General features: G+C 33.8%; 8 protein-coding genes across 10 annotated transcripts; 5 read left to right on the top strand and 3 right to left on the bottom strand.

Moving 5' to 3' along the window:
* Positions 1-33,244: 33,244 nt before the first annotated feature.
* On the bottom strand, positions 33,245-39,599 carry LOC104892152 (uncharacterized). Its single transcript, XM_010677991.4, has 5 exons — positions 39,240-39,599; positions 36,566-36,724; positions 35,094-35,354; positions 33,669-34,343; positions 33,245-33,555 (listed from the first exon to the last, which is right to left on the bottom strand). The coding sequence occupies exons 1-5, from the start codon at positions 39,321-39,323 to the stop codon at positions 33,466-33,468; spliced, it is 1,269 nt and encodes a 422-aa protein (XP_010676293.2). The 5' UTR covers positions 39,324-39,599; the 3' UTR covers positions 33,245-33,465.
* Positions 39,600-42,205: 2,606 nt separating this feature from the next.
* Positions 42,206-52,035, top strand: LOC104892153 (RING-H2 finger protein ATL22). The gene is made up of 2 exons (XM_010677992.4): positions 42,206-42,969; positions 51,322-52,035. Exons 1-2 carry the CDS (start codon positions 42,249-42,251, stop codon positions 51,750-51,752), a joined length of 1,152 nt encoding a protein of 383 aa, XP_010676294.2. The 5' UTR covers positions 42,206-42,248; the 3' UTR covers positions 51,753-52,035.
* Positions 52,036-52,314: 279 nt separating this feature from the next.
* Positions 52,315-53,832, top strand: LOC104892154 (probable non-specific lipid-transfer protein 2). The gene is made up of 2 exons (XM_010677993.3): positions 52,315-53,134; positions 53,544-53,832. The coding sequence occupies exons 1-2, from the start codon at positions 52,764-52,766 to the stop codon at positions 53,551-53,553; spliced, it is 381 nt and encodes a 126-aa protein (XP_010676295.2). The 5' UTR covers positions 52,315-52,763; the 3' UTR covers positions 53,554-53,832.
* A 1,841-nt stretch (positions 53,833-55,673) lies between these two features.
* Positions 55,674-65,742, top strand: LOC104892155 (mitochondrial inner membrane protein OXA1). Its single transcript, XM_010677994.4, has 10 exons — positions 55,674-55,871; positions 56,038-56,590; positions 56,694-56,784; positions 56,900-56,947; positions 57,781-57,839; positions 59,696-59,771; positions 59,844-59,975; positions 60,128-60,235; positions 64,098-64,152; positions 65,168-65,742. Exons 2-10 carry the CDS (start codon positions 56,115-56,117, stop codon positions 65,449-65,451), a joined length of 1,329 nt encoding a protein of 442 aa, XP_010676296.2. The 5' UTR covers positions 55,674-55,871; positions 56,038-56,114; the 3' UTR covers positions 65,452-65,742.
* An 11,573-nt stretch (positions 65,743-77,315) lies between these two features.
* On the top strand, positions 77,316-86,532 carry LOC104892156 (long chain acyl-CoA synthetase 4). Its single transcript, XM_010677995.4, has 19 exons — positions 77,316-77,663; positions 78,658-78,721; positions 78,821-78,910; positions 79,481-79,537; positions 79,814-79,862; positions 80,022-80,098; positions 80,289-80,328; positions 80,407-80,501; positions 80,825-80,992; positions 81,102-81,212; positions 81,307-81,394; positions 81,526-81,592; positions 81,775-81,850; positions 81,954-82,071; positions 83,232-83,477; positions 83,561-83,700; positions 83,875-84,057; positions 84,160-84,279; positions 86,339-86,532. The coding sequence occupies exons 1-19, from the start codon at positions 77,509-77,511 to the stop codon at positions 86,372-86,374; spliced, it is 1,980 nt and encodes a 659-aa protein (XP_010676297.2). The 5' UTR covers positions 77,316-77,508; the 3' UTR covers positions 86,375-86,532.
* On the bottom strand, positions 86,339-92,020 carry LOC104892158 (uncharacterized). Of its 3 annotated transcripts, none has more exons than XR_007274663.2 (8): positions 91,783-92,020; positions 90,718-90,872; positions 89,688-89,905; positions 88,727-89,336; positions 88,128-88,649; positions 87,911-88,048; positions 87,415-87,467; positions 86,339-86,478 (listed from the first exon to the last, which is right to left on the bottom strand). XR_007274663.2 is itself a non-coding variant. In XM_010677996.4 (6 exons), exons 1-6 carry the CDS (start codon positions 91,965-91,967, stop codon positions 87,942-87,944), a joined length of 1,797 nt encoding a protein of 598 aa, XP_010676298.2. In that variant the 5' UTR covers positions 91,968-92,020; the 3' UTR covers positions 87,567-87,941. The 3 variants fall into 3 exon arrangements, 1 of the variants encoding a protein (XP_010676298.2); XR_007274661.2 differs by having other exon boundaries at positions 87,415-87,502; positions 87,873-88,048; XM_010677996.4 differs by lacking the exons at positions 86,339-86,478; positions 87,415-87,467 and having other exon boundaries at positions 87,567-88,048.
* Positions 92,021-104,535: 12,515 nt separating this feature from the next.
* LOC104892159 (protein phosphatase 2C 51) lies at positions 104,536-112,654 on the top strand. Its single transcript, XM_010677998.4, has 4 exons — positions 104,536-104,893; positions 108,576-109,141; positions 111,346-111,388; positions 111,746-112,654. Exons 1-4 carry the CDS (start codon positions 104,629-104,631, stop codon positions 112,048-112,050), a joined length of 1,179 nt encoding a protein of 392 aa, XP_010676300.3. The 5' UTR covers positions 104,536-104,628; the 3' UTR covers positions 112,051-112,654.
* A 2,351-nt stretch (positions 112,655-115,005) lies between these two features.
* LOC104892160 (endoglucanase 6) lies at positions 115,006-122,540 on the bottom strand. The gene is made up of 9 exons (XM_010678000.4): positions 122,111-122,540; positions 121,757-121,969; positions 120,532-120,732; positions 117,915-118,004; positions 117,180-117,344; positions 116,673-116,957; positions 116,179-116,524; positions 115,882-116,013; positions 115,006-115,793 (listed from the first exon to the last, which is right to left on the bottom strand). Exons 1-9 carry the CDS (start codon positions 122,321-122,323, stop codon positions 115,495-115,497), a joined length of 1,944 nt encoding a protein of 647 aa, XP_010676302.2. The 5' UTR covers positions 122,324-122,540; the 3' UTR covers positions 115,006-115,494.
* Positions 122,541-144,179: the final 21,639 nt, after the last annotated feature.

Raw genomic sequence — 144,179 nt, forward strand, 5'->3', positions numbered from 1 at the left:
TTGACTGTCACAATGAGTAAATTTAAGGTACGTTTGTCATTTTCAATTTCGGATGGAGTAAGTATCAGTTATAACATTTATATACAGTGTATTGTGGAGTTAGGAAAGCGTATTAAAATTTACTCTCTTTAGTCTTTATTAGTTTACCCTTTTTTTGCACAAAGTTTTAGGAAAAATAATGTTATGGGATATAGAAGGAAAGAGAAACTATAATTTTATGTTAAAGTTGAATATATATGTAATGGAAGGTTAGTGGTCCCATTTCAAAAATAAAAATCAGGATTTTTTCTACAAGTGGAGGGCCAACATAGAAAATCGGGCGATGCCCCCACATTTCTACATAATTAACATAAGCTAGCATTTCACAACCTAAAACGTCTTATTAGGTAGTTTTTTACAACTTTTTTTATTAGGTATTTTCTCACAAAAAGTTACTTTTATAAGGTACTCCCTCCATTTTTTTTAATCTACATACACATTTTGTACTTTACCATATTCACATAATGTAATTTGACCATGGTTTATCAATCATATATAAGGAAAAATATAATTACGTGAAATCCTGTTCGATTCATCTCAACATATATTCTCAAAATATCAACTTTTTATAAATTTTACTTATTATAATTAAAGATGTTAAACCAAAATCATTCAATGATAATGCTAAAAATCTAACTAATTTTTTTTTTGAGGGGAAAAGTCTAACTATTTTGATTAAAAGGAAATAGGGATGGTAGTTCTAACAACATTCCCTTTTTCTATTTATCTCTTTGTTTTTTTTGTTTTTTTTGGGTTGTGTTGGCCTGTTGAGTAGGTTCTATAGGTTGATATCAAAAACAAGTGGAAGAAAATAATGGGTCAGTTTGATATTCAGATTGGTACATAAAGATAAGCTAAGTGAAATATTGGGCCGGTTGATGTGAAATTTCAAGTTTGTCAAACTCATGAGATCCTGATAAGCCCAACCCATATCTCATGAGATCAAAAAAAAATAAAATTGGAAGATTTTAGGAGAATAATTTCAAGTTTGACAAATTTTTAGAAGAATTTGAAGTTTGACAAACTCTTAGATTAATCCCAAATTTGTTATATTGTCATATGAATTGCTATGGATCACATGGACTAGTGATGAAACAAAGTAAAGAACATATAAGCCATCAAGACTAGTTGACATTCTTGGCAACTATTAATTATCTTAGTTTGTAAAATTTCAAGGGATAGTGCACAAAGAATTGGGCTTGAATTTCATCTACTACATTATTATTCCTTTACAGCTTTTTATACAACTATAAAAATAATAGCAAATTCCGGAAAAAACTTTATCTACCCAGTGGGTCAACAACCCACTACTAATAGATATAAATAAATAGTGGGATCCAACTCATCAATTCTAATAGTTTTTTAATGCTCTATGTCTAGTGGGTTAACTACCCACCGGGTAGATGTAACATTGCCCGCAATTTCCTATTTGTATCGGTAACAACACAACATGAAAGATATGTGATGGTTTATTGGACCTCTGGGTGAGTGGTCCTGTGCGAGGGCAGATTAGAGGAAATTCATCTTACCACGGATTTTCGAAAGGAGGCCCAAAAATTAATAATTTGTGGGTATATATGCGGATTTTGATCTATTTCTCTTCACTCTCATATGAGAATATTTTCCAACTCTCATTATCTCCTTTTGTGTCACACATTCCCTTGCATTGCAATTAGAAAGATAGAGGACCAAGCGAAGCTTGGCCTAGTTAATATTTTCCAACTCTTACTATCTCTTTTTTTGTCACATACCCCTTTGCATTGCAATTAGAAAGATAGAGGACCAAACTAAGCTTGGTTTAGTAATAGGGAAATAACCTTCTAACCTCAAGGTTGGATATTCAATAATCACCATCATGAATACTTTGAGGGATGGGATCCTCTACCATTCCCTCACACTCTTTTAAAGTATTTGTCTGCTAACTCAAGACAAATAAACCTGTGAGAAATTTCGATTTGGTATGACCCTTCATCTTACCAATATAAACTGATAAAGTACTACTATATACAAAGATAGAGAAAATACTTTATCAGTTTATATTGGCACGAGTACAAAATTAACTAAGCACATAAGCTCGTTCATGAAGGCCCTATATATTCTTGTATAGTAAGTAGAGGTGGGCATGGACCGGGCTTGTTCACGAGCTTGGCCCGCGGGCTTGAGTAAATGTCGGGCCGGGGACAGGCCCATGAGTGGCGGGCCGTGTTTGAAATTTTAAAAATTTGTCCAGGGCACGGTCCAGGCCCGCAGGTCGACCCATGTTTTATGTTGAATTTTTGACAGTTTTAGGGTAAAAAACAAAGGAAAGGAGCGTTCGGCCCGCGGGCCGGCCCACACGGGCTCGTGCCGGTGCGAGCCGGAAATACTTGACCGTGACAAGCCCACAACCCACGTAGCGGACAACGGGCTTGGGCCGGGCCGCGTGTCGGCCCGGCCCATGCCCAAGTAACTAAGTTATATCATTGAGGAAGAACCCGTGACCCAAAAACTCCACTCTATCAACTAGCTGCCAATTGCACAACTTGCAATCTACCTGTTAAATCAACTGCTTTAATGCCAATGTGATATACCTATATATTTTCGTCGCTCGTCAACCTCCTTATCTACATCCTTCATTAATTAGCTCCTTATCTACATGACTACATCTTTAGCTACCTATTTTAAATAGATGAAAAGGATCCAAATACATCTTAATGCTGCAAATTAGACTTGCTTAAACGAACTTAGAATATTATACCATTCATTGTATAAATTTTGGGCCACCATATTTCACGATCTCATCACCCTATTTATTACGACGTGCGAGGGATGTTAAGTTACAAATTACGTGGTTGTCATTTTTACTTGAACTTTGAACAAGCGAATTGTTGATGTCTCTAAAAAATTTCATCTTCATGTGGTAGGACAATGTATGGAATGTAGCCATAGCACCCAAAGTGGTGCCTCCACACGATTAAACAACACATTTGTGACTTGTGGGTAGAGTACGTGTGATGTATCATGTACCATGCATCTCATATACCTTATACCTACTTGTATTTGGGAGTAGGGATTTTCTTATGTCCCCTACTCTCAAGTATGACCTCTGTAGCTAGACTGACTGACTTGAACGAGGTGTTGGTCCAATAATGTCCTTCTTACCAAGGGGTCCCCAATGGAGGCCCAAAAAAAAATACACCATAATGTACACCAACATGTGATGTGGCAAGTTTAATAGGATATAAACTTAAAATTAATCATACTCGAAAATTTAGTATACTCGAAAATTTAGTTTAAGTATGAATATAAAAGTATTGATAGTGAAGGCACCAAAATTTAATATAAGTATGAATATAAAAGTTTAATAGGATTATCCGATCTATTTTTAGGATACTCGAAAATTACGGATCGACTAAATCTTGATCCGCATTCGATTCGAACAAATCCGGATATGAGATTTTTGGGTATCAGAATTTTTGGTTCGATCGGATATTCTGTGAGCAAAAAATATTGTTTTTTCAAAGAAAAGTTCAAGAAATAAGTTTTGGGTCTAATTGGATCACCGAATATTTTCAAAAATCGGGTCAAGGAACTAGATATTTGATTGGATGTACGAAAAAATCCCATGCCTCAGATATTTTAGGATATCTGAAAATGGAGAATTTTGATCCATCTCTGATCTGAAATTTTTTGGATATCCAATCCAAAATTTGTACACCAAAATACCGGAACGAATACCTGATTTACCAAAACAAATTACCGATTTACCTAATCAGATTGGTTTACCAGATTAAGGATCATATCAATCAAATAAAATATTTAAGCACGCCCTAATACATACTCCACCAAGTACTAAACATGCGATCAAGGTTACTAAAAATGAACTTTGAATCAAAAGCTACATGTTTCTAGCCCAAAACTTTAACAAATTACTAATATCCTTTGATGTGTTGAAACTTGAAACCCATTAAATGCACACTTGTGAGTGTCCCACATTGGAAAAAGAGGAGAGAATAAACCACTTTATAAGATAAGGAGTTACTCCTCCTATCACCAATTGGTTTTAGGATGGAACTTCCTAGCTTGTAAGTGGGCTAAACTCTCTTCCTCCTTATTGGGTTATCCCGACCCATTTTCATATAATCTGAAATTTAACATGATGTATAGAGAGTTACATAGGATAGTAACATGTTGTTCTTCTTAAATTAGTTTGATTGAATTGAACTTAACCCAATCAAATGGCGCACAAACAAATTGGAATAAATTGAAACTATCTTTTTTGCATGAAGCTTGCTCCAAAACAATAACTATCTAAGACTCAGTCTTCGATTGGAATGGACAAGAATAATCACAAGATCTGACAATTGACAATTACCTTCAAATCCATAACTCATAAGCGTACCTAGCAGGGCAACCCGCAAAAGTACCCTGCTATGAAGTACCTCATCCGTTTCAAAATAGTTGCACAGTTTGTCAAGATGCTTTTTTGAAAGTAAATATATCTAATTGCGCAAAAGTAAAAAATTATAAAAAGTTGATATTTAAAGTCCTCGTATTAAGTCGAATTTAAAAAGATCCCACCTAACTATGTTTTTTCTTATATAATGGTGAGAAAAAACTGATCAAAATAGGTTGATTAATAATAACCAAATCCCAAATGATGCAATTATTTTGAAACAGAGGAAGTATATAAAGTAATGATACGACATTTGTAGGTCTTTTTACATCTTTCTTTTTAATATGAAATTCCAATTTCTTTTGGCGTGGTTGATAAATCAATGAATAGAAATATTGAAAACTTCAAAGTAGCATCCGTGTTGAATTGGTCCGGGTATTACTTAAGCCTTTACTTAGTATTAATCCACTTGTTTAACCATTTAATTAAGCAAAGAAAGCGAAACTTTTTCAACATTCTACCTTATAATTTCTTTTCTTTGATGATTAGGAAGTAAAAGAATACTAAGTACTACCCATTAATCTCCTTAGTCAACATAATATACTAGTATCATATTTTATGTGACTTGCATAGACTTTCCACTCACTATTGTAAATTGTTTAACCCATATTATGGGGTGACCTAATCACCCTTTCACAGTCAAAATAAAAGCAATTTTCAACTTTAGAATCGAGTTAAACTGCCTCATGAAAGAAAACACACAACAATTTCAATAAGGAGAATTCTAAAAGTATACCTAAAAGTTTTTTTTGACAATGGGGAAAATAACATAAACTAAGGGATACAAGACGTGAATTGCAAAGAAGTTCTAACACACATCTAATCTGTGTCGTGAGCTTGTTAAACTTGTTGGCGATTCACTTTTAGTTCTCAAACCAAACATAGGAAAATTGAATATTTAGTGAAACTGATAATGTTATCATAAACTACAAACTTAGTACAATATTTTAAGTATTTATTTCTTTTCTTTTTTGGGGGGTGGTTGGGGGTTCTTGAATTATTGAGTATGCCTAGTATGCATTAATGATAGTAGGATTAAGGATGGTCTCAAGCAAAAGGTTTTAAGTTGATGGTTGAAGATCAGACCCACTTTAATATTTTGTCTTTGATAATCTAATTGGTAGTCCTATTATTTATCTCATCTTCGTACAATATTTAGGAATTATGAATATTGTATATATGAAGTTTTGAACCTACACCCTCAAGTTCTAAACTATATAGTATGGGTACTTCTTCTAGGTTACATATTCGTATACGTATCCGTACTCGATATGATACATATCTTGTATAGCTATGCGTACTCATTCCTAAAATTTCAAAATCTTGTCGTTTTCTGTCCTCGTACTCGAATCACACCCGTCCCCGTATCCGTCTATGTACAACATAGGTTCGAAATGTAGAAATTTATTATTAACCACTTCATTACCTTATCGCTATTTATGAAAAAAAGTGATATCATGGTTTCTAAATGAAAATCAAGAGTACAAGTTGAGCTACAATGTTTTATATGCATATACTTCCTTTGTCCTCCAAAAGATTTCTCAATTCTAACCTTGGCAGTATTCATGAATAAAGAAACTCTTTAAGCTCTTTTCAATATGTAAGAAAAAACATATTCATATTGGCAACGGCGGATCTTAGGTAGGGCGGAGGTGGGCCTGGCCCCCCATACAGAAAGATATAAAAGTTGTAGATAAGTAAATATACAGAGGTGTGGCAATATGGCATAGTGGTAAGCAAAGCATTCAAGTGTGTACAAAAGGTCCGGAGTTCGACTCCAACTATAGTGAAGCTTTTTTTTTTTTAGTGTTTTCCTTCTTCCTTCTTTATTTTCCAATATATCTTGTTCTATGTTATTTTGAGAATTCTTTTTATTATTAATTGTTTATATTTTCTTTGCTTTATTTTTCTTATATGTATCCAATTCCAATTAGAACTTTCTTTTTTTGTCAAAATATATTCCTAACTATAAATTAAAATTTTATTTTAAAAAATATTGGTGTAATATGAATATTACTTTATATTTCTTTTGTTGGTTATGAGCTAAGAAAGCATAGAACAAAATCTCATATAATTAATATCATATTAGTTATTCAATCATTTATAGGAAGACACAAGGATTTTTTTGCCTTAAATGGGTCACCTATAATAGAACTGTCACTTTTACGTTAAAAAGGCCCTTTGTCTAAAGGTGACTTAATTAACTTGATTGGTACTGATTCATTTAACTTAGATGGTGACTCCTTTAGAGCAAAAGAAGATATAGTCTTTCAACAACTTAATTATAAAATACTTAGAAAAGACTTACAAGAAAGCAATTTTATACTTAATTTTCTTAATATATGAGTTATTCATGAATTACTCCTTCATTTTCTTAAAAAGCTAACTATTCATTATTGAACTACTCTTTCAATCTCTTGAACTATTTTTAGTACTTGTCAAAATAATAAATGGACAACAAAACTTAATTGTTGAGGTTTAGCGATTTAAAACAATTACATTAGCTAAAAATTTCTTTGTGCCCATAAAATTTTACGTTAAGTATCTTATTTCAACTTTTTAAAAAAATTTAACTGCTCAATTTTTAATTTATTTACTCGGCCCCCTCTACAATATAGGTCAAGATCCGCCACTGCATATTGGTATTTGTTTGGTTGTTCAATGAGTACATGAAAAACAATTTTTTTACAATTTTTATCAATATGTAATCACAGACATATATTAATGATACAAAACGTGCATTAGAAAAGTGAAAAGGAGAAACGAGAAATCCCTTAAGAGACGGAGGGAATATAATATGAATAAAACACTTATTCCATATGTATTTACACAATCAGGTCGTGAGGCTCAAAACTAATAAGCTAAGAGATCAGATGTCGAGAGATCATCTTAAATTTGTATTCATGATGTATATTGCATCTATTTAAGAACAATACAACGTAGACTTATACACTATTTATATACTCCCTCCGTCCCAAAATATATTTCCCATTTCATTTTGCACAGTCTCCAAGACATACTTTTAACCTATGATATCTTCTATTTTTTATTAGTAAAAAATATAAAAAGTTGATATTACGAATTTATACATCGAGACGAATCTAACAAGACCCCTCATGAATATGTTTTTTTGTATACATTAGTAAGAATATTTGGTCAATGTTTTTAAAATTTGACTCCCAAAATAGAAATAGGAAACTATATTTTGGGACGGAGGGAGTACTATATATGTCTGATAAATACAAGTGTGTAGGATTATCAAAGATAAAATAAAAAATGCCTACCTTTTAACTTCTAGTTTAGCCTCTCTATCACTTGACTAGATTTATTTGTCATACTAACATACTTTTACCCCATTTAAGGGGTCATTGCCATGGAAATAAATGGGACCCTTGATAAGAAAATGACCCAAACATGAATAATGGACTTCATTAGACTGCTGAAACTTCAAAGGAGCCACCTTTACTCTAGGAATTTTGTGCAAGACTTCCTAGCATTAACTTCAATTGGTCACTCACCTCTTATTATATATATACCACTTTCCATAATTTCATCCACAAACAAACTTATACCCCTTTCTCTTTAAAAAGAAAAAAAAAAAGCAATTTTTTCCTTAAAGATAATTATCTCTTCTTAATCATGCTTACCATGTTTACATTAGAAAAAATACTAGAAACCATTACAAACAAACCTAAAACTCCACCAAAAAAACTCCAAAGAAGTCCAAAAATTATGGGTTATGAACGTGAAGATAATTTAGAGATGTCCTCAGAATTAAACGAGCCACTTTTATCTTCTTCTCAAGAAAAGATTGATTGTGATCAAGGTAAGATTATTATCAAAGGAGTAAATAACAAAAGTAGTAATAATATTAGAGTAAAAGTTTTGCTGACAAAAGAAGAAGCAGCAAAGTTGTTAGCTAAGTGTAAAGAGGAAGGAGTTTTGGATTTTAAAGATGTGGTTAAGGAACTTATGAAACTTCCTGCTCAAAGGATTAATGTTGCTCCTGTTATTACTACTAATCTCTCCAAAGATTTGGAGCTTGGAACCATCTTAGAGGAGGAAGAAGAGGTGTGTGATGAATATGATAATAAGAAGAACAGATAAGTTTCTTTCAACTGTTGCCCTCCTTTTTTTTTATTGGTTTATAAGGAGTTATAAAGGCGGAGATGTAGAAGGGATTCAATTCTGATTCTCGAGACTTTACCAATTATGTTAGTTGATATCCACTTTTGTTCCTTTATTTTCGAAGAAGAGGGTGTTTTTTAGTTTGTATGATATTGGCTTAAGTAGTAGCATTAGTACTAATAGTATAAGTTGCTCGGATTTTTCATTTCACCTCAAGTATCCATGTTGAATCTTCGATAATCGGGCATGCATGGGTAGGTTACTTCGTTCTGGACCAAATATTGAAGAAATTCCACAAAAAGAAGTCGAGTTGGACACTTTGACATGTACATGTATCGTATGTGGGTATTCGAGTACGAGCAACATATCTAATAGCTAGTTCCAAGCTTAGTAGAAGGTGAGCTTAGGGGAATCTCATCACCTAGTTTAGGAAATTTGTAAAATAAATTAATGATGTGTGTAGATTTTGTTTTTCATATTTGAAATTCGTTTGAAAGCTTTTAACATTGCTACTACTAGCTAGTTATCTAGAAATTACTAGATCATTAATTAGATAAATGTTACATCTGCCATTTATTACATAATGGTAAGTTTGATTGTAAGGAGTACGAAGTTTACTAGTTTGGTCCCCTATCCGAGCAAAACATAATTTTATTCCAAACTTAAGTTGATGCTAAAAATGAAGTGATATTTTATTAGAAATCAGGCGAGAACATGTCTTTAATGAGAACAGTAATAGTGGAATATTACAGGTTGATTAGAATCGAATTTTTTTCCCCTCAAAATGTAATTAACCTGTAATATTTTTAAATATATCATAAAATGTATATAACCTGTAAAAAAAAAAAATTCGATTCTAATTAACCTGTAATATTTTTAAATATATCATAAAGTAATTTTTTTTTTCCTCAAAATGTAATTATTTCATAAGATTGCCCCGGCCCCAAGGAAAAATTGTTACATTTTAGCCAAAATAGATTAATTGTTCGTTAAAAAGGATAATTACTTGATAATTTCATGTTCTCGTATATATAAGAATTATTCTCACCAATTTATATATATATTGAATAAATGGTATTAAGGTCAAATCAAATCTTCGATTTAATCATCGTTAGTTTCTAAATTTTAGTTTAAAATTTTTCTTAAGTCATGTAGTCCAAATTATATGATAAACTTACAATAATTTACACTCATATTAGTCAAATTAATTTCAAAAATTTTTTGTTGAGAATTGACAAATGAAAAAGCAAAACACTCTTTATTATTATTGTTTATGTACATACTCCGTCCATTTTTGAAGATCTGTTGTTTTCCTTTTTCGTTCGTTTTTCGGAGATCTACTTACCATGCTTTATTCCTCATTTCGCAAAAGATATATAATAATTTAATCATCCTAGTTTGAGCTTGGTCCGCACATACGCTCTCTCTTCCATGCATTCTATCTAGCATAAAATATAATAAACCAAAATCTCTCTCCTCAATAAAAAAAGTAAAGAAATTAAGTAAACCTACTTTTTAATAGGGCTGGTAATCAGGTCGGATTGGGTCAATTTCAAGTTGATTTGATTTATATTTCAGGTCACTTATCCCTAACCCAAACCTGACCTAATTCTAATTTCAGGTCGAAAATCATAACTCAAACCCGACCTTACCGATTTCGGGTTGACCTGAAACCAACCCAAAATGACCTGAAATGAAATTCAACTATACACGCTAAGTTATGAAAGTATGGGTTAGTGACCTGAAATAAAATTTAGGTGATCCAAAAAATGGGCTTCGCCTAATACAAATAAGAACAACAAAAGATAGGTTGTATAAGTTATGAAAGTCTGGGTTAATTTCAAGTTGACCCAACCTGAAAATAATCCGACTTCTAAATCAGGTTATTCGAGTTATTTTCAGGTTTAAAAAGTCATCCCGGACCTAACCCATTATATTTTCAGGTCTGGTTGGATCGACCCATTTTTTATTTCAGGTCGAAAATCTCAACCCAAATCCAAAATTTTCAAATCAGTTTCAAGTCGAGTTATCGAATTGGGTCAATTTTTGTCTGACCTTACTTTTTACCCTCTCTTAAAAAAGACAATAAAAGAGACCTGATATTGTTTTAGTTTTTGTATGTTTCCATCTGATAGAAACACAAAATTAAGCTACCATATCGGTCCACCATTCACGGGGTAATAGGACGACTATATGGGCCTGGAGAGGACCGTGTACTTGTCAAATGACCTGTCAAATGAGATGTTACTGATGCCTAATTGCCTATATTCATGGTTACTTGTTTTCGCCCCCCACTATTTTCATATGTACTCGTGTTTTTACTATACTTAGACATATTTTTTCGAACACGTCTATCAAAATACTCCCTCCGTCTTCTATTAGTTTACCCCTTTTTTTGGGGCACATTTGCCGAGACACTAATTTGAACCTTAATATCTCTAATTTTCGATAAGCAAAAATTACAAAAAGTTGATATTTGGAAAATACACATTGAGATGGATCCAACAAGATCTTACATGACTATATTTTTCCTTAAATACAAATTACAAGAGATAGTCAAAGTCATGTATGTGAATAGTTTCAAAAGTCAAAATGGGTAAACTAATAAAGGACGGAGGAAGTATACTTTAATCATAATTTTTTTGATTCCTTTTAAGTTACAATTATGAAAAAGAAGTTGATATTCAGAAAATAACAAAATTCTGTGATTGTAATTTTCCTTATGTAGAAATCACAAAAAACCGTCAAAGGAAAGTGTTGATACAAAATCCACAATGTACCAAGTGTCTATATATAAGAAGAAATCATCTGTGTTGCCCTCGCACAGAGCCCCAATCCAGAGGCTCATTACAAGCCAAACACTCCCCAACTCCCCCACCTACTTTAAATCTCAAGCAAAATGCTTAGGGTGAGATTTGAAACTTAAACTTTGCTTGGGAAGATGAGAAAACTCACCACTTAAGCAAAATGCTTAGGGTAACCTTAAACTTTGCTTGGGAAAATGAGAAAACTCACCACTTGAGCCAATCCCAATTCATGTATGGAAAAGCTATATATTAACCTTTCTTTAGAAGTCTACATCCTCTAAAGTTTTAATACAACTCTATAAGATAGACTTGTATATGAACCCTACATTTTAAAATCAATGACTCATATTGGAAAGAGGAAAATTAGGGGGGTCAATTTTGATGGAAAAAATAGGGGAGATTTTGAAATTATAGTATATGAGCCATTGATTTTTATTTAATGGTTAATGTTGATCAAACTATACTTTGTAAAGTTAATTTGAAACTCTAGAGGATTCACTTTTTTTCTTTGGACACATTACATACATATACTCCAGAATGACAGCGGTCGGGAACTTGTTAATGAACTTAGTGCTCGTTTGGTTGAATGTAGGAAGTGCAAATTTCTTGAAATATTATCTTCCCGCATGTAATTGTGTTTCTTAGGAATTGCTAGATGTTGTTTGGTGATTCAAGGGAAATGAAAATTCCCATGGGAATTTCCACTTACCTAGGTCCCCCTAGGTAAGTAACTTTCTCCATTTTGTGGAAAGTGGAACTTCCTAGGAATTCCTACTTCCCATGAATTTGTCAACCAAACAACACCAAACAATTCCAATTCCTAGGATTTCTAACTTCCTATGTTAAATAATGTTAACCAAACAACTCTTATTTATTGGATGAGTTGCGCAGATAACTTTTTCGATTTGGATCAAAATGGATTGATTGATAATTAAAAAAACCGAATTGACAATGAGTGCATAGATAAAAGGAGAAAGGACATAGAGGATAGGGGAAGAGAACAATGAGCAATATATCAAAATACTAAAAATGTGTATGTAAGACTAATATTGACTATATGAATGATGAACGAAAAAATAACACTAATTTATGTTTAATTTCTAAATAAGTGTAACAGTTTCACTTTCATATATGCCGACACACAGCCTTGGCCATTAATAATTCCATTTCTATTTCAAGGATTATATTACTATTGGTTGAATAAATATGAGTACCTTATACTTTCTGTATTCTTTATTAATAATTCCATTTTTATTTTGTGAGAATTAACTATTACTATTTTAATCATTACATATCTATTTTTTCAACAACTTGTTCTATCTGAAAATAATATACTTCTTCTGTTTCGTTTTAAATACAATAAAGAAATATTTTATATCTCACAAAAAATACCCCTTTATTGCATTTAAAATGAAACGAAAGAAGTATATTTTTTCAAATATTTTGTGGTCCCTTCTCTTACACATGTACGTACATATATTTATATGCTATTGACTATTGAGTATATTTGAGATGACCTAGAACAAACTCCTATTCTTTCCGATTTCTGTGTACGTATTTAAGGAAAAATTCAAACAGTAGCAAGGTATAGAGTGTAAATTTTGGACTTCCAGTCCTAAAGCATTTTCACTGTTTCAGTCTTCCAAGTAGTAAAGAGGTGGAGGGAAGAACGGATCCCATTACAGCGGAGATGAGAACGGATCCCAAGATCACCTGAAATTGAGAGGAAAGCTCTAACCAATTGAGCTATCTTTTACTTTCCGTAGACTTCGATTGTCCAAGTTCAGAAGAAGTGACTGATTCTACAATGTTTGGGTGCCTAAATGGTTTTAGATTTGGGCTCAACTTAGATATCAGCCCAGTGTTAAGAAAAGTTTGTTGAAACTTGAAAGAATTAACTCAGAGGAAGGAAATAGATTTGGGCCGTCTAAGCTGATTGCTACATATGTGGTCCCCGATAGCTACTTCCTCCCATCTTTAGTTTGCCCAAATGATTTTACATATCAAATACAGAAATACTCCCTCATTCTCATAATATAATGTCTACTTCATTTTTGGCGAGTTAAATTTTAAAATTTTTGACCGAATATTCTCGTTTGTATATATAAAAAAACATATTAATGTGAGATATTGTTAGATTCGTCTCAATGTGTAGTTTCATAATATCAACTTTTATATTTTTTATTAATACGAAATTGAAGATATTAAAAGTCAAAGTTACGTCTTGGACACCGTAAAAAAAAAAAGAAACAAGCACTATATTATGAGACGGAGGGGGTATTTTTTTAATTATTTGTTTATTAGGGATAGTCTGTCGAGTGAGCAATCTTCCTGAAATAGGTAGCTCCACTCGGAAAAAAAACTCTATCTACCCAGTGGGTCAACGACCCACTACTAATAGAAATAATAAATAGTGGAATCAAACTCATCAATTCTAAATTTCTAATAGTTTTTTAATGCTTTATTTCTAGTGGGTTAACTACCCACCGGGTAGATGTAGCATTGCCCGCTCCACTCACTCGAAGGCCAAAAACCCATTTGTTTGCACTAGAATGCGGGAAACATTGGCCTATGTCGGTTCCGTAAGAAAAGGTGGGTGCATGAGCCACCCGAATGTGAGGAGCCTCGTAATTTTGATGGTTTGTCAGTAAGAGTCTAATGATTCCTAGTTTTAATTCATTTAGGAGCGTTTGGTATAATTAATAAAACGGAATAAAAATGATCTGGATAAGGAGAGGAAATGTAAATAATAATTGTTACATTTGATAGTTGTTTGGTATTTTAGTGGGTGAAATGAAAACAATTGAGAGGTTTATGATTGAGTAAGAAAACGTGATTTGTTTTCACTAGTTTGATAAAGGTAACAAATGGGCGGATTATGAATTCCTCCGAAAATGGTATATATTACTTTAACACTCATACCAAATAATTAAAAATGAAAATACTTATTTGAATTCGTTTCCTACGATAAATTTTTCTATGCCAAACACCCTAAATTCATTAAATTAGTTATGGAGTTGTGCTATATCCTGTATTCTATGATTTTACTTTTGTTCGTTTTGAAGTTCTTGCTTACAATTTCTTTTTTCACAAATCTTACATCATTAGGTAACGTTTCACTCTCTTTTTTATTATTTTTGCATGCTACTAAATAAGCAGGTCTTCTTTGCATCATGAAAGATAGTGATATAAATGAATTATTTACTTTCTTTTAATATGGTTTTTTTTTTGAAAGATAACAATAGTTGATATTCATTGGGCTGACATTATTAATCAGTACAAACAACTTATCTTAATTATTCATTTTCGTTATCTTTTTCTCCTTTGTCTGTCTACCCATTTATTATTAATGTGATCCCTAAGAAAAATTGTAGCCATCTTTTTCCATGTAAGACACATACGTGAAAATTGTGGACAATACTATATAGTTCATTCAAGATTCACCTTGCAACTTTAAGGTCATAAGATCGAATCTTCCCAAGTCCCAACTGCAATTCTTGGGGGGCAGGTTACCTTTTCCCCTACTCTCAATTGTCTGACCCACAAATGTTAGACCAAGAACACTGTGCGAATTGAGGTTTAAACAAGGTCATTTTTTTACTATTATCATTCCCCTATACTTGCCAAAATATTCAAAAGAAAAGAATAAATCACTCTTGTGTAGCAATAATTGATCTCAGGTTAGTGATGACCCTTCCTTATAGATGTGAGGAGATATTGGTTGTAGTTGTACAATCGGATCAGCTACCCATGTGTCTTCTGTTTTTTTTTTGATCGTTTTATTATTAATCTTCATGATGAAGCAGATACATCCATATTTAACAAAATATCATAACCTACTTGAGACATTAGTTACTTCCATACAACAACATTTGAGAAGCGAGAAATGCCATTGGACCAGAGGATATTTCCAGCTTCCTTTTCACAAACTTGCTGACATGAGAAGCTGACATTGAGGCCTTTCTTATGCGTTGCTCTTATGAAATTCAACAAGAACTGCAAGTGAGCAGGTCCTAGCATGGAGCTGTACACCAGTGAATCGCCTCCTTTGAACTCGACAAAATGCAGATGGGTTTGTTATTTACAAGACTGGAATTGAGAGAAATTTGAACTGCCCTGTGGATAGCTATAGTAGCCGCCGCATGAGAGCTCATAGGTGGGTATGGGCATGAGAATAGGCATAGTGTTTTCTTTTGCTCATTCATAAGAACACCTCCAATAACACCACCTTGAGAACCACCATGGATATCTGCACTTAAGATCCAAGTTAAGCTGGCCCGGAACAGGACTGAGTTGCCCGATGATGAGAAGTGGGGCTTTTTATGGATGAAACCTCCCCACTTGAGACAATGTGGATTGCGTAGCACCTCTTCAATCAGGTAAGGGCAAGGTTTCTTCCATGCTTTCATCCACCAACATAGCCTAACCAAAATCAAATTCTTTATTTCCGCCGCCGAGCTAGTCGTGTTGTTGAAGATGCGAGCATTGCGCTCTTTCCACAACGACCATATGATGACTAGGAAGGAAGCTATCCATACATTCTTGAAAGATTTGTTTGCACCTGGAAATATCCATTGCTCAAAAGCTAACACAAGGGTGGAGGGCCATACCCATGAGATATTCCATATTGACCACCACCATTTCCAAATCTCAGTTGCCAAAGGACAAAAGAGGAATAAATGGGTTACATCCTCGGGCCATGAATCACAAAGAGGGCAATTGACATCATCTGGGGATATGATACCAATGCGAGAGAGCTTCTTTTTAGTATTTATCCTTTCTAAAAGTGCTAACCAAGCAAAGACTTCAATTCTAAAGGGAACAAGTCCCTTCCATAACTTGGGGACAACTTTTTCCAACTCCAGTTCAGCTGATTGTGTTAGCTCCAAGTAGAAGGATTTAACTGTAAACTTTCCAGAATTGCTAGGCCCCCATATCCGAACATCCTCCCTTTCTATGTTTATTTTAACCATTTTGATGAGAGGAAGAAGATTATCCCACTCTCCTTGATCCCTGGATCTAAATTCCCGAATCCATGGGATTTGCCATTGCCATTCCTTGTTGAGAAGGTGCCCCATTGAAGATACCACAGCAAGGGGCTGCGCCGCTATCGAAAAGAGTCTGGGGAATTGTGTCTTCAATGCTGAATTATTTATCCAGATGTCATGCCAGAATAGGGTGCACTCGCCATTGTTGACCTTCATCCTTGAGCCAAATTTCATCAATTCTTTCGATCCTTCATGCTTGATCAGGTGGTTGCAAATCAACTTCCATGGACCTCCTGCCTTCATATGACTTAGATCTCCCATACACAATTCCGGAGGGTATCTGTACTTAGCTTCAATAACCTGCCGCCATAATGCCCTAGGTTCCTGAAAGTATCTCCAGATCCATTTAAACAGGAGTCCCAAGTTTCGGATGAGTAGGTTGCTAATATTAAGACCCCGAATTTTTTGGGTAGTTGGGCTAAGGTCCATCTAATGAGGGGTAAGGATTTTTTGTCAACCCCCCACTCCAAAGGAAGTTTCTTTGGATTTGAGTAATTTTTTCAATCACTCCTTGAGGCATGGGAAAAAGGGACATATAGTATATTGGGAGATTCGAGAGGGAAGATTTAATTAACGTGAGTCTTCCTCCCAAGGATAGCAAGTTGCCTTTCCATAGAGCCATCTTCTTATTCATTTTTTCAATCAAAGGCTCCCAAAAAGATAGTTTAGAACTACTTCCACCCACCGGTAACCCGAGGTATGTGATTGGAAAAGATCCCACCCTGCAACATAGCTTCTCCGCAGCCCTTTGAATCCATTCTTGTTGCACATTGATACCCAGCAATTCATTTTATGAAAGTTGATTTTCAATCCGGATGCCAGTTGGAATAGAATCAGAGTCTTCTTGATGTTGTGTGCTTCCATGTTCTGAGATGCAAAGAGAATCGTGTCATCTGCAAATTGTAAATGTGTTAGTATCGGGCCTTTTTTTGAGATTTCTATTCCAGACCAAAGGTTCATTGCTTCTGCTTTTTTTATCATGAGATTCATAACTTCTACCACCAATACAAAAAGAAAAGGGGAGAGAGGGTCTCCTTGGCGGAGCCCTCTTTGGAGTTTGAATGGTTGAGAGGGGGAGCCATTGAGAAGAACACTTGCCGCCGCTGATGAGACACACGAAGATATCCACATTTTCCATCTAGGTGGAAAACCCATTTGACTCAAAGTCCAGTCCAAGAAAGACCATGAAACCGAATCAAAAGCCTTGTGAAAGTCAATCTTAATCATGACCGCAGCCATCTTCTTCCTTTTGCAAGACTCAAATAGTTCACTGGCTATAAGAATGCTATCTAGTATGGCGACCCTCAATGAAAGAGGATTGGTGAGGACCCACAAGATCGTTCATCACTTTCTTTAGTCTTCCTGCCAGAATTTTTGAGATTATCTTGTAAACACAACCAACCATGCTAATTGGTCTATAATCATTGAAACCCATCGGTGATTCGACTTTCGCTATCAAGGCTATGAAAGCCACATTACTTCCCCTAGGAAGCTTTCCGGTATTCCAAAATTCTCGGATTATGGAATAAAAATCATGTTTTATGAGATTCCATGATGATTTGATGAAGTTAAAGTTGAACCCATCGGGACCCGGGATTTCGGGGGTTACACGAGGCCACTGCCTCATCAATTTCGTCTGTTGAGAAGGGGGTAATAATGGAAGCTTGTGTATCTGATAGTTTGTTGAAGTTCAGGTTTGAGAAGGTTGGTCTCTCCATGCTTTCTTCTGAGAATAGGTTTTTGAAGTATTTCACGGCTTCATCTTTTATGGTATTCGGATCTTCAATCTTTTTATCATGTATTATCAAGGATGATATATTATTCCTGCTTCTCCTAACCGACGCACAGATGTGGAAAAATCTTGTGTTTCTGTCCCCTAATTTAGCCATTGAATCCTTGAATTTTGGGCCCAATAAATTTCCTTCCTCTTTAACCACTCCCAAAGTTCCAGTTGGGCCTTGGCCCTTGTTTGGATCTCATCGGGTTCAAGATCCCTAATGTTAGCTACATTGTCCCACCTCTGGATCTCATTCTCTTTAAGTGTGATATTGGTATCTATATTTCCAAAGTTCTCCGAATTCCATTCTTTCAGCTCATCTTTCACGTGTTTAATTTTTCCATAAGAGAGGATTCTTTCGATTTTTTCCACGCTTTCTCAATAGTGTCCATACATCCACTGTGAGAGAGCCATGCGTCTTGAAATTTAAATGGCCTGGGACCCCAGTCCATACATGAGGATTGGAGCAGAAGGGGGCAATGATCCGATATGCTCCGTTTTAGGATAGTAACAGCAAGTGATGGGAATTCATCAATCCATTCGGCCTGGACAAAAACTCTATCCAATTTGCTCCGCGAGTTGCCTCTGAACCATGTAAACCATCCTTCCGTCGAGGTCACTTCGATGAGTCGAAGGTTATTTATGAAGTCTCTAAATTTAGCAGAGCTATATTCATCAATTTGTTGACTTCCTCTCTCATTTGGAGTTAAGACCTCGTTAAAATCTCCCGCTATTAAACATGGCAACGAGGTGTTCGAGCAGAATTCAAACAATGAGTTCCATGTTTCTGACCTCAATTCTTCATCGCAAGAATTATAGATGTTTATTAGTAAACAGTTGAAGCCTGAGGATAATATGCATCCACCACTGCTATCCAGTTTCTTTCACATCGATTGAAGGCCATGCTGAAATTAGATTTCCTCCACAGGGATATTAGTCCTCCTGAACTGCCAATAGAAGGGCTGGCGCAGAAATCTAAGTCGCACTTGGCCCATATAGCCTTAATCAGTGTACTTGAGATTGTTTCTAGTTTAGTTTCTTGAATAAAAACAAACCAGGGATCATGAGAAAACAACGATTTTTTAAGCACATTTTTCTTGATTTTGGCCCCAGGCCACGTATGTTCCAAGAAAAGAGTATCATTATACTGTTCAATGAGAAAGAAAAGTCCCTTCACTGATTGGATTGCCAATCCTCTTTCTGCCTTGCCAAGATGTCCATTATCTTTCCATGAAGTTCAGACAAAGGGCCCTTAAAGTTCATTCCTAATTTGAGTCCCAGTTCAATAATTTCAGTTGCAGTTGCTTCGTTTTGGTTGGCTAATTGGGTATGAGATGGGTGAGATAATTGTGGTGATTTTTGGGATGATAATGAGGCTTGCCTCCTCATTTTCTTTTTTTTGAGTTTTCTCATCTTTCGCTGATCTCGGTATTCCTTCAAAGGTGAAGGAATGAAATCTTCGAACCCAGGGGGATGGATGGGTTTGAAGTTGATGTAGATGAGGAGAGAGAGTTTGAGGCCAAGGTGTTTTGAGGAGGTTTTGATAGGGGATCAAAGGTGTTTGAAGTGGGTACTGTAGGATTAACATATTGAAAGTTAAAACTGGGCTTGGAAGTCTGGGAGATGTTTGAGTTGTTTTTTGGGCTGGGCGAATCTATAGGTGATTTGTGTTTGGTGGGATTAGGTGATTTGGTTGAGTCAATAGGGCCAGCCGACGGGTTGTGATATGGAAAGGAATTATTCGTCTCTTGGTTCGTTTTAGTAAGCCCATCAGTAGGGCCCAATACAGCGCCATTAGCACCTGATAGGTCCTGGAAAGGGGGAGTTGAAAGGTTTAGCTTTTCCAAGGACTGGAAGTTCAGGCTAGACTGAGAGTTCTGGAAGTTTCTTAGGTTGTTCAGGCTCAAAGGTGATCTTGTTGGGGAATTAAATATCAATTGAGTTTTTGGGTTATTTGGGTATTTGGGAGGCTTTTGAGTTTTCGAAGTTGGGCTGACTGTCCTGGTTTTATTGGGTGAAATCATGAGTTCATAATTGTTGTTTCCTGTATCCGTTCCCAATGCAATTGGACTTACCTCCAAAGCGCCACGTGGAGTATTTTCTCCTTTCCCCAGAGATGATTCATCTTCCTTCCTTTCCACATTCCTTATTCCCAGCTGTGATTTCCCGGGCGACTCTTCGTTAACCGCCGTCATCCATATCGGATTGTCGTCCTTTTTTTCATCAGCTGGAGTAGCATGGTTCACCGGAATTCCGTTATTCTCAGAGACGAAGATTTTGAAGTTTTTCCCTTCAACACTGAATAGTATAGGATTGTTTATGTGAAAGAGACAGTCCGTGATTATCAATACACGAGCATAGTCCATCCTGGAGTAGTCCACAGATTGAACCTTCCCGTAGATACTCCCAATTTCGAAGAAATTATCATAACCCCATGCTGATAATGGTACTCCATATATGGAGATCCATGTCTCCCGCCAGATTGCTGCATTCGAATCCGACACCTCTCTAATCTCCATAAACCATCTTTGGAGCCATTGACAATCCACCATGGCTCTTTTGTCTTCAATGTTGTCAAAGGATAATAGGTGCAGCAGCCCCCCTAATGGTCTAATTTTAACATTGTAGACTCCTTCCGCTAGAATGTGATCCAGTATAACTGAGGATGAGGATGGGGAGTTTGCCACAGCAATTACACTTCTTTGAAGGAGTTCCTCAATTTCTGGGTTTTTTTTCCCTTTAATCCATAAGTACTGATCGCCTTCAATTTCCCCAATCTCCATTTTTTCTCGGACTCTGTCAGTTGCTTCACCTAGCACTTTCGAACTCATAATTCTTTGTTTGCTCATTTCTCGAATTAGGGTGCATGGAATAGGTTCAAGTATTTGGTTTGGAATGATAGTATCGTCCTGATGTTGAGAGTGAGGTTCAGGTGGTTTTGGAGGTTTTGGAGGTGGTTGTAAAGGGTTGTCATTTGAATGGTTATTTGGTCTGGAGGTCGGTTTCTGGAATGAAACAAAATTTTGTTTCTTTTTGTATGCCTTAGCTGCGTCACTGTAGGATCTATGATCTCTAAAAGCTGGGTTTTTTGGTGTTGGTATGTGTTTTGGAGGGTCTGATCTGTGTTGGTTTTGGGAGGTTGGGCGATTCACCTGTTAATGTCCGGTTTGTCGTATTTGGCTGGATTTACCTTTATTCTGTAATGGCCAAGTCTTCTTCCATTTTCCTGGCCAATTGCATTCAGAAGAGCTTGAGTGGAGAAGAACTTGATAAAGGCATATCTATGGTTGCGATTACTTCGGATTCTAGTGGTAGGGATAATTCAGCAATGTCTCCATAACGGCTAAAAATGTCGAACAGAAGTTGGGGATGGGTTTCTGGTGGAAGGAAATCAATGAAGATGGTTTTAGATGCTATAGTTGGGGTTGGTTTGGGTCGCGAATTCTTTCTGCTCACTGTAGTCCATTCACCTTCGTGTTTCTCATTCCAATGGCGGTCCTTCCTTCTCTCTGGCTCCCACTCTCTCCCATTCTCCCTCTTTCTCTCTCTAAACATTCTCTCAATATAAGTTTTTTTTTTTTTTTTTTTACCCATGTGTCTTCTGTTAATAATGTTTCTTGTGTTTTACTTCCTTTGTTCTCGTGTGTGGGCTCGGATGGTTAGCCTGTCATTTTTGCTATTTCATGGACTAAAACTATTACTATCATTGGTATTTTGTTCAAGGAGAAAGCATAACTTCTACATTTGTTCAACCCATTAGTTATACCATTATCTTTCGTAAATTTTCAGAGTTCATCTTAAAACATTATAAATACTCCTCCATCCGTCTAAAAATGCCTCAATCTTCTTTTTTGTTTGTCCCTTTAAATTTGCGCCATATTATAATTAACAATGAGTTATTAGGTCCGGGCTATGTCTCGGATAAGAACAAATTTCATTTATTAATATAATACTTTATGATAACAACACTAAATACAATTTAGTCTAGTGGTTAAGACTTTAGTATATGCACTTGAGGTCTCGAGATCAAACCCTATACTGCACAATTTCTAAAAAAAATTATTGTACATGGATTACATGAACTAAAACTCCCTAGGGAGAACGCCACGTGACATAGTTTCATGTTTATGCACGCCTTTTAATATAGTTGTATAGACGAGGGACCATCAATTTACTCTCACATACGTACATTACCTGTACTTTCTTCAAATTACTCTCATCAACTTCACCCAAGACCCAACCAAAACTTAAAAAGATGAAAATCTCCAATAATTAATGGCAAGTATGTACTCCCTTCGTTTCAAAATATAAGACACGCACGATGTTCGAGGTCGAACTTTGACCGTTAATTAATCTCAATTTATGTTGATAGAAAATTTTTAAAAATAATGTTATTATAGTATTTTTCAAGACGAATCCAATGATATAATTTATATATATCGTATTTGAGAGAATTTTGTGGTCAAAACAAATTTTCGTAAAGCGTAAATGCCTTATATTTTGAAACAGATGGAGGTTTTATTCTCTTCATATGTCAAAGGGTTGGTAAGGTTTTAAACTACATGGCTCAACACTTAGTATCCACCATTCCACCCTATAGTTGTTGTTTCGTACTCTTTTTTTTATATAGAAAAAAATGGTCTGAGAGTTTTCTAAAATGTAATTTGCCAATGTGACAAATTTCTTATTCTAATTAACCAATCTAATAATTTGGCCATATATTGAGATTTGAGAATATAATTAGCGCTCTTACTCTAGGGATCACATGGTAGATCTTTGAGAAAATCAATTATTGTAGGTTTGTTAGGATTTTAGCTTAATTTTAAATATCTTATAACTTAGCAAAATTAGCTAACATTAGCTGTAACTATTTCCAATTCCAGCCAAATATAAGAGATACTATCTTGGAGTCCTTTTTATTTTATGATTAGTAATTAATTCATCAAGAAAAAATAATAGAGCTAAGAACTCAATGCTAGCCAAAACTCGTACAAGGTACGAGTCAAAGCTTAATCAACCTAATAATGCGCACCTCAAAACTGCCACGAATTTGAACTTGAAACATTATGAATTCTACCACAAAACAATATGTTTGTAAGTTTTTTTTTAAGAGAGCCACAACAACAAAATTAATATAAACGGGATTTAATTTCAAGTTTTGGATGTCAACTAGCTTAATTCCAAAACGATTATACATATGCAATGAACGTTTTGATTTTATAAACAGAGAACCATTCTAGAGACGGAAAACCCTCATATCATATATTCGGCCATTTCAAGTTTTATTAGCAAAAAAGATCACAGGAGGTAACTCAAGGAAATATTGTAGCTATTGAGCTAATTCTCTTTTTAATATTAGGCATACCATTACCTAATTTTAATTTAAAAGTAGGCAGTCTCTTATAAGACAAACTCAACAGCTAAAAATCTTCTAAAACACAAATGAAGAACTTCAATTATCTATCTCAAAAAGATATATACACATATGGGTGATCCAAAATTAGAGAAGAGCACACCTTTTAACCCATGAAAGGCAAAAGAAACTTAAAAAAAAAAAGTGTCTTTGATTACCCAATCTACCCAAAAAAAAACCCTAAAAAATATCATTTATTCATCTCAAGAACTTCAGGAATTTCAGTAATACTATCAAGAGAAGGTTTCCAAGAATGACAACCTTTCTTTGATCTTCCTTTTTCAATCTCTCCTAAAACATCTTCAATTCTCTTTCTTCCATCTTCTCTGTTGCTAAGTTGCTGCATCAACCATTGTAACTCTTCTTTAGTTAACACCATCTTAACTCTTAAACCATTTTTATTACTTACAACATCTTTCACAAATTCTCCTTCTTTACCAATAAATCCCATTTCTATCTTTCCTTCTTTCACTTTGATCTTTCTTTCTTCTTTTCCTTTCAAATTATTATTAATTTTACTAGTTTCCATGCAATTTCCCATGATTTAGATGATAAAAAGTTGCAAAAAAAGATGGTTTTTTTTAAGGGGGAGAAAAAAGTTTGGTTTTTTTGAATGTTGGAAGTTGTAGTAGTAGTAGTGGTGGCTAAAAGTAGTGCATAAAATGTGGGTTATATATAGTAATTTGTTAAGAAAGAGTGGTGTGTAGTTGAAGAGTTGATTAATCTACGTAGAAAAATTTGACTCTTTTACATGTGGTAGAGGATTGTCTTTTTCTTTTTGCACTGTTGATAAGTGACAATGTCTTAACACCCACATTGTTGCTGTCCCTACTTCACTATTTATTACTGTTTTAAATTAGGGACTTTTGTGTTTGTTGGATGCAAAAACTAAACTGCTTACTTTGATTGCTTATTTTAATATAATTCAATCCTCATTTTCAGCAAAAGATGAATAAATAATTAAGTACTTTTCATTATATATTAGTCAAATTTTTTAAACAAATTGATATTTTAAAAATATACATTAAGATGAATTTAATAGATTTTGAGGGCTTGTTTATTTCACCTTATTTTAACTTATCTTCTATACAAATATATTAAAAGGCGTGCATAAGTAAGAAACTGCGCCACGTGGGGCTCTCCCTGGAGAGTTTTAGTTCATGTAATCCATGTACAATAAAAAAATTTAGAAATTGTATAGTATAGGGTTTGATCTTGAGACCTCAAGTACATATACTAAGGTCTTTACCACTAGACTATAAGTTGTATTTAGTGTTAATATCATAAAGTATTATATTAATAAATGATATTTTTTCTTACCTGGTGTATAGTCCGGGTCTAATAACTAGTTTTTATTTTTAAAGAGAGTACAAAAAAGTTGAGACAAAGTTGAGAAAAGTTCTAAAAAATAAGAAAAGTTAAGATAAAAAGTTAAAGAAAGTTAAGAAAGAAGTTCAAAAAAAAAATTACAAAAAGTTGAAAAAAGTTAGTGAAAATACGCTCAAAATTACGAAGATTGAGCACAAGAAAGTAAATGTCTCAACTCTCAACTAATGAAAATGAAGAAAACATATTCTACTTCCAAAGTTTTAAGTGATTAAATTGCGGAAAATTACACATCATTTAAAATAATTATAAAAATATCGACTCCTCTTTTGATATTAGATTATTCAACTAAATCGAAAGTAGGAAATACTCTCAAAAGTAGAGGTGATCATTACTCATTAGACCAAATTGGCTCAACCCAACCTTGACGACTTGACCCACCTATTATATAATCTAGGAATTGACCCATTTATTGATCGGTCCGCCTACAGAAGAGTCATGAGTCGTGCTCCTAACTTATAAACACGACTCAAATCGACCTTTTCTGATCTAATATGATTGATCCAATTAGTTTTAAGTGGCCACCTCTACATAGAAGACCAGGAATAGTTTGTACCCCATTTTTTTTCAACAAAAACCAGGCATGTAACAGCTTGCCAAAAAAAAAAACCATTTGATATGGAGCAGTTCAAATATATACTACTGCAAGGAATTTCCTAGAAATCAATCCAATCAAAGACAGTAAAATTAGCAAATTGGAGTACTTGAAACCAAAGACGTCGGTAAACAAAAAAAATCCACGTAAAAACAGAGATGTGAAAATGTTTCAATCATGCAATTATGTTATAGAACAAAAAAAAGCAATCGTAAAACATCACATTATTCACATCTAACAGTGTAAAGTGCTTTTAGTTAAAAGTAACAGCTAAGTAGCAATTGTGTCATTTCAATTAAAGAGGTAAAGGAATCACATTCTTATCAATGCTGGTTTGTACTTTGTCATCTACTAAGCGCAGAATTTCAAAATGAAGGAATATGGACTTCTATAAAACACTTTCATAAATCTCAAAATAAAGTCATATTCTTTGGAATTGAAATGTATAGAGTTGAATAGAAACGATAAGAGGAAACTAATTGAATTGAATAAAAATGGTAAGAGAAAATTAGTTAAACTGAATCAAACCATATCGAACTGAAACTGTGTCCAAAAGGACAAGGCCTAAGGGTCAATTTTCTCCAATTTATTTTCAGTTCAATTTAATTAAGTTATATTCAGTTTAATTTAGTTCAATTAATTTTCAATCAATTTAATTACTAATTTATTTATTTATTATTATTAGTTATAATTTAATACAATTCAATTTAATTACAATCTGTTCAGTAGCAATCAGTTCATTTCATTTTAGTTATTTTATAACGAAAAGAACATAATGTAGGTTATTACATCTACCAGTAAAAGTACATTCGAAGTGTCTAACCCCAAGCTCACCAACAATAACAATTTCTATATACTTCATCCGTTTCTAAATAAGTGCAACACTTCTTGTTTTCACGTTTGCCAATGCATTATTTTAACCATTAATATCTTCAATTATCAATAAGTAAAAATTATAAAAAGTTGATATTTAAAAAATTCACATTCAGACGAATCTAACAAGATCCCACATGACTATGTTTTTCCTAAAATGTAAATCACCAAAACTAATTGAAGTTTAAACTGTGAATAGTAAACACTATGCAAATGTTGCACTTATTTAGAAACGGAAAAAGTAGAATCCTTGCAGCATTTCTCTTCAATTTTCTTAATTTGCAATTGCATGCCAGGCTACTAATTACAAGTAAAGCTAAATATTTTAAGTATTTATTTTGAAACTTATCCTATTTTTGGAAACTTATGCTTATTTCTATATATAGATGAAAATTTGCAAAAAGATAAAGCAATGAGAAATTAATCTCCCCTGCTTTGCATCAAAAAGAAATTGAGAAATTAATTGTGCGAGTTATTAAAAGCCAAATTAAAAAAAGAACAGAAAATATTAACCAAATGAGTAAACAAAACTTTCTCCCAACGCATATACTACACGTACTTTAACTTATTTAACTTTTAATTACCCTGAGTGGGTCTAAAAAATTTATCAATCACAATGCAGACAAAATTGGCAAATTATTTTCAATGCAGAAAGTGATCACCATTCACGGGTGTGGTAAGATCCAAACATTTCACACCTAACCTCTAAATAAGTTAAGCATTAGATGACTAAAAATAGAATTTTTAAACCCTATTATAATAAAGAAACTAGTATTTGAGCAGGACGTCGCTTCAGTTGGTATTATTTTTCGAACTTAATATGTGCTTTTTTCCATTCGTATTAAAATATATTAAAGTCAACATTTAAAAGGTACAAATATGATAATGTAGACACTTAGGGCATGTTCTTTTCGGCATAAAATAGTTGAACTCAACTGAATTGAATTGAGTTGAATTGAACTGAACTGAATTGAATCGAATTGAACTGAACTGAATTGAATTAAACTGAAATGAATAGTGATATGTGAGAGTAAAAGTCTTGTCCAGAGCTGAACTGAACTGAGTTGAATTGAACTGAACTGAATCGAACTGAACTGAATCGAACTGAACTGAAAATAAACTGGGGAGAACAGACCATTAAAGCATGATTAAAAGTTGATTGAAATGGTAAATGTGTCATGTATAATAGCAAGAGTTCACGAGTTTAAATCTTGTTGCAAGGTAATTTTACTTTAATTCATTGACATGATTTATGTACACATTGCACAATTCTAATGGAGTTACAAATATGACACGTGACGTATATACATTGTTACGCACGCTTTAATATATTTGGATAGATGACCTGCTTAAGCGGGAGATTAGGATCTATAGATAATTAATTCTTGATTGTCGCATCATGTTACATTATTATTAATATGAGCACGTAGCTTGCAGCAAGGCTTCAACGCTCCAAAACAATTGCATTACGTTGTCATATCATTTAAACATTATGAATACTGACAATCAAGAACATGCACCTCAAGTACTAATTGAATGATTGGCTTTATTTTTTGTACACCTATCTACGCAAATTATTGCTATAATTTATTATTAACGAACATATTACTAATTCGACGTGATCATGACCATGCATGACGTACAACGATCATAAGGCCTCTAAAACATACTAATAGTTAGCCTAGTTACTCTTTCATGTCATAAGATATCCTTGATATATAGGGGCACTTCTCATCTCATATCTTCTTAGGTTCTCATTTTTTATCCCCCCATTTTTCAATTATGATACGGCTTGATAAGAAGTTTGAACCGTGATCTCGATCTTAAATTGTGAGGGCTTATTTATCTTTCAAATTTTAGATATTAATTTATTTCGACAATTAGCAACTGAAATCTGAAAACTGTAAGCCTATTCATTATCGTATTTTGATAATATTATCTCTAAAACTACCTTATCACTAATAACTTTGAAAATAAACATTATTATAAAAACTCATTATATATCGTGACTTTCTAAAATACAAAAAATTGAAAACTGTCAAAAAAAAAAAATTGACACTAATACGAGAAAAAGTTTTTATCTAATTCATGTTACTAATTTTGGTTGTTATTACGACAATAAACATGCCCTAGAATATCATGTAACGTACACGGACTCAAAGTTACGGCTCTTGTTCGATTAATGGTGAGGACTAATGATTGATGGATGAATTAATGAGATTACTTGTATCTTTACCATAACTAGCCCACCAAACAACCTTGAAGCTCCGACCCCGATCCTCCAACGACCAACCCCACGAAAATGGGGTCGACGATGCTTGTCATAAATGAAACGAAGAGGGACACAAACAATTAAACTGAAACTGCCAACTTCTCAGCTGTAGTAATAAATCTGGTACCGTTAGTAGAACACACATCACTTTCACAAATCGGTGGAAAACGTAAATTTACGAGACAAGTCACTTAAGTTTAGGTAGAGAAATTGGACTCATTATTCTATATTATGCACCCTTCTTTTTGACTGTTGCTGAAAACATTTTCCACCACAAAAGCTATTTCCTATTAAGAGGAAAAATGTTAACTAATCATGACAAGATTAATAACACTTTTCAGATTTGCTGATCTGTGAGACTGTGACTAGATATAGTAGTAATATTACTGGTTTGATGGTAATTTAATTATAATCACCCGGAGATTTAGCAAATCTGCCCTAAGATCCGGAGTTTGTCAGCTATAACCATCAACTTTGAAACTAATCTTCAACTCTTCTTATATGGCATTTATCGATTAGTAGTAATAAGTTTGGCAAGAATACTTGTCAAGCATAGTAAATGTTTCCTAAGACTAGAATTTTCTTTGCATGTGCAACATTCTCCTTCTACAACCTCCATAATCCAAATTAATGATCAACAGAAAATACTGCAAAAATTGTTCAACTTACATGGTCTAAACAATTACACAGTCTCCATTATTTGGAAGTGTCATATTACTTGCAACGTTTTTTTATTTAGTCATATTTTCTCTTTATCTCTCTCATATCATATGACCCCCACTTTTTAACTATCTCTATCATTCTCCTCTTCACATGAGTTTCTTAAAAAAAATGTAATAAATGAAGTACTCCCTCTGTTTTTTTTTTTTATCTTTCTCACTTAAAATCTTGATACTATTCATGCATAGAGAGAATCTTCTCAAATGTTCTCAATTTATAAGAAAAAACATAGTCATGTGGGGTCTTGTTTGATTCGTCTCAATTAGTACTTTATTAATATTCAATCGTTATAATTTTTACTAATATATAATGAAAGATATTTAAGTTTTAAAACGTGCATTGGAAGAAGCGCACAAAAAAGTAGGAATGATAAAAAAAAAACAGAGAGAGTATATCGCAATTACTGTGAAACGCAGGAAATACCTAATAACCAATCGTCATGTGGCTATTGGCATTAACAAAAAAATATAGTATAAAATTTTACTCTGAATCAACTTGTATATAGTAACATAAAAGATATATTTCATAAACTAGATGCCAGCAAGCTAATTAGGCCGTGGGGGTGATATTAGAAACCAACGAGGCAGCTATCGAATTCGAATCTATATAATTGTCTTTTGGGTCCGTATACACCAAAAAACATTTAGATCTCATAATTCATAAACTAACTCATAGATAGGTTCGATTAAGTCACTATTCTTTTGAATTTATTTTGGCTTAACTGAACCGGAATTAACTTAACTGAAACAAACTGAACTGAACTGAAATTAACTAAACTGAACTAAAATTTACTGAACAGAAGTAAAATTAACTGATAATTTTCCAATCTCTCTTGACTCTTTAACCTCTCTATAAGATTCTCTAGTCTCTCTAGATTAAAGAATAATTCTCACTTAGCATATAATGAATAAACGACTCAAACATTTTTATACTCGGATTAAAACACAAAAACCTAATTCAATAGGAAACCGAATTCGAGTATGAAAACAAGTAAAACTCCGTAGATAGGGAACACCACGGTCAGCCCATGGCCTTCTTCTCAAGCCACGTCCAGCCTGTGGCCTTTTTCTCAAGCCACGCCCAGCTCGTGGACTTGAGTTGTACAAAACACCAAAGAAACTCATCGCAGGCTGTGGTGTTCATCCAACACCACGGGGAAGGTCGTGGTTTCTACTTTTCATGATTTGATCCATTAGCTTAGTGCAATGTTGTAGCTGAACACAACACACCCACAAGACACCACCATACCTTAGCTTGTTCCTTCACTTACTCGCTTGATGATTCCTCTTCAACACACCTTACTATGACCATGTATGTTGGACTGATAATACTCCAATAAGTAGATCAAACTATTCCTATGAAGGATGCAAGCCTTGGGGAAAAAATTGGGTTAGATTATATTGCCAACTTCATATTGAGGTATTCCCCCCACCCCCACCAAAAAAAAAGTAAGAAGTTAACTCTAAAATGCTGCTTTGATCTTATAGTAAAATGTTGAGAAACCGCCTTCATATCAACTTTGCCTACACTTCAATAGAACTCGGACTTTCTCGTATCCTAGCAAACCCTCGAAAACCGTGAACACAGTACACCAATAGCATTACAAGCCACCAAAACCAAGTTAATATGCTATTTCTAACCCAATTGGTCACCAGTAATTACTCATGTCAAAATAGTACAAAGTATAAACTACTTGCGCTTAAGATGCTATTTCTAACCCAACTAGGTAAGTACCACTGCGCATGTGCTTCCGATGCTACCTTACCCAAGTCCATTAGACGTGGTTGATGAGTAGGGTAGTCCAATAGCTAAAACAGTAGCATCAAGTTAAAAACACATTGTACATAACGTCGATACTCGATATAAAGCCAATGTGCAGCTTAATATGAACCACATACTAGGCAACCCGCCCAATAACCAAATCTAACTTTGGATCTTGACTACCTAGCAAGTAGCAAAATTCCAAAATACTGATGATAACACACTAGTACAACATTAAACAGCATTCAATACTGCCAAGGTTGGGCAAGTACACGACTAGACCTAGTTGGCTGCCAATTACTCTCCTTTTCCTAGATAACAAAGTCATTTAGCCTCCACCCATACAAACAATTGACAATAGTGCTCATCTAACTTGGTAACAAACTAACAACCAACTTGCTACTTTTCAATGCCATCAGCCATGTTATAGTATTTATTGGTATCATTTAAAACCTACATAAGACAAGTAAAATTTTCCAAGAATAGGATGAAGTCATTAGAAAAATGCATGTGAACACCACCTAATTAGATGAACTCTTTTGTGAGGGTGATGGAGGACTTTCCAATAATTGTGCAACTTAAACCAATAATTTAACATTTTGACAGAGTACAAATGTAACTCAATCAGATTAAGTTGATCAACTGATGGATATGGAAATCTGAAACCTACCAACTATAATGTCCACTCCGATTTCTCAGTGAGCAACGTAAAATGGCTAATATATTAACCATCTAGGAGTAGTACTAATTAATAAAAATCAGAAGGTTAACTCTCTCTTCAGACACTATTAGGATCTTGAATCTACTAATTTTATGGGCATTTCAGGCTCTATTCTCCTCGCCTCATTTTTCACTTATTTCAAGGACAATAAGTTTAAGTTAGAGTCAGAGGGCTTCCGAACCTCAACACAAAACTACAGTAAGTTTTAATAAGGTCTAGAATATATTACATAAGTTTTGTTTAGGGATAATATATTCAAGTTAGGGCTCTGATATATTCAGATAAAGAACATTCGAGTGAAGAGAACGCACCCTTAATATTAGTTGTATAAAATGTCAGATGATTGCTTATCAAAAAAAAAAAAAAAAATGTCAGATGATTTTTACAATTTTTTATTGGATGTGAAGAGTACTTCTCTTTAAAGAAAAGATGATAAAACATGCAGACCGTGTTAATCACAATTTATCATGTACAGGAAAATATTCCAGTCATGTCACATAAGATAAGCTCACATTCTCACAAGAATTGCTTCCAACACGGCCATCAAATACGAAAACAAGTTGTACATCTTCACTCTTTAGCACAAATGTAACTAACGAAGATACTTCCTCCGTTTCCCTATAGATGAGACATTTGATTTTTTTCAACCCATGCAACAAAAAGAGCAATGTTGCATCTAAAAAAACAAAGAAAGTATATAGTAATGCACGGAAGCAGGTAGATGAAAGTGCAATTGAAGGACTGGTGCAAGTAACCGACTTAATCACCACTTCAAACCAAGAACAACAACAATTAAAGACAGGATGAAAAATACGGCGTAATATTTACAAGCTGGTTTTTTATGGAAAAAGGATATTTACATTTTAGAGAACATGATATGAAGAGAAAAGGAGAGGAGGGTGGTGTGGCACACTCTAACATAATATTACCTCATATCCCCCACCCCCATTCTCCATTGAAGTGTTTTCTAAATAGCATAACTCCCTATTTCTTTTGAGGTAATAAAGAAGTTCAATTATATCTAATAACAATGTTGCTCTCAAATATATTCAAATGCTTAATTAAAAGTTGACCCCCATTATCCAACAAACCCCTTAATCAGTTAGGTGCAAATCAATTTCCCACCTAACTTCTTGCTTAGTATACCAAAAAACCTTTGGCTAATATAAGAAGTAAAAAAGTACAAAACATATCAGATATGAGAGTATGTGACAAAACAAGAGAGGTCATGGAAACGAGACGGTGGGGTTGGGGGGAGGATGTGCAACAGATCTATTGACTTCCTAAATAGTTTATGAGAAATACAATACAGGAAAATGCAAATTATACATCATGATGATTCAAGGAGTGAGCAAACTAAAGGGCACAAACAGAAACATCTAACGACCGTTTGAACACTAAGAATAGTTCAGAGGTCTTGCAGGTTACAACCATCTCAAGTAAGCTAGAGCATAACTTAACATTCAACTTACAGAGCTCTATGACATTGCTTACGTTTCACGGCGGCGTTTCTTTTTGAGATTGTCAAAGAGTTGGTAAATATCAGCAGATGTAACTGCCTCTGATGCATCTCGATTCGCCTGAAAAGGGTTTAAAGAATAATACTCATTATCTTCCATGAAATCAAGATAAATATTTATAAATAACAAAAAAGAAAACAGTTATTCAAACAGTAGAAGGAAAATGGGCATACAAAGAAATTTTCCATCTCATTTTTCATCTCTGCAATGCCACTCATAATCTCCACTTTTTCTACATGACCAAGGTTATTGAACATGTTTAATGAGGCACCCTCTTGTTTTTGAAGCCTTTCTTCCCTTCTTTGTGTTGCCTTCTTCTCGTACTCGGCAATTGAATCATCCTTGACAAGCAGAAAACTTACACACTTCTGGTCGTAGAAATTAGAACATCTTTCACACCGACAGAGGAGGTCCCTCCAGTTCTTTATGAGGAATATAGCCTTGTTTCTTTCCACAGCAGGAGGTGCAGCCCCAAGATCAAAGCCAAGCTTACATGAAGTGCACGACTCGCCATCTTGACTGCATTTATTCAAGCTTAAAGTTTTCTCAGACATATCAACAGAAACCGATGCTTCCCCACCAGAAATGTTCTCAGGCTTGTCGCCAACATCACATGTTTTCGAGTTGTCACAAGCGGTATCCATGATTTTTCCGGTGCTGGCACAGGTAGATGCATTTGGAACCTCTTCCAGTATTGCCTTTCCTTTCTTATCATTTGTGACCGCCTCATCCTTCGTAGGAGCAACAAAGATATTCTGGGGATAATAGGCCAGGAATGGGCAAGCTGCTGAGCAACCTGGGCATATAAGATCCTCATATAGTGCCTCTCCTTCCTCATTGACGGGAATCTGAAAGACATTTTGTTAATGCCTTGTCTATCTTAGATCATAAAAATGCAGCATATTAACTTGAGCATATTTTAGCAAAGTAATAATTTGGATATGTGGGGTGCAATGCACAGTAGGATAATTACTGGTCACAGACAAGGTAAAATTTTGATTATAATCATAATTGAAAATAACACAAAAAAAAAGGATCAGTCGTCTTAGAAAACTAAAGAAGAATGACCCAGAAAGACCCATAAAACAGCACCACGAAAGCAACATAGATTATATTGTCCCAGATGACTGACGCGTAGGACAAAAGATAGGATACCAGCACTCGAGAAAATAAGCCCAATACTGAAGCAACAATGTCAAGAACACAACCCTTTTCACGAGTCACAGCACTACTGCTAACTGATAATAGCATCAAGTCATCAACAGTCAACAATGTAATTTCAATAGAACAAAATCGGGACATAAAGGTTGAGACCCAACCCATTGATAACATATGCATTGAATATTTCTTTTTGAGCACTTGAAAAAGGGTTTATTAAAGTTTTGATAAAAATATGCTTTGTTTAGGTATTTGATATAAAAGAGTATACTAATATCTGCAGTCATGAGCTCCCTCTCCTAGTATACGAAAGAATCTACAAAGTTATTTGTCTCCTAAAATCTCAAAAACATCGATTAATGGTCAGAAAATGAACCAAAACAAGTCCTAAAACGTAACGTTTCAACAAGGGGAAAAAATAACATACAAGAGACACCAACCTTTTCCGAGGACTCAAGACCAAGATGTTCTCTATGATACCAATCTTCACATATGCAGCACTGTACCATCTCTTCCTCCTCTTCAGCATCAGGATCAGGATAAGGGCGATTACAAGTACAGTATGTACCTTTGAAGTTATGGTTGTAGGAATTCTCCACATTTTCTATATCCTTACTTGCCTGAAGCTTACAGATGAAGTTGCCAAACTTGGAGTTTCCACAATCGCACCTAAAGTTTCTCTTGGTCCAGAGCTCCACAATCTACAAAAACAACAGTTAGTGAGATTTTTGTATCGATGCATCACCGCATCTAAAGAAGCTAACCAATGAAATATACATTATTATAATAATGTGAGGAAGTGAAAGTCAGTCTACATCAGAAGAGAATGAAAAACATAGGACCTAGGACAGAAAGATACAGGAGAAGAGTTTTATTATGAGTTGATTGCATTCTCCATAAATGTTTCTTTAAGTTTCCTTTTGTGACCTAAGCTCTTATATGCCGGGAGTAAAAGATAAAGAGGAAAGTTGGAAGTATACAGCATACACCACAGTGATTAAAAGGTCCGCTCTTGATTCCGACAACTTTACATTAGCCATCATACCGGTATTCCAATTATTCGCAGAGCCATAGGTTAACAAACTGACAATCAAGATAAGTATTGCCTTTGAAATGCCTAAACAGTCAAGTCCAAAGGAACTTCATCTTTGCACAAGAAGTATTTGTTTACTAAGACCGTACTAGAGTCACATGAAATGCAATTGATAAAAGATCCATAAAGCATACCAATAAGAAGACTTCGTACTTAACCAGAATTTCTAGAATAAGCAAAATACCAAGTATTAGATAGGCAGCAGACACAAGAAACAGAAATGGGAAGATCAAAAGCACAAATATAAGAATTTTTTAAAGACTGGACGCAAACAAAATGCATTGTGAGATTCCTAGTTACAGAAAATGGTATCAAACCTTTCGTGATGTGAACAAACATTAAGAATACAAAATGCTAGAGCTCCATATCAAGGCACTCCCTTTGTTTATTTCACTTTCTTTTCAATCACACAACCACCATAAGAAACAGTTATATTGTTCATGTTATACTCCAATTAATGCAGATATTAGTTTCAATAGTTTCAATAGTTCTTAAATTTGATTGACTGCATCATCACCCGTAACTCTAGTTTTCCCAATAAAAAAAATGAAATCAAGCCACTGACGAGATCCAAAGGGAAATTATTTGCATTCAATTATGTCTGGATAAAATGAAGCCACGTAATATGGAATCCCATGTTTTCAAATGTAAATTAGTGATGAAAACCTCTAAATATATATAACTACTCAAATTTAACTAGCCTTGCCATAATTCTTTCACATCGCAAATGTCCCAAAAATGGGTCACATAAAAGTCATAAAACAAATACAATTGAAAGTGTAGATACTTTTTCCCCCATTCTAAGCAGCTTACGATTACCTCATGCCCTTCATGACAAGCCAAGCTACATGCAGTGCAAACTCCAGCATTTCCTTCCGGTGTGCATGTCAAACATGAAAATATAGCTTGCCTTTTCAAATAACCTTTCAAATATGTACACTCATCTCCGTCATCACCACCCAAAACCATCTCAGCTTCCTGTAACACAAATAAAGTTATCGCATAGGATTGAGGAAAAAGAAGTAAGAACTACTCTTTGCAGACAATTTCAAGGTTACACCATAAAACACTTTGTTTTCGTGAACATCTAATGAGCAGAAACAATATGCACACAAAATCACGTATCGAGATTGCCAAGCCAAATTTCTCATCAAAACACAACCAGCACATGAAACCCTTAAAGTGAAGCTAAACCAACCTAAAAGCCCAACCATAAAATTAGATATTGATTAGCACCAAAGAAGTCCACTCAGCTGCAATGCAGCATAGAAAATGACCAACAGTCAGTGAAAGAAAGCGGCAGACATCATCAACCATTTGATAAGTCAGTTGGAAAACTTTAGGAATGTGAAGCTGGATACCACACAATTCGTAATGCTTGGAGTATGTTGGTTCCTTATGCATGATATTTAGGTCCACTTCAACATTCTTTTTACATTTCCAGCTGAACATACGAGAGCCGAGAGGAAGCCTATATCGTACCACGCTATACTACAGCATTACTCAAATGCCTCAACAAGGCTATGGCTTAGGGGGAATCAAATAAACACAACCTCACCCATGCAAAAAAGCTACATATTGTACCAAAGTACCATACAAATATACAATACGACACTCCATCACTTGATTACTTCAATGCCTCTAGCAAGGCTTCGGCTCAAGTGGTTCCAATTTGGGAAACCTCGCTCCTATTACAGCTAAAAGGCACTTCAAGTCTTACCCCCACAAAAGTATATATACTCCCTCCATTATTTTAGTCAATCCACTTTGAGAGGAGGGTTCAAATAAGAAGGTTCTTAGAATAAGAACTTTTCAATACATAGAAGTATATTAAACTCTAAATACACAAACATGCACGCACACACATCCATCCACGCACACACACACGCACACACCCGCACGCTCACGCACGCACACATACACACGCGTGCGGACACACACATATGTATATAATCTTGCCCGTTTTATACCATTGTTTCTTGGATTAAGGCCTTGCTTTATTTTACTCAACGAAACTAGTAAAAATTTGTGTTTCCACATACACACCCGCACCCAGCACACGCCCGCACACACACAAATATATATGTATATAATCTAGCTAGTTTTGTCCATTGTTTCATGGATTGAGGCCTTAATTTATTTTACTTAACCAAACTAGTAGAAATTTGCCTTCCTCCTGAAGTTTATCATAATCATTAGTGTGTACTTCCAAGTTCCTCTATGAAAACCAAACCTTTTTCACAATCTCATCCTCATCTTAAGTCCTTAAAACCGATGAGCATCAATATCTTTGGTGCTTTTTCCGGCAATTTGTTGGTTGGACGGTTTTATATTGATCTCAAATCTAGAGATAATCCATGCCTCAGCTTTGATCCAACATTTTCTGACTAAGACGACTATCAATTGTTATCTGTTCATCAACGTTGATCGCTCCCAGCTATCTTTCTCCAATGGCCTTGTCCTGATCTTACGGATCGTATTAGCTTTTTTGTCACGCAATTTCCCTTATAATTTAAGATTGTTGGAGCAATTAGGCCTTTTTGTTTCTGTTAGTCATGAATCATGATGATTAAGGATTTCTGATTTCTATTTGGTTTATTTAGGTTAGTTTATGTTTTGTTTAATTTATGCTTACAAGGCCTTAGCTCTTTGTGAGATTGGAAAGTTGTCACTATCTTTAGCTTAATAAATTGTCTCCATTAATAAATCTTTCACTAGATTCACTTAAAACTGCCTGGTGCTAAAGTGAAGTTCTCTTGTGCTCTATTGTCTTACTGATACATATTTGTATTTCCAAAGAGTTTGTAATACATTGGAAAGGATGTTTTAACTTGTCCGCCTAGTTTTCTTCAATAATCCTACTCTAATATATGGCAATGTTATTACAGCATCATGGTAAGGTAAGTCTTTCCTAGTACATGCTCCCTCACTTAATTATTATTATAAGATAAATCTCCCATATAAAACCTCCCAAAGCTAGATTTTCATATAAATCCAACTAAATATTATAATCAAAATTTTAACCCACATCAGATGTTCGCAATTGCACAGAATTCGTGCAAAACACAAATCTGGGGAACTAAACATCGAACAACAATATTCGGCTATCCGATAAGCGCATGAATACAACACCTAATAATAATGCTGGTAATCTAGAAATAACTTTCATCCTAATGAGAAAAAACTAAGCAGCGAATCTAAAAAATATGAAATAATTCTCAGTTTCCACATCCCTATTCACCATAAAATTCAAGTAAATAATTGAAGCACGCACCAAAAGCTAAGCATAATTTACACTTCGAGTAATCAAAATTCCAGCCAAATGACTACATTTCAGCACAATTATACTAACACACCAGTGGAGTTAAATCCCACTCAAATTCCTTAGGGCTCAGACAAACAAATTAAAAACAATCGACAAAAATTAAACTCTTAAAACCCTAGATAAAATTGGGAAAGTGACAAAAACTTTAAAAATTGCCAGAAAATATACCATCTCACGTTCTTCAAGGTCATCCAGATACTCATTGAGTGTGCACGTTTGCTTTTCACGGTCATCTTCAAACACATCATCCATTTTTGTTCAGATTTTGGCAAGAAAAATTTGAGAAAATTAATGTAAGAGATTGAAAAATTAAACCCTAAATTGCATGTTTAGGGCAACGAATAAGTAGATTGAGAAATAAAAAGGGGGGTAAATAGAGAAAGAAGTAGAAGAATGAGTGAGTGAGAGGAGAGAGAAAGTGAATTTGTTTGGTTATTAGGGCTTTATAAGGAAAGCTGAAAGTTTCATGGATGTTGAGGACCGCGAGGACATTTCCCGCCAGATCTTCCTTTTTGTTAACTGATATAAATGGATGAATTGATTGTGTTTGTGTTTAAATATTTTTTGCAATGATTAATTTAAATTTGCACAAATTATTTATTCCGTTTTTTGTGACTTTTTGCAAACTTTTTGCAATGCTATTGATAATTAGAGCACTCTCTCTCATGTATTTTCTAGTAATCAAGTATGATTAGAAAATTAATCACAGTATCATCGTTAAACATTATAATGTTACGATATATTTTTTGGGTTAATTGGCTAGAACAACACAATATTGGGCTCAAGTGCAAGGAATAGCATAATCTTAAACGGGTGCAAAGCATAGCACCAACTTAAACATTAAAATGTTACGACTTACGATACATTTTTTCCTGTCTTGTTTTCACTTTCTAGTTTGTCCTTTTATTTTGTTGAATAAGTTAGTCTCTCTTTATGAGAGTTTCTTGTGCCCTGATATGGGAAAACTACTCTTCTCTGTTGTGGAGGTCTCCTTCTCCCCTACGGGAGTTGTGAGTCTAGTTTTTTTTATTTATAGGCATGAGAAATTGTTCTCATTGGTTGAAGTTCAAAACTATCAGCATGAAGGTATTGGAAACTCGGATGCGGTCAATATGGATAGATCAATAATGTTATTCTCCAACCTATGTCAAAATGATAGACGGTTCCACTAATAGTTGCTTGGTTCAACAAATACAAGGGACTTGCACCACAATATTCGATCTGGTTCATTGTAATTTCGTCGGAGACGAAATTGATCTGATCCTGTTTAATCGTATCCTGTTTTTCTCTATTACTTATTGTAGATGCCGTTTGCCCTTCAATTAATGAAATTTCTCTTTAAAAAAAAAACTTTAACACATAGTGCGGGAAATAGCATAAATGGTGGAGTCCTGTGGTTGGGGAGCAATGGTGGGGGAGGAGGTAGGGGTGGTGGGAGGGTGGGGGAGTGAGTGGTGGGAGTTAGTATTAGGGTTAGGGTTAGGGGTAGGAGTTAGTATTAGGTTAGAATTAGGGATTAATTAGGGTTTAAAGTAGAAAATTAGGGTTAATGCCTAATGGTGTTAACACCGTTCGTCATTAAGGGCATTTGAGTGTATTATTGGGAAACTGAGGGGTACCCCGTGTATTTTGAAAAGTGCGAGGGTACCTCGTGAATAAACTAAAAATTCAGAGATATTTGGTGAAAAGACCGTAAATTAATCTATAAAATCATATTAAGTTTCTTATATTAAGATCATAGTTAAATAATCAAAATATCTAGTACATGAACCATATTTAACATGTTGTAGTCAAATACTTATTACATAAACAAAGGTCTTAATTGTTAATATAACAAGTGCTAATAACGAACCATTATATAATTAAACCCATTAACCTAACATCATCAATTTAATCCACAAATCAGTTTCACCTTATAGCCCAACACTTAGCTTCAGCTCTAATAAAATTATCATAGGCCCAATTCCCAAACCAATATAACTAACAAAGGTATTGATTGGGCTTGCATTTTTTAAACAAAATGAAAAATCAGAATTTATAATTTCCGAATCCCAAACGATATTCATGTGAAACTCCATGTCTCAATGTCAACTCCAAAAAACTACTTTTGGAATAAAATTGTATTTTACTCATTTGAAATACCTCTAAAATATGCGCTATTAAAAAAACATTCTAACCACCTTATAAAAATAAGTCTCAGAAAAAGAAAGTTTAATATTAAATTCCATTAATTTTGAGAAGTTTAAATAAATTAAGTTTCAATTTGTTTAAATCAGATCTAACAAGTGTAGTAGTAATATAATTCAAAGGAAGAGAATGCATTAAAAATTTTAAAAACTTGTACATCCTTCCCGTTTTAAAGGATGCAACACTTGGATACTACATAGTACACGCTATATATTTTTTTTTTTTTGAGGGGACATAGTATACGCTATATGATACACTACTTTAATCCTTATACCTTAGTGTCTTCTATTTTATACAAACAAAAATTATAAAAAGTTGATATATTTGTGACAAGATACTACCTCCGTTCTCTTTTAGTTGCAACGTTTGACAAATTGCACTATTCATGTTCTCTTATTTGACCACATTTATTGATTTATATGTTAAACAAAATATAGTCATGTGGGGTCTTATTTGATTCGTTTCGATGTAAGCTTTCATAATATCAAATTTTTATAATTTTTACTTACATACAATTAGAGATAAAACGATTTGAAATTGTACATTGGCAAACGTGAAAGTCAAAAAGTTGCAACTAAATAAAAACAGATGTAGTATGAGATAAAGTTGGTAGATGAAAAATGATTATTATACAAATTTTACATCCTTTATTTAAAGGTAAGAAGAAATCCACTAACCTCCCCTCGCACATGGCCCCACAACCCCACTCAAAGATCTATACAACTATACAAACCAAACATCCCAAAACCCCTTCTCCTTAAATCCCAATCAGCTAGAGTAAGTATTAAGGAACTAATGGTCTAAACATCGACAAAACATTCACCCAAAAACAAAAGTCCAAAACTATGACTAATGCACTTTGTACCCAAATTCAACACTTCAAATCTTCAATACTTCCCCCCTTCTAACACGGTAACACCCATTGTGCCAAAATTTAAACAAAATCCAAAAAAAACTCTCTCTCTTTTCCCAAAACAAAAAAAAAAAAAAATGCAACCATTTCCGTTAATTTTCTCTCTCCTAACTCTCAACCTTTTCTTCTCACAACTTCTCCAACTCCAAGCACTCGAAACCTGCACTTCATTTTCTTGCAACCAACGTGACCCGATCCTTTTTCCATTTTGGGTACCCAAAAACCAAACCTCTAGGTGCGGGTACCCGGGTTTCGAACTTTCTTGCAATTCATATAGTCAAACCCTTCTTTCTCTCTCCTCTGACCCTCTCATAGTACGTGGCATATCATACCCTGACCAACTCTTATGGGTATCCGACCCGAATCACTGCATACCAAAACGGGTACTGAACCTATCTCTCTCCTCTACCCCTTTTAGCTTCGGACCTTACAGTTCACCTTACACTTTCCTTAATTGCTCCGGGTCTAAGAACCCGGCGCAACTTCCAATGGGTAGTTCGGTAATTTCGTGCTTGAGTGGGCCCAATTATACGGTGGTTGCTACTTATGGTGGTGAAGCGGAGGAGAAGATGGTTGTAAAAGGAGGAGAGTGGAGTTGTGAGATTATAAAAAGAGTAAACGCTGCGTTTTGGTGGAGAAATATGGGGTATGGAATTTATCCTAGTGATATGAGTGATGTGTATGTGCAACTGAGTTGGGATGTACCGAGTTGTGTTGATTGTTTTATGCGTGGTGGATCTTGTGGGTTGGTTGGTGATTCGGGCCTTCAAGTTGGCTGCTTTCTTCCGGCTTCTTCAGGTGAGTGTCACTTTTTTTTTTTTTTTTTTGTTTATAGTTAAAGAGTTTTATATACTTCCTCTGTTTTTTATTAGATGTTACACTTTTCAAATCACGGACTCTTAGGTAATTTTTGGAGAGGAGAGAGATAGAGAGAATGAAAAACAAAAGGGTCCCATGTGAACATGTGATATGAGAGAGATAGAGAGAAGTTATTACCTAACATAAAAGTGTAACATCTAATTTAAAACTTCCTAAAATAGAAAGTGTAACATCTAAAAAAAACGGAGGAAGTATGTTGCTTTTCTTGATTGATTAACTTTTTACTAAGATTTGAAGTCGTTTATAGAATATGGGATTTATAGCTTGTTGAATTTCATGTATGTTGTGCACATGTGAGTTGTCCTATATTGAAGAGAGATGAGAGAAAGTACCACACTTTTACCATTGCCAATTAGTTTTAGTATGGAACCTACTTTGGACTTGTATGTGGACTGAACTCTCCTCCTCCGTATTGGGTTGTCCAAGCCCATTTTTAGTCATATCAAATTTATCATAACTTGATAATGCATCCGTTTTTTAATATATTTTTCATTTCTAATTTGAACATTATTGATAGGTAAAGAAAATGTTCAAAAGATTATTTTTCAATATATAAGAAAAAATATAGTTATGTGGAGTATTGATTGATTTGTCTGAATGTGTAGATTAGAATATCAAACTTTTATAATTTTTACTAATACGTAATTAAAGATATCAACGATTGGCACACTTGCATCAAAGAAATGTGAAATCTACTAGGAGATGGAGGTCGGAGGAAGTATATGGATGACACAATTTGACCTCCTCACTATTAAAAGACTCTTCTTTGACTGTATTTTTGTCATTTTTATGTAAGGAAAAATATAGTTATGTGAATTATTAATATACTCATTTCGACATATATTTTCAAAATATTAACTTTTTATAGTTTATTTATAGGGATTTAGAGTTACTAAGGATTATAAATATGCATTGGCAAACTTGTTGAGAGATGTGTGTTTAGTATTTTGAGGAGGAAATATATGTATATGTTTTTGTTAAATAAAGTACTTTATATGTTTCACAAAGAGCTTATTTAAGTGTGGATAAATAAATGAATGAGAGAGATGTATTGAAAAAGTACATTCACGTGATAGGAGAGACAAAGAGAGAAAAGAAACCCAGAAAAAGAAGAAGAAAGAACCAAATGTTAAGGTTATTGTACAATATTAATATTTAGGAAGTGTTATCTTCCCGATAAAAAGAAGAGAGTAAGTTTCGGGATTGATGAAATTCAATCTAGTGTAAACAAAAAGTTGAGGATAGAGGGCGATGACTGATGAGATTCAATCAAGTATAATAAGTTTGAGTAGAGACACTCTTTGTAAGAGTTAAGATATTGGGGATATAAATGAGCCTCCCATCTACTTGACTAGATTACCGCCCTATTGGCTATGAGATTTTATAGACAAAAAAAAAAGGGACTATGCAAAAATTTAAAATGTACTTTCTCTGTAACACAATAACTGCAACAAGTGAATATGTTACGGAGGGAGTACTATTCCGGACTAAGGGTGCTTTGGTTTTACCACAAACAAGCTAAATTATGAACAAGTTCACCAGTAAACAAAAGAGAGAAAATGGTAAGGGGACATGGCTTAGTAAGATTTTCCTAAATGTTGTCCATTTAGCCTCACTCTTTTGTCATCCTTTGTTTGCGCCCTTTTTTGGGTATGAAATTGGGTTGATGTGAAGGTGGGAGGGTTTTTACCAAAGTAGTTGGCTATCCTTTCACTTGTTTTAAGACTTTAGAGCTAGTACGAACCAAGAGGTGTTAGTTCATGTTTGGACCAAGGGGTACGTAGCTCATGACGGGTATGTGGCTCTGTAGGACGTGGGTTGATGTGGTGATAGGGTCATTTGAGCCGCAGGGCTGAGAAACCTAAGGCGGCTGGCCTGAAAAAGCTCGCGAGCATGCAGTTTAGCGGCATGAGCCCTATTGCTAAAGACTTATCTTGATTCTATAGTTGTATTCGAGCTTAGGTGCCTTATGTTGTTTGGCATGAATCACGAACCCTTTATTTAGGTGCCTTGATGATAGGTGCACTTAGAAACATATAATCCATGGTATGGCTAGCTAGATATTAGGTCTCTCCCAAGATACTAACATGCTATTGTTTGACATTTTGAAGTTGTTACGTTCATTAGCATTCTTTTGTCATTGTAAGTGAAATATGTATAATAATTATTATTTGGGTTATCATAAGGATAATCTAATTAACAGTTTCACTGTAAGTCTATAACTATGACATTAGTATATATTTGGTTTTAATTCTAAATCTTATATGTATGAACAAAGGGGATTTGCCTCTCTTTTGCACCAAAAAGAAAATGTATGAACAAACTAACAGTCAAATTCAAAAGTCAATTCAGATTTTCAAGTCTTCAACTTTGTTCTAGCTTTTGACAATATATAATTTTTGGAAGAGAAATATATCTAGTTTACAATACTAATTAATCGAAGTCATTCATATAATACAAAGTCATAGAATATTGCACTAAATAATACAAGTCATAGAATATGAATTTCTAGCTGTTCAAGCTTCAAGTGATACACATTTTAACACTATTTTTCCAATTTTTTTTTTAAATTTTTTATATTTAAGAAAGTCATCACCTACTTGATTTATTTTAAAAAATACTACTTCTCTCCTAATTCAAAATTGAGGACTAACTTAATGATGTTATAGTCAATTTTAGTGTTGCAGAGGGACAAGTATGCCCAATCTTTTCACATTGGTCAAACTTTTCCTTTCCTATTTGTTTTTTGAACGAAATATCTTGATCATAGAGCCAAACTTTGATGTTAAATTCTCACTAATATACAAGGAAATTGTTTTTATGTGGAATAGTTTTGGCCTCATTTAAAGGCGTTTTTTCAAAAAGATTTACTTTTCATAATTTTTATAAATACATAATTAAAAATACTTCCTCCGTTTCTTTTTACTCGCTACACTTCTCATTTCACGGACTCCTAAGCAATTTTTGGAGAAGAGAGAGGTAGAGAGTAAAAAGAAAAGGGACCCATGTGGGAGGAGAGAGATAGAGAGAGTTTATTGCCCAAAAAAGAAGTGTAGCAAGTAATGTGAAACTTCCCATAATGAAAAGTGTAGCGAGTAAAAAGAAACGGAGGAAGTATAAACAATAAAGATTTTGCATTGGAAATTGTGAAAAAATAGCTAGTACGAACAAGTTAACAAAGAGAATACGAGAAAGTATACTCCCATATTCGGTATGGGACAACTTTTACCATACCATTTACTTGATATGATTAGATGTAATCCAGATATAATTTAATAGCTAACTGATATGATAAGATAGTGTTAAGATATGATATAAGATTTCAATTAACAAGCCCCCAAAAAAAAAAATGAAAAAAAATTATAATTTTTTAATATTATTTTTGTCACAAAAATTTACATAAATGCCATGGTATTGACTCATACCGGATATGGGAATATCATTGCTCGAGAGAATACAAAGTATGAGTACTAGTACATGGCTATATGCTAACAACACTTGTCATTTGCTATAATGATATCCGAAACACAAGTTTGTTCCTTCATTCTCTCATTATCTATAGTGTTTTGTTTAGCAACGTATAATATATTTATATTATAAGCTTAAAATCTACCTATAAATTAAAGATGGGAAATAGTTTACTTATCTGTCAGAAGAAAAATAATTATCTAAAAATTCAATATAATTTTTATTACGAAAACCTTAAAATTTATTCAAAATGATGTTATATATCAAGTACCTCCAAATGGCCCTATACATGCTCCTATACTGGAAAATCAAATAACCTATGGTTGGTCATATACTGACGTAGTATAATTCATCTTACCATGGGTTCCCGAAAGGAAGCAAAAAATACTGACGTAGTGTCTGTGCTGGTTTGTGAATTCACAGTTAGGTAAACAACTGCTTTTTTTTTTGTGTTTAAAACAATTTAAATAAGGATTGTGATCTTGTCTTGGTAGGTTTTGAGATGTGGACATGTGAACTAATGCCCTTTAGTAAAATAAAATTCACATCTTGTATAACACGGAAGGTCAAAGGTGGGAAGAGGAGTTTTAATTTGCTTTCTTTTTATTAAAATTTTCATTGATTGGTGTGATTTTGCTTTCTAATAAGTCATGACTTTTTGAGATTGACACCTACCCTCTTACCATGTATAGATATAGGTCTTCACAAGCAAACCTATTAAACTTATTGCTCTATTTTTACTTCCTCCTCTTGTTGGTGCAAATAATTCGTTACAATTTTGAGTGTACGCATCTTATAATGGCCATGTAGAAGTGGAAAGCTTTGTGCCATATATTTTCTCACAATTTTACATGTTAATTAGGATCAATGATATATGACAATTGAAAAATGTATCAAGGATATCTTGGCCTAATAGTTAAGATTGAGGTGCTGTAAATAATAGGTTAAAGGTTCAAATCCCGCCTTTCCTTCTTTGTACTGCTTTCGTAGTTTATATGACTAGAAAAAAAACTTGTTTCATAGAAATTCGTGTAGGAAAAGAGGGTAGAGAGAACAACGTTTAATGGGTCTTTGTTGGTAGTAATTGTTTGCTATAGAATATAAATATATATTTCAAATAGTGAAAAAACCTTTTCTGTATGCACTATTGTTTTTAGCTTAAAATAACATTTTTCATGTATTCAACATTCTATTTCTTCGTTCATCTAATTGTCATTTGATAGTTGTGTTATGAAGATAAAAAAAATAGACAAGTATTGGGAAGAGTAGCTAAATGGCTAATTGATTCTCAATAGAAAACTTAGGGTATTCACATCAATATCCTTAATTAACCCAAGTTGGGATAAATACAGTCTACTATAACATAATTTCCTAATTTTCCCACAAATTGCAAATGAAAAAAGCAAATCATGGTCGATTTTAGCCTATTTTTGGCCCATTTTGGACGAATTGAAACAAAATATGTTACACTAATATAGTCTCACCGGTAATGGTGTTATGCCTTTTCTATTGGAAATCTCTTCTTTTGGGTAAGGCTACATCAATGTATAATACGCCATACATGGACTTCACCATAAATGTTTAGACAATCAGACCAATTGGTTGGTTTTACCTGGGGGTGTTCATGGCAACCCGGCCAGTCCGGATCCAACCATAGACCGCTCCGATCCGAAAGGTTCAAAAAACTAAGAATACTTAGGTATAGGATCGAGCAATTAAAGTAGGCGTTAATCCTATGGTCAGGTCTTAACACTCTCAAGGCAGGATATGCAGTACGGCCACATCACATAATCAGACTCACTAGTGTGTTCTAGGCCTCTAAAAGTAGGATCTTGATCAATATAGCTCCCAAACTTGTTGGATGGCGGTAGCAACAGGATCGACAAATCCAATTATTTTAACTCTCGAAAACTTTAAAATGCGCATTTAATAATCCATAAAATATTTTCAAATGGCTCATGGGACACGAGTGGTGAACTAGAGAAGTAGGCAGCCCTCGTGGGGGACTGTGCTATTAGCCAGAAACGATTCATGAAATTGTACACTAACATAAATCGCAGATAAAAGAATGAATCACACTAAAATTGCTCTAACCACAACCTAAATATTAAAGGAGTCAAGAACAATAAATCATGGAATAAACATAGCTTCCTTCGCTAAGCCCTAAAGCCCAAATAATAACTATTGAAATACTCATAATTTTGAAGCAATTAAAACTAATAAAAGACAACTTGTAAGTAGACAAGAACTATGAAAGAGACAATTACCAATTGAAGGGAAAAGATGAAGAACATGAATAATCTCCAATATGCAATAATTACCCTAGAGAGAAAACTAGAGTTTAGGGAAACTAATCAACGTAAAATAAAATCAGAAAAAAGGTCCTTCCAAAAAATATTTTACAAAGCTATTAATACTAACTCCTAAAAAAGAACAAAAAAGGAAATAAAAAAGAGTTTGGATTTTCGATTCCGGGTCAACCACCCGATGCAATCAGGCGGTCATCGTGCTTTGTACTCCTTCAACAACTAGGGCGTCCGATCAGAACGAGTGGGAACGCCCGATCAGGCGCCTTCAGCGAATTCCAAGCGGGCGAGTTACGCCGGATCGTGCTCGAGACATTTGGTTGTTTTTCGCCCGATCAGATCGAACGACCCTTGAAATAACACTCCCTTGGCATTTGACACCAAGTCTTCGAATCTCTTCACACCCGAAGGCTTTGGGAAGTAGCTTCAGGCCTCGGGAACTCATACACGTGCCTCCTAACTCTCTCCAATCCATTGTGGTATCAATAATAACAAAAAATAGGGAAATAATTCCCTAAAACCTGAAAATTATCATACTCCCTCCGTCCCAAAATATAGTTCCCATTTCCCTTTTTTCATGGTAATTAATGCATGTAGAATATAAGAGGCATAATAAAGATTTTTTGTTTATTTAAATAAATGTTGTATGGGAAAAGATGATTTTAGGAGAGAGAGTGGAGAATAATTGGTGAAAGAGCATTAATTGTAACATTTTGGTTGAATAAATAAAGGAAAAAACAAAATTCAAGAAGCAAATAAATGTTGGGACACGGTGTTTTTTGACAAATTACGGAAAAATGTGGAACTAAATATGGAAATGGAAACTATATTTTGGGACACCCAAAATGGAAATGAGAACTATATTTTGGGACGGAGGGAGTAAAACACAAAGCCACAACTAGATGGAAAATGTTAGTATAAAATAGCTCCTAAAAGCACTATCAGCACGCGTTTTAATAAAAAAGTGGGGAGAAAAATAGATATAAAACTATAACATCATGTTAATGTATAATTTATGTATAACCTGACTTCGACTTTCAGCCAATTGTATTATATAGAATTTTCCCATTAAATAAATGATTGTTAAAAATAATAGTAATATTTAGATTATTTGTTCTATATAAGATTTTTATATGATTATTAGAATAAATTGTAATTATTAGATTATTGTATTATTGAAGACTATTCTATTATAAAAAATGGGCAGAAAATAAGTCGGATCGTGTTCGATCGGAGTCGGATGTTCAAATTTTAAGTCAGGTCGGATTCAGAGTTAGATGTTCGAATTTTAAGTTAGATCGGATTCGGAGTCGAATGTTTGAATTTTAAGTCGGATCAGATTCAGAGTCGGGTGTTGGACTCGGATTTAAAATCCGACTTCTTGTAGGATCGGAGTCGGATTATGCATAATCTGGTCCAAGTCCGACCCGTTGTCATTTCTTTTCATGGGTGGTTAATCGTCTCGAAACAACATTTCGAATCGGTAACCGGAAGTTTCGATTCGCTCTTTTTGTGAATGTAACCGTTTAGACCGGTTACCGCTTAAGCGGTTAATCATTTTTTCTGTACGATTTTTCGGTTAACCATTAACCGTTATTTAAATTATATTATTAAGTTTTACTTAATGTAATAATATATTTTAATATTATATATATTCTAATATAAAATGTATTATAAAGTAGATAATCAATCTATTGAAAACATTACTAACATTAAAAATTCACTCAATTTCCTAATTATAATGATTATGTTAGTACTAGAGTTTTCAAATAATCACATGCTTCCTCAAATTGTTGTAACTTACTAATAAACGTTAGAATTAATCTAATTGTTTGAAAATGTTTCACAATAATTAAATAGGAAATAAGATATTTTGGTATTTCAATTAACCGTTAATTTTATCGGTTCGGTAACCGTACCGTTATAATATTTTTTTACCGGTACGATTACCACCCATTTTGACCGGTTTTTCGTTATTTCAGTTTCCTTTTTTTTTTTTTTGATAACTCATAAATAAGATAAAACAAAAAGGACTTAACAGCTTTCCTTCCTTGCTTTAGTAGCAATTTGGTGAGCCCTAAGAACCTTTTCTCTACTGACTTTCATAAACTTAAAACAAGTAAAGTTTCCTAACAAGCTTAGCACATCCATTAAATTTTCTGGACTGAGGTAGGAGCCATCTCAACTGAATGTAGACCATTGACAATTATTAAACAATCTGTCCATATTTTGATAGGTTTCGGTTTTTGTTGAACACCCCTAATTTTACCACTCCTGTCTGGCTGTCTCTATTTACTGCACTATCTGCCATGTGAGAACTGAGCCTGAACCCCTCCCCCATGAGCTGGAATAGTAAATGTATCTTTTGAATATGAGGAATCATTTTTGCAGAGATATATAACAAACTACTGCTTTTCCTAAGGAGGTAATGACAAAGTGACCAAAACTTGAAAGGTTCTGATATTTGCTCTTAATCAATGCCTTTACTTCTTCACAGGTTTGCCAAATAGTGCCAAATACGGGTTAATTCTAGGAGCTGGAATACCAGGGCTTCTATGCATTGTTGGGTTAACATTCTACATCAGCAGCAGGATCAGTGCTCGTAATCAGAATCGTCGTCCCACAAACACTGAATCCTCTCCATCAATCTTCCCTCAACCAATTATCCTGACATTAGGCCTCGATGGACCTACCATTGAATCCTACCCGAAAACCATACTAGGAGAAAGCAAGCGACTTCCAAAGCCAAGTGATGGCACCTGCCCTATATGCTTGTCAGATTATCAGCCCAAGGAGACCTTGAGGTCAATACCAGACTGTAATCACTACTTCCATGCTGACTGTATAGATGAATGGCTCAGGATGAATGCTACATGCCCCCTTTGCAGGAATTCGCCTCCACAATCCTCCGCGCTTGATTCTTGCTAGCTCCTCTCCTCCCGTCCTTTAAATCCAATGTGAATTGGATTGTTCACTTTACTATTGGTACTTGCGTTGGATTCTCGACACTCCAATATGGGGGTATGGTTACTTTATCTTGGACCAAAGTCCTGGAAAATTCTCATGAAATAACTGAGCCTGTCACTTATCCGTGTCTAACATGAGCATATTGGGTCCGAGTAACATAGTAATCAAGTCTCAAATGTGTTGTCTGGATCATCACCATTGATTTATTGTTGCTTGTATATATACTATAGTTTCATTTTCTTTCTTTTCTTCTTTATTATTTTTCTTAGGAAAAAGGAATTACGCGGCATTTGTGCACTAAATTTTGGAAGTTCTCATACAGTACAGTCTGTAACAAAGAAATACCATTCATCAAACTACACAACAGTGTTATTCAAAAACAATCATACATGTAACATACTTGCTTACCTCAATCTGCGATTCTTTACTATGATTTTGTTAATGGTTTGTTTTTAGTTTTATCTTCATTAACGTTCATCGATTTCCCCTCGGAAAAAAAAAAGATATAGAAAAGAAGAATGCATCAAGCTCAACCAATCGACAAATAGGAATCGAGTCATCACAGCCAAAAAGTCGCTTGATGAGGCTTAAGTGGTTTTTGGGTCATATAGCGCTATGATATGCAAATATGTTCCTAGTTCTTTTGTACTGGTCGTTTTTTAAAAATTGGATCCGATTAACTCTCTGGCTGCCCTGTATTTTGTTCTGTTTTCGTTTTGCAGGTTTTCTTCCCTTAACTCCTGCTGTTCTTCTCAACTGTTCTAAAGCTAAAGTTTCATTGAGAAACAGAATCAAGTTCATAGCATAATAAACTCAACTGATACCCTTAAATCATGAAATCATGGTGTCTGCGTGCTTGCAATTAGTAAAAACATCCTTAGTCTTTACCCCTTAAATATGCACAAGATTTACTATCTAGCAGTACATTATTAGTCCAAAAAACCAGTCTGAAAACTGAAATACTTGTACAAAATGAGTCACCTTATCACCCTTCTAGCTCTTCTATTAGTACTCTCCAGCAGCTCTATGATGAGCCAAGGACAACTAGGACAGCCAGGAGGACCAGGCATTCCATGTAGTCAGGTGGCTAACGAGCTGTTGCCATGTTTATCTTACCTTGACGAACAAACCACATCACCCTCGAGCTCTTGCTGCCAAGGGACTAAGTATGTCTGGAAGCATTATGGGAGAGGAAAGAGCGAAAGACAAGAAGTTTGCGAGTGTCTCGAATCTTTACTGCCCCTTATAGGTGCTGTTGATGGTTCACTGGTCTCTGCTCTTCCTCAACGTTGTGGGTTAAACATTGAACTGCCGCCTATCAGTGCATACTTCAACTGTTCACAGTACTAATTTTCTTTCTCTTATGTTTGCTTTCCTTAGTTTTCATGCCATGTTCATTTTGACCGATTTTTTACCATCGCCTAGATGGTGCACACGCTTGTACGTAGTGTATGGTGCGCACATGTACATAGCTAACAAGCCAAATGAACATATGTACATCTCTGTTAGTACATGTTCATTGGCATTGGTCTTTATGTTCATAATCTAGTGCTCGATGTTCATCCTGCATATGGTGCTCATTTTACAGACGTGTGCATGTACTAATTTGGAGAGTTTTGCTAATCTTTTTGGTGTTTTCTCTATTGCACTTTAGTGATTTTATGACTGGTTCTGATTAAAACTGATTTTTAAAAGTTTGAGTGAACGGGGCAGTGAGAAGGGTTTCTTAACCTGGCTTCTTTGATTCTGCAGGATACATTGATTGAAGAAAAAAACAAGATTAAGGAAGTAATAATATACTGTAATACTTCTATGGAGTTGTGCTATTTTAGTTGTTAAGAAGGGTTGATTTTTAATAAATGTAAATTTAAACTGTAAGATAGTTTCTCATTTTTAGACATTAAGGCTAATCTCCTCGTATATACTGTATTGAAGAGCTCAGGTAATATGCCTTGAATAATATTATCAAATCAAGAGTTCTAAATTGAATGTCAATATGCTCTTATATGTAGTTGAAAATTTGAAATATACATGATCCAATTAATGTTATCTGTTATTGCTACTAGTAAGGTAGATCAAGCCATGCTGATTGCTGCAAGGCCGGATCAGTTTATAATTAGAAATTTAGAATGGAGTTTAATTAAACAACATACATAAATATAATTAGAGTTAACCATACAACAAAGAACAAAAGTTTGAGTTTTCTTATTGTTAAGAATCTCAAATATAAACTTTCCAATCCTTTTTATGTTCTTTGTGCTCTGATCATAAGGTTATATATTTCAATTTCAGAAGTTGATATCAACACGACGCCACTAATATTTTATCGATTATATTGTGACATCAATATTTGTAATTCTTCGAAATAGGAAGGGACGAAATCTACCAAAAGATTACACATAATAATTTATATTTAAAACCTATGCATCAATTATACAATATCATGTTGCATATAAAATAATACAATATTGATTGGAAATACTAGGTACACTTCATTCTTAGCAATATCAGGTACATGCATATAAATTGAGGCTGGCTCAACTGCTGACCTTTCTCATATTCATTAGCGAAGTTTAGTAGTATTAAATTCCTCTTCCAAGCATTTGTATCGAATTTAGAGGATTGGGTAACATAAATTTTGAAACTTACACTCCTTGACTCTAAAAGACCTCTAGAGCTTATATGATACTTTATATTGTTATCACGTAGCTTGCTCATTAATGGACCCTAAACTCATCTAAAAAGTATGTTCTTTTCACATGATTGTTGCTTATTTTCAGAAAAAAAAATAAAATAAGAAAAGTAAGTTAAGGAAAGTTCATATTTTTTTTTAAAAAGTTATAAAATCCAAAAAAAAAGAAGATAAGATAAGTAAAATGAAGGTGTAGGGAATCAACCCTAGGTTGTTTCAATCTTAGTACATTAAACATAACTTCATCCGGGATAGTTAAGGCTTGATCTCTCTCAAGTCTCACCCGTTTGGCCACTTTGGTCCTGTTATTTTGGATTGAATTAATAATAATTTAGTTCAATACATATCAGAAAAATGCAATTTAATTCAGTCAAATTCATTTCAGTTTAATTTAGTCAAACATTACCATTGCAAAAAAGAAAGACAAAGTTATTTGAAGGTATTCTAGTTATTTCAGAATTTGCGTTTGTTAAAGAAAATCTACTACCTGCATCATATGATGACTTTTGAAATGAAATTTAAGAGTTTAACCACTAATCCATTACAATTTGAATGTTTAATGTTTTAAAGTAAAACACAATAAAGTTTTATAGTTATGAAGACATAGAAAAGCTTTTTGATCTATAGTACTTTAATTTTATTAAGCAATAACATTCTCTTACCCTAATTCAATCGAGATTGTTATTTATATTCCCAAATTCTTATCATGTCATAAAGTCCATTTTTTAATTTCGCACTAGGCATTATATTACAAAAATCTAATAATAATATATTTGATAATTGTAACTGATCAAGACATTATCCGGACCAAAATACTAATTAATAATATAAAAAACCATATTCATATGAAATTTTGTAGATTTGCCTTAATGTATACTCAAACTTCATAGTATCAACCTTTATTTTTTTATTATTACGAAATTGAAAATATTAAACAATACTTAAAGATAAATTTTGAAGAGTGTGTAAAGAAGGCACGGTAGAGTTTGTCCTGTAAAAGACCGCCTACTTTTCAAATTAAAATTAAATAATAGTAAGCCCAATATTAAAAAGAGAATAAGCCCAATAATAACTAAATTGATTTCTTTCGGTGACTAAATTAATTTATTTAGTGATTAAATCTATTTTTATATTAAAACTAGACCGTCTCTTTTACTCATTCTTTGCGCACTGTATTATGAGACGGAGGTACCAACAAAATTGACATATACCGATATACGCCGCCAACATTCCGGAGGAGGACGTTGTCTTGGTGCAGCAGATGAAGCGCAGCCAAGGCCACTTCTCTTCTTCCACTTTGTCCATGTCTTTAACATTTACGGCACATTCAACTCTTTAACACTCACAATCTTTCTCCTCTTTTCTCCCATCTCAAACTGCTCAAAAAGGTATGTTTCCTTCAAAATTTCTACCTATCTAAAAGATCAGTTCTTTTTATTAGGGCTTTCCTTAAACCCTAAACCCTAGTTAATATGTTCACATTTTTCTGCTAATTAGATCTGAATAACTTATGCCTTTTATTTTATTTTTGTTGTTGTTTATTGATGATTTCAGGATTTTGATTTGGTGATGATATCAGAAAGTAATTCTCTTTTTGATTGATTGAGAATTTAATTTTATAGAATTTGAAGATGGCGTATAGGCGTAGTGTTTGTACTAGAGCTACGTTTCTAGCTCGACGTTTGAACCCTAGTTTTAGTTACATTACTCATGACCATGATAAAAACAATAACAATGATAAGAATGAAGCGCCATCCGGGCGGAAAATCGACGAATATATGACTCAGAGGAGGTCTTTTGGAAGTTATAGGAACAATTTTACATCACCCAGTAGTTTATTTGATCACCAGAGGTCATTTTTACCTGGAATTGGAAATGGGGTTATGAATTCACATAGATATATGTCGACTTCAATTGGTAAAGGGACAGAAAACGTCGAATTTATTAGTGATGTTGCTGGGGTTATTAGTGATGCCCCAGTGGAGGTTGTAGCTTCTCAGGCACCTATTTTGAGCGAAGTTGCGACTGCTGCTGCGGATTCTGCTTATCCAGTTGCCGCTTTGCAGTATGTGATTGACGGGGTTCACACTTTTACTGGTTTGAACTGGTGAGAGATTCTGAAATTATCTTTATTTTGTTTCATTGGTATTGGTATGGAAAAGATGGATGTTCGCTAATGGAGTTTTGATGTGGAATTTGCCATCTAATAGGTGGGCTTCAATAGTTCTTACAACTCTGTTGATTCGTGGGCTTACAGTCCCATTCCTGATTAATCAGCTCAAAGCAACTTCCAAGTTGTCGGTACTGATTCTTGTTTGCATTGATTTTTTGCTTTCTTTAGCTTCCAAATTGCAATATTAATCAGCACTTTATGCACCTATCATTAAAATAACATGTGAATATTTGTAATATTCAGATTATGAGGCCACGGTTGGAGGAAATAAAGGAGGAGATGCAAGCCAGGGTCTGGTTCACTGTTCTTATTCATTGATTTATCATTATCTTTATTTTGTACTGTGACTTCTGTTTAGAACAGCATATCGGTCTCTGATTCGGTGCATAGCACGTGTTGGTTCAGTTACACCTTAGCTTATTTTTTATGAAAGAGTTATTGTATTGTGAGACTTTATCAGAAAAAGAAAGAGGAGAGGGTGTTGATGCCAAGTAACTTTAGTCCTCAGGTTTAGGAGAGGTACATAGATGATAATTTGAACAAATTGATACAATTAAGCTTATGTTTTTTGCGTACTTCCAATTTCTTTGTTTGCTACTTCAGTGGTAATAAATGAACCGTCCTTTCTGCTTATAATTTTCTTATGTGCATGTTTGTTGGGGGAAGAAGCTATCTCAGTGGTTTATTCATTATTGTCTGCTATCTAGTGGAGCTTACCCACACTGAATAAATTACCTACAGACTTTACAGAATATTTATTTAAAACCTGTAGCAGTATATATTTTGGAAAGGACCGATGCTTTGCTATCCTGTTAGTTTGGATACCTTGTGCTCGAACAACGGTCTTGACTAATGGTATGTATCCTATAATGAAGTTGAGGGTCCTTTGCTCTTCCAATTAGTGATATACATGAAGATTTTAATCCTTCACGGGCTATTTATTTTCAACTCTTTTAGCATCTATACGGCAGCTAGGTAGTTCTTTACTTTTGATTGGTTCCTGATCTACATGTACAGTAAAAATTCATTGGATGTGTGGATGCTCAACTTCAGGGGCTTCCTTGATCCTCTAGGTTATTGCGTTCTTTCAATGAGCCCTAAGCATCTTTGATGTTTCTTTACAGGCTGATGATCCTAATGCTGTTAGGGAAGGTAAAGAGAAAATGAATGTGCTTTTTAAAGAGTAAGCTCATCAAGAATCCTTACATTATTTTTGTTACATGTTGTGTGGGATAGATCTGCTTACATATCTTGGTGAATGGATATATTTCTGGCTCTTTGCCAGAATCAGAGCAGGCTTATTAGCTTGTTTTTAATGGCCACAATCTGTCTATAGTTGAGTTCTGACCTCCAGATATGCTAGAGCTGTTTAACTTAAGGACATATGCTTGTCAGTTTGTAGTTTTACTGCTGTTTCCTGAGTATGGCCTAAAAGTTTTAGCCTGGAGTTGAAACTTTTGGGCATTGTGATAGGCATCTGGTGGGGATCTTGCCTGGGGTTGGGGATCTCCCTCATATTTGAACAGATTTAGATGCTGCTCCCTCCATTCCCTTTTAGTTGCAACACTTAGTTTCAATTTAGTTGCAACATCATCTCTTTTGAAGATTGTTTCTTCGTATCTCTCTCCTCTTCAAATGGTTCCTTTTCGTATCTCTCTCGTCACCTTAAATAGTGTGCATTTTTGCATGTTACAACTAAACCACAGAGGAAATATTAACATTCATCAGGTTTATTATGGATTGGAAAAAAAGAGGCTTTGGCTTTATGCTGTAAATAATGGTTAGAACTCTGTCCTTTTGAATTCAGATTGTGCTGTTTAGGTTATCCAAGCCGCACATGGTGTGCTTAGACTCAAGTTCCTCGCATTTGGCCCATCATTTATGTTCTTTTCTTGTGTGGCATTGGGTTTACTAGATTGGCCTAAGCCATGACTTCCAGGCTTTAAGTTAGGCACCTTTTAGAACTACACAGGTTTGGTTGCTAAGATGCAATGTTTCGTACAGGGCCTAATGCCGGCCTTCATATTCTTGAAGTTAGAACTTAGAACCTAGAACCAATAGCTTTGCCCTTTAGAGTCGAGACTTCTTTGATAAACATTTGTTTTTATAATTGTTGAACGAGAAATCATGAAGGTGGCCTTTAGCATAATTCGGAATTTTTGATGAAATAATTTCGTTCATTTTTAAGGTACTATATATTGAAAAACCATCTATATTGTAACATGTATTAGGAGGGTTGAGAACTTGAGAATAAGTTCGGTGATCACACTAGACATTGATTAGAGGGTTTTTAGGATATTGTAAAAAAGCTCCAGAGACATTTTAAATATATTGGTTTCAAAATATATTTTGGCATATTGTTGAAGTGAGTATTTTGTACAACAACAACAACGCTGTACAAATCTTGGTGTACTGCCATGGGCAGGGTTTGAGGAGTGACATCAGGAGAACCAACAACATGTCTATAGCAAAAGAACTTTTTGATATGAGAGATTGCCTAATCCTGTCATCATTCACATGTCTAAGGATGCTATGAAGATTACGAAGTCCCCCTGAGATCTTAATTCTTTTATATATTATTCTTTGTACAGGTTTTAGCTCTTGTTAGTATGAATGTGGTAGATAAGAAAAGAAGGGATTGTTTTAGATGAAGGCTTTCTTTGTGTAGAAGTATATGAACATGGGCATTGATTGCACAAAAGTATGAGAGTGCTTGCATAGGTTATTTAGTGGGTTTGTAAGTGAGGTAATATGAGTTGTGGAAGTGAAAGATTTCAAAAAAAAAATTTACATTGAATTGGGATCTTTTGGCTCAAATCCATCCCACTTCTGTTGAAGGGCAAAGCAATCCGACTTTTCACTTCCAGTTAACCAAAAATGAGAGTTTCTGGCTTTTGTGGAGGATTAGATCTGGTAATATGGTTTTTGTAGCTCTTGAATTTACATGTTTGTTTGGCTGGGTGATCTTTTCTGCTTCCAAATTGTATTATGTCATTTCATATGTTACTTGTGTATGTGCTAATAATGCAATGATTGCAGATATGGCGTTACACCCTTTACTCCTCTAAAAGGGCTCTTCATTCAAGGTCCTATCTTCATCAGTTTTTTCTTAGCTGTAAGTTGAAGGTGATGATGTTTTCATGTGGTGCATGTTATGGAAAAGTACTTATCACATTTTTTCATACAGATATCAAATATGGCTGAGAAGGTTCCATCATTTAAAAATGGTGGAGCTTTTTGGTTTACTGATCTTACAACTCCGGATGCTATGTACATCTTTCCTGTTTTGACAGCAGTGTCCTTCCTGATCACTGTGGAGGTAGGCATTTTTATGACAAACTATAATTCTTACCTTCGACCTTGTAAGGTTTATTGAATGCACGTGTCTTCCCTTCATTCTGTGCTTTTAGTTTGTAGGACTTTCAGTTCTGCCTCCTAATTCCATAATAATTATCTGTGTATCTTGTACAGTTCAATATGCAGGAGGGTATGGAAGGCAATCCTGTTGCTAGCACCATGAAAAAGTTTTCGAGAGGCCTAGCTGTTCTTACTGTTCCATTCACCATGAGTTTTCCGAAGGTAATTGCTTCTTTATGATTTTGAGTACTCTATGCAATTGGACTTCATTTAGCTATATTTTGCAATTGGATTACATTTGGCTATATTATGCAATTGGATAGAGCAATGTCTGGTTTAGGCATCGGAGAAAGAGATCATGAAAGGAAAACCGTTGATGGCTAAACACGTGTCTTTACTCTTTACCAATAATGTGCCAATTAGACTGAAAATATTTCAAACGAAACTGGGTGACCAAGGAGCTACGATAATCAGGCACGACATTTTGGCCGTAGTACTGGTGTCGATACGACCTGATACGGATCTGAGTAAACAATCTGGGTTGGTTACATCACTAATCACTTTGCGCTAGGCATCAGATACGGCTAGATCCGGGAGGAGGTAAACTATTAAAGAGAGAAGACCGATTACCTCATCTGTAAACCCTAGATCTGATGTTTGATCGAGAAATATACGATTTTATTTCTTGACATATTGGGGATTTTGCTCGGGTCGGATACATCACTTTGCAAGTAGGATACGGCTAAATTTGGGAGGAGATAGTCTATTGAAGAGAGAGAAGACCAATTACCTTAACTATAAACCCTAGATATGATGATTAATCGAGAAATATACTGTTTTATTTCTTGAGATATTGAGGCTTTTACTCAGGAGATTGAATCGTTTGCAATTTTCGAAATTTCGTCGTCATAAGTCATCTTACCAGCCACTTCTCCGGCGACACGAGAGATAGGTGAAAGGTGCTGAAAAACCAAAAAGTTGCAATCTCTAGTTGTTTTTAATAATCTATAATGTAAGGTGGGTAGGAAAGGGCGCCTGGCGGGACTTGGGAGTGAAAAGAACCCACGGGAACCGAATAGTAAAGCAGTACAGGTACAGGTATAGAGTACAGTACATCTCTTCCCCTCTCTTTCTCACAGCTATCAAGTAAAACATTGTTTTTCTGATTCCTTCAACTTTTGCAGTTTTTCATCTATTAATACTAGAGCTTTTGAACTTAAAAGCTGTATAAGAATATATATTTTTATAATAGGAACTGGCGTATCCTTTTATCTGTGTTCAAATTTAGGATGGTGTCCCTATATCCAGTATTTTTAAAATTAGCATGTCGGGCGCACAGATCCGCACCCATACCCAATACTCGTATTCGTGTCCATGTAATAATACACCTCTTCCCCCCTCTCTCTTACACCTATACAGTAAAACATTGCTTTTTTTTTCTTTTGCTTTTCAATTTTTTTATCTATAAATTCTGGAGCTTTTGAACTTAAAACTGTAAAATTATATATTCATTTTAATAGTAACAACCATATCCCTCTACGCATGTGCAAATTTAGGACGGTATCGCCGTGTCCAAAAATTTCAAAATAAGCGTGTGGCACTCGGATTTGCACCTGCAAACGATACGCATACCCATGTCCATGTAACATAGCCCGAGAGATTTATGAGGGTATATGCCGGGAGCCTTTGAATCTCTTCATCCTCAATAGGTGGTAGAGATTTATGAGGGTAAGAGATTTATGTGTTCTTATGGTAACAGAAGGCGAGCTGCATGGAATAGTAGCATGTTAAGCGGTAGGGACTTCACGAGAAAGATGATGTTTGTATTCGGCTAATAAGATATTTTTGAGTCGAACGAGATCATTTATCCCGTATTTCAGCATTATTTAATAGATAAATTATTTGTCGTTTCTTTTTCCCATATATATTGATCTCTCGTAAGCCAAAGTTTGTGAGAGTATTTACCCCAAAATAATTGGCTAAACAAGAGGTGCCTGTCTCTTTTTAATGCCAGACAGTAAAAGTTGTTCTATATGTAATTTGGTAGGGTTTTGAATCGGTTGATGTTCCTCTATTAGTTTGCGATTTTTTTCGTTTCAAGTTCTGTGGTAGGTTTCAAAATGAATTTGTGCTCCTAATTTTCGAGTCGTGTTCTGATTTCCACAATTTACATATGCTAAAAAGATTTACGGGTCCATCAATGTTTCTTGACAAATTTTCGCCTTCAGTAATTGGCAATCTGTGGGGTCTGGAATTGAACATGAGATTAATGTCCCATTGTTGTTTGTAAAATTTTAAAGTCCTAAGCATCAGGCTTGGGAGGCTGGAATATCTCCTTTTCATTATGTACGTAGAGCAGCTCTGTGAAGTCTCTAATTGAAAACCACAGGTCAGAGCATGTGGCACAAAATAGGTTTAAGCCATCCCAAAGAAACAGATTGCATTTGCTTGGTTGGCACAAAATTCAAGTGTCAATTGTACATGCCCATGTTGGAGTGTTGAATATGCGACTTGGGTAATCGTCGTCCTACCAAAATTCCATTGAGGTCTATGGAAGTGGAGAGGGATATAGGCTTTTGTTATATGTTATTGCTTGTTTTTAGAGAATCAAAAGCAACTCCCATCATTTTCTTTTATTTTTCTTGGCAAGGTGCCCAACTTCTTTCTCTCCTTGTCCTCATTATTATTTGCTTTCCCCATCCATCTCCTCTCCTTTTCTTTCTGCTTCTTGGTGACCTTCTCTGTGTTATCTCCTTCCTTTCTTCATCTCATCCCTTGCTCTTTTTTCCTACTAAATTCCACTAGCTGCTGCAGTGAATGCTCCCCCCTGCATGTGGTGATCGATGTACTTTTGGGACCTTACTGATGCCAATGAGACTTTAACTGGGCTTGTCAATGCAGCTGAAGGTGGAGGACAGGAGGACTGTAGCTGCTCAGAGCTTGTGAGAATATGAAAGAGATGTTTAGACATGGAAATGGTGTATTGGTGGGTCAGAGACGGTCCCAGAAATACAGCGGTGGCTTGGGGCCTTTGAGAGAGGGATTGGACCCAGTGCTCGGGTTGCAGTGGTCAGGAAGAGGGGGAGGGCTGGGTGGGCTATGGAGGAGCCGTAGCTGATGATGGGTGCCTGTTAGGGAGGAGAGAGATCAGGATGGGTTTCGAGAATTGCCAAGTGTTAGGGTGAGGGAATTGAGGTTATGAAGGCAATCTGGCTACTAACGTTGCTTCCTAGTGTGACTTGGTGCTTGCCAGTCACCCCTCTTTCCTGCAAGTGCTTGCCAGTCACCCTGACCAAATGTGGGGCTTCTATAAAAAGAGTTTACTAGGGTGTACCTTTTTTTTTTCAGTAAAGTCTCTTTAGCCCTAGTATTGTATTTGGCTTTTTGAAGAATGGGGCTTTTCTTATTACCCATGGTAGTCCTCTTCTTTTAGGAGTATTTATCTCTTGCTTCACTGGTTTTGGGATCTTTAAGTTGAGGACCATTGGAAATGGGTGTATAAATTGCAAAATGCAAGTGCAGTGGCTTGGGGAATACAGGTTTGTCAACGTCATCTTTTTAGAGTTTGTAAGGACAAGAGCCCCACTAGGCCGGAGTCCCGTGTGGGTCAACCCAGCCTAACTGCAAAATCTCCAAAAGGGGAGTCCCCAAAGTGCCTCTAGTTGGGTTTTGCTGTCACCATCTCATGGTTGTGAGATACAAACCTTTGGTCTTTACCACTAGGCCAAACTATCGTGGTTTACATCTATGCAACATTCATGTATACTTTCAGATCTTTGGCTAAACAGACTAAGATTCTCACGTTAAAAAACGGAACAGAAATAGTTGTAAATCGCCTACCATCTGTACGAGTCTTCAGGAGGCTAGTGCAGGAGGTTGGGCTTGGTTGAAGGCATATACACTGAGTAATCTTAGATTCGAAGCAATTTATAACTCAAAATTCATCATTGTCCATGTAGAAATATTTTTGTGAAATATATTCAATCTGGTTTCGGTCTTCTGCTGAACTTGGTTCTTCATGTGCATATCATCATCAATCAGAAAAGCAGGTCCTTAATTTTTTTTTCCATGTTTTTCTGTGCAGGCTATATTTTGTTATTGGGTTACTTCTAATATCTTCTCCTTCGCGTATGGATCTGGTGAGTTATCCATTCTGCATTTCTGTCCACAGATAGGCATTATGTGCTTCTCATTTTGTTATCTTACGTTTGAAGTATTGATTATTTGTATGAATGATCAGATGCCACAGCCATTTTAGGATGTCCGTAGGCTTTTAGCTTTCTTATATTAGTTAGGATTCATGATTGGATTTCTTAATATGTCCATCACTTAATATGATAGTGTGTTTGGATGTGAGATTTTGGAGGGAAAGGGAGGGGGAATAAAGATGAGGAATTCATTTTACCTTGTTTGGATATGGAATGATGAAAGGGTAAGGAAATCAATTGGAGGGATCCAGTTTCTTTGCCCTTTTAATGAACCAAAGTCCGTCATCTATTGGAAACATTTAAAAGTATAATGGAAGCGCAATCCTTCCCCTTCTCTCTCTGTCCTTTCCCTCAAATGATAAACCACACACTTTTATGTGATAGGAGAAGCTAGAAATAATACTAGAAGGGCTTGCCTGGATCGAGTGAACAAGCCCGAATAATTTAAGGCGTAAAATGTATGGGCTTAAATCCTATGTCTGGAACGAGGGTGGTTGTTTAGGCCCATTTTTATTCCTCCAATATGAGGGTAATGGATTATCCCCCCCCCCCCCCTAGAGTAATAATTCACTGGGTAATTTTAAGCGAACATTATGCGGCTTTCTCTCTCTCCTCTAGTCTCTCTGCTCTCTGCCTCTATTGCTCCTGTGGTCTCTCTACTCTCTCTCTCCTCTGGTCTCTCTTCTAATACCAAAGTGCAAGAATGATCTCCCTTGCAATAAGTTACCTCATACCAAACCTGGTACTAATTAGTTTCCTCTTAACAGTTACCCCGTCAAATTATTTCCCCTAACAGTTTCTCTCCTAGTCATTAACCCCTTAAAAGTTTCCCTAAATCCAGGCGACCCCTCAAGGGTAACTTTGTTAAGTCATGTTATCTTTAGGTGTTTAGGGACTATCTCAAAACCTAATCTTCATGATGGATTTGTGAATCTAAAATTTGCAGTGCTTAAAGTTCCCGGTGTTAAGAAGGCGATTGGAGTTCCTGAAATACCAATTCCACCACCTAGCTCCTCAAAACAAAGCACACAATCTGGCTTTTCTTTCTTTGAAGCGCTCAAACAAGCCTCTGCAGCCTCTCAGTCAAAAAAACCCGTTTCGACACCTGCAGCTAGTGATCAACCAAAGCTCACCGAAGGAAAACCCTCATCATCATCAACAGTTTTGAGTCAACGCCTGAAAAGTTTAGAGAGACAAGTGAAGCAAAGAAAGAAAAACAAAAAGAAATGATGGTTTAGCTTGTTCTATAACATCTATCCTGTTAGTTTTTTTGGTATTATTTGAAGCTACATTAAAACTTGTCATAGAATAAATGTATCCTTATTGGTAAGGTTTACTCGCAAGTATAGCGAGATTTTGCCCCGTAGAAGTTAGAATGCTACAGGCTATCTTTGAAGAACATAATGTCATGATGTATTATCTTTTCAGCTTGTCTATTATGTTTCCGGGTATACCGTAGAACTATGTGTATTCAGGCTTTGTCTGCAGCTCATTTATTCATTTGATGCTATTTGTTGGTAATTTGGGGCTTATATGTATGGTGTATCCCAACTCCTAAGAAACTGCACTATTTTGAGGTGGTTTTACAGAAACTGGGTGGAAATATCAACGTTGGGTGAGTTTTGAATGATTTGCTATTTGTTCTCGTTGATTGGTACTACCAAAAAACTTATATGGACTTGATACGCACTAAATTAGTGTGGACCTAATGTTAATTTATGTGCTTTATTGGGCCTCTGGCCTCTGGGTTAGTAATTCTACTTAGATAAAAAAATGCTGACTGATCAATTATTTATCTGATCATCATTTTATTGCTTCTAGATATTATATAGATCTTAGTACATATAAATTCATTCCAAACAAGCCGTTACATTTACTCTAGCCTACAGATTATTAGGGGTATTCATAAATATATGGTCCGAATTACCTGCTTCGAAACCAGCTGACCCGCACAAAAAAATTGGGTCAAAATCTGTTTTGTGTATTTTTGGCAGGTCTTCGATCAGGTAATAATGAAGAAAACCGGGTTGGGTGATGGGCCTCATAGAAACAACTGTTGGGTACCCGGATACCCGATTATTTATTTTTTCTTTATAATCTTATTACCAGTTACATAATCATATTTGGGGAATTGCTTCAAAGACTCAAAACCCTACTCATTCTTTCTGGCAGTTCTGAGACCATAGTCTGAATGGACCACTGTAGTCTGTCGTCGCAAAATCCTCCATCAAACCACCACCATTCTTTCTACTCTCGTCCTTTATTGTCCTTCGCCATTGCATCATGTGCACCTGATACCATGTGTTTGGTTTTATTTGGGAATACAAATTTTTCTTCAATTTGATACCTAGACGTATTGGTATGAGTTATACCCATCTTTCCCCTTGAGTTTCTGAATCCCATACTTTATGGATTTGAGGTATTGGTTTTAAATCTATCAATTTATTAAACAAACACTAGTTATGGATTTTGCTCATTCTAAACCCATACCTCGTACCAAAATAATATGAGTGAAACGCCCTTTAATATTTGCCCCAAAAACTCCTACTTTTATTATTGATCTTTGTGATGGTAGTTAACTCATATTTTATGCTTAATAGTAATATGGAGTAGTAATTTCCTGGAAACTACAAAGTAATATAAATGCAATTTTTTCTTTAAATAAGTAAAGTGAGCAGGGTGCCTTGTAACCCGACTTCGGAAAAAAACGAGTACCCGTCCTTTTAAGGTCGGGTAATGGACCGTCTTTTCTAATACCCGCATATTCGGATACCCGAAAATCCAAAATGAATCACGTTTTATAGATTATAAAAGTCAAATTAAAAGAGTCGATTCTGGATTAAAGGAGTAGTTATTGGATATGACTTAGGAGGGGTAGCTTAGTGAAGGATAAGACACGACACGTTATATAACTATTTAAGTTTCTTTCTCGAAGCAATGAATTTTATGGGCCTCTTTTTTTTTAAGGGTATTTTTAATCATTTTTATGGGCCTCTTAAATGGTTGCTAAATAGTAGTAAAAGATGATGAAATTGAGAATTGACCAGTATTTAATAAAATGATGGAGTAGTACTAGTAATTTGTAGGGATGGCGAGTTGGTTGCGGTGGAAGTTGAATAAGATTTATATTGAATGAATTACTTATCAAACACCATGCATTCTATTTAGTACATGAACTGATAATTAATCTGTACAGCTGTACTTAACCACTTGTTAGTTGAATATTTCAGAATTTAATCTTTGCTTTAACATAATGATAAGACTAAAGTCAATGGATTATGAGCTTGGAATCTAGTGGAAGATACTTGGGATACGTTACAACAACAACAACAATTAAGCCTTATTTCCAAGGTGATTGGGGTCGGCTAACATGAATCGTCAGAGGAGATGACATCGTCAAGAGTGATAAAAGTTTTTTTTTTTTTTGAAAACAAGGTTTACACCAAAAAGTGTTTAGAAAAGGTTTTCAGCAAAAGATTTTAATACCAACACAATTGAGAAAAACAAATAAATGCAATAATCAGACCCCTTCCTCCACATAGATATTACCCCTCCACCCACTTCTATCCAACGTCATGCTCTCCTCAATTTCAGTAACCTTGATTGAATTTTTTTTTTACATCTTATCAAGAGTATTAATTTTGCAAAATAAATGCAGATAATGACCTTAATTGAAATTTTAAAGTATGAATAAATAATTACTTCTGTTTTTTTTTTTTTTATCTTTTTCACTGGTAATCTTGAAGTATTCTTACTTAAAGAGAATATTTTCAATTTTTTTTCAATTCATAAGAAAAAATATAGTCATGTGCAATGTTGTTAAAATCGAGATTCTAGTTTGAATAGAAAACAACCTTTAAAATCGAATCGTAAAATCGAATCGTAGAATCGTAAGATTCTACAAACATGTAAAATCAAGATATTGCACTCAATCTTCATTGAATATGCTAAAATCATAAGTTAGAAGACCTAAAAATTGGAAAAAAATAGTTGTTTACCCACTATATTGGCAATAACTAACAATATATATCTCTTATTTTCTTTGTTAGCATGATTTAAACTTGCGAGGTTTTCGCTAGTCAACAGAAATGTATAGAATCGTCTAGAATTGGGAATCGAATCGTCTACAATATTTTGAATCGTAAAATCGTAAGATTTTAAGATTTGAATCGCGATTTTAATAACTTTGGTCATGTGGGGTCTTGTTTGATTCGTGTCAGTTAGTACATTGTTAATATATAATGGTAGATATTTAAGTTCAAAGAGGTGCATTGGGAGACGCTCACAGGAAAGTGAGAATGATAAAAAAAAAAAATAGAGAGAGTATTTGTTTGTTTATGTTTATGAACAAGCTTATTTTTCTAAGCTAAAAGATAATAGCTTAATAGCATTTTTTTTCCAAATAAGCTAAATGATATTGTTTAATAGTAGAATTTTTCCTAATAGCTTGAAAGATTATTCAAGCCTCTTGGAGAGATTTTGAGTTACTAGATGATTTTTAAAAATAAAAATATGTCACTAGGTCATTTGATTACTTTAGAATTGTGTCAGGACCTTTTTAAATAAAATGTAAAGAACCTCTTTATATGAAATTAGGTATGCAAAATCATTTTGTTTTGTGAATTTACCATTATAATTTGATTATATAGGCTTGTATGTAAATTATTTTTTTTGAGCAAATAGACCCTTCACGAGTTTAACTAGAACAATTTCTCGAATTTGTTAATATTGATGTTTTTTACAACACAAAGTTGGGCTTCAAGATCAACTGAATTAATATTACCTCTGTTTTTTTTCATCTACATTGTTTGACTTTCAGGCTTGCATTTGCCAATGCTTAATTTAACCGATTAATATCCTTAATCATTATTAAGTAAAATGCTTAAAAAAATGATATATAAACTATATAAATACATGGTTAAATAGTTAAAAGTATGGTTTGAAAAGAAATGGAGAATGTGCTAGGCTACTAGCTCTTTGAAGTGCATGCAAACCAAACGAAACAATTCGTGAGTTACTTAAATTAACTTGGTCAAAATTCGACTTGTGTGAGCTCAACTCGAGTTGTTTGTAAGTAGAACTGAGCTACTCAAAACTCTAACTTTGAAAATTGCAAGAAATTTGAGAACACTACTACTGAAAGCAAATTGCTTAAATCCAACATATCGTCTAGCATAGCGATTTTATTGAGATGGAATAACTTGTGAGTTACTTGAGATTAACAACCTGGTCAAAACATGACTTAAGTGAAATTAATTCGATCATAAATATGTTTGACTTCAACTCGAGCCTAATATGAGATGTTAGCGACTCGAGCTACATCGAACTCGAACTTGACTCTCATCATTGACTCGACCTGGCAATCGGACCAATCGGATCGGATTCGGACCGGACCAATTCAGATCGGACCGTTTTCGGATCAAGTTACATTCGGACTGGGATCGGACCGGATCGGACCGTTTCGGATTGGGTCATCGTTCGGATTATTATTTCGGATCGGAATCGGACCGGACCAATTCAGATCGGACCGGATCAGATCGTTTCGGATTGGGTCATCGTTCGGACTATTATTTCGGATCGAAATCGGACTATGGTGGAATGAATGGAATACTTATGCCAATGATATTTTTTTTATTTAAAAAAAGGGTAAGTTTCGGGTATTTCGGATTAAAGCCTAATCGAAACCAATAATTTCGGACTGGTTTACCTTCGGGTCGGATCAGTGTTAGATCGGGTCGGATCGATTTCGGATCGGGTAAGATTATATCGGATCATTCGGATTTCGGATGAGTTTCGGATCAAGATTATTTCGGATCGGGATTCGGACCGGATCGGGACCGTTTCGGATTCGGATCAAGGTTCGGACCGTCTCGTTCGGACCCAGATCGGACCACGGATCGGATATTTCGGATCGGATTTTCGAAACAGGACCAACTTTGCCAGGTCTATCATTGACACCCTTACATTGATGAATAACACATCAAATGTTTTAGTCTTTATCCCCTAATAATATTACTAAACACTAATGAACTCTATTTGAACCTTGAGTATATAATTGACCACCAATAAAACACCATCTATATATGACCATTTTATCTCTGTTACTCCATAACTCTCTTCCCTCTTCTTTAGTCATTAACACATTTCCATGACATTAAATGGATCAAATATATAAGAGTTAATTAGTGTGTAGTAACGAAATCAAGGGTTATGATAGGAAAAAGCTGATAGTTTTTGGTCATTAATAAGGGCATATGTTTAACTTCAGAGACATTAAAGGGTATATAGCAAATTTTGAAAAGTTGGAGGATATATCGAGAAAAAAAAATTGTTCTTTTCTCCTCATTTGAAGCTCTACAAAAGAGCAACGAGCAAAATAATAACATGTGTTACACGATAAACTTGAATATATAAAATAAAATGCACTTTAAATGAGATAAGAATTTGACTTATATAGGTCTGAATGATCCGCATTTATGAATTGAAAGGTTCGAATGATCAACTCAACAATCCATTGTTAGAATCAATAGGTCTTCAAATCAATCATAGCAAGATAAAATTTACATGACGATTAAAGTGATGACATAACCGATATATGAAGTTCATTATTCGTGATAACCTCGGGTGTACCATGTGCATGGCACACCTAAGCTACTCCCTCCGTCCCAAATTATTTGCTACATTTGCTTTATCACAAAGATCAAGGAGGGAGTGGGGACCATTGCCATAACAAGAATTAACAAAAAAAACAAATAGGTAAATTGTGGGACCTATGTGTTGTATATGAATATATTTACAAAAATCAAGGAGGGAGTGATGGCAAATTTGTAAATAAAGTGTGGGACCTATGTACTATATATGAAAATAGTTGCAAATGTAGGAAATAAATTGGGACACACCTAAATGGCAAAATGTAGCAAATAAATTGGGACGGAAGGAGTATTTTTTTTGCTCATTTGCTCATTTGAAACTTTCCACATAGTACACCCAAGCTAATTGTTTGCTTATTTGCTCATTTGCTTATTTAAAACTTTCTTTTTTTTAATACATTATACTCTGGATGATTTGAAATGAGTAATAAGAAGAAAAAAATGTGCATTAGGTATACCTTTTTCATGGTATTCCTGGATATGCGATAAATTCTTTGCGGATATACGTGCTTGTCTGCTTGTAGTGTTCGCCAAAAGACTACATGGTTGAATAATTCAATCTCGAATCTTCTCCACGTATTCCTGTTTGGAAAGAGATAGACTTTGACTTCTGCCAAGTTGCACTTAAAGAATCTATGCTAAGATTGAATTGGTGATCAGTTCAAACCAAAAAAAATCTATTATCTATGCTAATAAATAGCAAGTACATATTTCTTCTCGTCTTTATTACACCAATACTATTTCTTTGGGTTATATTGGTTGAGTTACTAATTTAAATATTAATATCTCTAATTAGTAACAAGTAAAAATTATAAAATGTTGATATTTGGATAATACACCTTCAAAAGAACTTAACAATTTCTTACATGTTTATGTTTTTCTTAAAAGTATAAATCACAAGAGATAGTCAAAGTCATGTATGTGAATAGCTATGTCAAAAGTCAAAATGGGTAAACTAATAAAAAACATAGGAGTATATTTAGCATATCCATTTGACTAATGGTTTGATAAGAAACTAGGAATTACTTCATTTTTTCTGATTGTATAATTTGTTTTTTATATTTCTCAACTCACAACTTTGATAATTAATAACTTAATTTTTAATTAGTAGATATTATTTTTCTATATAACAATAATCTCAAAACTTTATTTTTGATTTGTCTCATATTAGTTTAAACAGTTTCATTTTTGAACAGTTTCACTATTGTTATGTTAGTTTTCTAACGCCCATTTGACCGAAAATTAATAAGCATCATCTAACTTTTTTTCTCCTACCATTTTTTTGTTTAGAAAAATCCTACTAATACCTTTTACATCTAGCTTATTAAATAAAATTTCATGACCACAAAACCTATATCCTTTACTATATAAAAAAAACCTATATACTTAAACTACATGTGTTAATAAGTGTTCAATTTTTTTTTTGAAGTTAGAAAATATAAAAATTGATATTATAAAATTATATATTAAGATGGATCCATCATCTCATTATTACCTACTAATATTTATTTGTTCATATTAGTCTAAAAATTACATGAAATAGTGCAAAGGTCAAATTACAACCACTAAACGAAACAGAGCAAATATCAAGTTGCTTTAATTATCTACTCCCTTTCTTTAATCCACTTTTCCTCTTCAGATTGTTTCATTCTATTAATATGTGACATGAACCTCTCCTTACTTTTGTTCTTGACTTACACACAAAAAATATATCTTCCAGTCAAAAGTGACCAAAAGACTATGAAGTAAACATTTAGGGATAAAGGGATTATTAATCCATACTTGCTCAAGAAATGAGAGAAAAGAATGTGTTATGAGATTAGGGCATTAGACAAATAGGTACCCCCTTATGTTTACCATACAGATCTCTGCTAAATGCTACTACATATATGCTCCATAATTTTATTTTATTTTATCAAGGTTGGCTTAATGGTTATAAAATCATCTTTTTATCCTCCGTAATAAGGGTTTTGCCATTAACATCTGCTTCATGCTATCCATTACTCCACCTCTGGAACTCGTTTAGACAACTTGTTTCCCATACTTGTTCCACTAACATAGTTCTATAGGAACAGTTCCATTATTCAAAGGAACGGTTTCATGGTTCCAATTCAAGAACTTTGTTCTTCTCTTGGAGTTCCATTTCCGAAACTTCACTTATTATCTTTATAAAGTACCATTATTAATTAATGAACCTTGCATGCATAAAACTTATAAACTTTGTTAGTTATTACTTTAGTTTATCATCATCAAAACTCATAATAGCTCAACAATGAAGTCTTTGAAAAATTAGACGAAAACTATTAGTGGAGCATATATAGGTCTTGTATAAGACTATCAACTCTATAAGTACAGTTGTATACTTTGGAGACTTGGAGCTCAACTTTTATCCATTTGCCAAACTTATGAGAAATCTATTGGTCTGATTTTCAAGCCATTGCCTATCGTGTGAAGAAATTGTTCTTTAACTTTAATACTCCCTCCGTCTCATAATAGAGTGCTTGTTTTTTTTTTACACGGTCTCCAAGACGTAATTTTGACCTTTAATATTTTCAATTCCGTATTAATAAAAAATATATATAAAAAGTTGATATTATGAAACTACACATTGAGACGAATCTAACAATATCCCACATGAATATGTTTTTTTTATATATACAAATGAGAATATTCGGTCAAAGATTTTAAAGTTTGACCCACCAAAAATGAAGTAGGCATTATATTATAGGACGAAGGGAGTAGTAGAAGATTCCAGGCTATTAATTAAGAAGATATCGCGATCATTTTACATTATAAACGTTTTTGGCGCCGTGGGCCTATGGTAGTATGGTACGGTAAATACGGTATAACTATGATATGGTTGGCAGGATTTGGAAGATAAATTCAATGCAATGTCTCAATTGTATATTTTATGTTGGTCAGGGGCCAGGGGGTATATCTTCTTCATTAGCTACAACAAACAAGACTATACAAGTTCATTTCAATAAACAAGACTATATAAGTTCATTTCAATAAACAAGACTATATGAATTAATTTTAAGATGCATAACATTTTTGTTTAAGATGAAAGATCTGACTTTCGGTTAGTGGTTATACGTTTTCGAAAGTTGGAGATAAAGGTAAAGGAAAGCCCCTCTTAAAGTGTCCCTAATGAAGTTTGAACTCCCCTACCTCGAGATTGGAGGATATAATTCTTATTATTAGGCTACGCTTAGTTTGGTATGACATATAACATGTTGAGATAACTATTCAAAATACTCAAAATGACCAAGTCATTGAATTTCTCAAGTTTTTGAATACTATACAACATAATTATTTGACCTAGGTTGATGACCATATACTGACATTTTATAGCGGGACGACATACATTTACTTCACATAAGTAATTGCAACACATACCTCATTGGAAAATTTCATGTCAATTGCCACGTAACCATATTTGGTATCAAAATACTTTATTTTTTCTTAAAACGTTTTGACTTTCATACTTGTCATCTTGCCAATACACGACTTTAATCATTAATATATATCTTTAATTATATATTTGTGAAAATTATAAAATGTTGCAATCTTGTAATTATATATTAAGATTAATCCAACAACACCTTATATGTCAAAAATTGTGTTTTATATTATTCACAAAAATCTAGTGAAAGTAAATATTACTTCCATTTTCAATACATGCACCATTTCTATATGACACACAAATCAAGGGTGATGAAACCGATGGTTGTGATTGCATTTTAAACCCATGTGATTATGTTCAAGGAGGAAATATATTGTGGAACATCAAAAAGATAAAATGACGCATGTATTGTGAAACATCCAAAATAAGAAAATGGTGCATGTATTGTGAAACGTGTGCCACTTTGATCCAAAAGATTGAGCATCTTGTGTGTACCAACGCACACATATTGTATAACAACGGCTTATCTAGTTTCGGTAGAAGTCCTCAAATTCTTTCTCTTGCACTTACTAAGAAATAAGTCGTCTTGGTAAGGATCCGTTTTTCTCTTGTGCGCTTTTGGTCGGTACAAGAAATTCGAAATAATCGCACAAACGAAAAAATAGCCGATACATTCGCGTAATCGCTTGTCACTGGATTAATCTTTTGATTCGAAAGACTTGAATGTGCTTGAGTGGCATAAAGCTCCAGACCTATCGGAGGAAAAAAAACAACTAGTGCATCAAGCTGCTTGAAAAAAGAAAGCCTCACTTCAAATATACTAGGTTGTACAATAGTGAAAACATCAAAAATAGAATGGAGAAAGTATAATGTTAGGTGTCTTACAGTACACATGCTATCATATTTACTACTTCTCATAAATGCTTATGCACACCACGTGCATATATGAAATATTCTTATTTTTTTTTGGTATAAAAAGCAACCAACTTATATTACGAAATTGAAAATAGTTTTACAATCCGATAATAAAGCATCCATACAATAATTAGGTGGATGGAGAAAAATCCTAATTACAATGTTTCTATTACGACCATAGCGGCTATTCTTAGCTAACATATCCGCAACCTTGTTTTGTTTTCTGCCACAATGCTAAAGCTTTGCTCCCGACATGTTCCTCCACAGCTTTACACACTCAAAAATCACACTAGCTCATATATTTGTCATAATTACCCTCAGGGTTACAAAGAATTTACACTGTATTAGTACAATCCGAGAAAATGATAGCATGATCTTAATTATCCATGGACGCTATAAGAAAACCCTCATGAATGTGCCATAATTCCGAAGAAAGGATGTCAAAAGTGAAACTACATCTTCCAAATTCCAGCACCCACTCCACCTGGTTATTTCTCACCACCCCTCCTACCCCCATATAGTCACCAAGGTACTCACAAATGAAGCGTCGACGTGGATAAGAAAATCAGAATTAGCTCTATTAGGTCTTGGGTCCAGGGTACGTAAATATATAATAATCTATTTACTTAGATTTCAACTCTTATAATTGATTGATTTCTTGGTCTAGTACTTTAGAGTAAGTATGTTTACATATCGTTATGGACACTATTTATCCATAACTGGTCAAAACCCCCATCTTCCTCTCCCATCTCCTTCTCCTCCTTGGGTCTTTTTTCTCTCTTTTCTGGATCCTTTTTCTCTATTTCTCTTGCTGATATATGTCACTTTTTAATGAAATAGCTAATTTTGTTAAACCTATTTTACTGAATTTAGTTTTAATAAAACTTTAGAGTAACGTAATATAACAACCACTTGATATGATAAGATGCAGCCAAGATATGATATAGTAATCAATTAAAGATATGATATATTAGTCCCTCAATTTTTTATTATTATTTGCTACATTGTGTTTTGCACAAAATTTTAAGCAATGTCACTTTCAAACTTTTTTTGAGGGTATTTTTGACCCGTTTAATATAAATAAGGAGAAAAGGTGAAAAAGAGCATTTTTTGGTGGAAAAAGTGATTAACAAAAAAATTTATTACTTTTTGGTGGGCCAAATACTCCAAATAAAGAAAGTTGTAGCAATTCAAAAGAAACAAGTATTTAAGGAACATGTACAAATTCAAAAAACGGAGGGAGTATTTGCGAGGCCGAGGAAAGAGAGGCGGTAAAACGCTAATTATTAATAGACACGCTACCTACTAACAACAATGATTCACTTTTTTTTTTTTTTAAAAAGATACCTTTACGTAAAAAAAAAACTAACTTTTTGATTAAATAAAAATATAAAAGACAACCTTTCATCAAAAAAATAAACATGTGATATCTGTCAAAAAGTAAAAAGTTACATCCATTTGTGTGTATCACTGAAATTTCCCCCCAAATAAATAATGACCCGTATTTATGCGTTTGAAACACTTGTTATAATTAAATCAACTGCTATTTATGTATGTAAATATGCTGAAATGACAATATTGTTTTAATTACGGTCTGTTCTGTTCAACTTATTTTGTCTTATCTTATCTTATAAATCTTATCTGATTTTATCTTTATTTTATTTTTTTCTGAAATGAGTGAAGATAAGTTAACATAACATCTTATCTTATTTTATCTAATCTTATTTGATCTTATAAGATCTTATATAAGTTAAAATAAGTTGAACATATAGGACCCTTAGCAAACACGCTATCCGTTTCAACAATATAAGACATTGCACTTTACGAAAATTTGCTTTCACCACAAATACTCTTATAATATAACAAATAAAAACTATAATAACTTCTTATTTTATTTTTCTATCAACATGAATCGAGAGTAATTAACCGTCAAAATTCGACCTCGAATATTATACGTGACTTATATTTTGAAACAACGGGACTAACAATAAGCGTTTTATCACTTTCGTAAAGGTAAAAATTTCACCCTGTATTCTGTAACGCTGATAAATGAAGTACTAGTTCTGTGTCCTCTCTCTCTCTCGTCCTATACGCAAATATTCCGCCTTCTCTCTCTCTTTTTCCTGTCACTTTCTCGTGCTTTGTCCACTTGCCACCAAAAAAAAAACTCCCTTATATACATACAAACTTCTTCCTCCTCTTTTCCTTCTCCATCCTCGTTTCCTTTCTCTGGACTAAAAACCACCAGATTTATTTCGCACTTTCTGGAATTACTCCTCCGAAATAGAGAGAAAAAAAACCTCGAAACTTTCAACAATGGCGGAAACTAAGAAATACATCTACGAGATCGAACCTGCGAAGCCAGAACAAGGCGAAATTCCTTCTATCGGACCTGCTTATCGCAGTATCTTCGCTAAAGATGGATTTCCTCAAACACCTGCAGGAATGGAGACATGCTGGGATATCTTTCGGTTATTCTCTCTCCTCCATTTCTTTTTCGTTTGAGTTTCTTCATTTTTTTTTTCATTATTTTGATTGAAGTTCGTCAATTTTGACTTTCGTTTTTGTATTGACTGAGTCGTTAAGAATTTGCGAAGTTGATCGATTTTTCGCTTACGATTGATTGAGATTTGTGTTGTTCTTTTTGTTTTTCCGAATTCAGTGACGATTTTTTTTGTTCTGAATCATTTATCATGAAATTTGTATAGTTATCAAATTAGAACTGAATTTGCGTGAGCTTTAATTTCGAATCTGTGTGTTTCTATTATTAATCAGTAGTTTTGTCTCAGTCATATTCAATTGGATGAATTCTTACTTTCTCTTTCTTTTTTCTGTATTTCTTCGTCTGGAAATTGTAATTGTTTTTCGGATCAAATTTTTAATTTTATTTTTGGTGAAATAGATTTTCATTTTGATACTCTTGATTTTGGTTGACTTATAATATAATAGTAAGAGAATTTGCCATTGTGACAACTCTTTGGAGGTTTAGGCTTGGTGTACAATATGCATTTAATTTCGAACTATGTACGGATGTACCTAAGACGAACAAAGAGTAAATCCATCTTGCAGTGTTGGCAATTTTTGCAGCTTTAATTTTAATTAATGGTTTATCATCCTTGCAGTTGAAAACGTCGTCTATATAACAGTACTTCCTGTGTAATGTTTTGAGTTCTATTTAAGATACTACTAGGCAGGTACTTGACCGGATATAGCATTCATTTACACATCATTATACAAATTCTTAGGTGTTCTCGGATACAAGAGTTAGGTGGACTTTTTTTAAAGAAGAATTTGTTTGAGCAAGCGAGTAGCCAAAATAGCTTTGAGTACACCTAGCTTTAGGTGTACATGGGAAAATGGAACTTACGTGTCGATTCTGCTAACGAAAGTTTAAAATATGTTCTATGTAAAAAAAGCAACCAAGAAATCTGTTTTATTGAAGTAATTTCCACGTTTCTGATGCAGCATGACTGTGGAGAAATATCCTAATAATCCGATGCTTGGTCATCGTGAGATTGTGGATGGGAAGGTACACTAATTTTGTTTTCCAATGAAGTCTATGTGACATGAAAAGTAGGGTATATGCAGTTCTTAGAATTGAATTCACGTGTTTGATCTATCTTTGCAGCCTGGAGAATATGTGTGGACAACTTATAAGGAGGTATACGACGTGGTCATAAAATTGGGGAATTCTATACGTCATTGTGGTGTTGGAGAGGTAAGCTGTCCCTTGCACAATTTTTTGTTGACATTATGTATGCTTTGGTAGATTTCATGTGCTGAGGAGCTTGTGATTTAATATATCTACATGATATAAAGTTATAACTCCCCTGTTAATGGTTTCATCTGGATTTTTGAAAGAATTGTTTTATCCAATATTACTCAGTTTCAATTGATAGTTTCAGATAATGATTTGCGTTCAAGTCAGACTTGGCTATGTTATAAACATTTTTGTGTGGTTTGGTCCGAAAAGAAATGTCTAGCATTCATATGTAGGAGTGTCGAGGAGCCTAACATGAGTACTTGAGGTAACATGAAGAGTCTACTAGTGTAGCTTTTATCTTCTCAATGTCGCTAACTTGTACCTTTGATAGACTTGTGGTCTTCTGTCCCAAATTTCATACAGTGGTGCCCTCATAATTTCTGTCACCTAAAACTTGCTCTCTTTATTCACCGAAGTTACCAATCTGCTTGTTCATCATATTGTGTTTAACCCTGCGCATGGCAAATGTCCTTTTGCATTTCTTTTACAATTATTATAATGTATATATTAACATATTGCTTTCAGGGAGGACGTTGTGGTATCTATGGAGCAAATTGTGCTGAGTGGATCATGAGCATGGAGGTACATAATTCTTCTTCTATCCATTCCCTTCCTATACAACATGCTTTTATGTGGTTTGACGGCCATCTATCTTACTCTTTATATCTGTTGGATGTTGGTTCTGATGCATTATGAGATCTCAAGGGAAAATAGTCCTTCTCGTGGACTGTGCTTATATTTGATTTGCACACTTACATCTGCTGTAGGGAATCAGATGATGGCAGAAACAGCGCTTTGTATGCAATGCTAATTGTTTATGTTTACATCAATCTTATTAATATTAGAGCATTTTTATAGGCCTGCAATGCCCATGGACTCTATTGTGTTCCTTTGTATGACACTTTAGGTAAGCTTTCATTCTATGAAGATTTACTCCAATGTTAGTTAATATAAACCTTAAAAGGGTTATATGCCATACTATATCATTGTTCTTTTGAACTTTCCTTTAACATGATCTTGTTGTCATCCGTGTTTTCATCTCTCTTGTTTTATCTGTTTTCTGTAGGTGCTGGTGCTGTGGAATTTATCATTTCCCATGCAGAAGTTTCAATTGCATTCGTAGAAGAAAAAAAGATTCCTGAGGTATATTAGTGGCCTTTGGCTATGTGAGCTGTAAACTTAACTATTGGAGAATTTGTTATTTCACATTGTACAAGTAATTCCTTGAAGGCTTTCTCATGATGATAGGATTTATTGCTACATACTTTGAAATGTTTTCTCCCCCCTGAGAAGTCTTGTAACGAGTTACCATTTTTCTGTTCTTCACTTTCAGCTGCTTAAAGCTTTGCAAAACACATCGAAATACTTGAAAAGTAAGTTACGTCTGTTTTATATAGTGTTAAGCTTTCTATGTTATTTTTATGGAGTTTTTATATGCGACTTTTATGCAGCTGTGGTTAGTTTTGGGAAGATCACACATGAGCAGAAAGAAGCTGTTGAAAAACTTGGCATGATGATGTATGGTTGGGATGACTTTTTGCAATTGGTAGGTGGGCATATTTTGATGCTGGAGAATGTTTTAATCTTTTGTCCACGGACTACTTGACTTGCATAATAATTATGGAGGGAGTATATGGATCTTTATATACCACCTCAAGTAATTATGTGGTTCTATGCAATTTTTTTTATTAAACACCATTACCTTTGAAAATTCTTATGACTTTTATGTCTATTATTATTATTGTTATTGTTTTCTTTTGCTTTTGCATATTGGGTCTGCTTATAGTTTGATACTATTCTGCAGTTGTGTTTCATCTTTTTCAATGGCTTGTGAAGGTGACTTACTTAATCTTACCTGTCTACTTGCAGGGAGGTGATAAACAATATGATCTAGCGAAGAAGGACAAGAGTGATATCTGCACCATTATGTATACGAGCGGAACAACTGGGGAACCAAAGGGTGTACTCATATCTAATGAAAATATTATTACTTTAATTGCCGGCGTAAATCGTTTCCTGGAAAGTTCGAAAGAAGAGGTGATTAATATAGATTCCTGAGTAAATTTTGTTGTCAATAAGATCTTGCATGTTTCGTTTATACTTACCTCAGACGTCTCTTTGTATTCTGTTTTGTAACAATTTGCAGTTGAGCATGCATGATGTGTATCTATCATACCTGCCTCTGGCTCATATCTTTGATCGGGTGATTGAGGAGTGCTTTATCTCTCATGGTGCACGTATAGGCTTTTGGAGAGGGGTAAGTCACTGCTTGCAATGATGTTTCTAGAGTAAATTTTGAAATGTACATGGCTTATGTTACAGAAATTTTAATGCATGGTGTTAAATTTTAGGATGTCAAGTTATTACTTGAGGATATTGGAGTGTTAAAGCCGACAGTTTTCTGTGCTGTTCCTCGTGTTTTGGACAGAATTTATTCAGGTACATAACTTGAAAAGAGAATTTTAATTGTTCTGTTATGTCTATTTACTTAAATTTCCTTTGCGGGGCCATAAGAAGAATTACAACGAGTTTAGTTATAATTGACAAGTTCCTGACTGCTTCACTTGCAGGTTTGCAAGAGAAACTTCGTGCAGGTGGTTTGCTGAAACGTACACTTTTTGGCTTTGCATACTCACGGTACTTACTATTTAAGTGAAATTATAATCATTGGAATTGCTTTAGTTATTATTTTTGTTCACTAGCCAATGCTAGGATGTTATAGATTTCATCTAATTATTAAGGATTAGCTGCTTTTTAGGCATTGAATCTGTATTTCTTTTTGCTATCAATTTGACTGTTGTCATACTTATGATGTTCAGCAAATTCAACAACATGAAGAAGGGTACCAAGCATTCAGACGCAGCTCCCATATTTGACAAAATTGTATTTAGCAAGGTATTCAATCTATTGCTTTGTTACTTTATATATATATTTCCTTTCTATTGAATTATTGTGTTTTGGAGTTTCTTCTTACTTGAATCTTTTTGATTTGACACAGGTGAAGGAAGCGTTGGGGGGGAAAGTGAGACTAATACTATCTGGAGCTGCCCCTCTAGCTAGTCATGTAGAAACATTCTTACGTGTTGTAGCATGCTGTTATGTTTTACAAGGCTATGGTATGCTATTTTGAGTTTTTAGAAGAGCATCTACTACCTTATCGCTTTGTTCTTTTCTCCTAAAATTCACTTATTTGTACTTATAGAACTTACCTAAACTTATCAGAACTTGAAGAAAAAACTTATTTGAACTCATCATAAGTTATTCTAGTTGAACTTGGACAGCGTTTGTCTAAAATTAACGGGAATCAATTTGAACTTTTTGGAACTTATGAACATAATTTTTCTTAATATTATTAAATTATTATGATAAGAACATATATACGTTAGAGGTCAAACTCAGAGCAGAACTAACATGAAGACTCGTATCAAATAGTAGTTTGTTTTGGGCTTTTGCAGAATCAAATAGTAGTGATAGGTACTCACTTATCTTTCTTGTGCAGTTCTTTGGCATTTTTTGTAAACCTTTCTCATTGATCTTTAATCTTTTCTCCTCTGCTGGGGTGCTCATTATTTTCTTTTTCATTTAAGGTTGTGTTGTACTTGTATCATTCAAAATTGACCTTCTCTTCTTTTACTTTATGTGGTTCTTAAGTTTTGGGATGTGGGAAATGTGGAGAGCAAATTCTCCATCTACAGCATTATGACTGTAGTTATGCCTAAATCTATAAACATGTACTTTGACCTGTTATGCTGCAGTGACCAAATATTCTACTAGGTAATATATTCTCATTTTAAGACGTGAGCATGACTATTCTTATGTGTGGAATGGCAATGGTTTGATTCCATACCTTTCTTTTCCTTATATTTTGGGTGTGGGCTTGGGTATTTAGGTTCTTGCTGCCAGTACAGGACATAGTATATATTTAAGGTGTGTTCTTTTAACTTAACAGAATAAAATTTCAGTTTACTTCAACACAAATAGTTCTTGCCTACTTTATTCCGGTTCATAACGTCTGAAACTTCACAATTTTGCACATACAATTATTATGATTTTTATTGAAATTGTTTGCTGATAAATAATCATATGAAGACACCTTTTTAATTCAAGATTTAGTAGCATTAGTAGTCAGTTAGTCACTTGGCTAGAAATATATAGGATTCTTACCACTAGGCTCTCTAGTGTGTAACTGTTTAGTGTTATTCTCATATTCTGTGCTTTGTAGGCAGTCTTCTCATTTTGTTGACTTATATTATCTGAACCTTAATAAAATTTGCAGGTTTGACCGAAACCTGTGCGGGATCATTTGTTTCACTGCCCAACGAGGTTCAGATGATTGGGACAGTTGGCCCTCCAGTAGCAAATATAGATGTACGCCTTGAGTCGGTCCCTGAAATGGGATACGACGCTCATGCTAGCACACCGCGTGGAGAAATCTGTATCAAGGGAAAAACCCTCTTCAAGGGATATCACAAACGAGAAGACCTCACTAAGGAAGTCATGACTGATGGATGGTTCCACACAGGTTCTTGAACAGACTTATTTTTGGTTATGGTTTGCAAACTTTTCTATTTTAGCTTGCTGATGTAAATGCATCTGATCTACCAGGTGATGTTGGAGAGTGGCAGCCAGATGGAAGTATGAAAATCATTGACCGTAAAAAGAACATATTTAAGCTTTCACAAGGCGAGTATGTTGCAGTTGAGAACTTGGAGAATATCTTTGGCCTTTGCTCTGCCGTTGATTCGGTATGTAAATAGTAATTTTTGTTTCGATATGTACACTCTCTGCTGAAAAATATTCCTTGGTCTTATCGGAAAAAAACTATGCAAGTATATCACACGGTGATGTTAAGTTTAGATATCGTATTCAAAATATTGTTTCGTTTCATCAGTAAACTGACAATTCTTTCTCGTTTTCAGATTTGGATTTATGGGAATAGTTTCCAATCGTTCCTTGTTGCCGTTGCTAATCCCAATCAGGGTGCACTTGAGCGTTGGGCTCAAGCAAACGAGATAGACGGGGATTTCAAGACTCTGTGTGAAAACCCCAAAGCAAAAGAATACATACTCGGAGAGCTCGCAAAGATTGGAAAGGAGAAGAAGGTGATTATTGTCAGCCAGCTTATACCCCCTTCGTTCTGATCGCTAATTCGCTATGTATGTGAACATTTTGCAATTTTCTGACTTGGATTTTGTTGTCCGCAGCTTAAAGGCTTTGAGCTTATCAGATCCATTCATCTGGATCCCATGCCCTTTGATATTGAAAGGGACCTTCTTACCCCAACCTATAAAAAGAAGAGGCCACAAATGCTCAAGTACTATCAGGTAAAATTCACCTGCCTCATTGAAAGGATTGCAAATATTATGGTCACCAATAAAACCCCCATCCACTTCCCACTTTCCTCCCAAAAATGTGGTGATTGTTGATCAAATGGAAAATGAGGTCCACTGAATAATGTAGTACTCCCTCCGTCCCAAAATATAGTTTCCATTTCCTTTTTTTTCATGGTAATTTATGCAAGTAGAATCTAAGAGGGATAGTAAAGTTTTTTCTTTATTTAAATAAATATTGTATGGGAAAATATGATTTTAGGAGAGAGAATGGAGAATAATTGGTGAAAGAGCATTAATTGTAACATTTTGGTTGAATAAACAAAGGAAAAAACAAAATTCAAGAAGCAAATAAATGATAGGATATGGTTTTTCTAGACAAATTACGTAAAAATGTAGAACTAAATATGGAAATGGGAAATGGGAACTATATTTTGGGACACCCAAAATAAAAATGGGAATTATATTTTGGGACGGAGGAAGTAACTAAGGCTATGTTTAGTTCACCTGAAATTTTCTGATCTGAACTTATCTGATCTGATCTGAACTTATTTTTTCTGATCTGATCTGATCTGAACTTATTTTTTCTGATTACACGATCTTATTTTTTAGATTTTTCTCAATATATAAGAAAAAATATAGTCATGTAGGGTCTTGTTTGATTCGTCTCAGTGAGTACTTTATTAATATTCAATTATTATAATTTTTACTAATATATAATGAAAGATATAATGATTTTTAAATATAAGCATGATCTGAACTGATCTGATCTGAACTTATTTTTTCTGATCTGATCTGATCTGATTAGATCTGAAATAAGCAAAAATAAGGTGAACTGAACATAGCCTAAGTGCAAAAGTTGTACTTTTCAGTGTCCTACTTTTTTACCTTCCCACCAATATGGAAAAAATGGAATCTCAAAAGATAAGACTGATAGAAATTATTAAGTGCGAATGAAAAAGTTGATTTCTGTTGGTCTGGTGTTGGCTTGAACCCATGGCAATTAATTACTTGATTTCTATTGATTTTAAGTGTGTGTTCTTCTATACTCCTACGTGACCGAATTATCTAAATTTATTAGAACTTATTGTAGTTGTGAGTTGTGAATGGAACTTATTGAAACTCAACTTAACTAATCTGAACTAAGTTGACCAAGCACACCCTTATTGATGCTGATATGTGTAACGAGTAAAGCAATACATAATTTTATGTACAATTACATTTAATGGGGATGCCTCTCTGCCTTAGATTTCCCGTTGTTGTAGTTAGTAGTTACATAGCTCTTCATGAATCAAAAGAACTCTTTTAGATCGGATTAGATTGCTTAAGTTCTTAAATTTGTCCTTTTTAGCTTTTTAAAAAAAAAAAAAAATAACATTGTTGGCATAAAGTTTCCTGCCGTCATCTCAAACTAGGTGACCTTGCACCATACATTCATACTTCCTCCGTTTAGAAATAGTGTTGCTTAAGTTCTTAAATTTGTCGTTTTAGCTTTTTTTTTATAAAAAAACAGAAATTTCTTTGTTTGCATAAAGTTTCCTTACATCATCTCAAACTAGGGGTCTGCTCTCTTCAGCATAAAATAGCTAATTGAATTGAACTGAAATAAATAGTGATATGCGAGAGCAAAAGTATTGTCCTGAGCTGAATTGAATTGAATTGAATTGAACTGAATTGAATTGAATTGAACTGAAAATAAACTGGGGAGAACAGGCCCATCATACATTTATACTTCCTTCGTTTGGAAATACTTGCACCATCTATATAGTGTTTACTATTCATATTTTGCACTTTGATTGTCTTTGGTAATTTATATTTTAGGAAAAATATAGTCATCTGAGATCTTGTTAGATTCGTTTTAATGTGTATTGTTTTAGTATTAACTTTTTACAATTTTTACTTATTGATAATTAGAGATTAATGTTTAAAATAATACATTGCAAATGTGAAAACATAAAATGATGCAACTATTTTTAAACGAAAAATATTCATTAACGCATGAAGTACATTTTAACATAGTGACCTAACTTTAATGCCCTGTGAATTGTTGCAGAGTATTATTGATGACATGTACAAGGCTACAAAGTAATCCACACACTCGAAGATCAGCAATTTTGTTAACTTTCAGTTCAACTCACTTTGTGCTATTTGATTGCGTCCTCTTACCCATTGTACAGACGTTTATGTGTTCATCTGCAGATAAAATTTACAGGTTTTTTCAATTATATTATAGTGGAAATTTAATTTTACCGTTTGTTTTTTTTTTTTTTGTTTTTCCATGTAAGACAACACATCTATTTTATAAATAAGATGAAATTGGTCAATTGCATACATTATATAAGATGTCTATCCACTGATTTTTTGTCATGCGTGGGCATTGATTTGAATGTTGGACAAAGCATGATTATTGCGGCCTAAAATTCGCTAGTACGTGATCCATTTAAGATTATATATTTATATCTCAATAACATTCTGACTTATACGTTATTTATACACCTTCATATCTCACTTTAACCGTAAGATTTTACTAATATATAAAAACAAAATTGATATTATAAAATATTATTGATATTGTTTTACTGAATATTTTAATTTTTTATAGTTTCTATAAATACTTTATCCGATACATTAATTGTCAAATTATTATATTGACAAGCGTAAAAATCAATGTATTGAGAAACAAAAGTAGTGCTTTAGGAAAATGTTAATCAGATGATGTTGTTGAGAAACTAACCGCATCAAGTGTTATACACCCAATCTAAAGAAAATAATTTTTAGGGTACAACCCCCTACTATGAGGATTCATAAGCTTTCAATCACCAAGGGATTTATTAGCTTGAAAGAAGACATGTTTTGAATCGGGAAATAAGCCAGGGGAAAAATATCTATATTAATTAATATATAAAAAATGGGTTTTTAAGCAAGGAAGGATTCCAAGTAGTGTTTTCTCTTATAGTGTTTCATGCCACGTAATTCGCATACACCATCAAACAAAGTGATACTTGATGTTATCATTCAAAATAAGATATTAATAAATAAAATATATAATTACTCGGAATATAGCCCAAGCTTAAAAAGTAAGAGATGGAAGGAAGTAATGGCGGTCGAGCAAGGATGCAGAAAAATTACCCTCAATTTGGGGAGTGGTGGGGACTGGGGAAGACCCCCTCTTCCATCAGCCGCTGCATTCACCAATCTTCAGTCTCGTTATTATTTCGCGATTACCCTCTTTAATTAATGGTCATAAATACAGGTAACAAGAATGAATGTTATATGCAATATATTACTAAAAGAAGTCCCTTATGTTTTTATTAAAGCTTATTAAAGCTCCTGCACCTCCAAGTGTAAAATTTTTCTATATTAAATCATTACAATTTATCCACACCTTGGTGATGTTGAGTGGTAATGAAACTCTGCGAAGAGAAACATGTTTGAAGGTGAAGTTGCAATATCATAGACACTGACATAATAAGCTTCCGTTTTAAATTACATTTCAAATTCGTTTCCACTAGAACACTTTAATACTACCTATCAACAAAAGCTGTTGATGTAATTACCTCTTAAGTCCAATCCAAGCATCTCCTAAGTCGCTTTGCAACTAAAGAGGAAACTGAGAGATACTCACTTTTTGCTGCGGATGAAAATTGAGAATTGTACTATTCCGACTCGGAAACTGCAATATCTGTGCTCAAAGGTGGAACGAGAGGTGGTGATATGTGCTGCAAAGTAAGCAGCTCCTCTCTGCTGTATTTTATCCTTTGATCTGTTTCAAAATGACAGATGAAGGATCAGACAAGAAAAAAGACTACAGCTATAAGTTGCAAACTAAATATCATGCGTACCTAAAACATCCACCTTAAACAAGAGGGTTGATACAGATGATTTTCCGTCTCTTTGTTTCAGTTTCGAAGCCTTTGAGTCCTTCTGTAATGAGGCTGCACTTTGGTGGGAATTACTTTGGTCTACTGCAGATGGAGAGAGAAGGTCATGTCGCACTTTTACACCAGAGTGCTTCTTACAAAACATTGACAGTGAATCCATGGTTAGAAGCCAACAATCTCTTAGATCAAGCAATTTTAGTGTTATAGGTGGGTTGAATGACTCGAGGGCACCATTAGTCAGCAAAGTCCCTTGAACAAAAAGATTCACCAGGTTTTTTACTTGTGAAAGATGTTCCAGGCACTTATCTGTTATGATGGTGCTGTTAAGTGATAAATGGCTTAGCTCCTCAAGACACGGTAGTACATTGATAGCTTCATCAGTCACTCGGGTCTTTTCCAGATGTAAAATTTCCAAGTGCTTCAGGTCCTGCAATGCAGTTAGGGAGAGTGCATCATCCTCATCACTGATCTGACGGATATAACCTGACAAATAGTGAGCCAATTCAGGTTTTCACACAGCATAATATAGTACAAAATTATCAAGCTGAGTTTCAAAATACCTTTAATGTTTGTATTGCTCAAGTCAAGTGCCGTAAGGGAATGCATTGTACTAATGTAAGCTATGGCAAAATCATCAACTGATGTGTGAGACAATGACAGAACTTCAAGTTTAGGGACATGTCCAGCCAAAGTTTCCAATCCCACATTGCTGATTTTTGTGTTATTAAGATTTAAGTGCCTCAAATTTGCACCTATACAGGAAATTGCTTCTACATCGTCATCTTGTACAGCAGTAAAGCTAAGATCCAAATGTTCCAATGCTTTCATATGATACAGAAAACCAAAGTAACTGAGCGAGCTGTTTGATAGGTTCAAGAAAGACAGACAGCTTGCTTCAATACTTGAAAAGGTTTTCTCGGCTTCCAAAAATGAAGACCCGTGGACAATCAGCTTTCTCAGAGTTGCTCGTTCACTTCTATCTTCCATAACAGAATGGATGGTGCAATCACTCATGTTCAAGCATTCAATAGACTGCAGATTTGGTAACTTTGTGATGCTGGTCCAAGCTAAGTTCAAGAAATTCAACTTGGGGAAGTTCTTAAAAGCTGCAGCCCCTACATTCGATATATTACTCCCCCATACATCAAGATACTCAAGGTTTGTTAATACCTATAATGCAGAGAAAAGATAATTTAATCATGACTAAAGTGTTAGACATCAAAATCCCAAGCAAAATTGCAAATATGAGTAAATTTATTATTTGATAATATTGCATTAGATTCTTAGTCACAGTTACATTCTGAATCTGATCAACAATCAGCCTAAAATTTGGGATCATAAACTGTCATCACCTAGATGATTATGATGCGCACCAGAAAGTAAAGGTTACTTATACACATCTGCAAACGTGAAGCAATGGTAAATGACTTCCCAACGCGTGGAGTATGTATATACAGAACGAAAATAAGCTTGGAGAATTTCCATGTAAAAGCATCACCAGGAAAAGGAATAAAATCATACCTGGAGGGAATTTAAAGCCTGATCAGAAACAGGTAACCCTCCCAAGTCCAATGTAGATAGGTTCTTTAGTGCAGAAAGAAGCCCAACACCATCAGCAGTTACTCCTGTTTGTGAGAGGTGAAGTTTCTCTAGTCGCGAAACGGATAAAAGATGCTTGATACCAGCATCAGTGATTTTCATACATCTTGAAAGGTCAAGATCCTTTAAGCTAGTCATCCCTGAAAAGAGAGAAAAGAGTCCTAGTTGAGCAGCATTTCCATCAGCCAGGAATTCAAGACAGCATTTGCCTAGCAGAATATAAAGGACATTTTCTTTTTCTTACGATATAGAAACTATTATCATGCAGAAATTCAAGCACTGTAAATTTCTTTTCTTTTCTTCGAAAACGTGTGTTAACATCAATCAGCCAATATCAAGGCACTCAATCCATCCAATACTGCAAAGAACTAGATTCTCCCTAAACATACATCAGGTAAACTATGCGCATTCACATTAGCCTTTACAGGAACTGGAAAATTATCTCCAATGACCTAAACTTTGAGTCAACTACTACAATTGACATGAAATTGCACTATGAGAAAAACTGAAAAAGTAACACAAAGCTGTCCAGTTTCTACACACGACGCAACAGCAACAAATTTCTTTTTGTACACTCAGCAATAGCTGTTTTGGCAGAAATCTCATGCTGCAAATGATGATTGTGGCGTTGGGGGTAGCAAAGAGAACTTTTGTGTTGCTGAGCTTAAATATCGAGGCAACTATGTGTTAATTCTGTCATAGTATCAAGTTCAAGTCAATGGTCGTAGACGATTCAAAGTTCAGGTTAGTACAAGTTAATTTCGCTTTAGATAACCAGGATATGACAATTGGTCATGTGACCTCCAAGGCTCCAATTTCAGGGGGACTTAGGGGAGGCGGTGTTTGGTTGGTGCAGTGCATAGCATTCAAGTTTCAGTTGAATACAAAATGTCAATACCAGTTCTGCAATTGTACAAGAAAGCAAAACTAAAGCTAAGAAGAAAATGAAAACCTGCAAGTGGCCAAAGCGCAGGATTATTTATCCTATTGCAGTCTGCCACATTGAGGTAGCGCAAATAGGAAAATGCTCCCAAGTATGCCATCCACTCTGCATCCACCGAGTTCTCCCCGCTTAAATCGACCTCCTCTACACTAAATTTGAACACTCTACACAAAATTCCACATAAAAAGAAGATAATCAAACACTAAAAGAATCACAAATGTGAACCACCACGAAAGCAGCATTTCAACAGATGAGATAAAACTAGTCATCCAATATCACTATTGTTCAAGATTTGATTCAGTAAGTCTAGCATATAGAATGAGAAAACATCAAAGTTACACATACTCTTTCACTATCACGTATTAACTTCAATACCGTCCAATTTAGTAATCAGTCCAGCAACAAAATGTCGAAGCATCAACATTCAATATAACACATTATCTTTGATACTGTCCAAGTTAGTAACTAGACCAGCAACGAACAGTGAAAACATCAACGTACCACACTCTTTCAATACAACAAACTTTATATTTTAATTTTTTTTGTTTTGAGGCGATAAATCGAAGTATTTAGTAATCAGTCCAACAACAAAATGTGGAAACATCAGTGCTCAACATAATTAATTCAGCAACAAGGATCGCAATTTTTCAATATAACCAAACCTCGTCTAATGAATGTGGAAACATCAAAGTTCCACATACTCTTAAACTATTCAAATGAGAATTTAAGTTCATATAAACATTAAACAGCATAAAGAAAACTCTAAAACAATGAATTCAGGCAACAAAATCAGCAAAGAGAAGCTTAATCACCGGAAAATCTGCCAATAACACAAGTTCAAGTAAAAATCAAGGCCTAGAATCATCAATCACCAAAATCAGGAAAAAATTAAGCAAAAAATCAGCATCAATTCGTCGATCGACAGAAATTTAAGCATGACTCAAACTCAATCACACAAATTGATTTCAATCAATGGAATCCGCAAAACATAAAGGTAAAATCAAACACTGAATTGTATAATCATCGATTATCATTATTTGATATATAAAAAAAGAGAGGAAATGAAGGACGAACTCGAGCAAGGAAGGGAAGAGAAGGCGGCGAAGCAAAAGGCGGTGGAGAAGAGCGGAGGCGAGAGGAGAAGGAAGGCGTTGAAGAGATCGGCGTTGCATCCGCCATTTTTCGACGGCTTCTCTGCTCTCACACGCTGCTTCTATGCACTTTCTCACCAGTTTGCTGTCAACTTCTCCATTTTCCATCTTTCTCTCTCCTAATTTCTCCTCTCTCTCTCACACACACAGAATCTGATTTCTCTTTGCAAAGGAGCTTGTGTAGCAGTCCTATCTAGGCACTCCTCCTTCTTCTTTTGGATTTATTTTCGATACAATTAAGTATAGTTTGGTTTAATTTAGTTAATTTTGGTCTAGTTAAGTTTTGTTCATTTTAGTTAGTTTCTCTCATAATTATCATTCAGTTCAGTTCAAAAAAAAAAAACAAGTCATCTGTTGCGCAATTTCTAAATGTAAACTACATATATCATTTGGTTGGGTGTAAAACATTTTTAGTGTAAAACGATTTTCATGAAAAATAATTTACAATGGTAATCACAATTCCAAAATTAGTTTTTCGTTATTTGGTTCCATGTAAGAAAAATGATGAAAAGAAAGGAAAATGAAAGTGAAAGTAAGGAGGTGGTGAGAGGAGTGTACAAGACAGATAGGGAAAAGGAAGGAAAAAAGTTTTCCTTCCATTTTGAAGGGAAAATGGTTTTACACTCCTTTGCAAATCAGATAATGTAAGATTGGGAATAGAGGAAAACAAATTTTTAGAAAAATATTTACGTCCTACCAAACGGAGCCTAAAACATTTCCATTTTACTAAAAGCAACTCTCAAAACACTCATTATCATATTCTCTAAAAAAAAACTTCTCTCAAAAAAAAAAAATATTCTCCTCCTCGTTCCCATAGTTAGAGAAACATAAATTATAAACAATCTTATTGACAAGTTTGAATTTAATACTCAATGAACGATTATTTTTACTTCTTATTAAGGTTAGTGAAATTTGTGCATTTCCTAATTGAGGTTAGTGAGAGATCTTTTAGTTCTCGAGAAAATAATAGAATACTATCCTTGTTTTACTTCTTATTTTCAGCATTCCTTCCTAAAAACAACATAAAAATGTCGCATAAATTCAAGGATAAACATTGTTAATTTCTCGGACTTAAAATTCATGTCACAAAGTCATCTAATTAAATTAAACTTGATGTGTATCTTTATCGACATATTGACCAAGTTCATTGATTCTCTTATTTCCTATATATAAAACCAATGATTCACAATGTATAGTCTCACTTTTTTTTTAAGGGATGTTAGATGTATAGTCTCACTTGTTCATGGAGCATAATTATAGAAGATATAACTAAAAGGCAATATTCCATTTGGTATCATTGTACTTTTGGCTTTTCCATTTGGTATCACTGTTTTTCAGATATTCTACGTGGTACCACTATAATTTGATTTTATTCTTTATTGTAGCATTCAACTAAGTAAAGTGTTAATTTAAGTTAGAATAGCCTAGAGTTTTACTTCGATTTACATGTTTTAATTTGCGTTTAGGTTTTAGTAATCGTTTTAGTTGTTAAGGTCAAAGTTGAGGTCATATTTGACAATAAAAAGACATAGAATATTATAATCATTTTTATGAAAATTTTGACTGAAAAATAGAGCTTTAAGGGTTAAAATGACACCATAAAATCTCAATTTATTAAATTTTTGCAACTACAAATAGAAACATGCAAACCCAAACAAAATCGTATTCTTGTTCAACCATTAATTAACATTTTACTTAAAAAATGGTATGATAAAGATTAATATTAAATTAGAGTGGTATCATGTGGAATTTTAAAATAACAATGGTATCAAATAGAAAAGTCAAAAATTCAATGGTACCAAATGGAATATCCCTATTTTTATTTATTGTTTGGCAGCATAAGATTCATGTAATCATGTTCCTATTTAGTGTTTTCCTAAAGAAAACTCGTACAGGCTACAGCAGCAACATCAATCTAAGCCCTACCTTATAACAACGTTTCAAACTTCTCCCCACCCGTTATACGCACAAATCCTGATCAAACCAAAAATTGCATCTGGACTTCAACTTTATACAAAAGCTCACAATACTTTTCTTTTAGGGGAATATGAGTTGGTGAAATTGGGTAAAATTATCCCCAATTATATTGGGCGTAGAGGGAGAGAGAGATAGGTAAAAGGAAAAAGGAGTTATGCAATTGGATCAAGTGTAATTTAACTATATAGTTCATATCTTTTGATTAATTTTTATACAAATATATTAAAAGGCGTGCGAAAACAAGAAATTGTGTCACGTGGCGCTCTTCCTGGAAGAGTTTTAGTTCATGTAATCCATGTACAATAAAAAAATTAAGAAATTGCATAGTATAGGGTTTGATCCTAAGACCTCAAGTACATATATTAAAGTTTTAACCAAGTCACTATGCTAGGTTTTATTTAGTGTTATTATCATAAAATATTATATTAATAAATGAAATTTTTTCTTACCCGGGCATAGCCGGGCCTAACTGCCTAATAACTAGTTAATGTTTTAAAAGAAGGTCTTGCCTTTTGGTCATCAGATTAACAAAAAAAAAAAAAAAACGTCTTGCCTTTTGGTCATCAGATTAACAAAAAAAAAAAAAAATAATAAAGTAGATTGTACTGTTTTAATTTTCGAATAGCATCTGATTTAATTGTAGAAAAAAAGTTAAAACACAATACCCTATCCTCATATGCACGTTTAGCGTGTGGGACATTTTTGTCTTAATGCTGTTATTCAGTCATAAAACAACATAAAATCATTGGTTTATTATAATTTTGATTGAATCGTTATCATACACATATGATTTCACCCACTTTATGTATGGTTTTAAGAATGATTACTTTTATTTTCGATTTTAAAAATTGCACTAATTTGTATCATTTTTAAGTGAAATTGCACTATTTTTTCTAATGTCATTGAGTTTTAATCATTAAACACCAAAATCAGTTTATGCCATATGCCACATGCCACATGCCACAGGTCTCACTTCGTAGTTGAAATTTCTTAAGGTGACTATGTTTTCTAATGTCATTGGTTAAGGGCATTGAATCGTTGTCATACACATATGATTTTTAAGACCATTTTCTAATGTCACCACTTAAAGATAACCACATGCCCTCATTTTTTCCTAATGTCACCTTAAGAAATTTCAACTACGAGTCTGTACCACTCCAAATGTTGCATTAAAAACGAAATAGAGGAAGTATTATACTTAATACCTTAACTAGGGTTGTATATATATTCCAAAACCGATTAATTTTTCATGGATTTGTAATACATAAACTATGTTTCTTCACTTGAAATAAGGTCATCTGGTTTGAGTTTTTTACGACATGATCTGAATCAATATGTTCCAACTTAGTCTATTTTGGACTTTGCTTTTACTGATCGAGCATGGATCAATGTTTTACGTATTACTTATAAGTAAAACGTATAAATGTGATATCTTGTTAATTTCTTGTTTCGATTTGTGTCCTTTCATAGCCTACTTTTCATAATTTTAATTGATTAAGTATATAGCTTAATAGTTTAATAAAAATATAAAAATCTAGTCTAATTTGTTTAGAATTGGCAATAATTCATGTTCTTGTCATATTAGCGTCCGTGTCATTTATAATCAGGTTAGAAAATCCTTGACATTAACGCAACCCATTTAATGAAGTGTTTTGTCGTGTTTAACCATTCAATTAAACTTGTTGAGATATTAACCCTAATCCACTTTTTTCGTGTCCGGTTTGTGTCGCATTCGCGTCTTGTCATGATAAGCAACTTTTTGGTTATTTTAAGCCAATTTTCAATGTAATACTAATATTCTATATATTGTATAGTATTTGTATTAAACTGGTTCAAATATGTCATTTTCTTGTTGGAAACATCAACACTAACCTAACTCACTCATTTAGTAAGACATGTCGCGTCATATTGACTTGTTTAACTAAATGGGTTTGAAATCCTCATCTCCAACCTAATTTTCTTATATCCAATATTGTATTCTATTATCATATCGTGTTAACTTTTATCACCCAATGTTAAAAAAAAAACTTTTATCAGCTCTAAGGGTCTGTTCTGTTCAACTTATTTTGTCTGATCTTATACTTCCTCCGTCCCATAATATAGTGCCTACTTCATTTTTGGTGGATCAAAATTTAAAATCTTTAACCGAATATTCTCATTTATATATATAAAAAACATATTAATGTGGGATCTTGTTAGATTCGTCTCAATGTGTAGTTTCATAATATCAACTTTTTATAAATTTATTAATACAAAATTGAAGATATTAAAGGTCAAAGTTACGTCTTGGAGACCGTGTAAAAAAGAAACAAGCACTATATTATGGTACGGAGGGATTATAAAACTTATAAAAACATGTAAAATCTTATCTTATCTTATTTTTTTTCTGAAATGAGTGCAAATGAGTTAACAGAACTTCTAAGGCCTTGTTTGGTTGTATATAGGAAGTCATACTTCCTAGGAAGTTATTTTTTCCATGTATTTGAAATTCCTAGGAAATGTAAAATTGTGTTTGGTTGATAATGGGAAGTAGAACTTCCTATGGGAAGCTCTACTTACCTAGGGGACCTAGGTAAGTAACTTCCTCCATTTTGGAGGAAGTAGAACTTCCTAGGAAGTGCAAATTCCCATGGTTTTGTCAACCGAACAACTTCATATACTTCTACTTCATAGGAATTTGCACTTCCCATGATTTGTTTTGTCAACCAAACAAGGCCTAATTTTATCTTACTTTATCTTATCTTATTTTATACTCCCTCCGTCCCATAATATAAGTCCTGTTTCCTTATAAGGTGTCCCAAAATATAAGTCTTATTTCTATTTTCAATCAATAATTATTCCCAAAATACCCTCATGAAAATAGTTTAATTCCCAAAATGTCATCATAATTTCAGCTTCCAATGCACCATTATTAATGACTAAATGAAATCTTTTACCCAATTGAACTCATCTACACATTAAACCATGCAATATTAAATGACAGTTTTTATTTTTTGTTAAAAAGAAAAAAACAATGCAAGTGTTTCTCAATAAAAAATAATTTTTTTTATTCAAATAAAACAAGATTCCATTTAACCTTAATTCCCGCGTAAAAACAGAATCAGGACTTATATTATGGGACGGAGGGAGTAAGATATTACTCCCTCTGTCCCAATTTAGTTGCTACATTTGTTTTATCACAGTTTACGAAATGCAACTTCAAACACCAATATCTTGAGTTACATATATGAAAATTTAAAAAAATTATATATTTGGCAAAAATAAATTGGGACGAATCAAACAAGATCCAACACTATGTTTTTTCTTATGTATATGGAGTAAAAGATAGTCAAAGTTATGACGTGAATAGTACCTACGGTCAAAATGTAGTAATTAAATTAGAACGGAGGGAGTATATAAGTTAAAATAAGTTAGAATAAAACACATCATAAGTCTGATCTTAGGCTATGTTTAGTTCACCTAAAATTTTCTGATTTGAACTTATCTGATCTGAACTTATTTTTTCCGGTCTGATCTGATCTGAACTGATCTAATCTGATCTGATTACGGGCCTGTTCTCCCCAGCTAATTTTCAGTTCAGTTCAATTTAATTCAGTTCAGTTCAGACTAGTTCAGTTCAGTTCAGCTCTTGACAATACTTTTACTCTCACATATCACTATTCATTTCAGTTCAGTTCAGTTCAATTCAGTTCAGTTAAGTTGTTTTATGCCGAAGAGAACAGGCCCTACAAGATCTTATCTTTTAGATTTTTCTCAATATATAAGAAAAAATATAGTAATGTGAGGTCTTGTTTGATTCGTCTCAATGAATACTTTATTAATATTCAATTATTATAATTTTTATTAGAGGTGATCATTTTGGCCCGGTCTGCTGGCCCGACCCGACCCGTTTTTGGGACGGATTTTGGGCAGAATTTTTCAGCCCGGCCGGCCCGTAATTTTTTTTGGCTTTAGGCGGGCATTGGACAAGCCAAAAACGACTTTTTATTCTATTTTCTGGTCGCGGCCCAGCCCGAACCCGGCCCAGCCCGTCCCATGATCACCTCTAACTTTTATTAATATGTAATGAAAGGTATAATGATTTTTAAATATAAGCATGATTTGAACTTATTTTTTCTGATCTGATTTGAAATAAGCAAAAATAAGGTGATGTGAACATAGCCTTAAAATGTGATTCCAATCAAAATAATTTCATGACATCAAGTTTGCGTAAATGTGGATTGCAATTTACAATATTCCTATTTCCCCACCTCCAAACTTGAGGATCCAACAGTCCAGCTTCAATTGACCGCAACATTCTAAAACGACACGTATCAGTTCCTCGATCTTTTCAACTTGCAACATGATGACTCCTTTGCCGGCGCCGAATAAAAGTCATCCTACACCATATACTTATAACACTTGTACCTTTACGTGGAATCACGACCCTTCACGTACACTTCTTCTATTCGGTCATAAGAGGCTGCGATGTGCCAATATCGCCAACAATTCCAATTTTCCATTTCCAGGTTTCATGACAATAATATAATTACTTCCTTATATTTATAATATAATATTTATTTTTCTTCTTTTAGCAATTTCCAATTTTTACTTTGATAATTTATGTATATAAATTATGCACTATTCTGTTCGTCCCATAATATAAAATATACTCTGTTATTTTTATATAATTCATGAAAAATCCGATTATTTTATTATTATTAATATTATAGACCTGGTTATTTGGTTGAATTTTGTTGATACAATGACTAGGGGGTCGGTGAGGCTCGCTAATACTTGGTCGAACAATGCGGATTGTGAGTCAATAGCAAGTTGATAATATGCGAGAAAAAACTAAAATATAGGGAATATATAAGAAAGAAAATGAGAATACTTGAAAATTTAGGATTTGTTTGATTCAATTGATTTTGACTTATATTATTTGAACTTATATTATTTTATATGATTTTATCTTATTTGATCTTAATTTATCTTAATTTTTCTGAAATGAGTGAAAAATAAGTTGAACATAATATCTCATTTATCTTATCTTATAAGATTTTAAATAAGTTAAAATAAATTGAACAAAACAAGACCTTAAGCGTACATGTTTTTGTTACTATCTATGACATACATTTTCTTTACAAAACATGCGACCTACAATTATGATCTTATCTTACCTTTAGCTACTCCAATTCAAGCCTCTTTAACTTGACTAAATCCAATTATCCATTAACGAGGTCTGGCTGTGAGACAAAGCAAATATACAGAAAGTACACATCACATTCTTATCAAAGGTTGCTTGATCTCTATTATATAAGTCAGGGGAGGAGGTGTGGTGTCCTTTTTTGAAGTGACTAATATACCCTTAATGATTTAATTAATGGAATAAAAAAATTACAAAAGCAAATCATTTAAAAATCTCATTCCAACTTGCCATTTAAAACAAGTTTAAAATGGTATATGCATCAAATACTTCAATCAAAAATTAAATGGACAAAATATTTATACCTTATAAAAAAAGATGGCATACATAACGTGCACATGAAAAGTCTGAACATTCACTACCTTTGATACTCTTTAATTCAGTTAAACCAACTCATTATTTTTGTTCTTTCTGTTCAATATTCATTCACAAAAAATTAATGTTAACAATCACTCACAACTTTTTTATTTTTTTTTTACATTAGCAAATTAATATATCTAAATTCATCTAATTGTTGAATTTTTCATATTTAAGTTTAATCATAAATAAAGTACGAATGGAGTATCTAATAGAATAACAAATTTTGAAATTAACGCACGCATCGCGTGCATATGAAAGCTAGTGATTCAGTATTGTAACTTCTCACCTTGGAACTCCCTCCGTTTTAAAATATAATACACACGTGATATTTGAGTTCGAACTTTAATCTTAATTAATATCAATTCACGTTGATAAAAATAATAACAAAATAATATTATTGTTGTAGTATTTTTCGAGCCAAATCTCTAACGGTATAGTTCTAATAATTTTTATTTGTCATATTATAAGAACTATTCATGGTAAAAAAAAATTCGTAACACTATTACATGCCTTATATTTTGACACAAAGAGATTAATATTTTTTTTGGTGCTATAATCAATGTTAATTAATTAATTTTAAAACACTCGTCTAAAATCTATACTAATATATTAAAAGGCGTGCGTGAACCAGGAACGGTGCCACGTGGCGCTCTCCCTAGGGAGTTTTTGTAACACCCCAAAACTTTGGTTCTAAAACTTTATAAAATATTCACTTTTCATTAAAATATCTTAACAAACCTTTAGGGTGTTACCGCCGCATCTATTGTTAAAAATAAATGCAAGGCTAATTATTAAAAATAAAAATTTAACTTACAACCCAAAGTATCAAAATAACCAAACTAAGTTGTCTAATTAAACCAAACCAAAACTAAACAATCTCAAATGACAGTATTGTTATTAAACTAGGTGAACTTAAAAACTATAAATTCACTCATTCCTGCAACGTAGTCCCTTTCACCAACCTGCACAAAATAAATAGGAAAAGAGCAAAGAAAAACAAAAATACAAAAATTAGCGAAAGCTAAGTAATTACAACTCCATCCCGTAAAATAATAATAAAATAGTTATATGTTAAAAATAATTTTTATAACATACATACAAATATAATACAATATAGACAAGTATAACATAAACGGACATGTATAACGTAATACAAACAAGTATATAACACACTTAATCAATTTGAATACTCCAAGTTTATATGATTCACACAACATCAAATTTAATTATTAGAGGGGAATTGAACGTCAGTAGGCCGGGACTAATCCCAGTAACCACCTACTTCAACATGGGTCGTCACCCAGATAATTAAGAGTAATGGCCAATATCGTTTTGCAGAACGTCCCTAGTGTGCACACCCCTCACTAATCTAATGGGTATCCGCAATGCGCACCAATAGTATTAGGAGGAAGACAATAAAGAGTTGTAACAGAATAAAATCAAGTACTGTTCATCACCTATGGAGGATCCAAATCCACAGGATAATTCCCTCAATTTCCACTTTACGTGATTAATAGATTTTTTAAAAGTTGTGACACATCAAACATCACATTAACATTAGCAGGAACATCTTCAGTTCAATAAATAATTTTCACAACTTAACCACTTAATATAATCATGATAATAACGTCCATAATTCGTAGTAACCAATACATCCATCATTAGAGCCTCAAAGAGTCACCATATCAACTTATACCGTTCGAAACATCAATGTCTAAGCTTTGAATTTAATTTTTTTTTTTAAAAAACAAAAGAAAAGGTGTGCAGCAAAAGTCACTGATGAATTGTGACTTTGCTGTCACACGTGACGTCAACTTGCAAATGTTTGGTTCCTTACCACAGTGACAATTGTCACGTTTTATACAATTATTTTTTTAAATTTTTTTTTTCTTTTTATCTTTCTCTTTGATTTTAACCTTGTTAATTATTTTTTTGTAATTTGGTTAATTATTTCTTCGGGATATTATATCAAGATTCTAACTTTAGGTAATATTATTGTTGTAGACGGAAACTTCGTAGAAAGCGACTTTTAGTTGATATTGCTATACTTGGGAAGCGTTCGAGGTAATTCACAATGTCCATCAACAACTAGAATCCCTTAGGAATTGTATGTGCTATGTGTAATACATGTGATTATATGATTTTAGTTTATATTAGATGTATATATGTGGCATAGTTATGACTAAAATTATTATTATTAATTTATAGTACCTATTATTCCTACGTATAATACATATGTATCTACAAGTGTTTTGTTTTACTTTTGGAATGTAGTGTACATATGTAATCACCATGTTTAAGAAAATTATATTAACGTTGGTAATGTAACTTAATGGGTAAAATTAGTGAGTTAATGATGTTCGAACGGTATAAGTTGATATGGTGACTCTTTGAGGCTCTAATGATGGATGTATTGGTTACTACGAATTATGGACGTTATTAGCATAATTATATTAAGTCGTTAAGTTGTGAAAAGTATTTATTGAACTGAAAATGTTCCTGCTAATGTTAATGTGATGTTTGATGTGTGACAACTTTTAAAAATCTATTAATCACGTAAAGTGGAAATTGAGGGAATTATCCTGTGGATTTGGATCCTCCATAGGTGATGAACAGTACTTGATTTTATTCTGTTACAACTCTTTATTGTCTTCCTCCTAATACTATTGGTGCGCATTGCGGATACCCATTAGATTAGTGAGGGGTGTGCACACTAGGGACGTTCTGCAAAACGATATTGGCCATTACTCTTAATTATCTGGGTGACGACCCATGTTGAAGTAGGTGGTTACTGGGATTAGTCCCGGCCTACTGACGTTCAATTCCCTTCTAATAAATAAAATTGTTGTGTATGACTCATATAAACTTGAATAATTGAAATGGTTAATCATATTATATACTTGTCTGTATTATGTTATACTTGTCTGTATTGTATTATATTTGTATGTATGTTATAAAAATTATTTTTAAATATAACTATTATTATTATTATTTTACGGGATGGAGTTGTAATTACTTAGCTTTCGCTAATTTTTGTATTTTTGTTTTTCTTTGCTCTTTTCCTATTTATTTTGTGCAGGTTGGTGAAAGGGACTACGTTGCAGGAATGAGTGAATTTATAGTTTTTAAGTTCACCTAGTTTAATAACAATACTGTCATTTGAGATTGTTTAGTTTTGGTTTGGTTTAAATTAGACAACTTAGTTTGGTTTATTTTGATACTTTGGTTTGTAAGTTAAATTTTATTTTTAATAATTAGCCTTGCATTTATTTTTAACAATAGATGCGGCGGTAACACCCTAAAGGTTTGTTCAGATATTTTAATGAAAAGTGAATATTTTATAAAGTTTTAGAACCAAAGTTTTGGGGTGTTACAGTTTTAGTTCATGTAATTCATGTACAATAAAAAAAATTAGAAATTGCATTGTAAGGTTTTGATCCCGTGACCTCAAGTTCATGTATTAAAGTTTTAACCACTAGACCAAGTTGCATTTAGTGCTATCATATCAAAGGACAATATTAATAAATGAAAATTTTCTTACCCGGGGCATGATCCGGACCTAATAACTAGTTTACCTCTTTAAATAAAGACATACTTTCATATACATTTATATATTATTTGACGATAGATGGCCACTCTTTCTTGTATATAATACATTAGAATTGCATTTTCAATGGAATGCCTTATCTCGAAAAGTACTTAATCATTGCTAAGTGCTCACTATATACTCCTAGTATATACCAAAGACTTTTAGATCCAATGACGTGGCTTTCTATCTCCCACATAAAAGATCAATGTTTGAATTTCGGTAAAATCAAATTTCAATATCAGAGATAGGAATTGCAACGGATCGGACTTGCATCGGATTATGCATAATTCGACTCCGTCTCTACAAGAAGTCGGATTTTAAATCCGAGTAAAAAAATCTAACTCCGAATCCGACCCGACTTAAAATCCGAACACACTACTCTGAACTCGATCCGACTTAATTTTTTTCTCAATTTTTTGTATAATAGAATAGTCTTCTACTCCTATAATACAATAATATTCTGATCATTACAATTTATTGTAATAATTATATGAAAATGTTATATAGTACAAACAATCTAAATATTACTATTATTTTTAACAATAATTTTTTCAATGGGAAAAAATCCTATATAATACAATTGGCTGAAGCCTGAAAGTAAGTCAGGTTATACATAAATAATACTCCCTCCGTCCCAAAATATAGTTCCCATTTCTATTTTGGGAGTCAAAATTTTAAAATATTGACCAAATATTTTTACTAATGTATACAAAAAAACATATTCATGAGGGGTCTTGTTAGATTCGTCTCAATGTGTAAATTCGTAATATCAACTTTTTATATTTTTTACTAATAAGAAATAAAAGATATCATAGGTCAAAGGTACATCTTGGAGACTGTGCAAAATAAAATGGGAACTATATTTTGGGACGGAGGGAGTACATTAATATAAATAAGAAAAAAGTATTGATTGATTCAAAGTCAGAGTCAGATTCAGATGTAAGATTATATTATAAGATCCGTCTCCGACCTTCGTCCGACTCGGAGTCGACTTTTTAAACGTATTCAGAATCGGATTACTTTTTTGTCGTAGTCGACGACTCAGATTTTTTTCCCTTTAGATTAAAGCGAGTAGGATCGGATCCAGACTGGGTTGTCATTCCTAATTGGGGAAAGTACACGAGAAGGAGGTTGGGACTTTTTTAACTTTTAAATGAGTGACTTTGTGCGAAAGCAACTTAAAGAAAATTTAGATGTTGAAGATATATATTATATTTTAAAAAGATAAGTAATGTTTCACAAAAAGTTGTCAAAGCAAATTTTCAAAAAACACACTTTCTCATATCTATACTAGTCTTACGGGCACACAATGCATGCAATAATGTGTGATAACAAATGAAGTAGAAAATAAAATTAATTGGCTAGAAAAATTATCTTTACATTTTATTTTCTCAAAAAATTGATGTTCAGTTTAAATGTTTAATTATCCTCTATTTTTTTTTCTTTTTTTCCTTTTTCTATTTTTTGGGATGTGCCCCATGTGTTGACGGTTGCCCTCTATAATAGAAATTTAAAAATAAATGGAGTATAAATTATATTAATCGGTTAGTAGTATTTAAGTAGTTGGATACTTGGAAATCCACCTGACGTACTAACACTCACAAATTCAACATTTCTCTATACTTCCACCTTTCTTCGGAGTTTGGAAATGTGAGGTGATGTTAAATCGCCGAAAAAATACGTTTCAAATACTTGGCCTCCACCATCAGATGAAACATGTCTGGTGGAGGGGGAAAAAAAGTGATCATAACAAAAACAAATCATCATCAACAATTATGTCCTTGTATTTGGCGGATGATAAACCAAGTTATCGTACTAGTGACACCGGAGCTTCAACTAGTCTGCCGTTAAACATCTATGAGATGTCGGCGACATCGTCGTCTTCACCACCACCACCACCACCATCATCGAGCTCATCCAAAGGTAACGAGTTTATCGTTGATGAGTCTATATTACATGGACCTAAGTTATAGCTTGAAAAGTTATTTTTGTTTTAAGGGTATATACGTAATGCTAATATATTGGCGTAACATGAGGATTTGATTTTAGTAGTTATAATAACTCGTTAAGTACGTACGTAGTTATTCTCTTGTCGGTTTTTATCGTATTTCTATTATAACTAGTTTTTGTCTTGGGTGACACGTCATGGATTATTTACTAACGTGTATTTGAATTATTCAAAAATAAAAATAGTATTCTGTTTCTAAATAATTTTTTTATTCATAAAGACTAATATGAGTATTGTAGCGTAGTTAGTTAGTGCATTAGAATATCAAATGAGAGGTCATGAGTTCAAGTTTTGAAACACACATTTGTAATGTTTAATGTCTTATTTGATTGTGTGGTGGAGAGGAGAATATATATTTATTTTGGATTTTAAATATATACATAGATATGAATCTAACATAACTAAAGATGTTTTGGCGTAGTGGTTAATATTGAGGTGATCTGAAAGATAGGTCACAGGTTCGATTTTCTCTTCCTTTTTTTTTATTTTGTAATATCTTCGTGGCTCAATGGATAAAAAAATATGAATCTAACGTGGCCTTTCATCTTCTATATCCATGCATGTAAGTTGCTTAATATGGAAATTTTGATTTCTTGTTTTGACCACAAGTATTTTAAATGAATCTGTATTATATAAGCCAAGGGAGGAGGTGTGGTGTCCTTTTTTGAAGTGACTAAAATACCCTTAATGATTTAATTAATGGAATGAAAAAAATTACAAAAGCAAATCATTTAAAAATTCTCATTCCAACTTGCCATTTAAAACAAGTTTAAAATGGTATATGCATCAAATACTTCAATCAAAAATTAAATGGACATAATATTTATACCTTATAAAAAAGATGACATACATAACGTGCACATGAAAAGTCTGAACATTCACTACCTTTGATACTATTTAATTCTGTTAAACCAACTCATTATTTTTGTTCTTTCTGTTCAATATTCATTCACAAAAAATTAACGTTAACGATCACTCACAACCTTTTTTATTTTTTTACATTAGCGAATTAATATATCTAAATTCATCTAACTGTTGAATTTTTCACATTTAAGTTTAATCATAAATAAAGTACGAAAGAAGTATCTAATAGAATAACAAATTTTAAAATTAACGCACGCATCGCGTGCATAGGAAGGCTAGTAGGTTAGAAGGCGAAGGTGGAAACAAAAATAAAGTTTAACCACTCTTGTTGTTTACTAGGTTCGAATATTTATAAATAAATTTTGTTTCATTAAATCTTAAAAGTTATATTTTTTTACCATGATTTAACATGTTCGTGTAGGCACTAGGTTTCTTCTAGAAGTCTCTAGTTACGATAAAAAACTTATATCAACCTGATTCATATGTAATTAGTCAAACTTAATGATAATATATATAATTTATGGAAAAAAGATTACTATATTCACAATATAATTAAAAGAGGAGTAGATATCAATTGATAGGAGGAATATCGCTGCGGGTAAACTTTTAAGCGTATACACTTTTTCTTAATTTTTTTTGTAGTCCATCTTTTAGATTTTTACTCCTCAGGTTCTCAGATGCAAATATTAAATTATAGAAATCGAAGATTGCGATTGAGATATTTTTTTTAATATAGTTTTTTTATATAAGGTAAGGGGAGCTATGGTATTTCCTTTGAAAAGACTTTTTAACCTTCATTTAATAAAAAAAAATTATTGATTTTGAGATTTTCCTCAATTATAGTCCTTATCTAAAATATCTATATCAAAAGAAATTTAAAAGTAGCTAAAATAAGATTTCATAGAAATATGTGTATTGAAAGAAAAAGTTTGTGATTAAAGAATAAAATAACATAATTAAAGCAGTTTTCAAATCAATTTAAAATCAAATATATAAAATTTAAATATAACCTAAACTTTGAAATGCCAAAGTTTTAGTAGGTAGTTCATTGTGCAATTTCCTTTGTATATATTTTTTTTAGGTGTACTATATATAGCAAAAAGAAAGGCTAAATACAACAAAATATATTAAAAAAACTAATCTATCCCTTGATGAGGTCATCTATGACAAATGACCTCTTTTGGGGGGTCATCTATGACAAATGATTTCCTTTTGGGGGGTAATTTATGACAAATGACCCCCTTATATGGGGTCATCTATGACAAATGACCCTCCTATAAGGGGTCATCTATGATAAATGATACCATTTTCCATCGTAATACATATAATCGTAACCCGAAAAATATAAAATATGACTTACTACTTTGAATAATATATGAAAATAAATTTAAAATTTAAATAGTTGAATACTCACCGAACTGTTATTATTATTTGTTAAAGCGACTGCCATAGTTAAAGCCCAATTATAATAATAAAAAAAATTAACCATGAGTAAGTTAGGTATAATTTTAAATGTTGTATTTGACCTTTTTTTTGTGTATATATCGCTTATGTTTTCTTTATATTCAAGTGGCATGTTAATTATTCAAATTCTATGAAACAAACACCAACATCCACATATAAGATATAGTCACCATTTTGTTAAACGTCGCCCCAAAAGTATTTAAAATCGTCCTAAATTCATTTTTATAGACTTTTTTTACCCTTTCTTATTTCCACACCATCTGCCACCCCTTGCAACCACCCACCATCACCTACCTCCCACTGCCACCTCCTCCACTATCCACCTGGAAGCAGTGGAAATTTTTTTTAGGGCGATGGGCGAACGTTTGGCTAGGACATTCGCTCCATGGCTCGAACGTCTGGCCAGGACGTTCGAGCCATGGAGCGAACGTTCGCTCATCGCCCTAAAAAAATTTTGACTCTTTCCAGGATGCTGGTGTAGGAAAATAGAAGGGAAATGTTAGAGTTGTAATTTCAACTAATTCTTTAGGCGATTTTAAGTATATTTGGGACGATATATAAAAGTTCAATTTATTAAATTATAAGTTTATAACACAGTAATTTAAATTCATACATTCACCGTTAAATTGAAAGAAGTATCTCCACATATCTATATATAAGAGCATACCCAGTGGTTGGACTCTTGGGAGTTCATGAGGAGAGAGAGGGAAAAAGTAATAATAAAAAATAGGAGAGAGAGTACAAAGAGGAGAGAGAAGAAGATGAACTGGGCATTGGGATGGACCTGACGTTCATCCCAAAAACTTGTCAGCCAAAGTTATATAAAGGTGGACATGTGGCAAGAGTATATTGGGTTAGTTAATTTGGTTTTAATTTTTTGGGGTATGGTAAATAGTAGGAGAGAGAGTTTGATGATCCTTTAAATCAGTCTAACCATTAGGAGTAAAAAAATAAGGGTTTTTGGGTAAGTTGGGCATAAATGAGGTGGAGGAAAGAGAAAGTAATAAAATAATTGGTGACCCCTAAAATTGGTCTAACCATTGGTTATGCTATAAAAAGGGTGACTAAGCTACAAAATGCACCCTGCCAATCAGAGGAGTGTACACAGGTTAAATTCACATGCATGCAATTTCTCTTTTTTCGGCTACATATATATAACTTCAAGTACTTCTTCAACAGCTATATCATTTTTAGTATAATACTACTATTAATTGTATATACTATATACTAATAACACCGCAATCTGAAAAAAAATATCTATAATAACAGAAGAAGAGAGCACTCTCAACGGACAACAACAAGCATTAGTAAGCACAGAGGAAGAAACCATGAGCAAATCCAGCAAAAAAACCACCAACAACACGGCCATACCACATGGTGTGGTATCCTTGATAGGTCGCCGGAGATCAATGGAGGATGCAGTCGCAATATTACCCGGCCTCGTTCGAGTAGTTAAGCATGATTCTAGCAAGGTGGAGGAATTGTTGGATTACGACTTTTTCGCCGTGTACGACGGACACGGTGGTGGTCATAAGGTGGCGCAAAAGTGTAAGGAGCGGCTACATGAGTATGTAGTGGAAGAGATGAATGATGTAGGGATTATGAATGAATGGGAGAGTGTGATGGTTAGTAGTTTTGCTAAGATGAATGATGAGGTGGCAAAGATAATAGTGGAGGATTTTGATGTAAGTTATGGTGTTGCTGAGGTGGCAATGGGGTCCACAGCATTAGTGGTTTTAGTGGGGAAAGAAGAGATTGTGGTGGCTAATTGTGGGAAGTCTAGGGTGGTTTTGTTCCATGATGGTGCCGCTTTGCCCTTGTCACGTGATTATCAGGTTAGAGTGGACCCATCTTTCTCTTTAAATTACTCACTCGAGTCTTTGTTAGTTTACGTGTATTTTTTTTTTATGTTTCTTATTAGTTTATTCATTTCTTTTGTTTTTATTTTTGGAATGAGATCGCTAACTTTTCATCACACATATATTCAACTTTAATATAAAATGATAGCTTATCTTTCTTTTTATGACTCACAATATTATTTCTACTAAAACTCTGTGCGAAAAAAATGGCTAAACTAATAAAGATCGGAGGGAGTAATAAATTTATTTTCAATTTATATACTTTCCTGTCGTGAAAATAACGAAAATAGTCAAAATATTTTTCTTTTTTACTCGGTAGCTCATATTTTAGCTAAAGTCATCTCTTTTGAAGCTGAGCAAATTTGGGAGAACTACTCTCCTATGGAAATGGCTCCTTATATTTTAATAGATTAGTTATCAATAAATAATAATATCATGTTTTTCTCCTAAAAAAAAAAAGATTTTTGAGAGGAGTGTTTTACTTATTCAGAACGGAGGAATTTTTTTTAAAAAATGTTTGCTTCTTGGCTATTGTTATATTAATTCGTCGTAAACGTGCATCGTTCATGATTTGATGCTTACTATGTGTAACTGAATTGTTTATGGTAAAAAAAAAGCATATTGAAAGCAGTTTGAGTTAGACTATAAACAAGTTAGTGAGAGAAACAATTAAAGATGGAGGGACTATAAATAGAGACCAAGAGATATGGCTTAAGGTCACTACATCAAAGGAGTGACCTTAATACTAGGCTTTTTAAATGTCTATGTTTGAAGATTCATCATTTGAAGTTGAAACCTATGGAAAATTAGGATTCCTAAGGCTAATTTTTCCTAAACAATTAGATGATTTTCTTCAAGAATACGGTAAATTATGTAAAAGAATAAGCTAGGTGGGCAAATATAGGTTTTGTTTAGCACAAATAATTCACAAAATAAAAGACGAGATAAATTAAGCAAAACAAGTTAAACTCTGTATAAATAAAAAAAAGAAGTTGACAGAAACAAATCTTGAAAAATAATGCGACACGGAATAATTGGAAATGATTATACTTCCTTCATTTCATAATACTCGCGACACTTTTACTTGCTACACTTTCTTTTGGACAATAAACTCTTTCTATTTCTCTCCTCTCACATGAGTCATTTTTCTTTTTACTTTCTACCTCTTTCTTCTCCAAAAATTATTTAAAAATCCGTAAATTCAAAATTATAGCACGTATTATGAAAAGCAGGAAGTATTACATACTGATCTACCATTCCCCAGGATCACGAATATTATGGTGGTTTTGGATCAACCAACACTACTACTTGCATGTTGAAAGATAAGTAGCCTACTTGTGCAATGTTTCATAGGGATACGAGCAAGGAATAAGCGAGGATAATACCCGAAATGGTAACAACTTCCTTTCAATATAATATTGCTTGAGGAGTAAAATTAAATAAGATTACTTTATCGGATGTGAATAAGGAAAAAGCTATATGCAGCCCTAGAGCTGTATATAAGAAGCTAAAAATGGAAATAAGTTGTATTAATTGATCATTTATTACATCGGTTGATGCAAAAAAAATTCAAAAATTCACAACTTATTTCCATTTTAAGTAGTGTATTCATGTCTTATATGCAACCTTAAGGGCTGCATATAGCATAACCCTATGAATAAAGAAGGATAGGCTCATTAAATTTTATCGAGAAACTAACTTTATTTGCTGTAATTAATTAAACTAAACGAGATAATTGAAGAAGCAAATGAATAAATACTTCAAGTTTAGTTGGAATCATAAATTCATAATGCTGTATGATGAAATTGAAAGCAATTGATATTGTGCGCATAAGGTAAATCCTTCTTATTTCTTCAATGTGGGACTTCAATGTGGGACTTGATATTTATGCCGAACATGAAATTTATGCCGAACATAAAACTCTCAATCAATCAAAATAGTGTATTTCAATCTCTTTTAAGAACTAAGAAGAATGTAATGTTGAACATTGTGGTTTGTTGAAAATAATTTGTGAAGTTGCTTACTTGAAATATAAGGTATCGTATCAATAATGCAAGTGGCTTATATTTGGTCATGATGCTTATCGTAGTCTAGAATTTTAGTGAAAGTTTTGAAGTTTTGTACACAAAATTTGAGATCAAATCCATGAACTAAGATTTTGCAATCTTGTGATCTTGCAGCATAAGAGACCAAAAGAAAACGAGGGAGTTGAAGCAGCAGAAGGTATAACTCTTTACATGTCTAAAATGAGATATGGAACAGGGCCTCCTTTTTATAGAGTCCCAAATTAGAATTTGGAAATATTTGTTTTTAAACACAATAGATTTGAAGTTGATAGATAGTCAAAATGTCTGCAAATTTCTTGAATTCGGCTCTGCTTGGGTGTATCAAAAGATTTTGAAAAGTAAAGCTTACTAGCTTAGTTTGATACATGTTTATTATTTGGTTTACTTGCATGTTTTGGTGGTTTTTTCAAAATATAATTACACAAGGATCTATTTTTATTAGCGCGGGGCCTACATATTGCTAACGATTACGAAAGACTAATATTTTTATGTTGGCTAATGGTTGTATAAACAGGTGATAAATCTCTTCAGCCATCCATGATACATGAGCCTGATGTCATAGTTCATAAACGCATCCCTTCAGATGAGTTTCTTGTGATTGCTAGTGATGGTTTATGGGATGTTTTATCCAACGAGACGGCCTGCGATATTGTGACGAAATGCTTTTCCGACGAAGTCGTTTGTAAGATGGTGGTGGATGGTTTAACTGCGAACTGTGCATCAGCATCTGCTGCTATGTTGGTTGAGCTAGCACTTGCTCGTGGAAGCAATGATAATATTACTGTCATAGTGGTGAAGCTGCAAAGTCGTGATTGCTAATCTCATGAAAAATTGGAATAACTGATTGGTATGACCAAATGATTTTTATTACCACTCCGAACAATATATTACGCACTACTCATGCATACAAATTTTGCTTTTTAAATGTTCGTATGGACATTTTCATTGAATCCGAATTCTCTGTCACATAATATGTTATGTGTACCACGTTATATTATTATTTTTTTACAATTAAAAAGGGGTGGGTTATAATAGTAATAGTCATATCCGATATAAGAAAGTGGTACATTATTGTGAGACATAGATTTTGATTCATTTTATTTGTTTGTATGTTGGGAGTGCTAAAATCATCTCGAGTATTAGGCTGCAGATGTATTATATCAGGTTTCAGTTTCATCAAGTTTGTTTGGGTTATCTATAGCAATGTATTATATTTATGCATGTATTATAGAAAAGGGGTGTATTTTAAGTTCGTCTGCAGTTTAGTATTACAGGTTGTTTTTTTTTCTTTTTCAAGAGTTGTACAAATAGAATGCAAACGGAAGTTGTCAAAACTATGTCATGTAAGTGATTTTCGTCTTTATATGTATAATGTTGATTGTAAGATGCTTGAATAAAACGGGAAGCGAACATTTTAGAGCAATATGCAGAGTTGATTGATAATCTTTTGCAAGTGATTTTCAAGCTTTTATCTATTTGCAAGTCAATAATTTTCATGATGTATATTAGAATTTTTATGTGTCTCAATGGACAATTGTAAATAGGGGTGTGCAGTTTTGGACTGGGATCGGAATTCGGAGAAGGACCGGATCGGATCGGAAAATTCCGGTCCGATCTCCATCCCATGAAAACTTGGGGTTTCGGGTTTTTGATGCAGTCCGGTCCAAACCCGAAACTTTTCGGTCCGTTTTTTTTATTGCAAAAAGAGAGTTGACGGTTTTAAAAAAGTTTAAAATTTATAAAAGTTAGAAAATTAAAACCTTATCTTTTTTGCTTTTAAAATTATTACTTTTAGTATTATTAGTTTTTAATCTATTGAAGTTATTAATAAGTTTAGATAAAAAAAAATTGAATAAAAAAATACAAATTTCAGTCCAACAGGTCCAAAATCGGACCAACGAGTCCAAAATCGGACCGGGTCGATTTCAGTTCGGTCCTAGTCCAAAACAAATTCCGATTTCGGTCCACCGGTCCAACCGATCGACTGGTGGATCGGAATTCGAAATGTAACTATTAATATTTTCTACTATCTATTAGGAGTTTGGTGTTTACCTTTATTCGAAATATTTTCTTTTACTGTTTTTAAAATTTAATGTTAATATACTAGAATTATTGAACAAACTTTTTGAATCTAGTAGGATAGAGTTCCAACGATGTGGTTGTTTGATATGTGTTATTGTATTCTCTCTTTCTCCTTAAAACACTTCGGAAAGACTGAAACCATTAACTTTAGTCTTTGGGCTAAGATGGTTATTGGGAGGGCTGAACTAGGTAAAGAGATGGGCCTGATTGGATAATGTGTTGAATTAGATATTAATCAACGAAAATCTCTATTATATAAGCCAAGGGAGGAAGTGTGGTGTCCTCTTTTGAAGTGACTAAAATACCCTTAATGATCTAATTAATAAAATGAAAAAAATTACAAAAGCAAATCATTTAAAAATTCTCATTCCAACTTGTCATTTAAAACAAGTTTAAAATGGTATATGCATCAAATACTTCAATCAAAAATTAAATGGACAAAATATTTATACCTTATAAAAAAGGATGGCATACGTAACGTGCACATGAAAAGTCTGAACATTCACTACCTTTGATACTCTTAAATTCAGTTAAACCAACTCATTATTTTTGTTCTTTCTGTTCAATATTCATTCACAAAAAATTAATGTTAACAATCACTCACAACCTTTTTATTCTTTTACATTAGCGAATTAATATATCTAAATTCATCTAACTGTTGAATTTTTCACATTTAAGTTTAATCATAAATAAAGTATGAATGGAGTATCTAATAGAATAACAAATTTTGAAATTAACGCACGCATCGCGTGCATATGAAGGCTAGTATCTTTTATTTGAATGTGTCGAATAGCCAGGCACAATACATTAGTAGACTTTCTTCCCTATTTAGTCATGCCATTCTAAGTGTAAGTGTTTAACATCAAACCAATTCTTTCCAAGCGTGGGTATTATTCTTAACTTCCCGTTTGGTTAATGGTATTAAGTGGTAGTAATGGTAATGATTTCTAGTGCAAACTTTTAAAGACATTCCTATGTTAATATCCATGATTGACGTAGGAAGGTTGGGGATAAGTTCGATAAGGAAGCGCGACAAAAAGTCTGAAATGATTTGCACTAATCGGGCCGACGGAGTCTGATTGCTTATTGTGATACCTTTTCGGAAGCGGAACGGCCCAACGAGTTCGTTTAAGGCCCGAAATCAGCCTTTTAATTATTTCCGAATTTTATTATTTCCTTAATTTCCGAATTTTATTATTTCAATGATAATGCTACTTTATTCCAAAATACTTATTTACTCCCTAAAATTTCATTACCATCCATTACCACTTGAGAAGGTGGTATTGGATGGTAATGGAAATTTATGAAGGAAAACATATGTTTTCACATCAAGTTTCATTACCATAGATGGTAATGCAAAAAATGCTTAACATATTTATACTAAAAAACATTATCATTACTATCATTTAATACCACTAACCAAACGGGCCGAAAAACATTATCATTACTATCATTTAATACCACTGGCCAAACACGGAAATAAGGAATTATTTGTGAAAAGGGGTGAAATGCGTAAATATCTTAAAGAACAAGGGTTAAGAATTTTGCTGGGCCACATATTAGTTCAAGTTCCATAACAGCTTAGAACATGTTAGATTGAAGAGCAACTAGTTAATGGAAATTGGAGTATAGTCTGAAAAATATAAACATGTAGAAGAACATAATGGTGAAGATAAACATAAACACTGTCAATACACAAAAAGACTATATTCATTCATACCAGCAAATGGAAAGAAATGTTGCAAAGTTTACAACATCAAACACAAAAATGATGTAAAAGAAGACACTCAAAACGCACCCCACCCTGAACTACATGAAAGGAACTAAAAGGACTCCTAACAAGTTTCAATTTTGAAGCAATATTTCCATCACTTCACTTGCAAATTCTATATATATAAGCAGTGAAGTGGAGGAGAAAGAGGATGAGCACTCATATCGATTCGTCTCTTCACACCTTTCGTCCTCCGACCTTACACTCTTATTTACCTAAGCTTTTCTTGTTCTACAGCCCTATCATCACCCAGTGAAATATGTAGAACTATAACTCACAAAAAAAAAAGATAGTTTCTTGACTGGATTCTAGTATAAGCTGCACAATTGTTACATCCACAACCACCCCAAGTTCATGAAAAATAAACTTGTTCTCCTTTCTTCTTCAACTTACAGCAGTTTTTTTTCCGCTTAGGAGAGTCTGTAACTTGAGACTGAAATGGAGGCGGGAGTAGAAGCATGGACATAGACGAATTCAAGGCTTTTTCCAGATGGTAAGGCGTTGATCCAAGCTGGGAAGCCATAAGAATTTCCAGACTTTGTAAGACCCCAAATTGGACCATAAAGCTTGTTAATAGATAGCTTCATGTCCTTGAGATTCTTGTTAGACTTGTTAGTCACAGTTGTGGAGTATCGGTAGTATGTTCTTCCTCGGTGAACCCAGGAAGCTGTGGACTTCTGATTGATGCTGATGTGAGCAGAGGATGAAGCTGCAATAAGAAACATTTAGAATTTTCATTAGAGGTTAAACAATCCACTAAAGCGCTAACCATGATTAGCAATCAGGTTCATCAGTACCTGAAGCACGAACTGCTTTTGCTCGTGGTGCTGGAGAACGGTAGGCCTTTTTTGCAGGAGTAGGCCTGGCCTTCCGTGCAGGAGTAGATTTGGACCTAGGTGGTGGAGTTGGTTTAACATGTGGGATTTCAACTGCAAGACATCCAAATACATTGTTAATACGCCAAATACGCCAAAATTACCATTTCTTTTAATAAGTGATAACTTCAATCCATTTTGTGTAATTAACAGTCTATTATCAAAATCCTTAATCAAACAATGAATGTGAGAATTCCACATAGTAACCATTCAATTTACCTGGAAGTAGCTGGCTGTAACCGCTGTGACCAGTCAGACGAGCCAGAACACCTATAAGAGGAGCATTGTTGTAGGTGGCTGGCTCAGTTTGCTCATAATTGTCTCTTTCATCAGCAAAGTTGTCATAGGCATCAGGCCCGCCAACGGTAGCACCAGTAAGAACATTGGGGTCACTTGATTTCATGCCATACCAAGTGGCATAACCTCCTCTGCAAGTAACAAACTTAGGGTTGGACTTGTATGATACGATGGATGAGGCACGGTGGTGAACATGTTGTGGGTAGTTGCTTCCGTATCCCACCATGTAACTTGTTGCTCTTGGGTTGTCTCCAAGAATGTAGTCAATCTGGATTACCAAAAGCAGTCTAAATCAATGGTGTTTCTTTTACTATTATTGAGTTTTCAGTAAATTTCATGCTCTTATGTTGAAAAATAGCAACCAAAATCTGGAAACAAGACCAACAATTTTCATGCTCTTAGCATTATTACAATACCTGAGACTTGGCCATTGAGAAGAGTTCAGTTGGAGAAACACGACCAGCAGAGCACTGCATGCTCGAGCGAGCAGAAGAAAGGTAGTCGGAGTATACAGAAAGAAGGAAGGAAGCACCGGTGACAAACTGCAAATTGTTCCACCTCTGACGGAAGATCAGTCCACCGGGTGTTTTCTGAACATTTTTGGTGCCCTTTCCTAGGCAGGAACACAAAAAGTACTCTGCCTTCTGCTGGTATCTCTGAAATACGGATCTGTAAGGACCTGCCTTGCCTTGCATTAAGAACTGCAACATACAAATTCCAAAACGATCAATCGAAAATGTACTAGAGTTGAAAATGTAGTGTAACATAATCAAATGGAGTCGGCCTATTTGGAGAACTGTAAGCAGAGGGCATTTTGTTAGTCCCACTTAGTTCGGCCCCTACAACATTTCCTAAGAAGTTCTCCCATTAGCCGTTTTTCAATCAAGAAACACACAAGAAGTGGATCAGATGTTAGAGATTACCTTCGAAACGAGGACTTGAACACCAGCATACTTGACATCCCATCCAAATTCAGTCATAGCCCAACCAGTTCCACCCAAAGCATCCGCATTTCTAGCAAGGTAGCTCAAGTAATATTGGTCGTTGGTTGCCTTGTAGAGCCATGCAGAAGCCCAAAGGAGCTCATCCTGCACAGTTTGTAAAAACATCAAAATAATTGTTAAACCACAACCTTTTTAATGGTTTGTAAAAACCTCATAGAATCTTAACCCATACAAAATTGCAACATAAAAATTCTATGAGCTTTTTTAGAATATAGTACTTGCTAAGAAATCTAAGTATAATTGCACTAATCAAAATGCAAAGCAATTGGGATGAGAAGTTTGTAAAATTGTCAATAAAAAGCAAAACAATATAATTACAACTCCATGTAAATACTATTATCCCCAAATTTTAAGGCTCGCAAAAGATTACCTTACCAACTAGGTAAATATTATATTTTTAGATTGGTAAGGAGAAGTGCATTATTGGGCAAGAACCTCGCACAAGCAAGGCTCTCTGAGAGCGGAGGGGGAAAAGGCAAGGAAATCCCACCTCCAAAGTGAGTCTATTGGGGTTTGATCCTACAACCTTATCACGGCTCTAAATTTAAATAAGGATCAATTTCATATTTCGAATTTAACTTTGACAATTAATTGCTGATTAGTAATGAGTGATTAATGAGTAAGTTAAATTTGGAGGAGAGAGAAAAATCATACCGCATAACCACTAACTGATCGGTAATATTTCTGAGCCACAGTAATACTGCTGTCATATTTACCCCTGTACTTGTCAGCAAACTCAAACAGCTGCAAAAAAAAAGTCATTCAGGGTCAAAACAAAGCTAAACCACAAAAATTATTAAAAGATTCGGCTTAATTTCAATATAAAAGTACACCTAGTCATTAATTAAATTAATCACTGAAAGAGATTAACTTAGTCGGATAATTCACTTTTTAATAGTGAGTTTATCACCGCCTAGTTTAAAAGTAGGTGGCTTCTTATCAAACAAACTCGTTAAACAATGACATGTAATGAAATTATAAAGAAAACAAAAGGGTAATATTGGAAACTAAATGATTTCTGAATTTGTTACAATGCTACCGACAGTTGATGTCACGTGACCCACTCAAAGATTTCGCGATTTTAGCGGATCGTTTAAATTGACGGCTGAGATTTAAATTGGAGCTTTTTGGTTGATCGTAAAACCTACGGTACAGATCTGATATATGGCTCATAAAACACTGACCGTGATTGAAGGATGAGCTCCCATATACCCGCCGAAATTTGTTCAATTCAATATAGTTTTGTGAAATTATTTTATTTGTTCTTAAAGACTTACCATATTTTTTTTATGGTCCATTTTATTAAACTCTTTGTTCTTTGTAATCTTTTTTTATGTAGTTAATTGATAATTCACAGGTTTTAATTTATGTTTTGACCATGTATATTTTTCATAATGTGTTAAGAAAAATCACAATATTTTCAATGGAAATTGAGAGACGAATTAAAAAAAATATTGGTGTGAATTTATAGTCCGAAATATGATTATAGTAAATGAGACAAAATTATTATCTTTAGGGGCCGTCAACAATTATTCGTGTCATGTTCTCATATAGTTATATTCCATCTGTTTCAAAGTACTTTAAAGCATTCAAGCTTTACAAAAAATTGCTTTCACTACAAAAATCTCTCATAATATGATAATTAAAAATGATAAAAATCGTCTTGAAAAATACTATAATAACATTAATTTTTTAAATTTTCTAACAATATATATGTAAAGTAATTAACATTTAAAATTTAACCTTAAATATCGTGCGTGTCTTATATTTTGAAACGAAAGAAGTATCAAAATTTCAGTAACTTTTATTAATAATGTTGCTGATATAGTAAGATCAATAATTTGAGGGTAGATTTTTGTTTTAATTTGTATTATTGGTAAAAAATTAAGGGGTAGATTAGTAATTATAGTTGTATAAATTGAAACATTTTGGCAACATAGTCAAAGTTAAAAATGTAAAGTGACACCTTAGGACATAGAATTTCGTGCTAGAATCTCAATTACCTATGTTTCTACGCAAAACTTTAAAACATTTAAATAAGATTCATGCGTGGTATGAGTTGTTTATTTCTTTTTCCAAAAATAACTAAAAACTGTACACTTCACAATAGTCATGTTGCAATATGATTTTGTAACTTTTACTTTATTGTTTTTTTTAAAGCATTCGGTTAGGAAATTAATGAGGGTAGTTTTTGCAGTAGTAGTATCCCACGCTAAGCAACACAATCCTCTGAAGTCTACGCCTGACACAAAAGAGGAAAAGTGTATTTCCACAGTAACCGTCTCATACCTTCCACTTTTTGGCTACGACCATTGAAAGTGAAACTTACGCACTCACTTTTTAAGTATGTTTTTCCGCAGAAGGAGAGGAGGAATTCGAACCTGTGACCTATTGTTCACAGCAATCTTAACCACTCGACCAAGACATCCTTGATATTACAGTGCACTTTATAATTGTTTATCTACTAATCTTTTGATGTTTATTAATCTTTTCTAAAGTAGTAAAAATTATAGTGTACCATGTTAGATTCCAAAGCTAGTTTTGATATTATAATGCATATACTCGTAATACGATTTTAGAACATTAACTAACCTATTGATCTTGAATTGAATTAATTAGAACTGATTTGAACCTTTTCAAATTATCGATCCTAAATTTAGCTTGTTTGAGCTTGTCGGTCTTAAATTCTGCTTATGTGAGTATATAAGTGTTTCCTAAAATAAGTGAAAATTATTTAGGTTTATTACATAGTTTAGTAGCAACATCACTCCTACCTTTGAGCTTTGTGGTCGGAGATTTCCACTATCTTCTTTAGGTGAGTCCCTTCACTTACCAAAAGATATTTGAGTTTCATTAAATGGTGAGGTGAGGGAAGGCCCTACTTGGCTAAGCACAAATCAAGGTGCCAAATAAGTTGAAGGTGGGCCTTAATTTATGACATAAGAGAACAATGGGGGTGAGAGTTAAAGAAGTAGGGTTACTCTTCACATGCTCTAACTCAAGGATTGAACTTGACACCACTCAACCAAGTCAAAATTAGGTATGTTTGGCCAATTTGTGTGGAGAATCAATTTAATTATAGCTTTGCAACGAATCAAGCGACTTGTAATTAACCTGAATTAACCTTATTACTAGCTGATCTAATCACTTGTCCAGTTGTCCGTAACATTAGTTTTTTACCAACAAAACTATATAACGTACATTTTCATATGGAAAAACAAATATTCGAGAAAGAAAAACAAATATTCGAGAAAGGGGAGAGATTGTAGACCTGACGAGCATGAGTGAGGAGCTCTCTAGCGTAAGCAGGGTTAGAGCGAGCGAATACAATGGAGGAAGCAGCCATGGCGGCAGCGGTTTCTCCGGCAAGATCCGAACCGGGCCTACTCGGGTCAATCTTGTAGGCGGACCGGTCAGTCGTCATGTCCTCTGGTCTTTGCCAACAGTAGTGGTCTGTGTTCCCATCTCCAACCTACATTTAGTCAAAGCAAAATCGTACTATAAACCGTTAATATTCCACTAAACTTCACAAAGCCCTAAATAGTGGAGGATTAAGTACAAAACCATTACCAATGCAATCCTACATTAGTACTCAAATCAAACTTCCATTCATTCTTTTCAAATTTAGTGATTCAAAGCTAGTAAATTCTTAATGGGATACCTAATTTCAGTTAAGGAAACAATAAACTAAGCTGAGTATGACAAAAAGTATACTTGTAATACTCAAATTCCACTGGATTCTTGTAGCTCAAAAAATACTATTATTTAAAACTCAATCTTTGTACTACCATTTAATATAGATTAAAATATGGAATTAGAAATGAAATGAAAATAAAAGCAATTTTAGCACAACAGACAGTGTACTTTGCTTGAGCAATTGTTCTGCTCCTCTCAATTGAAGTAAAACAGAACACTCTGTTTCACAAGGCAACTTTATTTAGACTACAAATTGCACAAAAATTATCAAACATCATAGACCAATTAACATAAAAATTCTCATGTACAAGTACAACACACTAAACCATTTTTTTTTTTTTACCATGAGTTACTAACAAGTGCAAATTCCATTACCAAGAACGCATATAATAATCAAGTACGATAAAACACAATAAAATGTAGTACGTGAATAATGCAATTTTTAAAGTGTGACATCTATTTTATTACGTAGAAAGTATCAAGTTATAAAAACCCATTATCATTTGAGCATGACCCAGAGGCCAGAAATTGGAGTTGGCTCAACTGGTGAATTCTCCTAGCAAGGTCTAAGGTTCAATTCCTACTCCAAGCATTTACTTGAGATTTAAGGGGAGGAGGGGGTGGGGGATGGACCTCTGGATGACGCCCTGTACTAGAGCAGCCCAAAAGAATTCTTCTTACCAATTTTTTAAAAATTGAGCCTGACTCAAATATAATAAACAATAAATAATAATAATAATAATAATAATAATAATAATAAATAAATAAAAATAATAAAAAAAGGAAAAAAAAAAAGCTACCTCTCCATAAAGAACATTGGGCTCAGGGTGGGCCTTAATGAAATAGTCAGTACCCCACTTAATAGCTTCAAGAGCATGGCCAAGCTCACCATTAGAAGCCATTTGTCTTCCATACTCAATCACACTCCATGACATCATTGTTACGGTAAATGCCATTGGTAGTCCAAACTTCACATTGTCACCCGCATCATAGTATCCTCCTACCAGATCCACCTGTTACAAACAATTCATTTCAAACTCTTTAGTATCAGCTAAACTAGTCTTGTATGCACGTTATGCGTGCGAAATCGTTATAGTAACTATTGTTATTAAAACTATATTATTAAAAAAATGAAAATTTAAAAATAAACTTACTCCACTAATTTTGCCATCATTTAATCCAGAATGAGATCTCCAATTAACCCTTTGATTATGGGGAAGAAACCCAGATCTTTGAGCTTCATAAAACAAAATACCCTTACTTAAAGCTTCACCATAATTATGACCAGCAAATGCCATTGGAATAAACCAAAGCATTATAACTAACAAAGCAGCCATTGAAATGGGTGACTTTACTGACTTCAACATTATACACCAAATCTATATATCTTTCACCTCAAATTATGGTAAAGAAATTGTAATGATATGTTACAATTTGCAAGTTTTGGGCAGGCAATGTTGAGTATGGTGTGTGAGTTTATCACTAAAACTTGATAAACCCACCAAGAAAATGGAGGAAATAAAGAAGAGAGAGAAAGTAGAGAGAGAAAAAAGAGAAAGAGAGATGAAGAGTGAGGGAGAGAAGAAGGAGGTGAAGGGGGTCTATATAAGAATGAAGCAAAGGAAGGTGCCAATTGTGCAGAAAAACAGGCAGAGATTATTAAATGTCATTTAACATTTTTATTATTAAATAAATTAATTTTTAACTTTTATTTGATTATTTTTAAGTATGAAATTTGTTTTTTTTGATTGAAGTGGGGATGGGGGAAAAAGGAAGGAAAGAGAAACGGTTGAGAAAGGAGCAGAATCATGTGGGTATGGTTCCCTCGTCTTTACTGGGAAGGGTCGGTGTGGACTTATTAACTGAGGAAGGAGGTATAATAAATTACTGCTCACTTTCTTTTGGAAAAATTTCTACTTGGTGGATAATTCCTCCAATTTTTTTTATTACGGTAATGTTATACTCCCTCCGTCCCATAATATAGTGCTTGTTTCTTTTTTCACGGTCTCCAAAACGTAACTTTGACCTTTAATATCTTCAATTCCTTATTAATAAAAAATATAAAAAGTTGATATTATGAAACTACACATTGAGACGAATCTAACAAGATCCTACATGAATATGTTTTTTTATATATACAAATGAGAATATTCGGTCAAAGATTTCAAAGTTTGACCACCAAAAATGAAATAGGCACTATATTATGGGACGGAGGGATTATGTAGTTTTTAGGATTAATGATAAGCATTAAATATATTTCTTAAAATGAAAACAATTTAAGAATTCAACACAAAATTACACATCATTTGAGGTAATAAATGTTTGATTCAAATTTTCATTTCTATTTTAAGTTTCTTATACGGAGCCCTAAGAGCTATGTATATCTGGAAACAGATGCACATTAGCTAGTAAGACATGCTAAGGATCGAACCCCAGACCTCAGGGGGTCAAGGGGAACTACCCACTTGAGCTAACTCCTATCCTTCAGGATAACTCGTCCATTAAAGAAAAACATTCGATTTTATTTCTCGTAGTTCGGTTTAGTTTCTCTCAATTTAAGAAAATGAGGTCGTTATGTTCTTTTGGACTTATTTTTTATTAGTTTAAGTTCAATTTACAGTTCGGTTCGGTTTATCCCGATCTAAAAAGAATGAGCCTTAATTATCTTTTTTAAATTATTTAGTTTTAGTAGATAATTTACCAATTAATTAGTAGGTGTATCCATTATTTTTAGGAGAATTACCGCGGAATTCTTTTTACTTTAGGTCAAGAGGTAATTAATTGTTTATTCCTCTAAGAATTAAGTACTATCACTCATTTGATTTGAATTGAATTGGGTAGTGGAGGAGTAGTATTTATTTAGCTGTGTTGGTGGAGAATTTATTACTGCTGTCAATGGAGAGAGGAGATGCCTCTGAATTTGTTTGGACTTCGAGGAGGAATTCACATCTCACTTGTGGCAAACATGGTCAAAGTAGTTCAATACTGGTTTGTCTTCCTGTTTTATAGTTACTCAGCTTTTTCTTTCATGTGCTAAACAAATAGGCCTCATTAATAAACATCTTATTTGGTGGGAATTCATGGTGTTGACTATAGTATTAGAGTTTTTTCTCATCAACTTATTTTCAATTTAGTTGCAATCAATTTAGTTCTGTTGCAATTATTTTAATTCAATTCAACTGTAATTATCATTTCTATTAGTTAAGATTTAATTCATTTAAGTTCAATTTAGTTAAGTTCAGTGAAGTTGCAATCAGTTCGATTTAGTTGTCGGTTCGATGCATTTACAATCGGTCCGGTTCGTTTGTTTTATGTCAAAGAGAACAAACCCTGAATTTCTATTTCTACTAATAAACTTAAATTTTCTTATCTCACTTGGTCGTAACTTATCTAAACTGAGGGATTGTTCTCTTCACCTCATTTTTTTAACTAATCTAGAACTTTTCTTAAGTTTTCTTATTTTCTTTGAACCTTTTTTACTTCTTCGGTAAATAAGCAAAAATAAGGTAAAGATAATCGGCCCTATTAAGGTCCCGTTCTTTTAAACTTATTTTCAGTTCATCTCAATTAATTTCAGTTCAATTCTCTCTGCAATCAAATTTCTCTCAATTCAATTCAATTAATTTCGGTTCACTTAAGTTCAGTTCATTTCAGTTTAAAAGAACGAAGTCTAATTATTATTTATAAGTGTATCAAACTTTATTTTTGTTAAACTAAATTTGTTGGACGTTATCTAAACTTTTATAAAGACGGAAAATAAGGTGAATGTAAACAAACTCATAGGCCACTTTCGCCAACATTCAGAAAGGATAGCTCCTAGCCTCCTACAGTTAGTCCTACATAGTTCAAGGTTCGCGAAATGTTCCCTTACCTTTGGATATGTTCAACTTGAATTTAATTGTTCAACATAAAGTTTTGATTCAGCAGGCATGTTTCCCATATGGACCATTGATCCTCAATACTAAACGTTAGTACTCCATAAAGCAATGGCTCTCAAAAGATAGTATATCTTTTGGCCCTCCAATTGGGGCGTAGAAATATTGACATGCAAAGGATGCTTATCACTAGCACTCAATCGAGAGGTTTTATGCTATGGATGAAAATCATTCACTTTTTTATGTGAAATTCTCTCAGTAAAGCAAATTAAAGGAGCATTCTCTTCCCTTTTAAAAGAAATCCTTTCAGATATAATAAGTTAATAGAAGTTTCAATCAGGTTTAATAAATTTCAGTAAGTTACAATTAGGTACAATCAAGTGTAATAAGTTTCAAAAAATTAATAACAAATAACTCAATGCTAAATGTGTAATTAGTGGTTGATTATTTTTAGAAAAGTAATAAACACATTATATACTACAATATTATAATTTTGGTATATAAGGCTAGCATATTAACAATCATCATGTTTACAAATTATCCTTATATATTTAAAGAACACACGTGTACATTCTTTATAATGAAAGATATTACTACTATCTAATTTAATTCGTAATTATTGATTAATTAATGTATTTACGATAAAATTAAAAGTTGTGATTTTTAATGAATATCTGTTGCAAAATCATCTGATAAGTTACAATTACGTCTAACAACTTCCAATAAGATCCAATAAGTCTCGTTTAGGTTCAATCTGGTCCAATAAGTCGCAATCAATTTCAATCGGGTCCAATAACTTTCAATCGAGTTCAATTAGTTCCAATAAGTTCAATTAAATACAATTAAGATAAGTTCAACAAAGTTCAGCTAAAATAATTAAGATCAAATAAGTTCGGAAGATTATAGGAGAAAAGAATGCACCCTAAGTCAATTTTGAGCTCTTAATTAAGTAGCCTATTTTTTGTCTTTCATTGCATCAAAATCATCTCGCATATACTATTACATGTATTTAACCAAGGATGTCTTGGCCCAGTGGTTAAGATTGAGGTGTTTTGAACGATGGGTCACATGTTCGAATCTCCCCTTCCCTTCTTTGTATTTTGTATTGCCTTCGTGGCTCATATGGATAAAAAAAAAAAACATGTATTCCATAGAAAGTGCTATAATTTTTTAATACTTTTAGCAATAGTCATTACTTCATGTTTGAAGCTTCCAAATAAGGATCTTATGTTTGAAGCTTCCAAATAAGGATCTTATAGGGATTTTTAAGTAGTAAATACTTTCCAATGTCTCCGGAAGAAAATCAGAGTCATACGAAAAATAGGTTACACTAACTGGAACGTGGATCTAGGAACGCCCTTCGATGCTTAAGTTAGTAAAGCAATCGATATTAAAGCCTTACTAAGAGAAAGTTCATAGTTTATATTGAAAATTGTTCATCACCTTCATAAACGGAGATATTGTTCCTTTTTATAACAATTGAAGTGATGAAGTCATAAAGAGATGTTTTTTCGGGAATATGAACATACCCCTCTTTAGGGGTGTTCGTGGTTTGGGTTGGTGCGGTTTGTGATGCAACCCAACCCAAACCGCAAATATACAGTTTGACATCTCAAACTGCATCGCGCTTTTATGCCCAAATCAAACCGCGCAAAACGGTTTGGTGCGGTTTGATTTACAATTAGCCCAAGGGTGTTTTAGTGACGTCATCATAATTTGGGGGTACAAGTGTCCTTTGGTCCAAAAAATCATTATTTGCATATATTTGTTCCATATATTACTTAGCATTATTCATCATTGTGAAGATTACCATGATTAGGACCCTTAGAAATGAGACATCATTCCTGTAAATTAGATATGTAGTTATGATATGAGGTCAGATTTTATTGAGTATTTTAGCTTTCAAAATATTTAAGTTGATTAGTTTGCAACGACGCAAAATGAAAATCTAAGAAAATCTTGGCATTCCCCATTTGGGTCAATCAATAGCTTAACAAGCAACATAAATACAAACTTGTGCAAGAAAACGCTTAACAACAACACAAAAACTGAGCTCCCTTACACTTTTTAATTTAATGTTCATTTGGGTGAATGTGAAATGTGAGAAGTTGCACATTCTTGAAAATTACAATACTAATGAAATATATTTTCAAGGAAATAAGGGGTGACACACTCATTCTTGTACCTCATTTTACACACCATTGCGCTTAGCAGCTAAAGCATTGGCTATAATACCACTTGTTGGACTTAGGTCACGTTCATTTCGAATGAGAGAAATCGAGCAGAATCGAATTAAATAAAGAGAAATTGAAACGCAGATAGTAATTGAACTGAAAATAAGTCGAAAGAACAAGACCTTATACCAAATGCACAAGATGGTGTGAATTAAATAGCACACACATCTGTTGAGATTACAACACAACTAGGACTCTAGGAGCCATTGAAAGGCAATTCCCGTAGGGTTTTGGTCGTGCAACACTTGCATACATAATAAGCAATTTCAAAAATAGTCCTATCAGATTTTAGAAAAATAATACATGTGACAAAAAAAAATATTTATATAAATAATAAAGCGATTTAACTAGATCGAAACAGATCGTAAATAGCATTATCCACTATATTGTACATCATCAATTTTTAACCATCTTAGACAATTCCCATAAGCACATGGAAATTTCCAATGTGATTTTTAGTTTTTTTTTTCCTGAGGGGATAGTTTCCGAATTTACCTTTACCTAAGTTTATTAATCATGTAAATCCATACAGTAACATTTCACTTTATTTATGGGGGAGGCATTGAGGGAGTGGTCCAACATAATATTACAAAAAATTATCACATGTCTTCCATATCTATATTCATAGTAGTATTACATAACCTTTTTCAAAAATAATTCCTTCATGTAGAAATAGTTATACCATTTGTTTAGTATTGTATATTCACATCTTACAGTTTGATTATCTTTGATGATTTATATTTTAGGAAAAATATAGTCATATAAGATCTTATTATATTCGTTTCAATGTATATATTTTTTTTAATATTAACTGTTTATAATTTTTACTCATTGATAATTGAATATATTAACATTTGAAACCATATATCGACAAACATGAAAATATAAAACAGTACGAATATTTTTAAACGTACGAAGTAGAAGCCAAAATTAAAAAAGGGAAAGGCCGAGGGAGCTGAATACTTTGGTGCCACCTGAAGTTTCACTGAGCAAGTATCCCAAAAATTGACCTGAAATACGGATTCGGATGCCCGACACCCCGACAAACAATACTTCAACCATATCATTCAATATTATTATTTTCATTTCTATTATTATTTCACTTAAACAAACTAAAATTATAAGCACCACCGACGGTACGTGTCAATCAGATATTTATAATTAATTAAGATAAAATTACGCTATTTACATGGTAAATCATGTAAAAAAAAAGTGTATAAAAAATAAGGTGGTATAATTTGGTAAATATTGTACAAAATGATGGGGAATATAGAAAGAGTAGAAAAGGCCAAGGTGAAGGCGCAAAGACGTAGACGTGGTCAAAAAGGACAGAGCTCAAGTGTCAGATGGACGCTTTATTCCTAACCGCAATCAACGGCCATCCGCCGAAAAAGTGATTTTATCTTTTTCTTTGTTTTTTTCTTTAGTTTTCTTCCATTTTCATTTCTCCTTTTTTTCTTTACATGAGAAGGTATAAAGGAAGCTAAATATAGAAGTAGAATAGGTTGAGTCTTGAGAACCCAAATGGTACGACTATACGAGTGTTTCAACTCTTATCTCCAACTCCAAGGCTCTAATTTTTTATTTGGCTAAGTTTTGTGCTGGTCATCTAGGCTCCGCTTGGTTGGATGTACGTTATTTTTATTATAAAATGATTTTCATTGAAAATAATTAATAAATGAAAATACAATTCTAAAATTAGTTTTTCGTTGTTTGGTTAAATGTAAGAAAGATGATGAAACAAAAGGAAAATAAACGAGAAAGTAAGGAGATAGTGAGAGGAGTGTACAAGAGAGATAAGGACAAAAAAGAAAAACAGTTTTCCCTTCGAAGGGAAAATGGTTTTCATCATTGAGAGAGCAATTTTACTTCTAGGAAAAATAGTTTTACACTCCTTTACCAACCAAACAACATAAAATTAAAAATAGAGGAAAACAGTTTTCCATGAAAATGGTTTACGCCATACCAAACGGAGTCCTTGAGTAGTCTTCACTCAGTTGGGATCAAAGTAATTTTAAGCCCATGTTCTTTTAGACTTATTTTCAGTTCAGTTTTTCTCTGCAATTCAGTTTCTCTTAGTTCAGTTAATTTCATTTCAATTAAGTTTCTCTTACTCCCAAAAAACGAAGCCTTAGATTCAAACTCGAGACTGTTGATAGGCTTCCATTAACAATTTTAGCTACTACTTCAATTTTGTTTTTGTGTATTTTTGGAAAACAACTTATTCGAAATATTAGGGTATCATAAATATATTAATATTTGAAATTTGGAGGTCTTGTTCCATCGCTCACTCCACGCCTCTCCAAAACCTCCCCTGCCTTCATTCCTTGTTCAAATTTTGTCTTCGTAGTTCATATCATATTTAAACGGGTTGTAAAAACTAACCTAACTTATTTAATAAAGAGTGTTAGTCTTGTATTGACCAGTTTACGTGTTCAATCCTGAGTTCACTACTTCAGATGTTCTATAATTCAAATTTTTTCATATGCCATTATTATTCATACTAATTAGGCCAATTTCAATAAAATTATTCACAAAAACCGGCACGTCAAACAAGTCAAAGGGGTAAAACTTACAAGGACCGGCAAACGCCAGTAATGTAACGTCCACGGCAGCGCATTTGCACTTGCGCCGTCACCGGATGTTCAGGGTTTCTTCCAATTACAGCTCCTCAACATTATTATTATTATGCCAAAATTTGATTGCGTTAAAATTGGCTTTATTTTTAGTGATTTCTGATTTTGTCAGTGCCAGAGTATGCAAAATTTAATTAGGTAACTTCCACGATGTAGCTTTAATATTATTTTTGCCATTTACTTAATTCGGACATTAATTCGGGATATTAAGGACATTAATTTCGGACCTGAATTAGTGGTTTTTGAAATAATAATGTTAGAAAATTCGAGGAAATTGTATTGGATTTTAATGAAACTGCGCACTTCCAGCATATTTGATTATTTTCTATTGTAATGTCTCATGCGCTACTTGAAACTTGATCTTATAATTTACACTCACAGCTCATCCTTCACAAAAAAAAAAAAAGACAACTCAATGGAAGATTTGAGCTAAATGGTTCAAATTTCAAATCTGGTTGGAATGTACGTAACTTTGTGATACAATAATGTTTAAATCTAGTTTGGATAACTGCTCCCAAGTCAACCAAGTGGTCTTGGCATAGTGGTCGCTCACTTTGTCATTTAACCAATTGATCGGGGTTCGATCCTCAACCTTTGAAAATGGAAAGAGATTCTTAGCTAGCCCTTTCTCCTTAAATGGAGCATCCGGGGAAAAATTAGTCACTACTATCGGCGATAGATATGGTAAAAAAAAACTGCTACCAAATCCCAACCGAGCGCTTTAAAATTATGAAGTATGAATGTTGGCCCATGCTAAGTATAAAAGGAATGTAAAAGTCAATAGCCAACATGTAAAAGGGCTAAAACTAGCTTTTGGCTCAAAATCTTTTCAGCTTACTGATAATCATTTATCAGCCGATCTATTGAGCGAAAGTTTTTGAAGTAGTTTTTAGTCTTTTTATTAAGTCAAAATACTAATTAACAAAAATATGAGTATTTGATTAGGTGGCGGTGTGAGTATCATTTATGGTAGAAGTAGTGTTACAGTCAATGATGCGCGGAACGAAATGGGAAAAGAATTTGGACACGAGTCACACAACTCGTAAACGAAAAACACCATTTTATAATTTAACGCTGAACAAAAAATTTACATGAAAATACTATGACCCTATTTGGCAATTATAGGTTACTTGTAGCGGTTAGCTGGTTGTAGTAATTGATAATTAGCGGGTAGCTGGTTATATTAGTTAGTTTGATTAACTGTTTGTGTGAAAGTGTTTGGTAAATAGATGTTAGTTGATTGGAACTTATTAGGTGAAAGGACCAATATGATATTGAAATAATTTATTGGTGAAGTCTTTTGGGTAAAATATAGTAAACTTTGACCAACTTTAGAATACATTAGTCATTACACAACTATATTAACAAATTTCTCTTCCAAAAAGCTCATACTAGTAACTCTTCTAAAACTAGCCTTTTGGACTCAAACCTCTCTTTAATCCTCTCTCAAATAAACACTTGATCACACTAAGGTTTAGACCAGCCAAACCTCTTTATTTATCTCAAAACTCTCTTTTTACCCCAGAATTCTCTCAACCAAACACTCCTTATATGACAATTAAACAAAGCAACTTCTTAAATAATAGATTAGTACTCCGTACAAATATGATTTTTATGATAAATAGATAAGAAAGTATAGTATTTGGCCAAATACCAAAGCAACATCCGAAAATTTCCGAAAAATCCTAAAAATTTCCATCTTTTGAAGATTTACGATATGTTCTCGATCCAAAAAATTTCGAATATCCGATCCGAAATACTAGCAAATTAAAAATTCAGACTGAATATCCGAAAAATCAGATCAATAGGATCACGGATCGGATCGACGGATCAAATATTTATGAACACCCATAATAGGTATTGTTCATAGGTCCATAGCACATTAATTAGATCTACATCTATGGTTCAAATATTCCATTTCTCTCGTGCTGGCTATCATCTACTTGTGTTGTTAGGTAGCATGGCTATATAAGGATGGTGGCCACCAAGGCACCAAAGACCACTTTGTCTACAAGGCCGTTTCTCTCTTTAATCAAATTGGCTAGTATTATAGCCAAGTTAAAATGGAAATGAGTCTCTCCTACATAGAAGGCGTAGTCACATTTTGATGTGAAAGAACCTAAGCTTCTAATAGACAAAATCCATCACTATGCAAGATTTGTAGTTTTCATATCGAAAATGACATTAAAAGTAGTAGGTTGGGACAAGTGCTTCTATCAGGGAGCAAATCATGGTACAATCTCCAAAAATATGAAAGTCGTACTTCTATTCATATTTTCAATAACATAGTGAAAGTTGAAAACCTTATTGTAGTAGTTATAAAAGTTACTCTTGACCCAGCACTTTTACATATCTAAACCTCAAATTCAAATAATATAATTTGTTGACATTCTACATGGTAAAAGGACAACCAGAAAACAAGGAGATCGAGGTAATCAACAATTAGTTCTTTAATGACCTAGAATGTTTCAAGTTGTCTTCCCCCACGCACAATTCGAGCACTAATATTTCACAAAGCCAAAGATATAAATTAGAACACCCACATTTTGACTTCTTGGCACCGATTATTACATGATAGTATTAAGAGATTTTATATGAAAAAGAAAACTTGAAAATGAGTGTACGTTTCACATCTGCTTTCAAAGTGAACGTAAGAGTGTATATTGATTCAAAGTTCAAACCTTCGATCTACCAGATTATCACTACCTTAAAGTAATATCCCCTTTATTTAATTTTCCTGTTCTCTTTATATCTCATAGCATGTGGGTTTTAGCTCTTCATAGCTTTGGTAGATCTTTTGGATACTTATTACTATTCACACTGGTGACTGGTTGGAGGTGACGTCTAATTTGGGATAGGGCAAACATAGTCGAGATTTTGTGCACTTTCTTAAATTGAGCCCTTGTTTCATAGTTCAAAGTAGATATAAGATTCTTAATTTTGATAATATAAATATATTTATATTTAAAATTAATATCAAGTTATATCATATCAAAAAAAACATATTTACTACAAAGTACAGAGTAAAAAAATAATAAAAGAGATGGATGAGAATATACTATTCCTAGCGTTATATTGGAATTTTAAAAATGAAAAGTAATATAAATTAAAAAAAAGGAATGAAAATTACCAAAAAAATTACTCTGGCAAAGCAACTGTTTCTTTTCGCTTCAATGGCATAGTTCAATTGTTTTCGCAATAAAACAAAATCATTATGGCATAACATTTCCATTATTTATAAAGGTAGAGAGACAAGCATGGTGACCAACCAAGACCTTCTTGGAAAGCATTCACGGAGTTACTTATGATCTCTTGACGCCAATAATTTCGTATGTCCCAGGTTCGACTAACTTCTTCCAAACCTTTTAGCGTTTTGGGCTCCTTTGTGCCCAACCCCCTCAACTTCTTAGCCTTTCTCTCCTTACCCGTGGAACTATATATTTAAAAACAGGGTAGCAGCCTTTGGCTAGGAGCAATAGAGAACACCTAGACAGTGTTTTTCTTACTGGGTTGCATTAAGTAAATCGGAAGGTCGTACCATCCCTTGTCTCCGAGTATAGGTAATATGCTCTTATAACAGTGTTGCTTCAATCTAACCTAGTTGGCATTCGATCCTAGTTCGCGCTTCTAATAGCTATTACTACATCTCGAAAAAAAAGGAGACATTCTTAAATACAAAGGTGCATCTGAAAAGCATGTTGATACTAAATAGTATGAGACTCAACACAAGCATCCTAAAATAACTAGGGTGAGAATTTGGAAGGGAACTTTTTTATACTTCCTTCGATCTTCACTTTAAGCCAAGTGAGAAGTAGCGGTATCCACTAACGACTATTCCTGGCTAGTCCCCTATAACGCAATTGCGGGAGGAATCACTTGTTGAGCACTGGATCCTTTCAGCCCTAGAGAATGTGTGACATTGAGTGTTTGGAGTTTGGGTAACCAAATGGTTGTTCCTCTAGTTGAAGTATCAAGCCCTTTTTCCCGTTGCCTTTCATTAATAAAATCTTGAAAGGCAAACATCTCTAGTGTGTGGTCTTACTAGATTGCTCCAGACAACTTCCTTTTGTCGATAGGTTAGTTCAATCAACAAAGTAAAAGATAAATTTGGGGCACCGCTTTTTTGGGACACTTAACCTGTCGCCCCTTATTGCACAGGCCAAGACTAGGGATGACAATTGGACGGGGCGGGGGGCTGATGATGGTAACTCCATACCCGCACTTATATAAAATTTGCATCCCCATCCCCGCCCCACCTCTCATTATGGGGGAAAATTCCAGACCCATCCACGCCCCAATAGGTACGTATTCAAACCCATCCCTCCCACTACACGTATGGGTACCCGCATCCGCTTCATACTCGTTTCATCCTCGCCCCACTACTCGCATCCGTTTCGTACTCGCGTCATACCCAAATATATATACTTTGCAAGATAAAATTATTAATAATATGAGTATATAAATAGAATTTGAATAATAAATATGCAGGATAGGCAGCAATGATGGGCGGGGATGGAGCGAGTATATCATAATATTCACACCCTATCTACAAGAAAACCACCCATTGCGGGTACGATTTTAATCATTTCCGCGACATCCCTGCCAAAACTAGACCTATCCCCGTCCTACTTGGACGGAGATGGGACCGGTCTCCTATTTAACCCGCCCCATTGCCATCCTTAGCCAAGATCCCCCGCATCTAATCATCCATCACTTGGTATTTGGACATAATTAGCTTCTCACTAGGACATAAATACATAATTTTATGTTGTGTAATAGATGGTCTTAAGAGAGATGCAAAGTAAGTGGAACAACTAATAATAAAATGAGAGAGTAATATATAAGAAAGATGTGAAAAGTAAAAATTTCTACAACTAGTTATTATGTTCATTGTTCTTGTCATTATAGGGTAAAATTTCGGTGCACGATTTGGTTATAGGCTTAATTCAATTTGATAAGAACAAAATTTGGATCCTGATTTTCCAATCCAAATTCAAATCAATTAGAGTTTAAGTACAAACCAATCCAATACGAATTTTCAGACACTAGATTGGATCGCATCCGAATTGTTCAATTTTTTTAAACTCGGGTTTTTCGATGAAACAAATTTGGCGAGAGTATCAAAATAAACCTATTTGATAATAGTTCAATCCGAGCATCATAAATCAATTAAGCTCAATCATAAATATACAATATAAGACTATTATTTACAATTCGTTTATTTTGGATTTTTGGATCAAATTACCCTCAATCTAATCTAATACGTAAATCTAATTTTTCAAAAAAGTTGAATCTGAATCCAATCCGAACATAGTTTGAGTCCAATCCGATTTACTTTTACGGTTTGAATTGGATTGAATTTTGGTTTTTATCTGAATAACTTTCACCCTCTACTACTTATCAAGTTTGAGCAATGTATGTTCCATTAAACTTTTCACAACTTCAAGACACATTATAATAATTATAATTTTATTAAGTATTAGCAAAAAATTATAAAATAGATGAGAAATTTTTGATAATAAACTGTTGGAATGCCTTGAATCTAAAGTCTTGCACTTTGATGAACAACTAACCCAACATGGGGTACAGGGGCGAAGCGCCTTGGATTGGGGTTCGAGGTCGAGCAACACCCCTAAAACTTATATATGGGGTTTGCTTTCGATCTGTTTTTATGTTTTGGTGCCTATTAGGCTAATTAAAAGGCTTATTATGCAATTTGTAATCTCTCTCCACAAAAAAATAAAACAATTTATGTTGTGCCCGTGGATATAGCTAACATATTGTGAATCACGTTAAATAATCCGCGTGTTGATTTTCTTGTACTTCTTCGATTGTTTATTGCATTGGTTAATATACACGACCTTAATAAAATCGCATATGAATATATCTTTTTCTAATTTATTGGTGAGAATGGATGGTTTTAAACCTATAAAAAATGCACTAAGTATACATTTAGAAATAAAGGAAATATATGCAAACCTAGAGGGTGTGTGGTATAGAAAAAGTTGATGTAGGAAACGGGTTCAAATAAGCGTTTCTGTTTCTAATTGTTTGTTATGAGTGTTAAGTAAAAAATAACGTTTTCGGAGGGAAACATAATCCTTCCATTTGTTATCCTTATCAAACTAGTGGAAACAAATTACGTTTAATTTCTCAATTATAAACCTCTCCCACTAGGATACCAAATAACTATTAAAAGTAACAATTGCTATTTCAATTTCCGCTCCTTATTAAAACCCTTTTCATTCAGTTTACATTGATTATACGAAACGCTCCCTTAGCGACCCACCTTCCAATAATTTTCCACCCTTAAAATAAGGAGGAAACTAGCATCATCAACAAATCGAGGATTGGTGTTGCAGGATAGTTGTACAAGCACCAATATCAAGCTTCCACGAGCAAACTGATGTGGATTGGAGAATACTATGAGTATAATAATTGGTAAATTCTACAAAATTGTCCATCTCCTCAAACTAGGAGTTTTCTTCTCTGTTCAGTTATAACTATATGTTATTTTTATTATTACTTCTCATGATTGTTAAGATTTCGTAAATCTTGATAAAGATTTTTCTCATAGAGATCTAAATATCTAATAGTATGGTATTTGGCATCATTTTTGAAGTAACGTAGGTCGTAGGACCATCTATTAATTAAGAGTAAGACACCACTTATACTCTTGTTTCCACGTTATGGTTAATAACACAATATGTCCCTTCTTCTCATTTGTACCATTGATTATAACTAATAAAGGAATATAATAATTAGTCTACGAGCCAGAATAAGGAGGATCAAGCGAAGAATTCATCAGAATTCAGATGATCAAAACATCTACATTTCGAGGAAATTTTTTTTTTTTTGGATTAGTAAAATGAATAATCTCTGAACCGCCCTCTTACAAGGCGTGTCTCAAAGTCCAGCCGTCCAAGTACTTTAAAGGATGAAAAATAGTAAGTGTTCTCTTCTAAATGTCACTCAGACCTCACTTGATGGGATTTGAACCCCTAACCTTGATATGATAAACCGAAATCTATATTAGGTGAATCAAGCCAAATTTTAGAGAAACTAGCTTGAGATACTAGCAAAGAAGATCGAGTACATTAATTATATGATTCGGTAGTTGGTAATGAGTTTGAGGCTAAAACTTTTCTACGTAAGAGTTTGTTCCTCTGTGGAAATAAGTGTGGACTTAGAGCATGTGCAGCATGACAAAACAAAGATACACATAACACTTGAACTACCTTCTTTTTCCATTTTTATAATCTTTAATATGGCCTCACATGAACTAGCGCAAAAAATAAATCCATAGTCACCAACCTCAAAATTTCACTGGACCGACATCCTCCATTAAATTAAAACAATTAACTCTTTATAGACTAATTTAATTATTTTAGGCAAAAATTCACTAGTAGAAAGGTTAAAAGCAATAAACAAGTTCAAGAATCTTGAGACTAAGAAAATAATAAAAACAAAAGTTCGATTTAAAAATTCACAATGCCTCCAAATAATTTGTCCCGTATGCCTACAAAGTGAACATAATACCCAAAACGCCAAAAGTTTTTAAGTAATACACAAACATTTATATGAGGCGGGCCACACCTTCAACTAATGGTGTGGCCACCCCTCCCCCTTCCTCTCAACCCCCCTTTATCTCACGCCTCCCCTCTTTCTCTTATTCTTTTTTTTAACTCTTACTTTTTTCTTTTTTTCTTTTTTTTTTCTCTTTGATGTCTCTCTCATTTTTTTTATTTTTTTGCCTCATTTTCTCTCTCCTCTTATTTCCCCCTTTTTTTTCTATTTTTTCTTTTCTCTCATTTTTTTTAAATTTTTTTTTTCTCTTTGATGTGTCTATTATTTTTCCTATTTTTTTGCCTCATTTTCTCTCTCCTCTTATTTCCTCTAGAATTTTACCACTAACACATTGATAAATAAGGACGTGACCAATAATAAGTCCAAGCTAGGCCGTATAATGATGCTCGTATCCCCTTTAAAAAAAATCCAAGCGTGAATCCGTTTTTGGATAACCCTAGCTGAATGTACGTGTAACCCTGATTATTTGTAACCTTATTTTATGATACGAGAAACCCATTACTTCATAATAGGTAACTATTATTATTTGTACCCTTATTTTATCATACAAGTAACCCATTTATTCTACAAGTATCCCTTATATATTTTTCAAATGACCCATTATATTATAAAAGTAACCTCATTAGTTAACAAATGTAACCCTAATTACATGTTTGAGTAACCTTATTTATTTGTTCGAGTAACCTCATATGTTCGCAAAAGTAACTCTAACTATTATACATTAGCATGTAATGTTTATAGAAAGTAATCATAAGAAAGGTACAAGTAACCTATTAATTAGTTCATAAAAAGTATCCCCATTATATATTTGAAGTAATCTCATTTATTCATAAAAAGTAAAACGCGTTGCTTTTTAATGCTAAAGTGTTACTTTTAGTGAATTACAGATTACTTTATCGAATGCTAAGGGGTTATTTGACTGACACTAGGGATTACTTTTTATAATGCTAAGGGGTTACTTTTACTGAAAGTATATGTTAATTTTTGTAACTATAAGGGGGTTACTTTTTTTATAAATAGGGGTTACTTTTACTATAAATAGGGGTTACTCTTGCTATAACTAGGGGTTAATTTTACTATAACTAGGAGTTACTTTTACTGAAAGTATATGTTACTTTTTGTAACTGTAAGGGGGTTACTTTTGCTAGAATTAGGGGTTATTTTTTGTAATGTTAAGGAGTTACTTCTACTAAAAGTAGGTGCTACTTTTATAATTATAAGGGGTTACTTTTATTGAAATTAGGGGTTACTTTTTAATTATAAGGGGTTACTTTTACAGTAATTAAATAGAGGTTACTTTTTGTAATTATAAGTGGTTACTTTTGTAATTATAAAAGTTTACTTCTACAGTGAAATAGGGGTTACATTTTGAAATTATAAGAGGTTACTTTTACTTGTGAGTGTCATTATAAGAGGTTACTTTTACTGAATTAGAAGTTACTTTTTCCCCCTCTCTCTCCTCTTCCCCCACACTCTCTCTCTCCTTCTTCCTTCTCTGTAATTTTTGAAAAATCTGCAATTTAGTTATGGCACAAAACTCATCTTCTTCCCTTTCTCCACCCCTTAAAAATGAGCTCCCATCTGTAAATTTCCATCTCTTCTTCTTCTTGTGAAGTTGTGTAGCAATGCCATCCCTGAAAGCTCCTTCTCCCACCTCCACTCTCTCTCCTTCCATTTCCATATCCAACTCCTTTAAACACTATCTGGGCAAATCAATCCTCCACATCCATAATTATAAATCCATCAAATCAATCCTCCAATACAAATATCCAAATTTGTTTCCCACACAAGAATGGGCTAATAAAAATTTCGGAAATCACATAAAGCAATCAAATAAGCTTAACGCAATACAGATTATGCTCAAAGAAAGAATAAAGAAAACAACACAACACAAATGGCGCAAAAGATGACAAATTTGGAATCATTAAGCTTGAAATTGCATAATCCTAGTTAGAAGAATAATAGGAGAGAGAGAAGCTGATCGAGAGCGAAAGCGAGAGAGAAGTTGTGCAGAATTGAGTTCAATATGGAGGTTGGTTGATAGAAATGGGGAAGTAGAGTTTTGAGAGAGAAAGCAATAAGAGGAGGGAATGCGCTGCCTTTGTTTGTCTCTCACGCGCCAGCCACACGGTTTCCTTTCCGTGTGGCGTGTTGCACAAAAAACGGACTGTAAGTAATATTAGGCCGCATTTAGGTTTCCGATACGCCTATTTTTCTGACGCTTAATTTGTGGGAAGTAGCATTAACAAGCATGCAACATGCCACACTTATAAATTTTTGACATAAAATTTGCTGATAGAGCAACAATGGTCTGAAATTTGAACGATCCAGGTGTTTAGTTAGTTAAGGATCAGGTGACGAGGATAAAACCTTTTTTTTACTAGGAAAACTAGTTAATACTGTTGATGTGATATTATCATGATTATCTTGAAAATTAGTACTATATTAGGTAGCATTTTTTTGTTGAAATGGAAAGATGTACAAATTAGGAAAGTAACATATTAAATGAGTGTTTAGATTGTAGATAACCATAAAGCTTGTTTTTTTGCACTAAACTATGCTGAACTGAACCGAATTGATCTGTGTTGAACCAAACTTAATGAAAACTGTGAGAGAAAACTACTGGATTGAATTGAATTGAAATTAACTGATTGAACTGAAAATAAGTCCAAAAGAACAAGGCCTTAGAGTGTTGTCAATGGTTAAACCCCAAGGGGTTTACCGAATTTCTATTCATCGCCTCAAAATTACTTAAAATCGTCCCCAAAAAAGTTGAAATTACATTTATAACATTTTCTTTTTTTTATCCTTAAACCACCACCTGCCACCTCACTCCACCATCCACCTCCTGCCACCACCACCACCATTGCCACAACCACCAACCAGCATCCCGCCACCACCACCAGCCCCATCTCTCACCTGAAATTGCAGATATGAGTTTATACTTATATGTCTCTAATAATATGTGAATTTTGTATCTTGTTTATGGCTTTCTTGGGACTTTTAAGACGAAATTCTAACATCCCTACTTCATTTCACACGATTAAAGCATATTTTGTTTGATAGACATTGCAAATCCTGTATGAGTGCTTCTAAATTATCTTTAAGTTTCAAATGGAGAACATCATGAGGATCGCCCCCATGTCTCTCGCACTGTTGATGTTTCTAATGTACTAATCTAGATGCATCACCACCATCGCTGTATTTGCCGGCCTTTCTCTCACCACCATCGCTGATCTCTTCTTCGAAGTCTTCGTCTCTCACCCATGGCCGGATTGCTCATTCTCTTCTTTGCGCAGGATTACAGAACAAAAATCGAAATTTTTTTGGGGATCATGGGGGTGAACGTTCGGCCTGGACGTTTCGTCCATGTTCCGAATGTTTGGACTGGACGTTCGGGCCATGGGTGAAACGTCTAAGCGGGACGTTCGCTCCCATGGTCCCCCCAAAAATTTCGATTTTATTACGAGTTAGGTGGTGGAGGAGGTGGCGGGTGGCAGGGGGAGAAAAGTGATGGCGAGTGGCAGGGGAGATAATTGATGGCGGGTGGTGGGAGGTGGTGGCGGCCGGTGGCGAGGTGGTGGATGGTGTAAAAAAGAGGTGTAAAATAGTAAAATAAAAGTGATCACGGGGCTATTTTAAGTTATTTTTGGAGCGATATTTAACATCTCGGGGTTTATGAAGAGAGAGCCTACAAATAATAATAAAAAAAGAAGAAAGAGAAAAAGAGGAAGGAGAGAGATTGTTAAACGGTTCATCTTGGTGTATAGTATCCCACAAAGACAATAATATAAGCATCTTTTGATATCTAGACATTTGTAACATGTCATAACTTTACCAAATAACGTTGTGCATTCTCTTCAATTTAATTTCCCTAAAGTCATATGAACTTATTGAAATTTATCATAATTTATTGAAATTTATTTTATTTATAAAGGATTAAACCTTATTGAAATTTTTTAGTACTTATCTAAATTCATTTGAACTTATCTAACCTGAAACCTTTTATTTGAGGTAAAGATAATGCAATCTAAGACTTGCTAGTATTGTTTGTTTTGCTTGAAAATATTATGATGATCATAAATAAGTATGCAATGAAAATATAGTGTTTTCGAATGATTTTAGATTTTAGAATATTGCCCAAAATTATGTTAAAACATCAAATTCATGGTCACAATTATTACGACCACCATAAAAATGTCATATTTTGCCAAGTTATTTTAATTTTAGGATCTACATTTAAAATTTATCATCTTGTAGACTATTAATTTTTATGATCCTATTTATTTATGATAAACATAAAATTTCACAGTTGCTCTTGTAAGAGACTATCTACTTTTAAATTAAAATTAGACAACGGTTCAAATCCAATAGTAAGAAGAGAACAACCTACCTTTTTTTAATATAGTGACTAGTTTAATTTATTCAGTGGCCATTTTAATCTATTTAGTAATCAGTTTAATCCATTCCGTAATCACATTCTTTAATTCATATAGTAACTAGTTTATTTAATGACTAATTTAATCCATTCAGTAAAATCGCGAGGTTAAACAAATTGAAGCTGTAGTTCGAGATTTTAAGGGAGATAAAGGAAAGAGAAGAAAAGGGACAACTAGGCTTGTGTAAAATGTCTAGCCGTCTAGGGATGATATTGGCTTAGAGTGAGATACTGAGATGGAATGAGCATTTTAGAATAACGTAAGTTTGAGTTTGTCTTATTTTATGCTAAAATTAGGCCCGCTGTTCTAATAATTTGCGAAAATATTAAGTTAGACGGTTAGACGCCTAGACCCATAGAACTTGTCCACTTCACAAAAAAAAGTACGGCATATATATGAGGTGATTGACTGATTTATGAGCCAAAATAAGTTTCGGATCTCTTTTTCAAGTACAAAAGCCTGTAGCTAGCTGCTTTTATGTAATCGTAAACTTAATGCACAACTAAGATTGGGCAATGGTGGTTGCAAACTTTACCTATATAGATATGGATTGGGTTCTCTGATGGACCACCTCTTTAAGATGCCGTCCTAGACAGTAATTTTCGTGTTCCCTGCTTATGCTACTTCTTTTCACAAAGCCAACCTATTTCTGTGCTTAGAGATCTAACAATCACACAAGTGTCCCTAACCAGGTAGGTAGGACTGTAGGAGCGAGTTGATAAATCTCTCAATTTGTTATCGTTCATGCAAATCAGCGGTTAATGGTTAAATATGGGCCTGGGTGGTACTCGTCATAAAGAGAGAAAAAAGTTCACTGAAAGTTCCGTCGCAAAACCATGACATCTTATAAAGTAAACTCATCTCTCTCTCTTTTTTTTTTATCAATTTAAAATACTCATATGTATTGTGTGCTATACTTTATAAAAGCCTGCGATGTTTCTTGAAATTATGGGGAGCGGGAGCGGAGAGCTTATGGTATGGGTAGGAAGGTTTAGGTTATCGGAAGTATATCATACGAGGATTTATAATTATAAGCTTTGTACAGATTGTGACCAAGCCACCAAGGTCGTCTACATTGAATATGTCATAGGTCAACAAATTAGATATGATATCATGAGTAACGTACAGCCAATCACCATGTTCAGAAGATGGCTTCCAACCATATTGTTGCTAACTAATTAAGGTGACCTCACAATCATACAAGTATCGAGACTAACATGATAAATACATGTATTAGGAAATACAGAAAAAAGTAAAAACTATAAATTAATTAAATATACCAATGTGTACATTTTGATATCTTTTAGAATCTCTCATCCTCTAAAATTCGATAAGAGCAAAACAAATTCTTGGGTATAATTGTTGCACCATAAGTTATAGTGTAACAATCCACATACCATCACTTCTTTTATAAAAAAATACTCAATTGACAATAAATTAATGAAAAAAATGACATGAAATTCATGTCATTAATTATATAGTCCATGTCATTTTTATTAGAGTATATGTCATTATGCATAGTAGATGTTACACAGTAAGTTATTGTATAACATGTTACATTCAATACACACTCTACCAATAATAATCATCTAATGACTTGACAATCATATGGAAATATTTTATATTTGGATGAATTTCAGTTGGTCTTTGACATTAGTGAGATGTCATTTTTATTAGGGTTGAACTAATTACATTAAGTTTGTTGCCAACACCATTGAAAATTTAAGCTTCCAATCTTTATATCCATTGATGTTGACCTCATGATCTTTTTATATGATAAATTTACTTCTATGAATAAAGAAATTATCGTCAAAATCTTGTGACAATCGATCCCACATATATTAATCATAAATTTGTTGTACATAAAACTCAAGCGTGGCTTTTTATTATCAGTATACTTCCTTCGTTCTTTTTTAAATGAAACATTGGGTGAAATAACATTATTCATTGACGCTGATTTATTGCTATTATATAAAGAAAAACAAGTCAAGTGAGATCTTTTTAGATTCGTCTCGATGCATACTATCAAATTATAACTTTTTTTTATATTTTTTATGTATGCACAACTAAAGATATTTATGATAAAGAAGCGCGTTGGGAGCGCGTTGGGTTGTGTGAAAAAGCAAACATTTCATTCAAAACAAAACATAGGAAGTACTAAATTTTGTGTCTCATGCACTAAACACGTAAATTCTCTCAAAATAAGATATAAGTTTGCTTCCATATATAGGAGGTGGAGAAACACAATTCAAAAATAATACGGTTCCGGAGGAGTAACAACTGCAACACATAACTCCTTTTTTAAATGCTTAGCAAGGGACCAAGGGTTGACCAGTGGGACTTCAAGTTTAGGACGGGGTTTACGGAGAGAGTTGTAGGACTTAGGTTATGTTTAGTTCACCTGGAATTTTCTGATCTGAACTTATCTGATCTGATCTGATCTGAATTTATT

The sequence above is a fragment of the Beta vulgaris genome, chromosome 5, assembly GCF_026745355.1.
Source record: "Beta vulgaris subsp. vulgaris cultivar EL10 chromosome 5, EL10.2, whole genome shotgun sequence".
NCBI classification, from domain to species: domain Eukaryota; kingdom Viridiplantae; phylum Streptophyta; class Magnoliopsida; order Caryophyllales; family Amaranthaceae; genus Beta; species Beta vulgaris.

Bases quoted from the DNA above. Each gene is read 5' to 3' on its own strand.
- LOC104892152 (XM_010677991.4), bottom strand. From the start codon at position 39,323: ATGGATGATGTGTTTGAAGATGACCGTGAAAAGCAAACGTGCACACTC. The intron at 36,725-39,239 runs GTATATTTTCTG...TTTGTGTTACAG, and splicing joins ACCTTGAAGAACGTGAGATG to GAAGCTGAGATGGTTTTGGG. The intron at 33,556-33,668 runs GTATGCCCATTT...AACCCTTTTCAG, and splicing joins ATGAGATGGAAAATTTCTTT to GCGAATCGAGATGCATCAGA.
- LOC104892153 (XM_010677992.4), top strand. From the start codon at position 42,249: ATGCAACCATTTCCGTTAATTTTCTCTCTCCTAACTCTCAACCTTTTC. The intron at 42,970-51,321 runs GTGAGTGTCACT...ACTTCTTCACAG, and splicing joins CTTTCTTCCGGCTTCTTCAG to GTTTGCCAAATAGTGCCAAA.
- LOC104892154 (XM_010677993.3), top strand. From the start codon at position 52,764: ATGAGTCACCTTATCACCCTTCTAGCTCTTCTATTAGTACTCTCCAGC.
- LOC104892155 (XM_010677994.4), top strand. From the start codon at position 56,115: ATGGCGTATAGGCGTAGTGTTTGTACTAGAGCTACGTTTCTAGCTCGA. The intron at 56,948-57,780 runs GTCTGGTTCACT...GTTTCTTTACAG, and splicing joins AGGAGGAGATGCAAGCCAGG to GCTGATGATCCTAATGCTGT. The intron at 59,976-60,127 runs GTAGGCATTTTT...TATCTTGTACAG, and splicing joins CCTTCCTGATCACTGTGGAG to TTCAATATGCAGGAGGGTAT.
- LOC104892156 (XM_010677995.4), top strand. From the start codon at position 77,509: ATGGCGGAAACTAAGAAATACATCTACGAGATCGAACCTGCGAAGCCA. The intron at 80,502-80,824 runs GTAGGTGGGCAT...GTCTACTTGCAG, and splicing joins GGGATGACTTTTTGCAATTG to GGAGGTGATAAACAATATGA. The intron at 80,993-81,101 runs GTGATTAATATA...AACAATTTGCAG, and splicing joins TGGAAAGTTCGAAAGAAGAG to TTGAGCATGCATGATGTGTA.
- LOC104892158 (XM_010677996.4), bottom strand. From the start codon at position 91,967: ATGGAAAATGGAGAAGTTGACAGCAAACTGGTGAGAAAGTGCATAGAA. The intron at 89,337-89,687 runs GTATGATTTTAT...TCTGCATTATAG, and splicing joins AGGCTTTAAATTCCCTCCAG to GTATTAACAAACCTTGAGTA. The intron at 88,650-88,726 runs GTATTTTGAAAC...ACTATTTGTCAG, and splicing joins GAGCAATACAAACATTAAAG to GTTATATCCGTCAGATCAGT.
- LOC104892159 (XM_010677998.4), top strand. From the start codon at position 104,629: ATGTTAAATCGCCGAAAAAATACGTTTCAAATACTTGGCCTCCACCAT. The intron at 109,142-111,345 runs GTTAGAGTGGAC...GTGATCTTGCAG, and splicing joins CCTTGTCACGTGATTATCAG to CATAAGAGACCAAAAGAAAA. The intron at 111,389-111,745 runs GTATAACTCTTT...TTGTATAAACAG, and splicing joins GGGAGTTGAAGCAGCAGAAG to GTGATAAATCTCTTCAGCCA.
- LOC104892160 (XM_010678000.4), bottom strand. From the start codon at position 122,323: ATGTTGAAGTCAGTAAAGTCACCCATTTCAATGGCTGCTTTGTTAGTT. The intron at 121,970-122,110 runs GTAAGTTTATTT...TGTTTGTAACAG, and splicing joins ATGATGGCAAAATTAGTGGA to GTGGATCTGGTAGGAGGATA. The intron at 115,794-115,881 runs GTACTGATGAAC...TTCTTATTGCAG, and splicing joins AAAAGCAGTTCGTGCTTCAG to CTTCATCCTCTGCTCACATC.